General features: G+C 42.2%; 1 protein-coding gene, 2 long non-coding RNA genes and 1 pseudogene across 3 annotated transcripts; 2 read left to right on the top strand and 2 right to left on the bottom strand.

Annotated features, from left to right (window-relative positions):
- Positions 1 to 36,803: 36,803 nt before the first annotated feature.
- On the bottom strand, positions 36,804 to 43,086 carry nptx1l (neuronal pentraxin 1 like). Its single transcript, XM_034190477.1, has 5 exons — positions 42,394 to 43,086; positions 41,977 to 42,184; positions 39,586 to 39,830; positions 39,269 to 39,448; positions 36,804 to 37,885 (listed from the first exon to the last, which is right to left on the bottom strand). The coding sequence occupies exons 1-5, from the start codon at positions 42,835 to 42,837 to the stop codon at positions 37,664 to 37,666; spliced, it is 1,299 nt and encodes a 432-aa protein (XP_034046368.1). The 5' UTR covers positions 42,838 to 43,086; the 3' UTR covers positions 36,804 to 37,663.
- LOC117527957 lies at positions 41,737 to 56,218 on the top strand. The gene is made up of 3 exons (XR_004565644.1): positions 41,737 to 41,860; positions 56,001 to 56,005; positions 56,208 to 56,218. It is a non-coding gene; the product is annotated as an uncharacterized LOC117527957 (long non-coding RNA).
- A 14,802-nt stretch (positions 56,219 to 71,020) lies between these two features.
- LOC117527945 lies at positions 71,021 to 97,320 on the bottom strand. Its single transcript, XR_004565640.1, has 4 exons — positions 97,310 to 97,320; positions 81,877 to 81,886; positions 77,357 to 77,362; positions 71,021 to 71,120 (listed from the first exon to the last, which is right to left on the bottom strand). It is a non-coding gene; the product is annotated as an uncharacterized LOC117527945 (long non-coding RNA).
- Positions 97,321 to 131,685: 34,365 nt separating this feature from the next.
- On the top strand, positions 131,686 to 131,804 carry LOC117528797 (annotated as a pseudogene).
- The last annotated feature ends 12,375 nt before the right edge of the window (positions 131,805 to 144,179 follow it).

The raw sequence follows: 144,179 nt of genomic DNA, 5'->3' as shown, positions 1-144,179 counted from the left end.
TTCAAGCACGAGAGGGCGCCGGTGCCACTGGGAGTGACAGCTGTCACTCATCCTCAGCACCAGCTGTCACTCATTCATCTCATCACCATCACCATAAAGGCTGGACTGCAACTCCACCTCCTTGCCGAAAAATCAGCTACCATTCAGGTAACTTCTCTGCTGACTTACAAAGTAATAATCAAAACTTCTTTGCAGCCGTTTTCCTGTGGTGTGTCCTTATCTGTGGGATTGGCGTTTGGTGTGATCAGCGACGGCTTCGCCTCACACCCCAAACCAGATAAGTGGTTAAACAGGAGCTGCACGAGTGTGTGATTGGAGGTGGAGGTGCTCCCTCCTAACTAAACACTGACTGTGGGATTACTGAGTGTGTGAACTCACACTCATCAGGACTGTCTCTGTTTTCTGCCAGCAGTACCGGGTCTGACTGCTGAAGACAGCGGCCACCTGGGGCGCAGGGCTTGGCGGCTCCGGTGTTCTTCAGCTCCGTTGGTGGTGGAAGCTGTCTGGGGATCCGGCTCTTCTCTCGCCAGGCGTCTTCTATCGTCGAGCCTGCCCACACGTCACCTGGTGTATGATTGACATTCCACCATATTGTTATTGTCTGTACGTCGTTGTGCGATTCACAACATTAAATTGTTACTTTTGGCTTATCCATTGTCCGTTCATTAACGCCCCCTGTTGTGGGTTCGTGTCACGACACTTTCACAACAGTGTGCACCTGATCAAAGTGCAAACCAGATGAGGTGCTGTCAGTAATAATTATTTTTTTTTCTTTTCCCCATTGTGGATTTTTGATGTTTTTAAGCACAAACTAAAAGAGTGAAATTTTGAAGTGTTGAGTTGTTGCCAGAAAGAAGCCTTGAGCCTTTCAGCGGTTCACAGATGAAAGCTGTCAGTGCCATCCTGTGCACGCCAGGAGCTTTGAGAGTAATGTTGCATCAGAGCCTTTTGTGACAGAAGAACAATGGTTGAGTCTGAAAGGATGAGATGAAATGACTCGAGAAAAAAGATGGCCAACTTAAACAAAGGCAACAAACAGGACAAAAAAATGTGTGTGTGTGTATGTGTGTGTGTGTGTGTGTGTGTGTAAATCCTCTTCATGTGAATTTATTAGCAGGGGTTTTGCATAACGGTAGTATTAGCAGTAAACCAGTAGAAGCCAGTAAACCAGTAGTGAACAGTATGGTTGGTATTTACATTTATATTTGCAAATTGTAATTTTTTAATTTTCACTTTTCATACTCGGTGTGCTTCTTACCCTGTGTGCTGCTATACAACGTTGCTGGAACCTCAAGTTCCCTGAGGGAGTCTTCCTAAGGGATTAATAAAGTTCTATCTAATCTAATCTAATGTAGATAAATTAAAGCTATAGTGTGTAAAATCTGGGGCATTTATTAGCAGAAATGGACTATAGCTTTAATAACCATCGCTTTATTAGTATATAATTACCTGTAATGATGAATCAGTGTGTTTTCATAATCTTAGAATGAACCCTTCGTATTTACATGGGAGCAGGCCTCCTCATGGAGGTCGCCATGTTCCACCACCACGTTAACACAGTTGCCTAAACAAGACATAATTACTTTGGTTTTTGCTTTTTGCACTGAGGTTGGAAAAAAATTAAAATGAGAAGGGAAACAAAATCGTGACCAGCAACAACAGTAGAATGCAATCTAGAATCTCACCTCTACGTGAAACTAAATCTTACACGCTGTACATTCAAACATCAATATGTCAAACATTTATAGAATTCGTCTGGACCAAGAATTGGCCAAATTATTTTTTATTATTAGTAGTACTATAGATCATGGTGGTACTATTAGATAATGTGGTCTATAATCCATGTCTATAACAGGTGGGGCAGGAAAATGCTTTGGGGGCATGTCAAACACTTTGACAAATCTCAGTGCAAACCTGGGTGATGGGCATTAGAGGTGGGCGGAGCTATCCTAATATCGATAATGTCGATACCAACGCTGGTATGGATATTGAACGATCCTCGTGTAAAAAAATCTCTATACTCAATACTCAAGCTTTTTTCTCTCCCACACGCACTGACTGCTGCACACGCAGATTCATCAAAGTATACTCTCTGTCTGTAAGAGTAGCGCTGCACTGTGTCACACAACACGGAGCAGCGCACCCTTGTATTGTGGTTTGTCAGTCCTCTGCCTCAGGAGATCAGGGAGACAGACACCCTCTCTACTTTTAAGATTAGGCTTAAAACTTTCCTTTTTGCTAAAGCTTATAGTTAGGGCTGGATCAGGTGACCCTGAACCATCCCTTAGTTATGCTGCTATAGACTTAGACTGCTGGGGGGTTCCCATGATGCACTGAGTGTTTCTTTCTCTTTTTGCTCTGTATGCACCACTCTGCATTTAATCATTAGTGATTGATCTCTGCTCTCTTCCACAGCATGTCTTTTTCCTGATTCTCTCCCTCAGCCCCAACCAGTCCCAGCAGAAGACTGCCCCTCCCTGAGCCTGGTTCTGCTGGATGTTTCTTCCTGTTAAAAGGGAGTTTTTCCTTCCCACTGTCGCCAAGTGCTTGCTCACAGGGGGTCATTTTGACCGTTGGGGTTTTTCCGTAATTATTGTATGGCCTTGCCTTACAATATAAAGCGCCTTGGGGCAACTGTTTGTTGTGATTTGGTGCTATATAAATAAAATTGATTGATTGATTGATTTTGTTTTAAGTTGTGTTGAGTGATATTTTTTAAACAAAAATGTTGATTGTGATAATAAAGTATTTTGTTGTCACGTACAATGTTTGGTGAAACTCTATCCTAGGTCTTTTGGATCCTTTAGATCTATGAAGCTTAAATATGAAAAAATATTGGTATCGGTATCGATATCGGCGATACTGGGCCTGTATTTACTTGGTATCGGATCAATACCAAAATTCCCGGTATCACCCACCTCTAATGGGCACAAAGGATTTGAATATCTGCACCCTACATGTTTTGTTTGTTTTTGTTTTTCTTGTCTCTGTTATTGTTCGAATGGCCTAAGTAGAGGGTCACACCTCTGATTCTGGTTTATATGAGGTTTCTTCCTCAAAAAAATCTAGCGGGGAACACAGGAGGAGAGAGAGGTTAAATAGACCAAGACATGATAACACCGATGAGACATGCCTGGGGAGACACAGGAAGAAAGCCATGGCAATGCGCAAGAGACAAGGCATATCAAAATAAAGCAGGAAGTGCATGAGACGGGACAGACGTGTGACAAAACTGAATCAGTGACAGTTATATCTGTCTATCTGTCTTGCTTTTCAGACTCAAATGTGCCATGTGCTTTCAGTGTTGCCATTGATATGGTGCACTCAGAACTCAAATGTTTTCTGGGGATTAAACAGATCTGCGTGCACATACAATTGGCAGCCAAAACAGCTATAATGCTGGAAGAGTAGTGACTTACTACGATAGCTGGATTAACACCTGTTGCATCTGTTATATATGAAGCTTGATTGATAACCACTGTGCACATGCTACTCATGTAATGTGCAGCTGCTTCAGCTGCACTTTTGATGGAGGCTATGTGTCATGGCTCACCGTTTGGTGTTTGGGTGTGATTCTATGTTTGGTGTTGTTCTCCTTATTATTCTGGCATGTTATTATTCCTGCATGATGTTATTCTCTGACTTCTGGACTGATGTCCTCTCTCTGTCATGATCCAGCCCTTTAGGGCCAGTTGTTATAGTTCTGGACCCTTTTCTGTTCCCATGCTCTGAGCCTTCTGTGGTTTTATTCATGTCTTGTTATGGTCATGCTTCAATTACGATTGTTTTTTTTTTCATTTATTCTCTGTGTATCTTTTCTTTGCCACGTATTTAGTTTTGGGTTGTTGTTTGCTTTCACTCTTGGTCCCTTAAATTACTTTAGTCTTAGCTTAGTTCTGTTTATCACATTTAGTGTATTAGGCTTTAGTCACAGGTTTTTGTTATTATCTATTTATTGCATTTTCTATTTTTCACTTATCTTGTTATCTTTACTGAACTATTCTATAGTCACCGGTTGCATTTATTCTGTTTGATTTTGCTTTGCCACTTTGTTTCTTTTTTACTTTTTATACTTTTGCCATTGTTCAGTTCCATTCTAGTTTTGTTCAGCTGGTTTGTGTTTTTGATCATTAGTTTATCACTTGCTTATTTTGCTCATCTCATTTGTGATTTCAGTTATGCTATAATGTCAGGTTTTGTTTTCAGTTCTCATGTAGTCTTTCGTTTGTACTTATTATATTTTGGTCTGCTTTTAGTTCTCGTGTTCATTCTCTATCCTGGTCCATTTCATAGTTCCATTGTATTCTGTCTTCGAGTTTTTCATGCTGCTTCTGACGGCGGAGCAAAAGAGCCTTTGTGTTGAGCTGTGACATGATTCTGAGGTGATGGTCTAGTGGTTAAGGTGTTGGGCTTGAGTCCAGAAGATCATGGGTTCAAATCCCCGCCTGACTGGAAAATTACTAAGGGCCCTTGGGCAAGGCCTTTAATCCCCTATTGCTCCCGGTGTGTAGTGAGCGCCTTGTATGGCAGCACCCTGACATCGGGGTGAATGTGAGGCATAATTGTAAAGCGCTTTGAGTGTCTGATGGAGATGGAAAAGCGCTATATAAATGCAGTCCATTTACCATTTACCATTTACATGCCCACCGCTTCCACAATTTCTCGGATAGTCATACAACTGAAAAGTCACCGAAAGCCGTCTGAATCATCCGAATGGTTTCCACCTGGCTGTCGCCCAGTTTCTGGCAAAATTTGATGCGGCGCTGCTCCAGTTGTTCCGTCTTTTTCCTTGGAATGAAAATCCGCTGAGCGCGCTGCACATGTCCTCACACAAAGGCTGCTTACCAGAAAATGATGCAATCGACAGACGTGAAAACGTTCACGCATGCACATGAAGGTTCAAGGTTTGCTCATGAAAGCACATGTGATTCAAATCCATCAGGTTTTCGCAAAAAATAAAAAGGTCTGATACTTTTCTAACAGACCTCGTATTGTGTTTAACGTTTAGCATAATATCATATGACAAAGGTTATAAGAACATGTTGGGACAGTTTGGTAAATATAATGACAATCAGAATCAGAATCACCTTTATTGTCATTGTAATTTACAATGCAACAAGATTTGAGTGCAACTCCAAAAGGTGCTTTTCTGAGATGTGAGTAATTATTAACCAAATAAAATGATAATAAAAATGTAACAAAATAAATAATTTAAATATATGTACAACTAAAAATAAAATGTGGACAAAATATAAAATGTAAAACACGAACTATGTACAACTGTGGAATGACATTGCACAGGAAAATATTGCACATGATTACAGATATTGCACAAGAAATTTTGAAAAGTGTAGATTAATGTAGTTTGTTATTGTTCAGTGCAGTGATCGCTCTGGGGAGAAAGATGTCCCTGAGTCTGTTTGTCTGAGTTTTTCTGTGACCTATTCCGTTGGCCCGAGGGTAGTAAGTCTTTGGGATGTGTCTTTGATGATGCTGGCAGCTCTGCTGAGGTAGTGGGAGCTGGCAATGTCCTCCAGGCTGGGCACAGAGCAACCAGTGATCCTCTGGTGCGTGTTGATCACCCTCTGCAGCGCTCTCCTGTCTGCTGCTGAGCACCCCCCGTACCACGCTGTAATGCAGTACTTCAGGATGCTCTTGATGGTGGCTCTGTAGAACAACATCAACAGCTTCTCCTCCAGATTGTTCCTCCTGAGCACCCTCAGGAAGTGGAGTCGCTGCTGGGCTTTCTTCACCACCACTGTGGTGTTGGCAGTCCAGGAGAGGCTGTCAGAGAGCTGCACTCCAAGGAACCTGATGGAGCTGACCCTTTCCACACAGTCCCCTTGGATGTAGAGCGGGGCTGGGTCAGCCCTACCCTTCCTGAAGTCCAGGATTATTTATTTTGTTTTTGTGGTGTTCAGTGGCAGGTTGTCAGTTGGTTGGCCTCATGTCTGTAATACGACTCTTCACCCGCTGAGATGAGCCCAATCACAGTGGTATCATCCGTAAACTTTATGATGGTGTTTGAGAGATGGGTTGGAGAGCAGTGGGTGAGCAGGAGGGGGCTCAATACACAGCCTTGAGGGAAACCGGTGCTGAGTGTGATGGTGGAGGAAAGGTGGGGGGCAGATTTCATAGACTATGGGCGGTCTGTGGGCGGTCATGTTTATCCACTGGCAGATGAGGGTGGAGATGCCCAGATGTGTCAGTTTCTGGACCCGGATCTCTGGAATGATGTGGTTGAAGGCTGAGCTGAAGTCCAGGAAGAGCTTCCTTACATAGCTCCCCTGGTACTCCAGGTGGCTTAGCGCGGTGTGGAGCGTTGTGGTGATAGCGTCCTCTGTGGAGTAGGTTGCCCTGTAGGCAAACTGGTGGGGGTCCAGAATGGGAGGCAGACAGGCCCTGATGTACTGAGAGACCAGTCTTTCAAAGCACTTCATGACCACAGGCGTAAGTGCAACAGACCTGTAGTCATTTATGCTCTCCATTGCTGTCTTTTGGACTGGGATGATGATGGAAGACTTGATGCAGAGTGGAATGGTGGCCTGTGACAGGGACAGGTTAAAGATGCAGGTGAAAACTCCAGTCAGTTGGTCAGTGCACACTTTGAGTACCTTTCCAGATACACCATCAGGGCCAGCCGCCTTCCTGGGGTTCACCGCCTTCAGCACACGTCTGACTTCGTGCTCCTGAAGTGTTAGTGTGCTAGTGCTACAGGGTGGTGCGTGTGGAGTTACTGCTGGTCTGTCTGCTTCAAAGCGGGCAAAGAAGTGGTTCAGCTCCTCTGCCAGCGAGGCATCAGACACAGTCATTCATGTGATTCATGAATGACTGTGAGGACAGTATTTTGTAAGTACAGTATTTATCTGTGTTCGTCCTCTCATTTGTGTTTCAGACAGAAAATCTTCAGTTAGATTTGTTTCTTGTCTTCATTCACTTCTTTTGCAGTAAATGGATTTGCCTTCTCTGTGCCGTGCCCGATGATTTAATATAAACAGATGTATACCAGTGACCTGTGACTCCAGACTCTTGACAGCACTGGTTTTTAAGCCCTACTGGCTAAAACAGATAGCATTACATAACATAATAATGATTTCAGTAGACATAGCTGAGAATGTGACCTTGGATTAGAAGCTGGACCTGACCTGCAGGAGTCAATGCAAGAGGATTATGGGAAACCACTGCGCTGTCAAACACAGGATTATTTGCCACCATGTTTGCTGAAACTCTAAAAACATTTCCTCCTCATAAAAATGAAAATAGATCAAAAATTGATTAAAATAAAACAAATTAAATTGAGTGGGATTTCTGGGAAATAGTGTATGTACAGTTTTTTTACCCAATGAAAGTAATTATGCTTGCAGTACTGATGTCAGAAAAACTTTCTGTCTTACAGAAACCCTGCATCTACTGCATATACAGCTTCATGGGGGAGTGGAATAGAGAAGGATTTTTATACAAGAAATAAAATCAAATTCTGGAAAATGTGTCTCTGTGCCATTCCACCATGAAGCAACAGACAAAATCTGCACCATAAGAAACCCATAGCTCCTTATGAGTGTCTTGGTGGCTCCCTTCACTTGTCTCCTTCTCCTTTACTCAATGCTTGACAAATGAATGTATCTGAAATTTGCCAGGAAGACTCAGATTTTAAAGCTTTCATTCAGATTCACCTAATCACTCTGAACTATAATAATAAGCAGGTAGCCCCCCTTTTATTCAGCAACTCACAGCCAATGGGGAACATGTACATTATTTATTTAAAAAAAAAATGTCAGGGCTTACTTACCTCTCTGCTGTTTGCAGTCACTGACCTGAATGCTGCTTCCCCCACCCCACCACCATCCACAGGTCCCGGTTTGATACCTGGGATAGGCTCTGTCCCGGTATCTTCCAACGACAGGATTCAAGATCTGCATACCCCTATTCAATTCAGTTCTTCTTTTTTTATTTATATTGTGCCAAATCACAACAAGGCTGCCTCAAGGCACTTCACATGAGTAAGGACTAACTTTACCACACCCGCTGAGCAACCACACATGCAACAGTGGTAAGGAAAAACTCCCTCTGGTGATAATGAGGAAGAAACCTCAAGCAGACTAGACTCAGAGGGGTGACCCACTGCTTAGGCCATTCTAACTGTTACAAGGTTTTTACACATTTTCCAAGAATTTGTTTACAAACAGAAGAAACAGAAAAAAAAACAGGCACAATAAAAACAGAGTCCTTAATGGAAATAAAAAGCATTCCATTTTGGGTCTTTAGTGTTTGTGTCAGGTTTTGCTGGTAAAATTTAATTTAACTAGGTTAGTCCCATGCAGATTGAGACCTCTTTTGCAAGGGAGACTGGACAGTTATGAAGTTTCCAATTCACTTAACCTGCATGTCTTTTAAATGTGGGAGGAAACCCACGCAAACATGGGGAGAACATGTAAACTCCACACAGAAAGAATTTGAATGTGGTGAGGCTGAGGTGAAAAATGACAAAGATTTATTGATTGAGGATAAATGGCACTGAATTGTTGGTCGTAAAGGCGCCGGAGCTGGAGACACAGGTTGGAGTGGAATATAATGGGCACAATAGAGCCAGAACCAGGTGGCCACAACAGAGCTGACAGATGACTGGAACTATGGGAAGATGAGGATGGAAGGGGTCAGAACCAAACATGATGGAAGACACAGATACCAATACATTTGACAAAGACTGGGGCCAGATTACCACAGAGTGGAACTGGAGATTCTGGTGAGTGGACAGACTGGGGTATAAATGCTGACTGGGTGATTGGGAACAGGTGCTCTAACAGTCAAAGGTGTGGATTATGAGCTCCATTGCTCAGGCTCTGGGGAAAACAAAAGCAGAGAGACAGCACACTGCCAAACCAGCACAACACTTTGTCCCTCCAGGTGGGTAAATAGGTAGGTCTTGAATAAGTAGGGCTTCCTGGGGTCAGTCCAACACCCTGGGCTGCGTTGTGTATGTGTCTCTTTACTCTGTTGCTCCTCCTCAGAGCTTCGACATGACGGGGGGGGGGGGCGCTCTGACCAGAAGCCCCTACACTGTTGTGACTAGGACCTCCACCAAAGCTGTGGTAACATTCCTGAGTCTTTATGGCAGAACTGCCTTCTCCACACAGATTTACCCCTGTTAGGATCTGTCCAATTCTGTTAGGATCTTTTATGTGGTGAGTGATCTCAAAAAGAATTGGACAGGAAACGGACTTCAAAATTTAGACGTTGCATTGACAAGTTCAAACCCTGATACAAAGAGTCATCTGCAGTGGTGGGATCTTGGACCAGATCACATGCAAACATCTGGACAAAGAGCCCAGATCTTCTTTCTACTTAACTTTTACTTCTGTGCCTAAGCCGGCCCCCCATGTGTGTGGCTCTTAGCCTGTTGTGAATCAGCATCTATGTGATTGGCTGCAAAGTGAGGTGATGTAGGCGGGTATTAGCGGGTGTCTTCCCACGTTGCGTTCAAGATTGTTATGTAAAAATCTTATAGTGTGTGTCTGTGTGTCATGCAAGAGTTTTCCATCATGCTGATTCTTTTCCAGATAGACATGAATACTTTGGTTTTATCAATTAAACATCTGTAAAAAACATCAGATAGTTTTACAAGCACAAGGACAGTTTGTGTGTCGGCCATTTTGAAAAGCAATTAGGTTAAGATCAGATAGTTACAAGGACATTTTGGATGTGCGTCAGCCATTTTGTGATATGCATCATGGAACACTCTTACACCACACAGTACCATACATTTTTCTTAATGACTAATGTAAATGAAGTCCAAAACATATTCCGAGATGTTCATGTATCATCCCCTCACTTGTCTAAAGAAGACTGGCTTTCATAAGTAATGAAGTAAATTAAAAATAAGTCTCATATTTAGTTTGTCTAATTACTTATGGACTCTGAAAATGGAGGGAATATGTATAAAAAGGCTGTAATTCCTAAATGATAAATGTAAATGTTTTAATGCATCCTGAATTAAAGATGAACGTCTGCACTACAAGCACAATTTGATTGTTTAATTTAATCTTTATTACAGTAACAATGAGAGACAAAATCCCCCAATTTGCATCACTGCCCGAATACTTGTGGACCTGATTCTATTAGTGGATCTTTTTATTTTTACGTAACACCATTTTCATAATGGTTTATTTCTTAACAAACCCTTTCAATCTTCTGGATTCTAGATTGGGACCAAGTTACACTATGCAATGGTCAGGTCAGGGAGCATGTGCCAGTGTAGACCATCACCGCATCCACCACAATACAGAACCATCTTCACAGTGGCGGCGCCAGGAAATTTTTGTTGGGGGGGCTGAGGGGGCACTGGGGTAAAAATTGGAGGGGCTCCACAAAATGTCATCGAAATGAACAATATATAGTAAATTGCTTTATAAATACCAAGGTATATGTTTTAGTCACCCGTGCTCCTCTAAAATGGGGTATCAATGCACACACACATCACTTAGAATCATGTGCTTTGTGATCCACAAACACACATTTCTGATTTGTAACTTGTGTGGGTTTTTACAAATAAATGTTTATTTGCAAAACTGAAAATTCTGTTTGTGAAGGGTGATTCAGCATTGGTGGATCACCAAACACACACATTCATCACTTTGCTCAGTTACACAATATTGAGACATTCTCAGCGCAAAACTGAAGTTGAAATCCACAAATATGTCAGTTGTTATTCGCATTATTGGCATAATTATTGGGGGGGGGGGCTGACGGGGGCTTGGCTCATTATTGGGGGGCTTAAGCCCCCCAAGCCCCCCCTCTGGTGCCACCACTGCATCTTCGGTCCTGGAATAAAACTGCTCCACCGGTTCACTACCTCTCAAAAATAATCATCTATCTACCACTGCCATGTGAAATGTGGGCGTGTCCTTGGAATACTAAATCAAAGCAACACATTTTGAGGTGCAAATGTAAAATTTCTAGAAGTTATGCAGTTTAATGCACATGAAGTTCTGTGGCTCTTTGAACTGCTGCGAGCTTGCCTTCAGATCATTTGGTGCGTGTGTGTGTGTGTGTGTGTGTGTGCGTGTCAGGATCTCACAGAATAAAGTCAGTATTCCATCACCTCAGTGCAGTTCCTCTCGGTGATTGATGTCTGCTCTCGGCTCAAACAGCTGATAAATTTGGGACGCTGCTGTCCGAGCTCTGAGCTGGTAGGCGGAGTCACCTTGTGCGGACGGAGGTGTTTGGCACACTTAAAGCTCGACACCTGTGCATTCACATATAGCACTAACGAGCACGTACTCATGCACATCGTCACTGGAGAGCTTTTTCTGGATCAATTAGTCCACTGTGTATTTTTGCTACTCCTGTCACAGAAGGAACCTAATTACGCTGAAATGTGCGCTGTCCAAGAGCCACATCCCGTATTCAGGGTGACACAGGAACACGCAGGGGATGCCGGGGGTCAGACGCCCGACAAAACCAGACTTTATTAACATTTTCTTAACAAAGGTGCTTGGCAGATAATGACAACCCAAACAGGGGTTACAGTCGAAAAGGACAAAACTGAGTGGACGTCTTATCTGAGTGTACTGAGCATAAAGGTGACCAAAAGTAAATGGTTTGGATTTTCAATTCCTCTCAGGCTACTTTATTCAACCCTTTTCATACTGTCTTCGTAGTGTGACGGGCTCGTGAGGGATAACAGAGTTTGCACATTTACCTCCACCAAGTAGGTGGTCTGTTTGTTTGTTTTTCAGCAGGATATCTCAGAAAAAAATCAACCGATTTAAATGAATTTGTGAACAGATGTAGACATTGGAGCAGCGGCTGGGGTGACTTAGTGGTTAGCACTGTTGCTTCACAGTAAGAAGGTCCTGGGATCATTTCCCACCTGGTCCTTCCTCTGTGGAGTTTGCATGTTCTTCCCATGTTTCTGTGGGTTCCTTCTGGGTGCTCTGACTTCCTCCCACCTTTTAACGACGCGCACGTCAGGTAAATTGGTGACTCTAAATCGGCCATTGTGAGTGTGTTTGTCTGTATGTGGCTTTGTGAACCTTAATTGGAGTGAGCGAGTACAGAAAATGATTCTAGACTTGGGGCCAAGGAAAAGCTAATCTTGGTAGGTTGTCAGATTAACAAACAGATTTTACCGCCGATCTTCAATCAAAATAATTTAAAAGTAATAGGAACTAAACGATGACGACAACTATCAAACTAACAAATTAAGTGTGACTTAGAGAGGTAATTGATTGTAACTGTAATTGGGTAACGTAGAGTAATGAACTATAGCTAACCTCAGAGCATTTCACAGTAAGTAGGTTCCTGTAACTGAAGATCTTAAACTCTTTTGATCCTGAAGATCAGACATATTGTGCCTTTGATCTTCTAACCCGATTCCATGGAGTTTGATTGTTTCTATTCTGATTCTGTTGATTCTGATGACAGAGGCAAAATAATCAAGATTAAAGTTAATCAATAACAAACAAAGCCAGGGATCCATCCCTTAATCATGATTACTTTGATATTGATTACAGCATCAAAGTAAGACACACAGAGAGACATTGACTAGAACATGCCCCCCTTGGTGATGCTCAAATATCAAAGATCATAATCAAAAGCCATCAATCAGGATCAAAGATCAGCATCAAAACTCACTGATCAGGATCAAAAGTAACCAATCAGCATCAATAATCATTATCAAAGATGTTGTTGTGTGTTGGGGGGTTTGGCTGGATGTTTTTGTGTTGTTTTCTTTTCTTTGCTCTCCAGGTGGTATGCAAACTGGTTTTTGTCTGTGGAAGGTGCTGGCAGAAGAATCCTTCACCCTCATCAACATTATTGGCTGCACTTGTGGAGGATGTTCATGTGCAGGCCTAATGACTCGCAGCACCTGTGGATGATGCTCACGTGCAGACTTAAAGACTTTCAGCTGAAGCAGATAATGAGATGGCGTTCTGCATTTAAGCCATGAGTGATTCAAGCAGAATTGCCGGGAACTCGACCTTGTGACGTTCGTTTGTGAGACGCTGATGACCGCGCCTGGGTTTGACACATCGTGCCTGTGAAGGAGGACGGGTGAGGGACACATGCTGTCAGCACACATCAGAGGTGATTGATTGTCTGAATAAGTGTTAATAGTAATATGGTATTTTGTTACGCAGTATATTTGAACACTGATGAGAATTGTGCAGCTTACTTCTCACGGCCGTGGCGTGCGGACTGATGATCCTCCACCTGTTGTGAGAAGCTGCTCATTTACATAAAGCTTAAATTCAGACCTGAATGTGTTGCTGATAGTGTGTGCCTTTGAAGGATATTAGTTGTAGCTGTTGACTTACCTCACCTCTTCTATCCTTCACAGAGTCAGTTTGTCGTGTCCACCTGGGGGGTGTTTGGCGGTGAATTTGAGTCCAGAAGCACTGGGCTTCGATCCCTTTGGGCGCTGGAGAGCGCGCCGTCCTTCACTCCGCCAGACAAACAATATATTATGTTGTACACAATTATTGCAGAGAAAGGGAAATAAATGTTTTGTTTTTGGAACCGCTTTCTGGTTATTTAGCGCTGGGTTCAGTCAGACGCAGGTCCGCTCCTCAACCCGCGTCGGCACATAACAGATGTGGCTCAAAAGTCACGATTCAGTATCAAAGTTCAGGTTCAAAACTCAGTAGTAAGGATTAAAGGAAAGGTTAAAAAGTCTCCGATTAGGATCAGATCTCAGTTATCAGGATCAAATGTGAATAATCAGTGATTGGCAAATGAGGACTGTTGGACCTTGACGGCAGTAAGTTCCCTTGCAGTTAATTCATAAGACATTCTCAAATATTGGATGTGTTGCACGTATGCACTCAATTCAAAGCATAGCTATAAAAAAACAGTGCAATGATGAAGTCTTTGTGGAGCTTTGAAGACACTTTGAAATGAAATACCTTTTAGAAGAATTTCTGTCTCTTTTTTCCATTGCAATATTTTGTGTATATCTTCCACACAAATCTGCACATGTTAAACTAATGCCTTAGGATCTGAGGAGTTTCAGTTCAAAGACATAAAAACACAAGTATCAGATATGGGTCACTCGGAACAGATCTAGATACAGGACCCATGGTGGTTCCGTAGAGTGACTGATGCCACAATGTGCATAGTGCCAGACTTGATTTGTAGTACCGATATGACTCCTCTGATATTAGAAGAAATCAGATTCAGATCAAAGGCTATGTTCACATTAACACCGGAGTTTACCTGAATCTGATTTCTTTACTGCAAGTGGCAAAGATCCAGTCTTTTTGTGCAACGTGAATGTGTCACATCACATGAGCACTTGTCTCTGTGGTTTGAGTTTCTTTTCATAACTGATCTCTAGCAACATGGCATCTGTGAGAACAGTCTTTGTGCCGCTTGCATCCTATGTATGGCATTAAATCAGGCCAACAATTGATTTGTGGTCACTATGAGAATGGACATAAAAGGTCTGTTAGAAAAGTAACAGACCTTTTTATTTTATGCAAAAAATATATGGATTTGATTCATATGTTTTTACGTCAGCCAAGTTTGAACGTTCGTGCGCATGCGTGAGTTTTTTCACGCCTGTCGGTTGCGTCATTCGCCTGTGGGCAGGCTTTGAGTGAGCACTGGTCCACCCCTCTCGTCGTTTTTTCATTGTGAGGAAATGGCGGAATGATTTGGGCTTTGTTCCATCAGAATTTTTTCAGAAACTGTTAGAGACAGGCATGTCCCAACTTGTCCTCTGACACTCCAAAACTGCCTATCTCGGCTTTCAGTGGCTTACCAGTCGAGTGAGTATAAGAGAAATTGTGGAGAGCTGGGCATGTCCCAACTTGTTCTCTGACACTCCAAAACGGAGGTGTTCTTTGTCTCGCTCCATCAGCGAATCCATCGTGACGCGCGAAGCCTCCGCGCGGCTTTCCATGACAAAATCTCTTGTTAAAAGTGAAATCTGCCGGAAAATGGCTGATGTCCAGCTCTTGTGATAACCAGAGAAATTGCACACGACGGTCCCGGATCCACACAGCCATCCGTTTAGAAATGATCTGGTGGTTTCTGCCTGTCGATCATGGCTCGGAGCGCGGCGCGCCGTGCACCATTGTGGGCCGTCCTTAAAGCGGTAGTAACACTCCTTAATCTCTGTGAAGCCCATAAAATTTTCACCGAAAGCTATCTGAATTTTCTGAATGGTTTCCAGCTGCCTGTCTCTAACAGTTTCTGAAAAAATTCTGATGGAACAAAGCCCAAATCATTCCGCCATTTCCTCGCAATGAAACGACGACGAGAGGGGTGGACCAGTGCTCACTCAAAGCCTGCCCACAAGCAAATGACGCAACTGACAGGCGTGAAAAAACTCACGCATGCGCACGAAGGTTCAAGCTTGGCTGACGTAAAAGATATGAATCAAATCCATATATTTTTTGCATAAAATAAAAAGGTCCGTTACTTTTCTAACAGACCTCGTAAAAGATCCAAATTACATGCAGAATAGAAAAAAAAACTAAATCAGGTCCCACAAACAGTGAGAGGCAGTTTAGCTAACAGCTAATTAGTGAAGCAAGCATTTCATGAGCAAATTAGCTTTCCAACTTACTTTAAAAAGCATTCCCAGACCAGTTAGATTCCATTAAATTTAGTTCCACTAACGTAAGTCAGCTAACCTTTAAGTTTAACAGCTGAAAATGTTTACAAACCCTACAAATCATACATGTTATGCACTAATCCAACAAGCAAATTAAACACATCACATAAAGGCAACAAGCATCACCTCCAGGAAATGGAGGAGCAGGAGATTATCCCAGAATAAATACATTTATTAGATCATTCAAATAATTGTCCTTGTGTATTTTTATTTATTAGTTTTTCTAGTGTTTCTGTCCTGTGAATAAATTGCTGAATGTAAGGTTCATTAATTATGTACATCTTGATCATCATCTGATCTTGGCATGCTAAACCATTTTGGTGTCCTCCATGTTTATTTAGCAGTATATTAACCTGTTTATACCCAGTTTTTTTTTTATTTTAATAAGTGGAAAAAGTTGCATTAGTACCTTTGAGATTTTTGTTATTGTGAGTAGAAAATGACAGTTATACAGTTCGGCAACAATTGTTGCCAGTGGGGCAAAACGTGTTAAAATTTAAACTATTTAGGTCTGTTTTTTACGACGGCGTTTTAGGGTCACATTGAACTTCTTTTTTTTAGCCTTCGAGAATAAAGTCATAATATTATGAGAATAAAGTTGCAATTTTAAGACTTTGAGAATAAAGTCATAATTTTACGAGAAAAAAGTCATAATTTTACAAGAATAAAGTCGTAATTTTACGAGAAAAAAGTCATAATTTTACAAGAATAAAGTTGTAATATTACAAGAATAAAGTCATAATTTAATATTTTGACTTTTTTCTTGTAATATTATGACTTTTTTCTCATAAAATTATGACTTTATTCTCAAAGTCAAAAAAAAAGAAAAAAAGAAAAAGAAATTCAATGTGGCCCTAAAACTCCATCATAGTTTTTCAAGGTTTCAGATCCCAAAAAAAAAAAAAAAAAAAAGCAAGCCAAAACTATATTCACATAATAAAAAGTTAGCGGTAGCTTTAGATAAATGTTGTAGCGGTTCATCAGTTTAGAACTTTTCAGTTCGTGGATTCATGGGTATCAAAGCTAACTTTTAGGTTAGGTTAGCTGTGTCCAACACTTGAGTTATGATAGTATAGTCAATGCAGCACAGTCACGACTACAGCTGATTTCATGTAGAAATGGCACATTAAGTTTGACACACTTGTCATCCATTCCAACCTTGTTTTTGTACTTGTGTTTGCTAAAAACATGGATTAATGGGAGGGAAGTGCTGGTATGGCCAAGCTGCCACTAAATATTTAGAAGGTATGGAGAATGAAGCAAATTAACTATAGAATGTGAGGTTGTGACATTACAAACATGCTGTTGGATGCTTATTAACCACCACAGAGTCGCTACTGTATGTGATGCTGCATCGTGTTGCAGTGCTGTGCTGCTTGCTGATTGCTGAGAAAAAAGATGGGACAGCCATTGCCAGAGGAATAACGCACACCAGGTGAATCAGATGCCGATGCTATTATAGCATTCCTGTCAGAAAGAGCCTGAAGTAAGGGTGTATACATGGCAAAGTTTCCAGATTTATCTGCTCTGAGTCAGAGGGAAATATGTGGTAGGCAGTATAGTTGGTAAACTGTAGGTGGCACAGCTCAGTGGTTATCACTGTCACCTTAAGGCTCACGCAGGAACACGCAGGGCGAAGCAAGATTTAAAAATAATGATTCCATGAGAATGGCGCAACATTTTTGTTGTGTGGCTTTGCCGTGGAGTTCAGCAGAGAAGGACATTAAAATGAGAAAACAGGTCAAATCTAGGCTCAAGTCTTCGATGTGCTTTCTAGCAAGCTGTAGCTGAAATTCTTCTTCTCTTGGTTGGTCACCACCACGCAGCGTGGCAAAATGATATGGCATTTTGGTCACTGGAATATAGGGAGCTGAAAAAGTGGAATAGCCACCCCTGGTTACTAGCTATAGGCAAGTCAATGACAGATTACACAGGGGTTAAAATTTACAAATGTGGCATCACACATTATCCCATTACCACAACGTAGGGTTTCCAAAAGGGTACACTTTGGTTTATCTATGACTGAATGTTAAAGGGTTACAGGGTAAAAACAGTAAAAGTGACAACAAAGGTTCATTTCAGTTTGTACATGGGTCAAAAGTTAAAGTTGCTCCAGTTTTGGAAAATAAAAAGTTATTTTATAGGTCAACCAATACAATTATTGGTTGCAAATAAAGATCAAACAACATCATCATCCACTGGCTTCTTTGACAAATGAAAATTTTACCCTGTAACGTCTTAACTAAGCATGACAGATGGTGCAAATTATACCTTGTTAGAACCCAATAAACTCAACCAATAATTTACATCACTTTTTGCCCATATTGGAGCAACTGAAATTGACTTTTGTCATCATTTTTGTTGTTTTTTACCCCATAAATCCCTAACATTCAATCATAGATTCAGTCATTCTCTGTGAGCTGTTGGTTTCATTCCATTAGCCTTCACAACAGGAAGTGTTTAAAGAGTATAGCCAGAGTCTGCTGCAAAATTACTGGACTTCCCATTAGATCTCTTTCGGCCATCTATGAGCAGAAAGCACTTAGATTGGCTAAAAAGATTATTCAGGATCCATCACATGCTCTTCACACTGCATTTGAGTGGCTCCCCTCAGGGCGCTGACTTCGGTGCCCTGGGTGCAAGACACAGAGGAGAAGAGCGACATTTGTTCCCAGAGCTGTTCACCTCTTCAACTCCTCTTAATCCTTCCGCTTTTTTCCCTGGCAGGAGTGAATTTTGTTTGTTTGTTTGCAATCCCCTAATAATTTGCTTATGATATAACTATTTCACTTCTAAAGCACTTAGAATTCGTATTGATATTTATTTATTGTGGTATTATTTTATTTTTATTTATTCATTTATTTTTTGTTGTTGCTGGTTGTTGTTAGTAATATCGCTGCTCTTGGCATTTGAATTGTAGGACAGCATTTTAGGGCCACATAGAATTTTTTTTTTAGACTTTGAGAATAAAGTCGTAATATTACAAGAATAAAGTCGTAATTTTACGAGAATAAAGTCATAATATTAGGAGAATAAAGTTGTAATTTTACAAGAATAAAGTCATAATATTATGAGAATAAAGTCATAATATTATATTATGACTTTATTCTCATAAAATTACAACAGGTTGTGGCCTGTGGAATGTTGGTCCGCTCCTCTTCAATGGCTGTGCGAAGTTGCTGGATATTGGCAGGAACTGGTACACGCTGTCGTATACGCCGGTCCAGAGCATCCCAAACATGCTCAATGGGTGACATGTCCGGTGTGTATGCCGGCCATGCAAGAACTGGGACATTTTCAGCTTCCAAGAATTGTGTACAGATCCTTGCAACATGGGGCCGTGCATTATCCTGCTGCAACATGAGGTGATGTTCTTGGATGTATGGCACAACAATGGGCCTCAGGATCTCGTCTCGGTATCTCTGTGCATTCAAAATGCCATCAATAAAATGCACCTGTGTTCTTCGTCCATAACAGATGCCTGCCCATTACATAACCCCACCGCCACCATGGGCCACTCGATCCACAACATTGACATCAGAAAACCGCTCACCCACACGACGCCACACACGCTGTCTGCCATCTGCCCTGAACAGTGTGAACCGGGATTCATCTGTGAAGAGAACACCTCTCCAACGTGCCAAACGCCAGCGAATGTGAGCATTTTTCCACTCAAGTCGGTTACGACGACGAACTGGAGTCAGGTTGAGACCCCGACGAGCATGCAGATGAGCTTCCCTGAGACGGTTTGTGACAGTTTGTGCAGAAATTCTTTGGTTATGCAAACCGATTGTTTCAGCAGCTGTCCGAGTGGCTGGTCTCAGACGATCTTGGAGGTGAACATGCTGGATGTGGAGGTCCTGGGCTGGTGTGGTTACACGTGGTCTGCGGTTGTGAGGCTGGTTGGATGTACTGCCAAATTCTCTGAAACGCCTTTGGAGACGGCTTATGGTAGAGAAATGAACATTCAATACACGAGCAACAGCTCTGGTTGACATTCCTGCTGTCAGCATGCCAACTGCACGCTCCCTCAAATCTTGCAACATCTGTGGCATTGTGCTGTGTGATAAAACTGCACCTTTCAGAGTGGCCTTTTATTGTGGGCAGTCTAAGGCACACCTGTGCACTAATCATGGTGTCTAATCAGCATCTTGATATGGCACACCTGTGAGGTGGGATGGATTATCTCAGCAAAGGAGAAGTGCTCACTATCACAGATTTAGACTGGTTTGTGAACAATATTTGAGGGAAATGGTGATATTGTGTATGTGGAAAAAGTTTTAGATCTTTGAGTTCATCTCGTACAAAATGGGAGCAAAACCAAAAGTGTTGCATTTATATTTTTGTTGAGTGTATATTATGTCCTGGTTTGACAGTTTGTTTTACTGAAAGCCTCTCAGAGCTGCCCCTGCTGCCTCTTTGGTCATGGATTATTCATAAGAGATGAAGGGAGATGACGCACACCCATTGTGTGTCTCCTATCCCAGCGTGTGTTGCAGGGCTGGATGCAGCAGGTCAGCAGGAACAGCCTGAGTCAGAAAGAGTAAATAATCACCAGAGATTGATGATGGCGATGATTAATAATACTTTCTGAAAGCCTTCCGTTTATATGTATATGTCACTTGTGGACTCATTTTGCGTCAGTTTTCAATGATTTATTTGTACAGCAGCTGCTGGATATGTAGAGATGTGGGCATAGAGGGAAGACTACTTCTAAAATCTGTGGTATTCCTGTTTTTCACCTGATGATAAATCAGCTATGTTTGGCTCTCTCCTCTGTCCATTGTGCCAGCAACTTCTTGTTTTCTTGCCAGTGTGCCTCACAGCAATAGCTGGTGGTAGAGGTAATAATTCTGAGGGCCCTTGCAAAAATGAAATTCATGCAGAAGAGATTTTACTTAGTTCTAAATGATGAAATAATGTTGTAATTGTGTTCTGGGTGCTTGAATTTTTAACTGAGGTGTACTGAGTTGAGATTTGTTTTTAAAAAGAACCAATACCACAAACACTTTTAATGCTTGAAAAAAAAGTTAAAAGTCCACAGACTGTCATCAGTTCTACATGAATAATACATTTCTAAGACAGTACAATGTGGAAGGTGGATATAGCTGTTCAGGGTTTTGGCATCTTAAAGTATAAAGATGGAATCATTGTAAGTCATGGTGTTTTCTAAACCAACTATTCAAAAATATAAGAACCCCTGGGGCCTTACTTTGAAATCTGAAAATAATATAGGGCCCATCTAACCTTTTAATTACAGTTTTTATAGACATATCAGGCAAAGATGAAGCATTTCTACACCTACACTGAACAAAATATAAATGCAACAATTTTGATTTTGTTCCCAATTTTTATGAGCTGAACTCAAAGATCCAAAATATTTTTTTACATACATGAAAGACCTATTTCTCTCAAATATTGTATTCAAATATCTGTATTAGTGAGCACTTTTCCTTTGCTGAGATCATCCATCTCACCCCACAGATGTGGCATATCAAAATGCTGATTACACAACATGGTTATTGCACAGGTCTTATGTACAGTTTGTGCATGTTCATATCAAATAATTGTTTGTTCATGTTGTGCAAGAGGGCGGTAGCCCACTTGAGAGGCTCCCCCCGGAGCAAGTTTATGACGTAATAGACCTTACTGTGATCGGTGGAATATTGTGACAGATGCTGGGAAAAACAACACTGCATGATAAAAGAGGAGCATGTGTTTACATCACCGGCATATGGTTCTGGGTGGCAGATAAATGGTTCTGGGACTGGATTGGGAGACGTGGAGGTCTGCAAAAGCTGAACCGGAGTGGAATCCTGGGCTGGGGGTGAAACTAAGGTGAGTTTATCTACTTTAGCAGTAAGAGAAGACAGTGTGGTGTGTGTGTGTGTGTGTGTGTGAAACCTGTCAGGTGAGGTCCTGGACCAGATCAGAGAGTGAGGAAAGTTGTTGCTGTTGCTGACCCAGGAAGGCTCCCTGGGCGGATAGGGCTTGTTGAAGTTGGTCTGACCCTGCGGAGTCCATGATGTTGGCCAGAGACGTCTGTTATGATTCTGACCCGAAAACCAGGCTTGGACCACAAAGCAGGGACACTGAATGAAAAAACAATAGGATTTAATGAACCAGGAAGGTGTCACAGCACAAATGTTGCATAAATAGTGAATACAGTCTTGGAGGTAGGCAGAGTGGAAACCTGGCCCGCGTTGTGGTGGACACAGGTGCTCGCAGCCCACGTAGCACTGGAGTACAGGTGGCAGTTCAAGATGGGGGGCTGAGTGATCCATGGTCCAGGTGGCCCCCTGGGGAGCTGATGGAGGATGAGGTCACTGTGGAGGAAGAGAAGGCAATGAGAGGGCTGCTACAATAACTCAAACCAGAACTACAGATGACTAGACATGTGTGGAATGCAGAAAACAGCGAATCAAAGAACACTGCGGTGGAACGCAGACAGACAGGCTCAATACGGAAATTGAGAGGCCAGGTACCAGGTTGTGAACACTGAGTCTCTGGCGCCGATGAGCTGAAGAACCAGGGCTTATATGGAGGCATGTAGACTGCAAGCAGGTGTGCTCATCAGCTCCACAAGGGATGTCACCTGGGAAAGAGAGAGAGAGAGAGAGAGAGAGAGAGAGAGAGAGGGCAGGAACCAGGACGACACAAACAAATGAGACAAGTTTAACTCCATAGAAAGTTAGCGCTGAGTTAGCGAAAGTAAGCATACAAACTAACATCCACAAAAAGTCTTGGGGGCATCTTTACTAGCTGCCTGAACCACCTCAGCTGCCTCCTTTCAAATGCGAAGGAGCAGCGGCTCTACTCCAAGCTCCTCACGGATGACCAAGCTTCTCACCTTATCTCTAAGATACCATACTGGCATCTGGCATTATTATTATTATTACTATTATTATCACAGTGTGATGGCCAAGTGATGAGTGTGTCTGGTTGCAAAGCAGAATGATCCCGGTTCAAGGCCACCCCTGCCCATTCTCAATGCTATGTGGAGTTGCATCACGAATGGCATTCGGGTAAAAACCTGTGTCAAATGAACATACAGATCCACCTTGGATTTTGGCCCATCTGTAGCACCAAGTGACCACTGCCCACACTTTGGGAATCACTGTACTGCTCTAAAGAGACAGAAATACCTTTTTTCTTCTTTTAAAAAAATCATAATAATTCAGTGAATGCCCTGATTGTGGCACTTGAAAAGCTGAGTGAGGAATCCAAGTCTCTGGGTTTGTGGACATCTAGAACAAAGATTGAGGTTTTCCTTTCCGACCTGGAAGTATATCTCTGTGCAGTGAAATTGTTGAACATCTTGAGACATTCACTGATTGACCTATTTTAAGAGGTTAAAAATTCACATTCTGTTTCAATCTGTTCCGTTTTGTTTTTGAGTGGCAGGCGTGACAGCCAATCAGAGTAGAGCTGCACCATGACGTCAGTGGCTAGTCTCTCTAAAATCACTTTGTTTTGTGTGTTTATTAGCATTGGTACCATAGTCTCTTATACAAAGAGACTGGTAGCGTGTTTTTGAAAACATGGCTGTGATTGGTTCATCTGATACGTCGGCTGCTATTGGCTAGCATGCCATGCTCTGTGATTGGCTGTGGCATAACCGCCGAAAATGTGACAAACAAACTGAAAGACTTGAAAAGTGAGACAAACTAGTTGCAAAATGACTAGTTGCAAAATGTCGCAAATGTCGGGGGTGGGAGTTTATCTCACCCCTGTCAAACCAAAATGGAAACCAGGTATTTGCTTTGTGTGTCTGCAACCGAAAACATTTGGCGGTTTGAAACGTTGTAAACACTGGCGTGTCTCAGCCAATCAGCAAAATGTCAGAATCCTGACTAAAAGCCTTGGCTAGAGGAGTGGAACCAACTTATGTGTTTCTATACGTGTTTCTAATATATTATGTAAAAGCTCGTGAGAAATGAACACTTCTAAAACTGAAAATACTGTTTTTGGAACCTAATAACACCTCTGAACTTACTTACAAGCCATTTTGTCAACATTAGCATGGTGACATCACAGGCTAGTAGCTAGCTGCAAAACTGTTTTGTTGTGTGTAAATATATCCTTGTTGTCATACACTGTGTAAAGGTAGTGAGAAATAAGCACTTCTAAAATTGAAATTGTCACCTGATAACACCTCTGGAGTCATTTACAAGACATTTCGCAGACGTTTTCATGCATGTTAACTTCCGCTAACTCAAAAGGTAACTTTCTATGGAATTACATTTGTCTCATTAATACCTGCAAATGCACAAAGGGTGATCTACAAATATTCAATATTCAATATTCAATATTATTCAGTGCAAACAAATATTTTGTTAAAAGTCAGAAGATCAGCCTCCTGATTTTGGTAAATCTGCTCAGAAATACAACCCCAATCCCAATGAAGTTGGGACGTTGTGTAGAATGTAAATAAAAACAGAATACAATGATTTGCAAATCCTCTTAAACCAATTGAATACACCACAAAGACAAGATATTTAATGTTCAAACTGATAAACTTTATTTTTTATGTGTAAATATTTGCTCATTTTGAAATGGAAGCTTGCAACATGTTTCAAAAAAGGTGGGACAGTGGTATGTTTACCACTGTGTTACATCACCTTTCCTTCTAACAACACTCAATAAGTGTTTGGGAACTGAGGACATTAATTGTTGAAGTTTTGTAGGTGGAATTCTTTCCCATTCTTGCTTGACATGGCTTGGATGGCAGCATATGTTGCTCAGCATATGTTAGTGCCCATGCCACGGGCACTAACACACCCCCATACCATCACAGATGCTGGCTTTTGAACTTTGCGCTGGTAACAATCTGGATGGTCTTTTTCCTCTTTTGTCTGGAGGACACGACGTCCATGATTTCCAAAAACACTTTGAAATGTGGATTCACCAAACCACAGCACAGTTTTCCACTTTGCATCTTTCCATTTCAAATGAGCTCAGGCGCCAAGAGAAGGTAGCAGTGTTTCTGGATGTTGTTGATGTATGGCTTTCGCTTTGCATGGTAGAGTTTTAACTTGAACTTGTAGATGTAGCGACGAACTGTGTTAACTGACAATGGTTTTCTGAAGTGTTCCTGAGCCCACGCAGTAAGATCCTTTACACAATGATGTCAGTTTTTAATGCAGTGCCACCTGAAGGATCGAAGGTTACCGGCATTTAATGTTGGTTTTCGGCCTCATCGCTTATGTGTAGAAAGTTCTCCAGATTCTCTGAATCTTCTGATTATATTATGGACTGTAGATGATGGAATCCCTAAATTCCTTGCAATTGGACATTGAGAAACATATTGTTCTAAAACTGTTGGAATATTTGTTTCACGCAGACTTAACAGTATTCCCTGAAAACTCCCTTCTGTCTGATCATTTCTTAATAACATTTACATTTACTCTGATGGACTACCCAGCAGTGGGGAATAAGTTTCATTACACTAGAAGTCTTTCAGAAAGCGCTGTAACTAGGTTTAAGGATATGATTCCTTCTTTATGTTCTCTAATGCCATATACCAACACAGTGCAGAGTAGCTACCTAAACTCTGTAAGTGAGATAGAGTATCTCGTCAATAGTTTTACATCCTCATTGAAGACAACTTTGGATGCTGTAGCTCCTCTCAAAAAGAGAGCTTTAAATCAGAAGTGCCTGACTCCGTGGTATAACTCACAAACTCGTAGCTTAAAGCAGATAACCCGTAAGTTGGAGAGGAAATGGCGTCTCACTAATTTAGAAGATCTTCACTTAGCCTGGAAAAAGAGTCTGTTGCTCTATAAAAAAGCCCTCCGTAAAGCTAGGACATCTTTCTACTCATCACTAATTGAAGAAAATAAGAACAACCCCAGGTTTCTTTTCAGCACTGTAGCCAGGCTGGCAAAGAGTCAGAGCTCTATTGAGCTGAGTATTCCATTAATTTTAACTAGTAATGACTTCATGACTTTCTTTGCTAACAAAATTTTACTATTAGAGAAAAAAATTACTCATAACCATCCCAAAGACGTATCGTTATCTTTGGCTGCTTTCAGTGATGCCGGTATTTGGTTAGACTCTTTCTCTCCGATTGTTCTGTCTGAGTTATTTTCATTAGTTACTTCATCCAAACCATCAACATGTTTATTAGACCCCATTCCTACCAGGCTGCTCAAGGAAGCCCTACCATTATTTAATGCTTCGATCTTAATATGATCAATCTATCTTTGTTAGTTGGCTATGTACCACAGGCTTTTAAGGTGGCAGTAATTAAACCATTACTTAAAAAGCCATCACTTGACCCAGCTATCTTAGCTAATTATAGGCCAATCTCCAACCTTCCTTTTCTCTCAAAAATTCTTGAAAGGGTAGTTGTAAACAGCTAACTGATCATCTGCAGAGGAATGGTCTATTTGAAGAATTTCAGTCAGGTTTTAGAATTCATCATAGTACAGAAACAGCATTAGTGAAGGTTACAAATGATCTTCTTATGGCCTCGGACAGTGGACTCATCTCTGTGCTTGTTCTGTTAGACCTCAGTGCTGCTTTTGATACTGTTGACCATAAAATTTTATTACAGAGATTAGAGCATGCCATAGGTATTAAAGGCACTGCGCTGCGGTGGTTTGAATCATATTTGTCTAATAGATTACAATTTGTTCATGTAAATGGGGAATCTTCTTCACAGACTAAGGTTAATTATGGAGTTCCACAAGGTTCTGTGCTAGGACCAATTTTATTCACTTTATACATGCTTCCCTTAGGCAGTATTATTAGACGGTATTGCTTAAATTTTCATTGTTACGCAGATGATACCCAGCTTTATCTATCCATGAAGCCAGAGGACACACACCAATTAGCTAAACTGCAGGATTGTCTTACAGACATAAAGACATGGTTGACCTCTAATTTCCTGCTTTTAAACTCAGATAAAACTGAAGTTATTGTACTTGGCCCCACAAATCTTAGAAACATGGTGTCTAACCAGATCCTTACTCTGGATGACATTACCCTGACCTCTAGTAATACTGTGAGAAATCTTGGAGTCATTTTTGATCAGGATATGTCATTCAAAGCGCATATTAACAAATATGTAGGACTGCTTTTTTGCATTTACGCAATATCTCTAAAATCAGAAAGGTCTTGTCTCAGAGTGATGCTGAAAAACTAATTCATGCATTTATTTCCTCTAGGCTGGACTATTGTAATTCATTATTATCAGGTTGTCCTAAAAGTTCCCTAAAAAGCCTTCAGTTAATTCAAAATGCTGCAGCTAGAGTACTGACGGGGACTAGAAGGAGAGAGCATATCTCACCCATATTGGCCTCTCTTCATTGGCTTCCTGTTAATTCTAGAATAGAATTTAAAATTCTTCTTCTTACTTATAAGGTTTTTGAATAATCAGGTCCCATCTTATCTTAGGACCTCGCAGTACCATATCACCCCAATAGAGCGCTTCGCTCTCAGACTGCAGGCTTACTTGTAGTTCCTAGGGTTTGTAAGAGTAGAATGGGAGGCAGAGCCTTCAGCTTTCAGGCTCCTCTCCTGTGGAACCAGCTCCCAATTCAGATCAGGGAGACAGACACCCTCTCTACTTTTAAGATTAGGCTTAAAACTTTCCTTTTTGCTAAAGCTTACAGTTAGGGCTGGATCAGGTGACCCTGAACCATCCCTTAGTTATGCTGCTATAGACGTAGACTGCTGGGGGGTTCCCATGATGCATTGTTTCTTTCTCTTTTTGCTCTGTATGCACCACTCTGCATTTAATCATTAGTGATCGATCTCTGCTCCCCTCCACAGCATGTCTTTTTCCTGGTTCTCTCCCTCAGCCCCAACCAGTCCCAGCAGAAGACTGCCCCTCCCTGAGCCTGGTTCTGCTGGAGGTTTCTTCCTGTTAAAAGGGAGTTTTTCCTTCCCACTGTAGCCAAGTGCTTGCTCACAGGGGGTCGTTTTGACCGTTGGGGTTTTACATAATTATTGTATGGCCTTGCCTTACAATATAAAGCGCCTTGGGGCAACTGTTTGTTGTGATTTGGCGCTATATAAAAAAATTGATTGAAATTGATTGATTGTTCACAAAGTGGTGATCCTCGCCCCATCTTTGCTTGTGAATGGCTGAGCCTTTTGGCGATGCTCCTTTTATACCCAGTCATGACACTCACCTGTTTCCAATTAACCTGTTCGCCTGTGGAATGTTCCAAACAGGTGTTCTTTGAGCACTCATCAACTTTCCCAGCCTTTTGTTGCCCCTGTCCCAGCTTTTTTGAATTGTGTTGCAAGCATCCATTTCAAAATGAGCAAATATTTGCACAAAAACAATATAGTTTATCAGTTTGAACATTAAATATCTTGTATTTGTGGTGTATTCAATTGAATATAGGTTGAAGAGGATCTGCAAATCATTGTATTCTGTTTTTATTTACATTTCACACAATGTCCAAACTTCATTGGAATTGGAGTTGTAGAAAACATTTGGAAATACTTCATATTTTGACTCAAAACTGTACAGTCTAATACAATAAACTAACGCAAATGGTTACCACTTCCTGTGTTGTTATTAGCACACAGGATTATGCCACAAAGACAAAATATCAGTGCTCATTACAAAAGTCTCTCTAAGTAACCGTTTATTGGGTACAAAGTCATTCAAGCAGGAACAGTCATAATTTTAGGTCGCTGGTCAGAGTCCACGTTTCTCGACCGTATACTAAGATGGGAAGCACCAGTACCCTAAATCATGGACATTTGTTCTCCTCCTAAAGAATCAGCATCAGCAAACACCTCTGTCCAGTGACCTCATGACTCTATAAGGTCTTCTTAGCCATCTCTCGATTTCAAAGGCCCCGGACCTAGAGACATGAACATCACTGAAGAATCTCTACAATAATGTTGATTATTATGGTATACTGTATGCCCTCGTTCTCTCTAAGGGGTGAGTCACTATGTCAGCTTCCCTTTAATTGAAAACTAATGAATGAGGAATAAAGTTCCCAGTGTTCCTACTGATTGAATTTTGACTTGATTGAAAAGAATGAATAGAAAATGAGGTCAAATGTGAATACTGTGTCATATAATAAATTAGTGCCTGTTAAACTAGGCAAAGTAAGAATCTATAGTTTGTATCGAGAAGGCCAGAAGGTGATACATCATGTTATGGATTTAGATAAAGGTTAGCTAAAGGTTCAGAGAAGTCTGGAAAGGTAGAGCTATGCTATGGAGAGAAGGGGTATGAAAATCAGGTGGAGCAAGATGGTATGTACTATATGTGTGAATGAGGGGAGCACAGTGAAAAAGTGTGGTTGCAAGGAGTAGAGGTGTTGAAAGTAGATGAGAATACTTGGGGTCAACTACACAAAATAATGCAGTGTGTGGTAAAGAGGTGAAGAAGAGTGTCAGAACTATTTTGTGACAGAAGGGTATCTTCAAGGGTGAAAGGGGAACACTTACAAGAGGCAGAACTGAAGGTTGCAGAGTTGAAAATGCAACATTCCTTCTTTATTAAGAAGAAGAAGAAGAAGGAAGATGAGGAGGGACAACTACAGTATGTGCTTTTTTTTTTGATAAATTACATCACAAAGTGTGAAAACACTCTTTGTGGTTGTGTTGTATTTGAATGAGATTCTGTATATATTGAGACAATAATGACTTCAGGTTTTGTGAAAATAACAGTTATTATTTATTTGTCTACCCAAGTGCAAACTAATAATGTGTGATGCTTGGCTGTACATATAAAACAAAGCAACTACCAGTTTAAAGTTATTGCTCCCCCGAGAATTAATTAAGATCCAGCTCATCTCTATGATTGACTCATCTGGCAAACACATCAAGCATGCATTTAAGAGAAAGTAGTGTGATTTTGTGTTTGCATTTCCCTGGAAAGTAGAGTTTTTGCCTGTAGACTGAGGCTCTTTGGGCATTTACACTGGAAAGGGATTTCCAACTGCCAAAAAAAAAAACAACAATTATTCATTGGGTGGCATGCAGAGTGGAGCCTGTCAACCAGGGAATTATCTTTGAGATTAAGGCCAAGTATAGACATTTGCATGGATATTTTTTTCACCATGCAAACCAAATTCTGGTCACCTTCCTAGTAAGAAAGTATTGGTCCTCCTCACTGTAAGCTTTTAAAGAATGGATCCATTTCAGCTATTCATTGACATTTTCAGAACTACAAACGAATCACTCCAAAGAATTTATCAGTTGTGGCTGGCTGAAGGTTTACCTTGTTAAAAACACTCACCATTTACGCTCTTCTGTCTCTACTGTCAACCAACTTTTGCTTGTTTGTTTGCAGGAGTATGCAAACACAAATAAATTTTTTATAACAGAACTTGTTGGATAGGTGGGCTGTGGGCCACAGATTCCACAGAGCTCAAAAGATTTTTGGTGCACATCTAGATAAATGACAGATCAAACTACTAACAGTAGTAGTAGTAACTGTAATTTGGGAATTCCTATAGGTGTGTAGCCTGTAAACGGCAATCAGTGAATAGATAAATAAATGAGTCTATCCTTTCCAGTTTGTCAATACATTAACTTCAAAACAATAAATCTCATCACCTTGTACACTTCCAAAACACAATAAGGCAAAGTGATGATAACGTATAGTGAACTTGGATGTATAAAAATAAAATTATGAGAGAACATAGTAATTTCAAAGAAAAGTAATGTAACTGCAGAAAAATATAAGACAGTCATGTTAATGTTTATTTGATGTTTGATGACTTGACGAGGAAACGGCGTTGGGGTTGGAATTGAGGTAACCAATGGATTTATTTTTTTATTTTTCGTTAAAGGAACACAGAAAACAAGATGTATCTTCCTTGTGTTCCTTGTTGTTCATGATAAATGACAATGGCAATGAATAACATGACATGAATATTTCTGTGTAGGCTCTCAGTTGTCCAGGTGCTTTCCATAGTAGAGAAGCTTGAATCTTTGACTGGACTGGGTTGCTTGACACAAGGACATTTCGCTTCAAATCGCAGAAGCTTCCTCAGCTAAAATTCTTGCTCTGGTAGTCTGACTTCTGTCTGACCCTTGTCGAGAAGAAGAAACAGAAGCCACAAAAGCTGGAGGTTTAAACCTAACCAGACGCCTCCTACTGGGAGGCAGACTGCTATTGGCTAGTGACTAAACAATTGCTTTAATTAAAGACACTAACCACACGTTTGAGGAAGTTAAAATCTTAGCCAGAGAGAAGAAATGGTTTGGGAGAGGGGTGAAAGAGGCATTCTATGTGAAACAGTTGAAACCCAGCCTTAACTGGGGAGGGGGTCTGAGACATGCTTTGTCCCCTGTTTACAATGGGATACTCGGATCAAAGCAGTTTCAGTCTTTTGTTCATGGTAATGAGTCATTCACGCCATCAGGAGAGGTGTCAGTCCTTCGTTAGGAGGGACAGCTACCCTGTCATTAGGAGGGTGCTAACTAGAGCACAATAGGTGCTAATTAAAGCAATTGTTTAGTCCAGGGGTGGCCAAGTTCGGTCCTCGAGAGCCACATTCCTGACACTCTTAGTTGTCTCCCTGCTCCAACACACCTGAATTCAATGAAAGACTCGTTAGCAGACTTTTAATGAGCCTTTCATTGGATTCAGGTGTGTTGGAGCAGGGAGACAACTAAGAGTGTCAGGAATGTGGCTCTTGAGGACCGAACTTGACCACCCCTGGTTTAGTCACTAGCCAACAGCAGTCTGCCTCCCGGTAGGAGGCATCTGGTTAGGTTTAAAACTCCAGCTTTTGTGGCTTCTGTTTCTTCTTCTCGACAAGGGTCAGACAGAAGTCAGACTACCAGAGCAAGAATTTTAGCTGAGGAAGTTTCTGCGATTTGAAGCGAAACGTCCTCGCATCAAGCAACCCAGTCCAAAGATTCAAGCTTCTCTACTATGACATGAATATGAACAAATAAAGTTGATCTCTTTAGAAAAAAAACAAAAACAAAACTTTGATCTCTTTAGAAAAAAAACAAAAACAAAACTTTGAAGTACCAGATCAATCCAAAAAGAAACTTTGCTTTGCTTATGTGATATATATATTCCAGGGTTCTTGTCAGCGCAGTTGAACATAGGGAGCCCTATGCTGTTATTTGGATCCCCTATGCTGTGATTTGGGCCCCTATGCTGTGTGTGACCAGTATAGGAAGGCTTTTCTGTTTTTATTATTTTTCTTTTTTAAAGGACATGTAGCACATTATTTAACATCCCAGTCAGCAACACAAAATGGCCCTCAAAATGCAGGAAATAGTGTTTCAAAGAGTTATAAATTTCAAAATATTATCAGGGGATACCCCTCCTCCTGCACTACTCACTCCTGCAATGCTCATCATGCAGCTATGCCCCGCTAAGTACCCCCTATGCTGTGAAAAAATCCTGGTGAGAACCCTGTATGTTATCTGATGGACATGCTGTTCCCCTAACAGAGAGGTGACATTCTCAAGAATCCAGAGAGGCTTCTTCTGCAGCCAGGAATCAGCATGGTAGATCAAACTGAACTGGTTCCTGGTTCCGACTGAGCTGGACCCTGACGTCAGAATCAGAAGCAAGAGGAGACAAAGAGACAGTGGAAGGAAAGGAAAAAAAAGAGCTCACGTGGGTGACGTGACACTCAGATCAACCTCTATGTGTTACGATCTGACGGTCCGTTTCACCTGGGGTAGCTTGTCAATGTGCGCGGCGTGTGCATGCTTGCTGCAGACCATTGCAAAAGCAATATATGTTTTTATGTATGTCCACATGAGGACAGCAAGCAGACACACGTGTGTCACAGTGGGCAGTTGATAGCTCATGTCTGTCCAAACATGGTACATGTTCTCCAGCTGGGACATCCAGAATCACAGATCTCCACAGCCGCTTCTGTGGGCAGACACATCCCCTGTCAGTTCAGCGCACACACCAATGTATCACTGTGTCTGTGTTATGTGAGCTGTCAGTGAGTCTATGGTCAGCAGCTGACAGGCGCTTTGCTGTACTGTGTGTGCTCTGACCTGCCTGTCCGGCCCCCGTGTGATCATGTCTGTGCAGCATATATACCAGCATTTATACAAGTGTGCCCTCTTGCCCCGGCACGCCACATGTGTTGGGGAAGTGGGAGGGGTGGGGTGGGGGGGGCTTGAACCACATGTATGCCATATGTGTTTCGGGGGGGGGGGGGGACACACGCGCACACATGCGATACACATGCAGACCACGTGTGTTGCTGTTTGCAAAGCCATACTCAATTTCACATCCAGCTCGACAGTGATCGTCTGCTGTTTTGTGCTAATAGTGCGAATGGCGAGAGGTGTTAGATGTGCATGCGTGTCACCTGGAATTTGGCCAACACCTGCCGTGAGAGGGATCGAATGGGCTCTCACAGGGCACACGCTGTCTTTCAGCTGCTAGTGTGCGTAAATAGTTGTGTAGCAACAGGTGAACGAGGCTTCATGCACACTTCATGCGCTATTTGACCACATTCATATCATCTGTGAAAGGGCCCTAAAGGAACTCAAAATATGTCCAAGTGGGAGCAAGTACAATGCAAATAAAATAGGTCCCAGAATGGAACCTTGGGGCACACCACAGGACAGAATGGCAGAAGAGAATGTATATTCATCTGCAGCAACTGAAAAACTTGTATTAGAGAGATAGGATAAAAAACAATCTTGAGCTGACCCAGAAATGCCCACCCATGTCCTTTAGCTCTCAATTAAAACACCATGATCAACAGTGTCAAAAGCTGCAGACAGATCCAAAAGTACAAGTACCAAATATTCACCTGCATCTCTGCGCATTAAAATATAATTTGAAACTCTAAGAAGAACTGTTTCAGTAGAATGCAAGTGATGGAACCCAGATTGACATTTGTCAAGAATATTGTGTTCAGCTAAAACCTCATTAAGCTGTTTGGCCACCAATTTTTTTTTTTTTAATTTTGGAGATAAAAGGCAACTTTGAAATTGGTCTAAAATTCTGAGGAAGAGAAGGGTAAAGATTAGGCTTTTTTAAAAGAGGGTGAATAACAACCTGTTTAAAATACTGAGGGACACAGCCAGAAATCAAGATCTGTTGATTATTGACAAAGCACACAGGCCAGTGGTGAGAATAGCCTTATTAAATAATGAGGTGGGGATGATATTGAGTGGGCAGGAGGAAGGTTTCATTCTGTTATTATATTATGATCGATATTAATCAGTCTGTGATCTGAAAGTCATAAGTTCTTGATATGATTGATCAAACATCTGTTTTCACATGGACACAAGACAAACAACTGGAGTAATATTTACAGATTTATTTACATATGTACAAGTACAAACAAATGCAACTGAGATTTTGTCATTATGGGTAATGAATCATAGTTTTATTACTGTGATGATATGTTGATGAAAAGCAAGAGAAACAAAAGAACAAAATGTACAAATTTTATAAGAACAAACCTGGTTGCAATTTAGCAGTGAATTTTGAGTTCACAAATTATTGTTTAAAAAATTTGCCACTTTGCATCACTGACATCAAAGACCATCAGAGTAGTTAAAGGTTCACTTATCTGGGTCCTTTGGATCGGCGGAGTGGAAAGGTCTGCTCCGGTTATCTTATCGGGCTTTCCTGGCCTTGCTTCACCTGTGTCGGGCTAACCCACTGGGTCTCCCAGATGACTACAGGGATGCAGACTGCTTGGTTGGTTTCACAGTGCGACCAAACGTGATGGTTCAGGGGTTCCGTAAAATTTGAGTTCACCGACTGATGCAGGATGAAGATTTTGGTGTTTGTTGTCAAAATTGCTCTGGTAGCTTCCAAACCCGTGGAAGATTAATTAAAAGTTTTTGCAAAATTGTAAAAAAAAAAAAAAAAAGTTCAAGGCTTTGCAAAGAAGGTTGTGGATAAAAATACTTTTGGCATTCAAACACTTTTGGCATTCAGTGGAAAATTAATTTGGAGACTCGCAAATTCAATCTTAATTTGAAAACTCAGCTCGGAAGTTGTCTTCAAAATGCAGACAACTTGACTCATGCATTAACAGTTATTAAAAACTGGTGCATAAAACAACGAAAGTTACGACACAAAAAGAAAGACAATGAAACAAAAGAAAAAAATTAAACAAAAGCCATGAGCTAAGTCTAAGGACTTTGAGAGTGTTGAAGAGAGAAGAGAGTCACATATAATAAACCCAAAGACATTGGAAGAGAATAAAATCGCAAGTTTTTTTTTTGTTCCAGTGCAGCCCAGTCTCACATTTTTTTTTTTTTTTTTTGTGCTCCTGTCACGAAATGATTCAAATTTTCGTGACGGGGTTTTGTTTAACTCACTGTTACTAACTCTACTACTTCCCCTAACCCTAACCATAACCCCCCTAAACCCATTCTAGAAAAAGGGAAGTGATTAACAGAAACACTGTTTTCACCATGGCAATTTATTAATAACTAAAATAACATTTAAACATGCACCAAAAGCAATAAAAAGGAATACTCATAACATCGCATGAAAGATACATGTAACAGATTAACTTGGAATATAAATTTTGTCTTTGGTTAACTATAACAGGAACAGAATGTACAATTTCTCTCTTTTATTAAAGGAAAGTATATTTGCGTATTGAAGGGTTTGTGATCTTCCCAACAGGGGGCACTGTGATTCCATCCCAATATTGGTTGTTTTTATGACCTTTAATCATTTGTCATCGGCTGGTTGGGATTCTAGGTTTATTGAGCTGTTATGTGTAGGGATAATCCTGTTGGTGTCTGGACATCCTCTGACTTTGGACAGGTTTCATGTCTAATAAACTCAGGTTGAACTGGGATTGCCCTGAATGTTTCAACAAGTATCTTTGACCCATAGGGACTGTTTATTGAACCTTTCCAGAAGTGTCGTAAATTTAGTCAAAGAATATTTGGAAGGCTGGTCACATTGTAAGAAGGAACAATTTGGTGCAGGGTAACAACGAGTCGGTCTAGTGTTACACATTCCAACCTTAGAAATGTCTGGACACTCAGATCTTTGTTAAAAGTGGAAAATTAAGGCAACTTTTGATTCTGTAAAGATATGCCTCTGGTCAAATTCACTACACCCAACTTGGCGCCTCTGCACAGATGTCATACATTTTTAATTCGATTGCGGTTGTCATGCTGACTGCAGGAATGTCTACCAGAGCTGTTTCCCATGAACTGACTGTTTATTACACTACTTATATCAATGTCAATATACTAATTCATGTCTGTGGGTCATCAGACTTGGAGAATGAGAGAGGTCTGAGTAAGAAATTATATAGCTGTGATGTCACTGGATGTATAGGTGTTTGGCTAATATTTTTGCAGGAGAACGAAGGTGCAAGTCTTTATGGTCCTGGTGTTTCCTGTCTCACTGTATGGTTGAGAGATTCTGACAATAACCAGTGATCTAAGGCAATGACTGGATGTCGTCGCTAGTAGGTCTCTTCAGAGGAACCCTCAGTCCAACTGGAATGAAATTTTCTCAAATGAGATGTTACTTATGGAGACTCGGATAGTAAGCATCTCTTCCATTGTGACTGAGCAACAGCTTTGACATTTTGCCCATGTGGCATGTTTCTCTACGCATGATCCAGTGCAGATTGAGGACTACAGTGGCTGGAGAAGGTCATGGGGACACCCACATGTCACCTGTCTGTTGCAGACAGATAGTTACTTTCTAGAGGTGTGGATGGTCTGGTTGTCTGTCTTGTGTGTTTGCCGTTCCGGACCCAAGCTGGATCTGAGGTGTCATGGATGCAGCGAAACGCTGCACCAGCACATTGACTTGACTTGGCGTGACTTGTGCCCATCACTGGCATTCTACAATATACTTACCAAAATGTATAATAGAAATGTTTTTTAAGTCAAATTTGGGAAGCAGAGGTTAAATGAGTTACAGCCCCTTAAGATCTCAAACGTGAATTGCAATTATGAGGCTCCAATGTGGCTATTTGAAATGGTTTTGCTATAATCCATTTCAACCCCACTGCATTTAAGAAAGGTATGGAAACTCTCAACTCTCTAAAATTTACCTTGTCTTGTGAAATCACATAACTGCATGAAGCAGGCAGACAAAAATGAGGGCTTGAGGGAAATCAAGACAGGAAATTAATATGTTATCTGCACAGATTTTGGCTGTTAATTAAATGCCTGATAAGAAGATCCTAATCTGGTCCATAGAACATGTATCTCAAGTCTGTAGATGACACACTCACACAAACACAAATATACATATACTGTAGGCTTCAGGTATCACAATTTATTACAAAAACTAAATCTTTTCATCTGTTAGTGCTGCCATGCTTTAAGCATATAACAATACGGTATAAAACCTCAACCCGAAGCAGGATAGTCAAAGCAAAGCTGATGCTGAGGCAGCATTTACAGAAATTAAGACATGCTCTTATTGTACAGACAACATTCCCACAATCACCTGCAATATGAGCCACAGAATTCCATCTCCAATGTTACATTAAACATCTGTTTTGAAAATAATTTACAAGAAAATAACCACAAACGCTCTTCAAATCAACGTGGATGTGCTGTGACTTTTTCTTTTCTTTTTTTTCCCTCAACAGCCCAAGGCACTCAGGCTCAAATGTTGGCAATAAATGTCATTCGTTACACAAAATCACATCGAGCAGGTGGCGGGAGAGAAAGAATAGTGACAGAGAGAGGAGAGAATGTCATCTACTTGGTAACTCGGTTTCTTTATGTCTTTCTTTTTCACAGTGAAAACACCTGGCAGTTGACAAAGAAAATTGAAGGAATTCATTTTTATGTTTCTGCGTGGCATCGGTCCACTAAAAACTACCTCCTACTGTAGTTTTGACGCTGGTCTCTCGTTCCGTTTGTCGTCCTGTGCACGGAGGACCGGCATCACCTGCGTTTTAAAATAAATGTGCTTTAAGCACCGCAGGTTGCTGACACGTCGTTCCTGTCGCGTGCCACCCGCAAGAAAGCCTAGTAGAAATCTATCACACAAACAATTTATTTGGATACCTATCATAAATTCAGGTTCCGTTCGACTAAACATCTTTCATATCTCATCGAGAGACAAATGCATTGATTGATTCATTTTTTGTGCCCCCTCCCCCTTTGAACTCAGTTCAGCTGGCGACAAGCTTCAAATGTCCACTTCGAGGCGCCACCGTAAACCTCAAGGTTGGTTTCCAACCACGCAAAAACGTTGCCCACCTGAGCTTTGCTGCTACAAGTGGCAAGATTGTAGATCTCTCCGACGGAGAGTTTTCGATCCCAGATGTGAAAATTTGCCAGGTCTCCAACAAAAGCTTGTGTGGCATCAAAACCTCCTCCAAGCATGTCCTGCAGTGAAGACAAATGGATTGAATCTTTCATCCTTGGCCTTCTTTAAAAGAAATAAAAAATAATAATAATAATTGAAATAGAAAATAATTTGTTTTTACTTATTAAATTGAATGAGGTACACATACTTTCTGTTAGTCCTCTGCTATTTTAAATCAATCCTGATTTCAAGATTAAATCACCTTCTGAAACCCACTCTGAACTAGTTAATTACAGAGGGGAATAGGTTTTAATTTTAATTTCTAAATTACACCCAGATGGAAGAAACAGTTCTGTATGTAGCAACCATTCTGTGCAAATGTTTTGGCATGCTAGAATTCAATTTTCATTAAACTATTTTTTTTTTTGTTTCATGTTTTTTTCCTTTCATCATCAGAAGATGGAATGTGCAATGTCAACACATATTCCAGCAAAAGTCAAATGTATTTTTTGTTGTTATTTAATCCTAATCAATAATCAAGTTAATAACCTACAAAAGAACCTGCACAGCCCAATACATGACAAAATAAAGACATTTGCCAATGATCACTCAAAAATGAAATCAAATAATAAAGCCAGATTAAATATTACCTAATTTAACCATGAATTACAGAAGACCACGTCAAATAATGTATTTGTAAAAGATGAATTAACCCATTATTTACGTGTATATGAGTATATACATACATACTTGTATTTAGGTGGTTTATGTTACTTGCAAAAGTTGTTGTCAGATTAAATCTTAGTGCAACTATTCCGTATATTTGCTTGTCCAAATGCTTCATATTTGCAACTTAAAGGCATAAAGTTGCAGTGTGTAGGATTTGGGGTGTTTATGACCAGAAATGGAATAAAGCATTCATATCCATCTGTTCATTAGTGTATAATTACCTGCAACAATGAATCAGTGTGTTTTTATAACCCTAGAACAAGCCCTTTATATCTGCATGTGAGCAAGCCCCCTCTTGAACGTTACCATGTTGCACCACCATGCTAATAAAATCACTCCAAAGTGACATATTTACTCTGTTTTGTTGTTGTTGTTTTTTTGTTGTTTTTTGCATTTCACAACATGGCTGGAACACTTAAGAAAAAATAAGAAGAATCAGTGGTTGCTCATCACGAGCTCAAGCTAACAAGTTTAAGAACCTTCATTTTAGTGTATTGGAGGATCAGGCATTGTGTTTATGATAAGAATGGACAAGTTAGCATGAATCCCAATCCATAAAAAGGGAAAATGTCAAGAGAAGCAAAACTGTGACCAGCAATGGCATAATGCAATTTGCACGCTCACTACTAGATGGCAATAAATCCTACACAATGTCACTTTAAAAGGAAGTTATGTGGTGGCAAAAGGAGAGCTCCTCAGAGAAGGAGCGAGATGGATTTTAGGCCTGCTTTTACCTGTTCTTGTCCGAGGATCAACAAACCCTGTGGTTTGATGGGATGATACGGAGCCAGATTCTCCCCACTGCCCCTCTTGACACCATCCTGAAAAGCCTCCCAAACACCGTCACGGGTGGTCCAGGTCACACAGATGTGATGCCACTTTCCATCATTAATAAGGAACGGCAGCTTGGCTACCTGTGATGGATCCAGAAATGGAGAACGTCGACTCAAGTAACTAAGTGATGAATGTAGTTATTGTTCCAGCAAAGCAGGTTTCTCCAATGATGACACCAACCAGCAAGCGGAGGAACAAAACAAAGACGAAGGCATACCTTATCATTGATTAGTATCTCCATTGGATTGTTTCCCCACTCTATGAGGACCAGCTCGTTGGCCTGACCAGGAACTGCGTAGGAGAATGGCGTGCCTACACCGGGGGAAGCGTTGGACTTGAGCCACATGCACACAGTCAGAGCATACATCTCAGGCAGACTCTTCTTCACTTTGGCATACATGTAGTTCGTTCTGAGAGGGAAGGTGAGCTGAAACTTATCCAGAGGCCTGTTTTCTCTCTGACCTGTGGAGAAAATAGAAACATCAAAACATTAGATGACCTTTTTTTCTGTGTTTTGTGCAGTGATATCCAACAGAGGATTTGATATCCAACACAGAAGATTTTCGTAGGAATTACATATTACACAACAAATCCACAAGCATGATGCCGCAGATCTGCTCGTAAAACAGAGGTGAGGTGACGTGCATGAACCATTTTCCTTTGTGCCTCATCAAACATGCTTCGTATCACACACAGTCCTGGGTGTGATGTTATGCTGTGTCCCAGAGGGTGTGGGCATCAGGATGTCTGATGGTGGTCTGCAGCACATGAATCCATTTGGATCAATGGTGGAGCTGCCTCTGTGGCATGTGGAGGAACCAGAAAAACTGGGCAATGGATGACACCAGCGGACTAGTTATAGTTGTCACTGCAGAAGAAGTCTGTTGCACTGCTGTGCACCATGTAAGACTGGATTTGGGAGTACAGAGAGGCTGTCTATGGGGGGGCAGAGCTACACTGTCTGCCTTACCCTTTGTGCAAGGCATGTTAAAAAACTCAGCATTGAAACAGATGGACTCTTGAAGAAGAGAAGACTGTGGGGTTTGGTGGGGTATTGGCCCACCATTCTTGTGGGTTTTCGGACCTTGGGGTTGGTGATGTGTGTTCTGTGTTCACACCCACCTCTAGACTGATTGGGTGTGCCCACTCATTGATCATCTGTTCTGTGGTCTCTGCAATTGCTTCCAGGTGAATGCATTCATCTGGAACTCACGTTCACTCAATGAAACAAAATCAGGTATACGTATGTAGATTGTCATTATCTGCATTATCTCTTAAAACAGCAGTCTACATATGAAGAGTTCAGTTGCAAAACCCAGTAAGTATTTTGATTTTAAAATGGAGAAACATGCAGTTGAAAATGGAGATTTAAAGGAAACCATATTTGGAAATGCACAGACTTTCATCAATAAAATTAAAACAGTTTGTTCAAATTCTTCCATATTTTGCACACTGATGGTCCCGTTGGCAGTCAAGTACATGTTGGCCTCAACTAAAAATTTATGGTTTTGGAGATACTGGGTATTGTCACAATATCACAAACCAATAGATTAATGTACAATTCGTGCTGCTGAATCACAACTTTCCGTGAGACCAGATTGGTGTGTGTGTGTGTGTGGGGGGAGATCTTGGATTCCATCCACATGGTTTCTTCCTTGGCCTTATTCCTTACCCTTTTATCAAATTTCAAGAAAATACTTTAGTTTTTGCGCAATTCTGATAAAATTATCTCTAATTGTTAGAGAGATATAGGTGTGAAGTGTTGACAGAGGGATGTGCTCTTCAGGTCACCTTTTTTGTCATTCATCACCATCTATAGGTCACTGTTACCTCCACTAAAGAGTTTTTTTTTTTTTTTTTTTAGTGATTCAATTTTGGAAGTGATCTGGGAAACATTCTGGAACTGAGATCCAGAAGAACATTTGGCATGAAGCAGCATTTAACTAAAAAAAGCTCTTAGAGGATGTTGAAGGAATTTGGTGAGCAGATGGATAATATCTTAGAAAATAACAGAATTTGTTTTGATTTTTTTTTCTTCTTCAGATCCAGGAAGAGTTTCAAGCATTCTGGAACATTTCATCCACTGATGAAAATAATACATAGGTGTACACTACATTTCTCTTTTTTGTTCTTTTGAAATCCCACAAGGCTTGATGCTAAATGCAATTGAAAGTGAGTTTTTCAGCAAAGGGAATATCTGCGGGCACGTCTGAGTGTTTTCTAGTTTGGCTTTTGGTTTGTTTGTGTGTTATCCTCTTAATTTATGGAGGGAAATGAGGCCAGTAAATAAATGCTGCAATATTAATATTGTATGCATTGTTAATGGTATTTGACAGCTGTGACTCAGGAGGGATTTATATACAGACGGGTTTGCAACCCTCCCAACTCACACTGCAAATGCGCACCGGCTGAGTACAGTACAGATTTCTCACATAAATCACAAAGCAAATGGATAAAGAGGTCATCCTCTGCATGCAGCTCTCATAACCTGCGTGCACTGGAGCAGCAGAATGCAGAACGAAACGTTTTCTCTCTCTCTCTCTCTCTCTCTCTCTCTCTCTCTCTCTCTCTCTCTCTCTCTCTCTCTCTCTCTCTCTCTCTCTCTCACCTTTCTCCAAATCGGAGATCCTCTGGTGCAGAGACGTGAGCGTGGACTCCACTCTTCCACGCTGCTCCGTCTCGTTCCGGAGTCCGGGCTTCCCTTCCTCTATGCTATTGACTCGGGACAACACTTGCTTCTCCAAGTCGTCGATTTTACTTTGGAGCAGATCCTTCAGGCTGTTTGCCTGCACCGAGTTGTTACTTCTGCTGAACTGCTGTCAGAGGGAAAACACAAGCATACACACATCTTAACGAACCATTTTACACCAACTTCTGGAGCTGCGCAAGAAAAATAAATCTGTTTTCGTTGTGCGTCATCAAGAAGATAATGCGCTTTTGGCGTTGGATTAAAAAATGCTTTTACGCAGACTTATTCAAAGTAGTGAAACCGTCTCGTCATCGTCCTTAACGGGCAGCATCGTACCTCCAGGTGTTCTAATCTCTGTTTAAGAGACTGTAAAGTCTGTGATAGTTGCGTCAAAGTGTCTCCGGGGCCCCTCGATACGTCCCCCATCGTGTTTTTGCTGCCGGTTTCTTTCCTGCGGCCGCTGGGCCGCGCGTCCGCGGGCTCCACGCCGCTCTGGCTCTCACAGCGAGCCAACTTTGAAGTCAGCTCCCTGATCGTCTCTTTTTGATTCATGATCGTCTCTTTCTGCTGCAGAACCGTCTCTCGAAGCTGCATGACGGTCGTCTTCAAGTCCTCTCCGGGCACGCTGTTCCGCAAAGTGGCCGCACATATGTCCACGTCCCTTGGCACGGATGTGCAAATAAACTGCGTCTGTCCCGCAAAATCTTGAGACCAAGTGTCCAAAAACAAGCAGGAAAATAGAAAAAGTCTCCAGCAGATCCCGTTCTTTGTGGCGTGCATGCTGGCGGGCTTTAAGATAACGCCGGTCTGTTGCGTCCGTTGTTGTAATCCGTGTGTTGGAAGCGCAGGCGTTTTTATACAGCGGATCTGGTTCTGCGCAGAGCTGGTTCACTGCATCATCACCGGAGGGGAGGGAATCGCACAGGCGTTTAATCGGCTCGTCGCATTCAGGAGATGGAACCCATTCTGTTCTCAGGCTCCAACTTGTTAAATCTTTTATCAGTTCCACTGTTTGTCATTCCACAATGTGTATTATTCATCTGGAAAACGCGGATTTGTAGAGCAGCAGAAAGAGTTGTGTGCGTGTCGGTGCGTCAGGAGAGTTGGCTCCGTTTGGTTCGTTTTACGCACGCAGGAAACTCTGAACATACTGAAAGATGAAGCAGATCATAAGCCAGAATAATTATCATCTGCAGATCAGCACCACGGACAGCTCCAGAGCTGGTGCGATTCTTCTTTTTTTTTTTTCTTCAGGACCACTGAGATGTGTGAGGGTCACAAACCCCTGAAATCTTGAAGAGTCTCTGCAATATTCATTTCAGTAATTCAGTTTACATATCAATTATTCAGGATGGAAGGCAAGTTTGGGGAGCTGGAGCTGTTACCCCTGATCCCAGAGAAGCGGTTGAATATCATCATCATATCTTGTTGTGCCAGTACTGGAATCAGTTTAGGGCTTCTTCTTGGTTGGCTTCATATAGGTCTTGTTGGGTAACTTTTGGGTGGAGTTCACAATCATACACTCTAAACCTGAATGCTTAAATTAATTAAAAAGATTAGGTAGTGTAAACTCAAACTTAAAAAAAAACATTTGACTTACTTAAATATTTCAAGTTTGTGTAACATGGTCTTGCTTTTTGAGTAAATTAAACTCAGAATTTTTGACTGACTTGAACTAACTATATTAAGTAAGCAAAACGTCAAAGTAAAACTGAAGCACAACTTAAAAGAATTAATATTAATTAATATTAATACAAGATTCTTATATTCTGCTTCATTCTTTAATAATAATTAGTATTATTAAAGAATTAATATTTGAGGTGACTAAGTCACCTCAAATATATGAAAATATTTGAGGTGACTTAGTGAACACTTTAGCAGTGGTGGTGGCCCAGTGGTTAGTGTGTTAGCTTTTGGTGCACAAGGTTCCTGGTTCAAAAACCCACCCCTGCCACATTTCTCTATGTAATGTGAATGAACACTTTAATTTACTTGTAATCATGAGGTACAAGTAGCATATAATCAAAACTTTTAAGTTCTGGGAACATTTGACTTTAAGTTTATGAACTCAAAAATATTGTGGCAACTGATTATCTTGGTATTTTTAGTTCTGCTTACTTGTTTGGTTTTACAGTGTAGAGAATATATTGCATGGTTTGGTGAAGGTGGCACTCAGCTGAGTTCACCCATCCCCATTTCAGGAGGTTATCTCTGCTTCTGCCTACTCCACTCCTGGCTCTGTTCAGGGCAGCCCATTTCCTTCAGGGCAAGTGAGTGCCATGAGGTAGGGACTCACAGGGACTCTGAAGAGCTTCGTTTGGAGGCAGAGTGTCCAGAGTTTTCCATTGGTCTAGTCCAGTGGTGTCCAAACTATTCCAGAAAGGGCCGAGAGGGTGCAGGTTTTCTTTGCAGCCACTGACTCCAGTAGGTGATTTCACTGATGAACTCATCCCATCTGCTCAAAGTGATGAAATCACCTGCTGAAGTCAGTGGCTGCAAGGAAAACCTGCACCCGCTTGGTCCTTTCTGGAATACTTTGGACACCACTGGTCTGTATTTGGCAGAGTCCTTAGGGTTTAGATTCTGTACAACCATGCAACTCTTTCTTGAGTCTTCTTCTTCTTCTATCTTCGTTGGTAATGGTACAGAGGATGTCTTGTGTCCTGCTCTTGTAGAAACCTTTGAATCCTGGAGTAATTTCTCGACGGACGAGAGGTGGTGCAAATATCTGCTAACCAGTATAGTGCTGGAAGCAAGGGTTTGCTACTAGCCTATAAAACTGTTCACGGACTGGTACCTCCCTACCTAGCTGATCTAATGAAACCCTACGAATCGGCCCGGGCTTTGCATTCATTGATGCAGGACTACTTTATGTCCCTAGGGTGAATAAAAAGTCTGTGGGTCATAGAGCTTTTTCTTATCATGCCCCTGTTCTGTGGAATTACACTTTTACTGTGCTTTTTTAAATCTTTTAATTCATTTTATTTTGTTTTCTGAATTGTTTTGTGTGAAGCGCCTTGAGGCGACTGTTCTGATTTGGTGCTATATAAAATGAATAAATTAAATTGAATTTAATGAAAGGGGAGCAGGTTTCAGCACTCCTGTGATAATACGGCAAAAGCGGTTGAATATGTATGTTTGTATGCATATTCAACTCCAGTTGCACAGTCATCTCTTATTTATCCAGTCAGCACTGAAACTAAAAAGATTTTTTTTTTATAAAGGAATACATTTTAAAAACACAGTGGGTATGAGAATAATTTATTGGAAGAACAAACAAAAATAAAAAAATCATAACATAAATCTGGATGTGACAAAATAATTTTAGATACATGAGGTTAAATATCTCATGACTTAATAGCTCTTTTCATAGTTTTCTAATGTTAAACTGTTTATAGCTGCAAATGACACACATCTTTCTGTAGCACAGATATAGAATTTGTCAGGATGGTGGATTTTAAAATTATATTTTGCACTCTATTTTACTGCAACATGAATACGAGTAGAAATGCAGTATTTGTGCAGTGGCTCCAAAGCACCATTAGTAGAGCAGTGGGATTGTGGCTATATTGAACAAAATTTGTCTGATCTTCAAAAAAATCGAACTGAACATCCCGAATGAATGTATCTCAGAGGAGTTAAAGTTTGAACATGATCAAACTTCATCAAGACTCTCTAAGGACTCCTTTCTTTACTGAACAGACTATTAATAATATAGTTTTTGCTTGTTTGTTTGATCTTTCTTCACTACCAGCTGGTTGTTCTCCATATCCGTACACCAAACAATCAGCCACAAAACACACCAAAGTTTGGTCCACATAAATTCTACATTTTCCACCTTAACATTTTGAAAGCAGAAGTGCTAATGCCCCATTCCAGTGTGGTAGCATGGTTAGGTCAATAACATACAATGGCAAGAAAAAGCATGTAAACGCTTGACCTGTGACACATCTGAATGTTAGTATGATATAAATCAGGTTTCCGTACATAAACATATCTAAAACGATTTCCTTTAAACTCACAGTTAAAAATTAATCTCTACAACATGATATGCAGCACTATTCAAATGACTGGACACACATCAGTTGAATGGCAGTGTAAAAAACATCTGAATGAAATAAAGACAGAAAAGCCAAAATGATGGGTTGCATATTGCATTATTTGGTGAAACACAAGTAAATCATCACTTTTACAGTCAGTTTCCTTAAGACAAGTCATGGATACATGAACATTTTCAAGTCAATGGATATGACTAGGACTATATTTGCGTCAATCACTGGTGCAACATTTCTGTCTCTGCGTGTCTGACAATTTCTTGTACTTTTATTTAATTTCATTGTTTCTGTTATGGACAAAGCAGATGGACACCTTACTGAGTTTGGTCTGCTTGAGGTTTCTTCCTATAATCCAGAAGAATACCTTATTGCTTTTGTTGAAGTGCTTGCATTAGGAGCGGGGGTGGGGTGGGGTTGGGGGGGTGTTGGTAAGTAGCACCTTGGGCTGACTGATGTTATGATTTGGCTCAGCATAAATAAACTGAAATGAAAAGTATGTGCGCTTTGGGCGGAGCATGGCGCAAGCTCGTTTTTTGTGCGTCGCACCACAAGGCGGCGTTTGCGGGACATTTCTCATTGAAAATAATGGGTTTTAGAGTGATGCACCCCATGTTTGCACACTCGGTGTGAAAGGCCCTTTACCCAGATAATTTCATGAACATTCGAATCATTCACAATTATTTTAGTAAAAATCAGATAAAGCACAATGTGTTTATAAGTATTATTATCAATCATCTATATTGGAAATTTGTACAAATTGTTATCATGGTAGCCTGCGATTTATTTATTTATTTATTTGTGGTTGGCAGGTGTCTGACAGGCTCATCCGTCCAGGGCGGTCCCAACTGATTCAGAGGGCGGCACCCTCAGGCCCACCCATGACGCCGAGTCAGAATGAAATGAAATAATGCATGAATGAAAGAGGGAACATCTCTCACCCACATGTGCCATTTATGTATTGTTTACTATACCTTGAAGCTTTTCTACAGATTAGAAAACATTTAAGGGTGATTCTTAGACTACGGGCACTTATTATGTCCTTTGATCATATTGTGTGAAAAACAGAAAAAAGGGGAAATTTCACACTTTTATAGTTATCTTTGCAATGAAAGTGTTGTGTGGGCCGCTGAAGAGGAGGTACTGCTGGCCCACCACCACAAGATGGCGCCCTGCTTGAAGTGCAGGCTTCAAGCACGAGAGGGCGTCGGAGCAACCAGGAGTGACAGCTGTCACTCATCATCCATACCAGCTGTCACTCATTCACTTCTCATCACCACCACCATAAAGGCCGGACTGCAACTCCACCTCCCCGCCAAGAAATCAACTACCATTCAGGTAATTTCTCTGCTGACAGACACTTTGTGTGTAATAACCAGAACTTCTATTGCAGCCGTTTTCCTGGAGTGTTTCCTTATCTGGAGGATTGGCGTTTGGTGTGACAGCGACGGCTTCGCCTCACATCCCAACTCCGATAAGTGGTTGACCAGGAGCTGCACGAGTGTGTGTGATTGGAGGTGGAGGTTCTCCCTCCTTACTTAATACAGACTGTGGGATTACTGAGTGTGCGAACTCACACTCATCTGGACTATCTCTGTTTTCTGCCAGCAGTACCGAGTCTGACTGCTGAAGACAGCGGCCACCTGGGACGCAGGGCTTGGCGGCTCCGGTGTTCTTCAGCTCCGTTGGTGGTGGAAGCTGTGTGGGGATCCAGCTCTTCTCTCTTCAGGCGTCTTCTATCGTCGAGCCTGCCCACACGTCACCTGGTGTATGATTGACAGTCCACCATATTGTTATTGTCTGTACGTTGTTGTGCGATTCACAACATTAAATTGTTACTTTTGGCTTATCCATTGTCCGTTCATTAACGCCCCCTGTTGTGGGTCCGTGTCACGTCACTTTCACAACAGGATTTCTCGGCCAGCGTCATGGATCCCGAGGGGCGTCAACCATCGCTTGAACAGCCAATGGAAGAGTGAGGTGCACAGGCGCCAGCAGGAGGCGTGTTGGGTGAGCTGCAGCACATCTTAACCGCCTTTGCCGCTCGGTTGGACTTAGTTACCGAGCAGAGCAGTGTTCTCGATCGCAGGATAGAGGCTCTCACCGCCCAGGTGGAAGTGCGTGCTCAGGGCGCTGCTGCAGCACCTCCTCCTGCTGACCGTGTGCCAGAAACAGACATTCCGCTGGTCATTCAACGAACCCCCCCACCTTCCCCTGAAGCATACATAAGCCCTCCGGAGCCGTACGGAGGCTGTGTGGAGACGTGCGCGGACTTCTTGATGCAGTGCTCGCTCGTCTTTTCACAGCGTCCCGTCATGTATGTGTCAGACGCTAGCCGGGTGGCTTACGTTATAAATTTGCTTCGAGGAGAGGCACGCGCCTGGGCTACGGCGCTCTGGGAGCAGAATTCACGGCTCCTAACGGTTTATACTGAGTTTGTGAGGGAGTTCCGTCAGGTGTTCGACCACCCTCATAGAGGCGAGACCGCTTCAAGTGTGCTGCTGTTGATAAGACAGGGGCGTCGGAGCGCAGCGAAGTATGCAGTCGACTTCCGCATCGCGGCAGCGCGAGCCGGCTGGAATGCTGTTGCGCTCCGTGCCGCCTTTATAAACGGACTGTCTCTGGTCCTTAAGGAGCACCTGGTGGCGAAGGACGAGCCGCGGGATTTAGATGGGCTTATCGACCTGGTTATATGGTTAGACAACCGATTAACAGAACACCGACGGGAGCGAGACGAAGGGCGTGGTCAGGCACAAGCCGTCCCTCTTCCTCCCGGGTCTGAAAGGGAGCCGACTTCCCCACGCTCCACTGCCAGGGCTCTCCATGTGACAACAGCTCCCCCTGCTGACGTTGCTATGGAAACGAGCAGGGCCAAAAAACGATCAGATCAGAGACAAAGGAGGCTGATCCGTGGAGAGTGTTTTCTCTGCAGCTCTACCGAGCACACACAGAGAGAATGCCCCAAACGGTCAAAACAGCAGCACTCATCCTTTGAGACTGGGCTAAGGGTGGGTCACAATACCCACGCGGGGAAACCCCATAAATCTGCACGAATCCCAGTCACGATCCTGAGTGGGGATCTAACCCTTCACGCCCCAGCACTGGTGGACACGGGGTTGGAGGGGAATCTGCTGGATAGCAGATGGGCAAAGGAGGTTGGGCTCCCTCTAGTGGCCTTACCGTCACCATTGTCGGTGCGGGCACTAGATGGCATCCACCAGACTCAGCCAGTGACATTGGTGGTGTCTGGGAATCACAGGGAGGCGATTGTGTTTTATGTAACACCTTCTACCTCCCGAGTGATTTTGGGTTTTCCATGGGTGTTAAAACACAATCCCCGGATTGATTGGCCGTCTGGGGTTGTGGTTCAGTGGAGCGAAACCTGCCACCGGGAGTGTTTAGGATCCTCGGTTCCACCCGGTGTGACAGCTAAGGAGGAGGTTTTAGTCCCCCCCAATCTGGCGGCGGTGCCGGCTGAGTACCACGACCTTGCTGACGTCTTCAGCAAGGATCTGGCACTCACACTGCCCCCGCACTGTCCGTACGATTGTGCCATTGATTTGATACCGGGCGCTGAGTACCCGTCCAGCAGGCTGTACAACCTCTCACGTCCGGAACGCGAATCAATGGAGACCTACATCCGGGACTCGTTAGCTGCCGGGTTGATCTGGAACTCCACCTCCCCGATGGGTGCTGGTTTCTTTTTTGTGGGCAAGAAGGACGGCGGACTCCGTCCATGCATTGATTACAGAGGGCTGAACGAGATCACGGTTCGCAACCGATACCCGTTACCTCTGTTGGATTCAGTGTTCACGCCCCTGCATGGAGCCCAAATTTTCACGAAATTGGATCTTAGGAATGCTTATCACCTGGTTCGGATCCGGGAGGGAGACGAGTGGAAGACGGCATTTAACACCCCGTTAGGTCACTTTGAGTACCTGGTCATGCCGTTCGGCCTCACCAATGCGCCCGCGACGTTCCAAGCATTGGTTAATGACGTCTTGCGGGACTTCCTGCATCGGTTTGTCTTCGTATATCTAGACGATATACTCATCTTTTCTCCGGATCCTGAGACCCATGTTAAGCATGTACGTCAGGTCCTACAGCGGTTGTTGGAGAACCGGCTGTTTGTGAAGGGCGAGAAGTGTGAGTTCCACCGCACTTCTTTGTCCCTCTTGGGGTTCATCATCTCCTCCAACTCCGTCGCCCCTGATCCGGCCAAGGTTGCGGCGGTGAGAGATTGGCCCCAACCAACGAACCGTAGGAAACTACAACAGTTCCTCGGTTTTGCAAATTTCTACCGGAGGTTCATCAAGGGCTACAGTCAGGTAGTTAGCCCCCTGACAGCCCTGACCTCCACAAAAGTCCCCTTCACCTGGTCGGATCGGTGCGACGCCGCGTTTAGGGAGTTGAAATGCCGGTTCTCGACTGCACCAGTTCTGGTGCAGCCCGATCCCAAGCGCCAGTTTGTTGTTGAAGTGGATGCCTCTGACTCAGGGATAGGAGCCGTGCTATCCCAGAGCGGGGAGTCCGACAAGGTTCTCCATCCATGTGCCTACTTTTCCTGCAGGTTGACCCCAGCTGAACGGAACTATGATGTCGGCAATCGGGAACTTCTTGCGGTGAAGGAGGCTCTTGAGGAGTGGAGACACCTGTTGGAGGGAGCATCGGTACCATTTACGGTTTTCACGGACCATCGGAACCTGGAGTACATCCGGACCGCGAAGCGTCTGAACCCCAGGCAAGCCCGCTGGTCGCTGTTCTTCAGGCGTTTTGACTTCCGGATCACCTACCGCCCCGGGACAAAGAACCAACGATCTGACGCCCTGTCCCGGGTGCACGAAGAGGAGGTCAAGACCGAGCTGTCAAACCCCCCTGAAACCATCATCCCCGAGTCCACTGTCGTGGCCGCCCTTACCTGGGACGTGGAGAAGACCGTCCGGGAGGCCCTGACACGGAGCCCGGACCCTGGGACCGGTCCGAAGAACAAACTGTACGTCCCACCAGAGGCCAGGGCTGCGGTCCTTGACTTCTGTCACGGTTCCAAGCTCTCCTGTCACCCAGGGGTGCGAAGAACCGTGGCAGTGGTCCGGCAGCGCTTCTGGTGGGCGTCTATGGAAGCCGACGTCCGGGAGTATGTCCAGGCTTGCACCACCTGCGCCAGGGGCAAAGCTGACCACCACAAGGCCCAAGGCCTCCTCCAGCCTCTGCCTGTGCCTCGTCGCCCCTGGTCTCATATCGGCCTGGATTTTGTCACGGGCCTCCCGCCATCCCAGGGAAACACCACCATCCTAACAATAGTGGACCGGTTCTCCAAGGCGGCCCACTTCGTGGCCCTCCCGAAGCTCCCGACGGCCCAGGAGACTGCAGACCTCCTGGTCCACCACGTCGTGCGTCTGCATGGGATTCCATCAGACATTGTCTCGGATCGTGGTCCTCAGTTCTCCTCCCAGGTCTGGCGGAGTTTCTGTAGGGAACTGGGGGCCACCGTCAGTCTCTCGTCTGGGTACCACCCCCAGACGAATGGGCAGGCAGAGCGGACTAACCAGGAACTGGAGCAGGCCCTCCGTTGCGTGACCTCCGCGCACCCGACGGCCTGGAGTGACCATCTGGCCTGGATCGAGTACGCTCATAACAGCCAAGTCTCGTCTGCCACCGGCCTCTCCCCATTTGAAGTGTGTTTGGGGTACCAGCCCCCATTGTTCCCGCTAGTGGAGGGAGAGGTCAGGGTGCCCTCGGTCCAGGTCCATCTGAGAAGGTGCCGTCGGGTGTTGCGTACTGCCCACTCTGCCCTGCTCAAAGCCCGGACGAGGGCCAAGAACCATGCAGACTGCCGGCGTGCCCCGGCCCCTGCGTATCAGCCTGGGCAGGAGGTTTGGCTTTCCACAAAGGACATTCCCCTGCAAGTGGAATCCCAAAAGTTGAAGGACAGATACATCAGACCTTTCCCCATCCTCAAAGTCCTCAGTCCAGCCGCAGTGATGCTGAAGCTGCCAGCTTCACTGCGGATCCACCCGGTTTTCCATGTGTCCCACATCAAACCTCACCACGTTTTACCCCTCTGTACCCCCGGACCGGCGCCGCCTCCTGCCCGGATCATCGACGGGGAGCCGGCTTGGACCGTGCGCCGGCTCCTGGACGTCCGTCAGAAGGGCCGGGGGTTCCAGTATTTGGTGGACTGGGAGGGGTATGGACCCGAAGAACGCTCCTGGGTGAAGAGGAGCTTCATCCTGGACCCGGCCCTCCTGGCCGACTTCTACCGGCGGCACCCGGACAAGCCTGGTCGGGCGCCAGGAGGCGCCCATTGAGGGGAGGGTCCTGTTGTGTGGGCCGCTGAAGAGGAGGTACTGCTGGCCCACCACCACAAGATGGCGCCCTGCTTGAAGTGCGGGCTTCAAGCACGAGAGGGCATCGGAGCAACCAGGAGTGACAGCTGTCACTCATCATCCATACCAGCTGTCACTCATTCACTTCTCATCACCACCACCATAAAGGCCGGACTGCAACTCCACCTCCCCGCCGAGAAATCAACTACCATTCAGGTAATTTCTCTGCTGACAGACACTTTGTGTGTAATAACCTGAACTTCTATTGCAGCCGTTTTCCTGGAGTGTTTCCTTATCTGGAGGATTGGCGTTTGGTGTGACATCGACGGCTTCGCCTCACATCCCAACTCCGATAAGTGGTTGACCAGGAGCTGCACGAGTGTGTGTGATTGGAGGTGGAGGTTCTCCCTCCTTACTTAATACAGACTGTGGGATTACTGAGTGTGCGAACTCACACTCATCTGGACTATCTCTGTTTTCTGCCAGCAGTACCGGGTCTGACTGCTGAAGACAGTGGCCACCTGGGGCGCAGGGCTTGGCGGCTCCGGTGTTCTTCAGCTCCGTTGGTGGTGGAAGCTGTGTGGGGATCCAGCTCTTCTCTCTCCAGGCGTCTTCTATCATCGAGCCTGCCCACACGTCACCTGGTGTATGATTGACAGTCCACCATATTGTTATTGTCTGTACGTTGTTGTGCGATTCACAACATTAAATTGTTACTTTTGGCTTATCCATTGTCTGTTCATTAACGCCCCCTGTTGTGGGTCCGTGTCACGTCACTTTCACAACAGAAAGTGTGTTAAGAAATTTGTTCTAGTAGTCTATGATGACTTTTTCACCTTTTTTCAGCATCATTATATGCAAATATTGCCGTTTTGTGCTTGTCCCACACCCAGACTTTTGATCTTCAGTGATAAAAATGAATGGTAAAGAAACGTTTTTTCTAATGTTTTAAAATAGCTCTGAATAAAATATCAGTAAAATAATCAAAACATAATTGGGGTATTCAATGTCATACAAATGCTGTGATATTTTTTTTTAACAAAATGTAGTTGTCCCACACTATTGCCGTAATTTCCACCACAACACTGTAATGTCCCTAAACAGTTTGTATGAAAGATTGTTTGGGTAGTTTCTATGGAGATAAACAGTGACATCAGAGCACATGTATATAGCGCCAAATCACAACAAACAGTTGCCCCAAGGCGCTTTATATTGTAAGGCAGGGGTAGGCAACCTGTTCCAACCTGCACCCTCATGGCTCTTTCTGGAACAGGTTGCCTACCCCTGTTGTAAGGCAATGGTGTGGTGGAAATTACATTTACAAGGCCAATAGTGCTTGTAGTTAAAGAATCACCCTTAAGTGATGCACCGACATCTAACAGAAATGAAAAGGGCAGAGAGGTTCAGTAAATTCACACTCTACAGTTAATCAAAAATTATTTACCGTCTTTGATATGATCAAAAGACAAATAATGACTGCAGCTTGACGAGAAACCAATTTCATTTTAAGTGTCAACATGAAAGTTGTAAGAAATAGTGGATTTAAAGTGATGTAACTGTCTGGTTTTTGTGTAGCCGTTTTATGGCATCTGTAGGGTTCCAGCGCTGGAGAAGAGGATTAATGTAATCTGAGAAAACACGTCAAGGATGATCACAGAAAAGGTGTCCTTTGTATGCAAATATGAAAGACGCAATACACGGTGTCACAGATCAAACAGAAATTAATTGAACATTTTTTAATGTAAAAAGTTCAGCGGAGATATTAAGAGAAAACCAAGCCACGGTTACTGTGGTGATATTTGCTTCCATGGTGCACCAACAATAGCACACACAGGTTAACGGGAATGCCTTTAGTTGTGCTGCCTTCAGATGACATAAAAAAACAGACAGACCCGGCTGAGAATTTATTGAATGTTATTCAACCTGAGGCCATGCACTCTGGTCCCATCATTTTAGATCAGGAAAAAATGAAGAAATGAGGTGAATTTCTCACTTATGCTCATCAGAGTATAAGCATACTGTATGTTTTTTCATGCTTACACAGTGGTGGGCACAGCTAACCAAAAAATGAGCTTCGAACAGATAATCAGCTAACTGAAAAGTTATTTTTGATAAAGATAAAATGATAAACCACCCAAAAATTTATTGGAAGCTACAGATAACCGATAATTTCCAGTATTATCTCCGGTACACTTGCAACTACTAACAAGCTGATTTTGAGTTTTAACACCACGATCGCTTCTGGTAGCATCAAAAGTGACAACAGACCCAAACAATGAGTCAGCACTTCTGTCTTTGTGCATCCTACCCCCTGCTGGGAACTGCTGTTTATTACATAACTTCCAGCAGTGAAACAGTTGAGAGGAACAGCGAAACTCAACTCTCTACTCAATAACAGCATCGCCATGAAGCGGAGGTCTTGGGAAATAAAGCAGTGCTGACTTATGGTTTGGTTTATAAATAAAATTAATACTGATAGAGTAACTCCATTAATGTCAATTCTGTCATTTGTACGAAGTTAAAATATAACATATCTTTTAATTTTGAATAATGCACTAATTCTGAAGTTTTGTAACAAACACAGACAGATGCCAAAAGATTATGGGTAAAATGTGCATCCGCTAACACTGATTGGTTGACTCATTCATTCTATGTAAACCAACACATTAATGTGAGGTGTGTCGTGTGTTGGTGTTTACAGATAAATGTGCTTTTGTAAAATATGCCATTTTTTTATTTGTAAAAAAAAAAGGCATTTTCAAAAAAAAGCCAAGTTGCAATTAGATAACCGTCTGATATAACTGGTGTCAAAATAAATAGAACACTGCCATGATCTACTAGTGCCCAGATGCTCAGTACTTAAGATGGGCTTACACTGTGTGAGTTTTGCCCCTTTTCAGCCGATTTTTCACTTGTACGAGAATTTTTTGGATAGTGCAGAGTTTCAGCTAAATGGCACGTCCTGCATCGTGTAGTATACATGGAGTAACGAGCTGCGTTTAACCTCTTACGACCACCTCCTGATCGTATGGTCGGATGAAAATCAAACCTGTTTGATATTCTGGTCGGCCATCATGAGGGTATCCCACTGCTGAAGCACTACAAGCATCCAACCTCTCGCACTGTGCATGCGGAATTGGAGAGAGCATAAACAGTGATCATCTCTTTGGGAGAGCAGCTTCTGTTTCTTTTCCCCCCTTTCTTCAACTCATGTAAAGTCTTGTAATTTTTTTTTTTAAACTTTGATGTCTCCCATCGAGAGTTTTGGTAGAAATAAGAAATGTAAAAAAGTATGGAAAAAAAAAAGCTTCTGTTTACGTTTTGATTCTGGAAACATGAGTCCGATGTGGTTTTTGAACGTACAGTGTGAGCAGTCAAATCGCATCAGAGCATTGGGCCGTATAGTGTGAGAACATAAATCGTGCACTCTGAACTTTTACACCATGCAGTTAAGTCGTACAGTTTGAGCTGGAGCCAAGTACAATGATTGAAAATATTGTACAGTGTCTGCCCAGCTTTAGGGTCAATACTGCCATGAACACTACTGGCCAGTAGATGGCAGTAGAGACCGTGAATACTAGCCAAAATAAAATTCCAGATAATCCGTGTGTGCTACGTTTAAGATGCGTGGAATTTAATAAATGCAAACTGAATTTCAGATATCTTATATATATTAATCTGGAACAAAGACGATAGACAGTGTTTGGAATAAGCAGGACTCTAAATAGCAAACAGGAATCGATTGCAATGATTCCAACTGAAAATAATGGAGGCGCAACATGAGCTTCGTCTGGCATTTTTACATGAAACAAACACAATAACAATGTCTATAAACCCAGAGAATATATTCACAAGAGTTTTAGGCACAGTATACAAAGAGTTTAATGCTGTTGTCCGTGTGAAGCCTGATCAGAGCGTCTTAAATGCATTTCTTCTGTTGTGAATGTACTGAGATACCCATAATGCACTGGGAACAGCATCTACACACTAAAACCTTCAGAATTATTGCATTACTTTGAAACTAAAACATATATCTGATATTTTCACTTCATAAAATTTCAGATGTGATGTTAATTTAAATAACTTGTCCAAAATTAGTTTGGTTAAAATTTTAACCATAAGTTAAAACTATATGCCTCTGGATGCTGTAGCTCCTCTGAAAAAGAAAGCCTTAAATCAGAAGTGCCTGACTCCGTGGTATAACCTACAAACTCGCAGCTTAAAGCAGATGACCCGTAAGCTGGAGAGAAAATGGCATCTCACTAATTTAGAAGATCTTCATTTAGCCTGGAAAAAGAGTCTGTTGCTCTATAAAAAAGCCCTCCGTAAAGCTAGGACATCTTACTATTCATCACTAATTGAAGAAAATAAGAACAACCCCAGGTTTCTTTTCAGCACTGTAGCCAGGCTGACAATGAGTCAGAGCTCTATTGAGCCAAGTATTCCTTTAACTTTAACTAGTAATGACTTCATGACTTTCTTTGCAAATAAAATTTTAACTATTAGAGAAAAAATTATTCATAACCATCCCAAAGACATACTTGTATCTTTATGTTCGGCTGCTTTCAGTAATGCTGGTATTTGGTTAGACTCTTTCTCTCCGATTGTTCTGTCTGAGTTATTTTCATTAGTCACTTCCTCTAAACCAGGGGTAGGCAACCTGTTCCAGAAAGAGCCATGAGGGTGCAGGTTTTCTTTGCAACCACTGACTCCACCAGGTGATTTCACTGATTAACTGATTCCATCTGCTCAAAGTGATATTAATCAGTAAAATCACCTGGTGGAGTCAGTGGCTGCAAAGAAAACCTGCACCCTCATGGCTCTTTCTGGAACAGGTTGCCTACCCCTGCTCTAAACCATCAACATGTCTATTAGACCCCATTCCTACCAGGCTGCTCAAGGAAGCCCTACCATTAATGAATGCTTCCATCTTAAATATGATCAATCTATCTTTATTAGTTGGCTATGTACCACAGGCTTTTAAGGTGGCAGTAATTAAACCATTACTTAAAAAGCCATCACTTGACCCAGCTATCTTAGCTAATTATAGACCAATCTCCAACCTTCCTTTTCTCTCAAAAATTCTTGAAAGAGTAGTTGTAAAACAGCTAACTGATCATCTGCAGAGGAATGGTCTATTTGAAGAGTTTCAGTCAGGTTTCAGAATTCATCATAGTACAGAAACAGCATTAGTGAAGGTTACAAATGATCTTCTTATGGCCTCAGACAGTGGACTCATCGCTGTGCTTGTCCTGTTAGACCTCAGTGCTGCTTTTGATACTGTTGACCATAAAATTTTATTACAGAGATTAGAGCATGCCATAGGTATTAAAGGCACTGCACTGCAGTGGTTTGAATCATATTTATCTAATAGATTACAATTTGTTCCTGTAAATGGGGAGTCTTCTTCACGGACTAAGGTTAATTATGGAGTTCCACAAGGTTCTGTGCTAGGACCGATTTTATTCACTTTATACATGCTTCCCTTAGGCAGTATTATTAGAAAGCACTTCTTAAATTTTCATTGTTACGCAGATGATACCCAGCTTTATCTATCCATGAAGCCAGAGGACACACACCAATTAGTTAAACTGCAGGAATGTCTTTCAGACATAAAGACATGGATGACCTCTAATTTCCTGCTTTTAAATTCAGATAAAACTGAAGTTATTGTACTTGGCCCCACAAATCTTAGAAACATGGTGTCTAACCAGATCCTTACTCTGAACGGCATTACCCTGACCTCCAGTAATACTGTGAGAAATCTTGGAGTCATTTTTGATCAGGATATGTCCTTCAATGCGCATATTATATTTTATTAAGTGTTTTATTAAAGCGTATTTTTGTGGGCTCAGTGGTGGTTTTCGTGACAGGTTGCTTGAGGGGAGATATTAAAAATGAACAGTAAAGGTTAGGGTCGTGAGGAGTGGCGCTAACATCAGCTTAACTATGATACCTGCTAAGACACTGCTAATGGCGCTAACATAAATTAACTCACATGAAAATTTCACTCTCCAAAAATAGTGAAGAACATTAATCTTAGATTAGATTAGATTAGATTAGATTAGACAGAATTTTATTAATCCCTTCGGAAGACTTCCTCAGGGAAATTGAGGTTCCAGCAGCACACAGCGTAAGAAGCACACAGTGCATCAATAGTGAAAGTAAAATAAAACCAACAAAACAAAAATAAAAACAACTTGCAGATATAAATATAAATACCAGACATACTGATCACTACTGGTTTACTGGCTACTACTGTTCCTCTCCTTCCCGTCCTCTGTCTTCCTGTTACTCCTCCTCCCCCCTGAGTGAGGAGTTGTACAGTCTGATGGCCTGAGGAAAAAAGGAGTTTTTCAGTCTGTTGGTTCTGCACTTGGGAAGGGGCAGTTTGTGGCTGAAGAGGCTCCTCTGGTTGCTGATGATGGAGCCCAGAGGGTGACTGGTATCGCTCATAATGTCCAGGAGATGATGTGTTACAACAACTAACCACAAAACAAGCCATATTATCGCAGATATTTTGAATAAAATGCTCAAAAATGACAAGCATGATTGTCACTCAAAACAACCATGCCAATAATTATGCATAACTTTGTGGCCTATATCATCTTAAAGAGTTAGAAAAAGGTACAGCTGTGACAGAGGAGGAAACTACCTATGGAGACCAAAACCATTTTTGTATTTTTTAACCAGACTGTAAACATATTTATTTCTCCTATAAAGTTGGACATTTTATCATGGGCTTCTATGGTAATGTGCTTTTTTTTGGAGCCAGCGTCAAATGGCCATTCAAGGGACTGCAACTTTTCTATTTCTGGGTGGGCCTCATTTTTGATGTGAGGAGGTCGGAGCATGGCAAATTTTATAAATGTCTCTGTAATCTCACACCAGGGTGTTGAGGCTAGTTTCATTTAAAGAGCCACAAGCTTCACAAAGACATGAGATGTACTACAAGCCAAAAAGAGAATTGCAAATTAATTCTAATGAATTAAATGGGAAAGTGTGTCCAAACGTTTGCCTGGTACAGTACATACAGCGCATTCCTGCAAAGTAATCTGCCAAAAGTGTAACACTTTTTCAAATATTAATTATTAATGGCGTCAATGTGAAATGTAGTTTCATTATTCTTACATTTGCATTGGGATTGAGCCAATCGTCGGTAATGTATAATCAAGGAAAAAGTCAGACTTTGTGTACCAGTTGGGACTAAAGTAGCATTAAAACCTGTCCAAAACTCTAGCTTTCATTACAAATTCATTATTCAGTGCTTCCCACACACACACAAAAAAATCTGAGCCATATGCTCAATGTAGAAAATTCTGCACTTCTCTGTGCTCCCAACTTTAGCTCTTTCCATTTCTATCTTCCTTCACCTTAACCAGTCTGCTCTTCCTCTCCTGCTGAAGAGACTGAAGGCACATTTTGGTTTTGTAGCTTTTCCATTCACTCAGACTTGCATATTCTTCTCGAGGCCAAAGTTTCATGCTATAAGGACACTAAATTAGTGGTTTTAAAAAAATGATTGAATTTACAGCACTGTTGGCTGTGATGTGCATTAAATAATAATAGGGTTATGATGGAAATTGCAAGATTTGACAACACAGCAATTTGTGGAGATTTTAATCTCATACAAGCAGCTGTTAGGAGAGTTGTGCTGCCCATCCAGCATCAGTCACTCATGGCGTACAGTGTTTTCTTAGTAATGCATTCCATAAAAAGGGAAAATGCATTATCTGGGATCAAACTATAAACATTATATAATGGCTGAGTGGATCCTTGTCATTTGTTTGGTGCTTTGTATGTCATGTGACATAGATTATTCGTCCCTTTTGTGTTACATTGCAATTACAACCCAATCTCATGGATTGTCGTGATTCAGCAGCACAAAATATACATTAATCTATTGGTTTGTCATATTGTCACGAAAACTGCAAAATTTTCATCATGGCAGCACAAATTCATTCTAATTCATTCTGTGATGGCTGCACATAATTAAAAGTGCAGGGGGTGGTTATGGTTAGGGTTAGGGGAAGGAGTACGGTTAGTAATAGTGGGTTAAAAAAAACAAAAATTTGAATAATTTCGTGACGGGAGGATGAAAAAAAGTGAGACTGGGCTGTGCATTTAGCGTGCAAATATGATTCTATTTACCATGCAAATTTGGTTCCATACATTTTGTACCATTGCATGCTGCAAACCCTGCCTATGCACAAATTAGTGGGGGTGGCATTTAGCTAAATATGGTGCAGTTTGTTTTGCTGACGGACGGTGATTGAATGAGCTAATTTACGCACACACAAACAAAACAAATCGACTATGTTCTGTGTGCCGGTGCGCCCCGGAGGACCCGAACCAGCGTCTGAACGGACCCAGCGTTAAAAGAACAGAGAGCGGTTCAAAGAAAACAGATTTATTAACCAACTGTGTAATAATGTGCAAAAGGGAGCAGCGGTCTGGCGTGGGAGGACGGCGTGCGCAAATGGACCGGAGCCACAAATGTTCTGGACTCAGGAACCCTGCTGACACTCCCCCAGGCGGCTGCACGGACTACCGAGTCTGTGAAGAGGAGAACGAGGTTAGTAAGCCCAAACCTTCAACTCAGAGGGACGTTCACACAAGCAAACACTTCCAGGCTTACGTTAAAGGTAGCTCCTCACAGCAAGTGCCAACCAACAATTTCCATGAACGGCGGTGAGGAGCGGACCAAACAATTAACGTAACACGCTCAACGTAACAGCTGTTAATTATTAGAAACCATAAACATTAAGGTACCTCAGGAAGTGCGCAGTACAGCTTGAGAATCTCACTTCTCCTCTCTCACAGACACGTGCGTCAAACCTGGAGCGGTCCTCAGCGTCTATTGTAACGAAGCTGATCTCTCCAAGTCAGCCTCACACGGATGGCACAAAGGTAATCCTCTGGCCAAGAAGCCCTGTATCTTTAGGGCTTAAATCCAGCAGGCCTCATCAGGGAATGAACTCCAGCTGTTCTCCTGTTGATCTGCATGTGTAGACAGGCAGCAGGTGCAGGCAATGAGTAAGGTTCTCTGATCCTCTGCACACTTCACCTCTTCTCAACTCAGGACCAAATGCAACCCACCTGGGGAGACACAGAGAAAGCAGGCCCAGCCAAACACCCCCCACTCCATGACAATAACCCCCCCAGAACCACCTGGGGAGACAGAGAAAAACAGGGCCAGCCAAACACCCACCAATCCATAACAGACTACGCCATAAGCTGTGTGGAAGCATTAAGAGCTGTTAGGATGAAAACCTGGACAAATTTCTGACGCAATTTTTTTGCTGGACTGAGGAAGTACACACTTTTTTTTTTTTTGAACTATCACAGACTACATTGTCAGAATTATTTTTAGTTTTTGCAAGTTGACTGAGAACAATTTTAGACTCCTATTTAAAGATTGTGTTGGACTCTTGATGTCAAAGCACCAGTGAGGAACACCAAATGTAAGTCCTTTTTCTGTTGTTTATAAATTAAAAAATATCAAATGGCAAGGATCTATTTTAACCTTTATATAAAACAAATAATGAATATTTTTACATTTTTTCAGTGGAATAAATATTTAATTTGGTGACAGCTGGGCGATTATGATGATGACACGTTCTCCCAAGTTGAGGGAATTATCTAAAAGGAGGTGTAGCACCTGTGATGGACTTCTGCCGTGCCCCGATGTTGTCTTATTGTCCATACTTCATGAGGTTTGTTTACACTGCGAGTGCTGAGCTCCTGATACAGGAACGCTGCTGAAACTGACCTCTCGCGTGAGTTATGGACTGCAAAACAGCGAATGGTAAAAGGGTCAAACTTTCTTCTCTTAGAGACAGAACTCCAGCAGCATTTTGAACCAGTTGGAGACCGGTGGTGCTGGACTGCTGTACGCCAGAAAATAAGATGGTACAGTAATCCAATCTTGAAGAGACAAAGAAGGCATAGATCAAAGTCCCTGCTGTAGACCGAATAGGTACCACAGACATACAGGTCAATAATACACTATTCAAAAATTATAGATCAGAAAGAAGACGTGCATCTTTAGTTTGAATTTAAATGGACTCAACAGAATCAGTTTTATCACAGCTGACAGATCGTTCCATAAAACATGGTGCACAGTAAGAGAATATATGGAAAAGCTAACAAATATATAAAACTCTCAATAAAAACCAAAGGGAATAGAAGGTAAATTGAACATAAACCTGGGGAATATCAACAAAGTAACTCTCTTGCAAGCAAACAAAATCTAAGAAAAATGTAAAAATGCTATAAATAAATAATAAATGGAAAGTGATACATCATAGCTCGTCTGTGAGACTTCAGCAAACACAGCTGCTGGCTTCACATTATGCTTCTTCACTTCTTCTGTTCCACACACCTACTCAAGATGTGTGTGTGCACACATGGGCATGTGTGTGTTAATTTTAAGTGTAAAGTAGCCATGAATTTTATGAGGCAAATCCACAAAATATGTAAAAGGTGATTTTTTTTTCCAAAAAATGTCAGTATTGTTTGCCAGATGACCCAAATCTCATACAGTTCCAAGCTGTTCTCGATGCAACATTCTGCCTGTCTTTCTGACACATCATTAGACACAATAAGGGAAAAACATTTCCAATATGCCACACGCCACATGGCACAAATAACCGGTGCTTTCCATTCCGATGTAACCACTGTGAGGAAGTGACGTTGACAGATATTGTAAGGTTTCTCCTTCTTTTTAATTGACAAATGATTAATTTCTGCACATCTGCCTCTTCATCTAACATGACAGAGTTATTATTGGAAGAAAAACAGCTGCTTTGGGGTCAATGGAAATTTAGCATTCAGTTTCTGTTTGGAACGAGTAAAATGTCAGAAACTTACTAACACACTGTTAAAAAAAGTCACCCAGAGAGGCTCATTAAGACAAAGACATTTTCACTCATAACTTCTTTCTTTTTTTTTCTTAACTTATTTCCCTGGTGGCCTGCAGATGGAGTTTCTCCTTGTGTGCGATTGCTTCCCCTATGTATTATTAAAGGTTGTGATTTCGTTATTTTTTCCTTTGCATGAACTGAGCTCGCGTCTGAAATTGATGCAGTGCGTCATCTGACTCTGAGATCATTTCTGTGCTGATCTGACTCACTGAAGACAAGGACATGTATAACCACACTTTTTTTGTTTGTTTGTTTAATCCGCCGAGGTTTAGATGCAGAATTTCCACTGTTAGTCAGGCAGCACTTTTTTTTAACAGCTCACTCATTCATCATCTTCACTGAATTCCTCTGATGTAATCTCCTCAGAAATGAAAGCCAACGGTGCAGCTCTCACATACTGATGATAAGCTTTATGATCTTATATTTGAGCATAAATAAGCGGTCGTGCTTCATGTAGCGGCTTTGCTGCTTTCGCTCTCTTGGTTATCACTTTGATATGTTCTCTGCTTGCGTTTGTGTCTAACCTTGCCCCCAGATTCTCATCTTATTAAGGGTGTCAACTCTACCTAATAAAATGATATGATACATGCCTAGATACACAGGTTCCAATATGATTCAGAAACACTTTTTTTCTTTTCTATGGAACAATTTGATTTGATGAGATACGATGCAATCCAATACAATTCTTTGTTTAATGTAGATAATCATTTTCCATGAAAATTATAATAAGCCTAAAGCGGCATTGTTTGCCTTCAAATACATATTTCTTAAAAAACCAGAGACCTTCTTGTGGTTTTTGCTACTGTGGTGCAGCAGATTGGCACTACCTCTGCTCCCTTTCTGTCCAAAGGTTTCACACCACGTACAGTTGCAGAAACGTCAGTGTAGAAAAAGCTCAGAAGAAGAAGCCAACTGTTGATAGCATAACATAACTTTCCCATTTGCAACTGACTTGACAGCATTAACAAATTAGAAGAGAACATAAAGATCAAATAGGTAGATTTGTTGATTATACCGCCGAGGACTATCAGACACGGTGATTCTGTTTATACCTTGAACCAATCTGTGGACTTTAAATAGAGTTTGAAGATGCAGATTTAGCAGTGAAACATGATTAATTCAAATGATATATAATGTTAAAATCTAGTCATCAGACGGGTCATAGTACATTTAGAGCAGTTCAGGAGTCCATGTATTGATGCAGTCATATCTAACAGGGGTGGTGGCCAAGTGGTTAATTGCGATTGTTTACAGAGTGGAAGGTCCCTGGTCATCCATGTCCATTGTTCATATAATGTGGAGATGCATCAGGAAGGGCACCTTGGAACTGATTTGGTGACCCCTCAGGAAACAAGAGAGAACTTTATGGTTGATTGTTACACTCCTAGCGCTTGTACAATTCAAATTTGATCTTAATTTCAATTATTCATTTCAGAAGCCAGAACTGAAGGGTCAATAATCATCATTCATGAAGGATCAAGACCTTGCTCAAGCTGCACAGACAATGAACTGCACAGTCCAACCTCATTAGAATATGGAGAGAAAACATCATCATCATGAAATACAAGGTCAGACTACTGTGTGCTTTAATATTTTCAATCTCTCTGCATGCATGTGAGATGTGGAACTTCACAGCAGAAGTGCAGAGGATGATCCAGCCACTGGAAATGAGATGCTACAGTGCATCCGGAATGTATTCACAGCGCTTCACTTTTACAACATTTTATGCCTTATTCCAAAATGGAGAAAATTCATTTCCCCCCCCCCCCTCAAAATTCTACTCACAACACCCCATAATGACAAAATGAAAACATTTTTTTTTTTTTGCAAATTTATAAAAAATAAAAACCTAACAAATCACATGTACATAAGTATTCACAGCATTTGCTCAATACTTTGTTTATGCACCTTTGGCAGCAATTATGGCCTCAAGTCTTCTTGAATATGATGCCACAAGCTTGGTACACCTATCTTTGGGCAGTTTGGTCCATTCGTCTTTGCAGCACTTCTCAAGCTCCATCAGGTTGGATGAGGAGCATCGCTGCACAGCCATTTTCAGATCTCTCCAGAGATGTTCAGTCAGATTCAGGTCTGGGCTCTGGCTGGGCCATTCAAGGACATTAACAGAGTTGTCCTGAAGCCACTCCTTTGATATCTTGGCTGTGTGCTTAGGGTCATTGTCCTGCTGAAAGATGAACCTCACCCCAGTCTGAGGTCAAGAGCACACTGGAGCAGGTTTTCATCCAGGACGTCTCTGTACATTGCTGCATTCATCTTTCCCTCAATCCTGACTAGTCTCCCAGTTCCTGCTGCTGAAAAACATCCCCACAGCATGATGCTGCCACCACCATGCTTCACTGTAGGGATAGTGCCTGATTTCTTCCACCTGGTATTCACACCAAAGATTTCATCATTGTCTCATCAGACCAGAGAATTTTGTTTCTCGTGGTCTGACAGGACTTCAGGTGCCTTTTGGCAAACTCCAAGTGGGCTGCCATGTGTCTTTGACTAAGGAGTGGGTCCATCTGGCCACTCTACCATACAGGCCTGATTGGTGGATTGTCGCACAGGTGGTTGTCCTTCTGGAAGGTACTCCTCTCTCCACAGAGGAATGCTGGATCTCTGACAGAGTGACCATTGGGTTCTTGGTCACCTCCCTGACTACGGCCCATCTCCCCCGATCGCTCAGTTTAGAAGGGTGGCCAGCTCTAGGAAGAGTCTGGGTGGATCCGAACTTCTTCTATTTACGGTTAATAGAGGCTGCTGTGTTCATTGGGACCTTCAAAGCGGCAGAAATGTTTCTGTACCCTTCACCAGATTTGTGCCTCAAGACAATCCTGTCTCAGAGGTCTAGAGACAATTTGCTTGACTTCATGCTTGGTTTGTGCTCTGACATGCACTGTCAACTGTGGGACCTTATATGTAGACAGTTGTGTGCCTTTCCAAATCATGTCCAATCAACTGAATTTACCTCAGGTGGATTCCAGTTAAGCTGTAGAAACATCTCAGTGAAAACAGGATGCACAAGAGCTAAATTTTGAGCTTCATGGCAAAGGCTGTGAATACTTATGTATATGTGATTTCTTAGATTTTGTTTTTTAATAAATTTGCAAAAAATCTAAAAAAAAAAACTTTTTGACATTGTTATCATGGGGTATTGTGTTTAGAAATTTGAGGAAAAAATGAACTTCATCCATTTTGCAATAAGGCTGTAACATAACAAAATGTGGAAAAAGTGAAGTGTTATGAATACTTTCCAGTTGCACTGTGTCACAGCATCATGGGTATTCTTGTATCTGGGTCCCATCACCAACGAACATGTCTGCAAGACCATTTGAGACCATACTGCCCCCCATGAAGATCTCAACAGAGAAGCTGAGGATCCTGAGATGTATAGCCAAGTAACAAGACGCAGTAGCTTGGCAAAAACGGTGCTACAGGGAATCCTGGAGGGGAGAAAAATTGCAGAGGTCAAACGAAAAGATAGTCGCACAGTGTAGAGGAGTAACATAAAAATTGTGTTGTGGAAACCCAGCTGTAAGCCCACAACCACGACAGCTGCCACTAACACGCCATGCACACACCTTCTGTGTGAGGGTAACAAAGTTAGATCCACAAGTATACAGGTTTTTTTTTTTTTTTTTTTTGGAAAACAGGGATTTAAAAAAAATCTTATTAACACAAGCACCGTTTGAAAAACATATCTCCATCCACATGAAAACACAACACATTGTCAAGCTCTGTCAAGAGGATGCCAATGCAATAGGCGGTGATATAACCCTAACCCATGTTGAACTTTCGGAATCCTGGATACAATAACAAAAACTCACTTTTCTTTGTCTACATGTAAACTCTGGTAAGGACTTTCTGAAAATCTACATCTTGGAAGCAGTTTTGCAACAGCAGTGTTGTCAGAGACCTAAAACGCAGTTTTTGTGCAGGATAAAAGGTCAAAACCCATAGAAAGAGGAACATTTTCTAAAATACCCCTGTAAATGAGGTCAGGACCTTAATTTAAATGATTGATTTCAGAAGCTAGTATTGTGTGCTTGCTTTTCATCAGATGACATTTTATTCAACACTGTTTCTTTTGAAGTTAAAAAAAGCTTCTTCTGCTTCTCACCTTACTGTCACACAGGGTTTAAATAATTTTTTGACACTGCTTTGCAAAAAACAGAATTATTTACCAAGTTTTTATTTTTCCAGGTTTAATAAAGTCACTGTATGTGCATTCATGACATGCATTTGTGGCACAGAGCATCATGAGCTATACGTGTATGTGGGCGCCCCGTGCGTGTGCACCACTCAGCTGTCAGAGAATTTGCGGAATCATGAAGTGCTGCCAGGAGATGCAGTAATGAAGATAGGATGAACTCTCTGTGAGCAACACAAATGGAAAGTGACTGACTTTCTCAAGTCCTCTGTTTGGCACCTTCTCCCTGCAGGAGACAGCAAAGGCATCATGCAGCATCACGCTCAGGAAGGAGAGAAATACTGTGAAGAAAAGTTATGCCCCATTAAATAACATTGAAACATGCCTACAATTGTGTCAGTAGAGGGAGTGGATCTACCTGTTTTATTCATCAACACAGTTACTAACGTGAAAGAAAGAAATTAAGTGAAATGCTGCAGAAAGCTGGAAATAATTAGACTTGTTTTCCTCTAACACTGTAAAAACTGACCCTCTCAAAATAAGACAAAAAATCTAGCCAAATTGTCTTGTATTAAGCCAAAAAAAAAAAAAGAAAAGAAAAAAAATCTGCAAGTGGGATAAGAAAAAAATACTTGGTTAGAATTCTCAAAACTAGCAAAATGTCTAGGTACTGAATAATCAAAATGTGCCTTAAAAGTAGACAGAATTCTTATTTTAAGATTAGCCACAGTTTTAAAATAAGGAAAGCAATCTTACTTCCTTTGTAATCCATTGCCTTTCCCTGTTAATGGTTAAACGCAGCTTGATATTAGCTAGAAAAACTTGTGAAGAAAAAAGTGAGATACATTTTTCCCAAAATAAGACATTTTTTTCTTTTGTAAAAATGCTTGAAAAGATTATTTTTCTATTTTGACACAAATTAAGTCTAATTTTCTTTAAACAAGTCTTTTTTAGCTTTTTTGCAGTGAACTGCAATTGCTTTAAAAACATTCAGAGTTCATTTTTACAGTGACTGCTTTTTTTTTTCTGATGACTCTGTGCAGTGATACTCCAGAGGAGAGGAAAAGACAGATTGTACTTCTGCACTAATGAACATCTGTGTGACCTATGGTTGTTGGTGGAGAATTATGGGCAACCCAACAACATAGTGGGAGGTGATGGTCAAGTGGTTAAAGTGGTAGGTTTGTGACCAGAAGACCCTCGGTTCAAATCCCCATAAAAACTCTGAAAGCCACTCTGAATGGCAGCAACCTGACATCAGTGGGTAAATGTGAGGCATTGTTATAAATCTTGTGTATCAGTTAATCATTTTTCAAATAAACAGACTTTATTTACTGATTGTATTTTGTGTTGTGAATCTGAATTTAAAAGCTGACAAACACATTGGAGTGATTTGACTTTCAAATGTAGTGAAGTAAAAAATAGCAGTTTCAGAAAAAAAAATGCCCTATGACTGCCGGGAAGCGCTCCACCCCCACCCCACCCCTCATGTGACCTTTAATTGTAGTCAGTGGGTACAGAAAATGGATGGATGGATGGAAAAACCTTACACAGAGAATAATGGAATGGATAGAATGCCTCTCTCTCTCTCTCATTAGGGGGTGCAGTGAGAGTTGAATTTTCTTTTCCATCTTTCTGCATATTTTGAGGTTGTCCTCTTTTTTCCCTTCATTCAATAGTTGCTTCTTCCTGAATGGAGGTTGTTTGAAAAGGAAATTGTCCATTTTTAGCCCCCGGTATGAAATATGGGGGGATATAGCAATCATCATGTGCATCCTTCTGTCTGTTTTTGCTTGTTAGTGGGATATCTCAAGAATCAGTTGACCAGTTTCATTCATATTTTGCATAAGTGTGCACTGGGGTGATCCCCCGACACTTTGTGTTACTGATTTTTGGAGACTGGGGGGGGGCGATCCCCTGAGGACTCTTGTTAATTATTCTAGAATACCACAGGAAATGGGATAATGAGAAAATATCAGTGGTGGGAACTTGCTCAGTGGATCCTAGTACAGTGCCTAAAAAATATCTCATGGGCATCATGGGAAGTGGGGGTCTAAAAGGAGAGAAACAGCTACTGCTCAGAGAATGATTGTGGTGGTGAGCTAAGAAGGTTGTAAATTCTCGTGGGGCTGGCTGAAATTATTCAAGAAGGGGGTGGCGGAGGGTGTAGCAGCCAAATCAAACCCCAATCTAGAACAACCACTGGTTTCTTCTCTCTGTCTTTTTCCTCCCTGCTGCCTGTTTTTCTATTATGTTACCGTTACTCAGCATCTCACCTTGGTTCCTGTCTGTAGTTTTAATCCAGTTTATGTGAACCCTGGGTCCAGGATGCAGAAAGGAAAGGAAAAAAAAGAAAGCAAGGAGAGAAGGAACTGGATCAGTGTTCTCACATGAAGGCTCAATGCACAAAACCTCTGCCAAAGAAGAGCCGGCGCAGCATCTGTGTGGAATAATAAAACAGTGTCAAAAAGTGCAGCCAAACATTTCTGTACGCTGGTGCTCTCTGTGGGGAAAAGAGCTCAATCAAATGCAGCTCTCCTTTTTGTCTCTGCTTCTGTCTTTTCTTGCTTTCTCATCGCTCTCCTTCCTTCGTCTGGAAAAAAAAAATGGAAATATTGCTGGATTGGATGATTTTCCTACCAAATGTCAGTGTTTTATTCTTCATTCATTTTATCTTTAATACTGATTATTTTCCTACCAAATGTCAGTGTTTTATTCTTCATTCATTTTATCTTTAACACTGTGAATACTCACTAAAAAAATTCAATCACACTATTTCTTCACATACATACAACCGCTACTCACGTACAAACATCAATAATAAAGTTAAAACCACCACTTTCTTCTAAAATAGATTTTTTTTCAGTTTAATATTTCATACATTTATCCCGTCTCTGTGAGTCTACTCCGTCTATACCGCTCCTCAACGTCTTGTCGAGGCCTGCAGCTCTGTGCATATAAAAAAAAGCCTGGACTGTGAAGACAACTTACTTCATGACTTTAACTATTAAAGTGGCTCAACTGAATCAATGTACATCTTTTTTATTACACATAACCATCTTAATTATACTCGGATCTTAACCTTATTGAGGGCAAACAAGCATTATTACAACAATTTTACTGGTTTGAAAAAGTAAATTAAAAATATAACCCACTGCTAAAATACCCTTGGCTGTAGGTGCATAAATATACGAAACAGAATGTGACCTTTGACCTCTTAAAATAGGTCAAGCTTAGCCATCTTTGAACTTGTCCAAGGTCTGTGTCCCAAGAATGTTCCCTGTGAATTTGAAGACCCTGACAGTAATAAGAACAGAGTTATGCTGAGCACAGACAGACGGATGGATGCAACGTCTTTGCAATCTCATATTTTGGATAAAAATAGAAAAGCAAATGATACGTAAATTTTATATTGGTGGTTAAGTGCACTTATTTCCAGTTTGGAAGGTTCCCGGTTCATCACCTCCCCTGCTCAATTTTCTATGTAATGTGGACTTGCACCAGAAGAGGCATCCAGCATAAAACTTGTGCCTAGTCAACATGCAGATCCACCTCAGATCAGCTGTAGCAACCCAGAGTGAAACATAGCAGAAGCCAAAGGGACTTACTTATTTAAAGGGTTGATATCATGTAAAATCACTTTATATCTAACTTTAATATGGAAATATCGTTGGGGTTTCATATTTTGCACGGTGGATTAGTGGTTAGCACTGTTGCCTCACAGCAAGAAGGCCATCGATCGATTCCAACCATGTTCTCCTCGTGTTTGCATGCGTTTGCTCCGGGTGTTCTGGCTTCCACTCACATTTAAAGACATGCAGGTTAAGTGCTCTGCAAGCTTTCGATTTGTCCAGGTCTTCCTTGCAAAAGAGATCTCAATTTCAATGGGACTAACCTGGTTAAAAAAAAAGGTTAAATTAAAGTCCCATAATTCTGTCTTTGCGTTGCTTGTTTTGCCCTTCCATGACATGTCACAGAAATGTTTATCTGGACTCCTGCTGCCATTGTGAGACCACAAAGGCTCTGTTGTAGAGATGAAGACACACACACACACACACACACACACACACACACACACACACACACACACACACACACACACACACACACACACACACACACACACACACACACACACACACACACACACACACACACACACACACACACCACTTTTCAGAGGCCATACGTAATTGGACATACTAAGAATTGTCAATACAAATCAGCACTTTTACAGCAAATTTTCTTTAGGCATGTCAGGAGATGGATACATCAACATCTCTAGGTCACAGAATATACTGTATTTTGGATTGTATTTACCTCAATACTCTGTGACAGACTGGTGTCCTGTCCAGGGTGTACCCCGCCTAATGCCCTATGACTGCTGGGATAGGCTCCACCCCCCCGTGACCCTTAATTTGAGTAAGCAGGTATAGAAAATGTATGTATGTTTGTATTTACCTCAATAATTAAGACATACAAACAAGATGATACTGTGTGATAAATCTATCTGGAGTAGGCTGTTCTCACTGGAACACCCACACAACTCTGAATTTAGATGCTCTTCACTTAGCCTGGAAAAACAGTCTGTTGCTCTATAAAAAAGCCCTCTGTAAAGCTAGGACATCTTACTACTCATCACTAATTGAAGAAAATAAGAACAACCCCAGGTTTCTTTTCAGCACTGTAGCCAGGCTGACAAAGAGACAGAGCTCTATTGAGCTGAGTATTCCTTTAACTTTAACTAGTAATGACTTCATGACTTTCTTTGCTAATAAAATTTTAACTATTAGAGAAAAAATTACTCATAACCATCCCAAAGACATATTGTTATCTTTGGCTGCTTTCAGTAATGCTGGTATTTGGTTAGACTCTTTCTCTCTGATTGTTCTGTCTGAGTTATTTTCATTAGTCACTTCCTCCAAACCATCAACATGTCTATTAGACCCCATTCCTACCAGGCTGCTCAAGGAAGCCCTACCATTAATTAATTAATGCTTCAATCTTAAATATGATTAATCTATCTTTATTAATTGGCTATGTACCACAGGCTTTTAAGGTGGCAGTAATTAAACCATTACTTAAAAAGCCATCACTTGACCCAGCTATCTTAGCCAATTATAGGCCAATCTCCAACCTTCTGTTGGGAAAGTGTAGGAACACGGACCCACAACAGGGGGCGCAAATGAACGGACAATGGAGTAAGTCAAAATAACAACGCTTTACTGTTGTGAATGTGCACAACGAATACAACCAATTACAGAAATGGACAACAGTCAATACACAAAAGTGTCGTGTGGGCAGGCTCGAAGATAGGAGACGCCTCTCCAAGGTAAGACCGGAACCACACGGCTTCCTCCGCCACAGGACCCCGGGAATACTGGAGCCGCCAAGTCCCGAACTCCCAGGTGGCCACTGCCTCCGCGTGTCGGACCTGGTACTGCTGGCGAGGGAAAAAGAACAGTTAGATGGGGGCGCGTTTGCACCCAGAACTCCGAACGGCAGGAAAGGTACCTCCACCTCTCGTTGGAACAGTAATCCAATAAACTAGCTCAGTCAAGAATATGTACTCTGTATGCTTCGATAAGTTACCTCTCCGGTAGAAACGATATCTCGGCGATGAGGTGGAGATGCCGTCCTGCTGATATACCCCAGTGATGATTGCCGTCAGCTGTCTCAGGTGATGGGTGACAGCTGTTACCGAGGCTGCTCCTGTGGGGCGGCGGCGCCCTCTGGTGCCTGGAGCCCGCACTCCAGGCAGGGCGCCCTCTGGTGGTGGTGGACCAGCAGTACCTCCTCTTCAGCGGCCCACACAACACCTTCCTTTTCTCTCAAAAATTCTTGAAAGGGTAGTTGTAAAACAGCTAACTGATCATCTGCAGAGGAATGGTTTATTTGAAGAGTTTCAGTCAGGTTTCAGAATTCATCATAGTACAGAAACAGCATTAGTGAAGGTTACAAATGATCTTCTTATGGCCTCAGACAGTGGACTCATCTCTGTGCTTGTCCTGTTAGACCTCAGTGCTGCTTTCGATACTGTTGACCATAAAATTTTATTACAGAGATTAGAGCATGCCATAGGTATTAAAGGCACTGCGCTGTGGTGGTTTGAATCCTATTTATCTAATAGACTACAATTTGTTCATGTAAATGGGGAGTCTTCTTCACAGACTAAGGTTAATTATGGAGTTCCACATGGTTCTGTGCTAGGACCAATTTTATTCACTTTATACATGCTTCTCTTAGGCAGTATTATTAGAAAGCATTGCTTAAATTTTCATTGTTACGCAGATGATACCCAGCTTTATCTATCCATGAAGCCAGAGGACACACATCAATTAGTTCAACTGCAGGAATGTCTTACAGACATAAAGACATGGATGACCTCTAATTTCCTGCTTTTAAATTCAGATAAAACTGAAGTTATCGTACTTGGCCCCACAAATCTTAGAAACATGGTGTCTAACCAGATCCTTACGCTGGATGGCATTACCCTGACCTCTAGTAATACTGTGAGAAATCTCGGAGTCATTTTTAATCAGGATATGTCCTTCAATGTGCATATTAAGCAAATATGTAGGACTGCTTTTTTACATGTGCGCAATATCTCTAAAATTAGAAAGGTCTTGTCTCAGAGTGATGCTGAAAAACAAATTCATGCATTTATTTCCTCTAGGCTGGACTACTGTAATTCATTATTTTCAGGTTGTCCTAAAAGTTCCCTGAAAAGCCTTCAGTTAATTCAAAATGCTGCAGCTAGAGTACTGACGGGGACTAGAAGGAGAGAGCATATCTCACCCATATTGGCCTCTCTTCATTGGCTTCCTGTTAATTCTAGAATAGAATTTAAAATTCTTCTTCTTACTTATAAGGTTTTGAATAATCAGGTCCCATCTTATCTTAGGGACCTCTTAGTACCATATCACCCCAATAGAGTGCTTCGCTTTCAGACTGCAGGCTTACTTGTAGTTCCTAGGGTTTGTAAGAGTAGAATGGGAGGCAGAGCCTTCAGCTTTCAGGCTCCTCTCCTAAAGAGGAGAGGAGCTAGGGCTGGATCAGGTGACCCTGAACCATCCCTTAGTTATGCTGCTGTAGACTTAGACTGCTGGAGGGTTCCCATGATGCACTGAGTGTTTCTTTCTCTTTTTGCTCTGAATGTACCACTCTGCATTTAATCATTATTGACTGATCTCTGCTCTCTTCCACAGCATGTCTTTTTCCTGATTCTCTCCCCTCAGCCCCAACCAGTCGCAGCAGAAGACTTCCCCTCCCTGAGCCTGGTTCTGCTGGAGGTTTCTTCCTGTTAAAAGGGAGTTTTTCCTTCCCACTGTTGCCAAGTGCTTGCTCACAGGGGGTCGTTTTGACCGTTGGGGTTTTTCTGTAATTATTGTATGGCTTTTGCCTTGCAATATAAAGCGCCTTGGGGCAACTGTTGTTGTGATTTGGCGCTATATAAATAAAATTGATTTGATTTGATTTGATTTTGAAGGAGGTGTGGGGTCCTGTGGTTGTGTTTTGAGAAACGGCATTGTACAACTTCATGGTGGAGTGGAAGAGATAAAGATTTTTATACAAGACAATGGATTAAATTGAGGCTCAAATATCTTGATGGCTTCCCTCACTCATCTCCTTCTTGTGCAGTCTTTTAGTTTTATAGAACTACCTACTCCAAACAGATTCACCACACAATACACATACTACCATAGTGTTTGTATTTCTTAATAAGACATATTTAGTGACTTATAAATGTTAATCTATTCATCCCCTGACTGAAGAAGATCTGTTGTAAAAGTTATAAAATGTTGATTGGAGAAGAATTTTCTTTGACTTATTTAAATGATTTTAAAGCTCAGTTTCATTTTACTATTTGGTTTAAAATAGGTTATCAGGTTTTACGGTGTATTATTTCTAACTGTAATGGGTGCTTGGATTTAACGTTCCCTTCGAGCAGAATAGAAATGCTTCACCCACATATTAATTGCTTATCACCGATTCTCTCCCCAGTGAACAAATATAATTTAAGTTCCACGTAAGAGGATATTTCTGAGCGTGCCTTACTTGTGGATGCATGTCTCCCTGTGAGGGTTTCAGTTTTTCTCTTTGTGGCTGATGCTATGGTACAGCCTGCTACAGTCTGACCCTGCCAGGCAGACTGAGAGGAATGATGGAGCAGGAGAAAGCTCTGCCGAGTGCTATGTTAGTGGGGTTTTTTTTTAATCTAACGTGTGCTGCTGATGGGAAAATAGTGCTTTCCCACCACTGCCGTCATTGTCAAATCTGCGAGTGAAGCTCAGATTGTCATTTTGCTCCAAGCATCTTCTCTATCAATACCAGTGATGTCGAAAACTGCTGGTAAAAAAAAAAAAAGAAATAAACAATTTTGACAGGAATCCCAGTCAAACCCTTTGTGTTTTGTGTCTTTAAAAAGCAGAGAATGGAATGTGTTTTTTTTTTTTTTTGTCTTGCAGTGTTGACTCATTTAGTAATGTTACGGTACAGCTTTCCCTGTGCTCATTATTCATGCCTTTGCAGCTTTCTGCTCCACTATGTTCAAACAAGTTTAAACAGTGGATTAATTGCTGTTGCTTTTGCACCATAAATCATTCTCAGATATTGTGTTAAGATGTTTGCTTACATATTTGTAGAGGCAGAGTAATGAAGTGTGCATATTGTTTTTGGCAGAGAGGATTACAGTGTTTGCTGCAAAGCCTCAGTGCGAGCACAGGACTTACCTCAACATCATATTCTAATCCAATTACATTTTCCCCCCAAATCTGATTGGTTAATTGTGTCAGATTTCAGACCTTATAATATTGGGGAAACAGTGGCAAACTATTTGACCATTTCACATTTGGATGTATTACTCCATGCCCTGACTGGTGTTCTGACGAGATGTCATTCCTGTTGACAGGCCAGCCCTCCGCGCAACTGTGCATGCGCATGCATGTGCAATATTGTCGGGACGCGGAACTGTCGATTTATGCAACAAGATGCAAAATTCGATAGAACACCGGCCGTATGCACTGCTAGCTGTTAGCTGAGAGCGAGAGAAAGTCACGTACTGACGACCCCGCCCAAATGGGTGAATTTAAACTGTCATATGAAAGTACTGATTTGGGTTTTGACACAGAATTACCGTTTCACATTTGATGGATTTTCACATTTGATGGATTACTCCGCACCCTGACCATTGTTGGAGCGACGCTGCCGCATGGTAAGCCTCGCCAACCGAATTACCTTCAGAAAAATAAACTGTGCAAACGATGAAATTGGATTAGAATGGGAATAAGCCCCTTGTTTTTGATTATTTGGGGGTGTTCATGCTGTTATACTGTCGCAAATATCCTCTTTACCAGCTCCACTAATGCGTTGCCCATAAAGGTCAATTTGCAATGATATAACCAGCATGAACATTCAGAAATCATCAGATACAACAGGGTTATTCCCCAAATATAATGACAATAATGTAATTTTTTTATTAGTGATGGTAATACTATCTGTGGGCATGAAGACAGTAAGGGCTACATCAGTCTGACATTTGACACCAATAACGTTGACCTTTACTCAAATAACTGACCTCTGGCAGACCTTGCCAAGGCAGTTCTGTAATCAACCAAAGTGTGTGCTGTGCTTCCTCCAAACTACGCTGGAAAGAAATTCCATCCTGGGAGTAGTATGCCAACAAATAGACAGGAAAGCATGAACATGACCCCATTGATTGACATCTGTCAAATTTGATCTTGCCAAGTTGTGCAAATCAAAGTGAAAAACCTAAATTTTTACCTTTGCCACTAATGACCTTGCCCCAACAGAAAAACTAAACAAGTTGTTTTCACAGACAACCAAGTGCTTCGCTAATTTTATTATAATGTGTCAGCCACGTTTATTTTTAATGCTCAACCAGATCACATTTGGTAGCTATGGTGTATCACCTTAACATGTGAACACATTACAATGCATCATTTGGCCTATAACCAAAATGCCCCATCTTGTTCTGATAAAACTGTTTGAGACTCCACTCCTTCATTTGAGTTTTTCTAAACCTGGCTCATGTTAACTCAAGCTAAACTAGTTCAACAGTGTTCAGAGAGCATAATGGTGGCACACCCACATTTTAAAATGTGAGGCATGTACAGAAAAAGTTCCACAAGCTTATGATCAAATTCGAATAACATATTCTGTATGAGGATTTGACATTTCCTGTTTGACTTGTGAGTCTTAGGCTGAGTATGGCTGGCCTACTTGCTTTTCACACCTGCAATCAATCATCTATGCCAGTGCAGTTTAAAAGACCTTCTCATTCTTCCACTCCTGGCTAGTTCATTGATGCACCTCCTTTACTGGCCACATCCAGCCTCACTACCTGTTCTGCACAAGCCTGTGGTACACTGTGGACTGTTTGGACAGACCCCTAGTTTTTGGATGTTACTTATTTCACTTCTTCAGTGGTAGCTTAGTGGTTAGCACTGTTGCCTTACAGCAAGAAGTCATGGGATCAATTCTCACATGTGGCCTTTCTGTGTGGAGTTTGTATGTTCTCCCCGTGGTTATGTGGATCCCCTCCGGGTGCTTGGCCTCCTCCCACATCGAAAGACATGCAGGTTAGGTGGATTGGAAACTTGAAATTGCCCGTAAGTGTGCATGCGGGTGTGATTGTGTTTGTCTATATGTGGCCCTGCAACAGACTGGCATGCACCCTATGACTGCTGAGGTAGGCTCCAGCTCACCTGTGACCCTTAATTGGAGTAAGGAGTTGAAGATGAGTGAGTGTGTGGTTGTCTGCATTTTGGGGTTCAATTTATTCACAGTGGCTTCGTGGTTAGCATTGATGCCTCACAGTAAGAACGTTGTGGGATCACTTCCCGGCCTTTCTGTGTGGAGTTTGCATGTTCTCGCCGTGTTTGTATGGGATTCCTCCGGACACTGTGGTTTTCTCCCACAACCAAAAACACACTGTGGAACATCAACCAAGGACAACAGATTTAAATTGGCCAATGCCTATAATCCGTCTTGTTTACTTCACTGTATGGTGATGTACATGAACGTACACTTTCCCACTTCACAAATAACTAAATGTGCATTTTAACCATATGTACGAGGTCTGTTAGAAAAGTATCCATCCTTTTTATTTTTTTTCAAAAACCATATGGATTTGAATCACGTGTGATTGCATCAGCCAAGCTTGATCTTCGTGCGCATGCGTGAATTTTTTCACGCCTGTCGGTTGCGTCATTCGCCTGTGAGCAGGCTTTGTGTGAGCAGTGGTCGACCTCTCTCGTCGGATTTTTATTGCAAATAAATGTCTGAACGATTTGGAGCTTTGCTGCATCAATTTTTTCCAGAAACTGTGAGAGACCTCCAGGTGGACACCATTCGGAAAATTCAGATGGCTTTCAGGGACGATTTTATGGGGATTACACAGATTAAGGAGTGCTTCAGACGGTTTAAAGACCGCCCACAGCGGCTGAGAGCGTGGCGCACTCCGAGCGCCGATTGACAGGCTAACACCCTGCTGAAACAACCAGATCATTTCCAACGTGAAGGCTTTGTTGATCCGGGACGTTGTCTGACTTCCACAAAAATGTCAGAAGACGTGGACATCAAGACTTTTTCGGCACATTCCACTGTTACAGGAGTTTTTTTCATGGAAAGAGAAGCGGAGGGATGCGCCACGGAGCCGCTCATGGCGCGGGACAAAAGCACCGTCGTGTTGGTCTCACAGGATGGCTTTCAGATGGCTTTCGGTGGCTTTTCAGTCGTGTGACTATCCGAGAAATTGTGCATGAGCTGGACATGCCAGAACATGTCCTGTGAGGCTTCATCACGGCGTTGCTTTGCGCCATGCGGCTCCACCGCGAAGCGCGGAATTCCTCCGCACGTCTGTCTCAATGTGCCGAAAAAGTGCAGATGTCCACGTCTTCTGCAATTCCTGTGGAAGTCAGATGACGTCCCGGATCAACACAGCGTCCAGTGTGGAAATGAACGGCACATTTCACTGTTACAGGAGTTTTTGTCATGGAAAGAGGAGCGCAGGAATTCCGCGCGTCACGGTGGAGCCGCATGGCGCAAAGCAACGCCGTCATGAAGCCTCACAGGACATGTTCTGGCATGTCCAGCTCATGCACAATTTCTCGGAGAGTCACACGACTGAAAAGCCACCGAAAGCCATCTGAAAGCCATCTCAACGCCGTCCTGTGAGACCAACACGGAGGTGCTTTTGTCCCGCGCCATGAGCGGCTCTGTGGCGCATCCCTCCGCTTCTCTTTCCATGAAAAAAACTCCTGTAACAGTGGAATGTGCCGAAAAAGTCTTGATGTCCATGTCTTCTGCCATTTTTGTGGAAGTCAGACGACGTCCCGGATCAACAAAGCCTTCACGTTGGAAATGATCTGGTTGTTTCAGCGGGGTGTCAGCCTGTCGATTGGCGCTCGGAGTGCGCTGCGCTCTCAGATGCTGTGGGCGGTCTTTAAACCGGCTGGAGCACTCCTTAATCTGTGTAATCCCATAAAATCGTCTCTGAAAGCCATCTGAATTTTCCGAATGGTTACCACCTGGAGGTCTCTCACAGTTTCTGGAAAAATTTGATGCAGCAAAGCTCCAAATCGTTCAGACATTTATTCGCAATAAAAATCTGACGGGAGGGGTGGACCACACCTCACACAAAGCCTGCTCACAGGCGAATGACGCAACCGACAGGCGTGAAAAAACTCACGCATGCGCATGAAGATTCAAGCTTGGCTGATACAATCACACGTGATTCAAGTCCATATGGTTTTTGCAAAAAATAAAAGGTCGGATACTTTTCTAACAGACCTCGTATATGTGTGTGTGCATGCATACAAAAAAAAGCCCAAAAAATGGACATCTGATGCCCCCACCACTCCACCGATTATAAATGACAATAATGATGACAAAATAGGAAAGGACCCAAGAAATTGTTTATTGGTTGTTATTTTCCCACTTTCAGTGTAGCTTTGCCTTAGCCACAGGATACATGCACATTCCCAGAAATTTAAGCTGATGATACGTAGGAACACAATATTTCATTATTAACATAGCTCATGTGATTTGGTGGAAATAAACCCACATCACTGTAAAGCCTCCGTGGACAACATGTCATGGAGCTGTTGGAAACTATACTGGTTCAACTTCTAAGTTAATCTCTCTGCGTCTTTGCCTGATGTCGGTGTTGCATGTCCAGTCCACTGCTGTATGAACATAAAAATTTACTACTACCATGATATTACATAATAATGATAACGGTGATATAGAACCTCTGCAATAAATCTTATGAAAAATTTTATGTATTTAATTGGGTATTCAATATGTGCTTTTACTGTGATATGTTACAGTTGGAAATATCCAAGTTTTTATTTTCCAACAAGATATTTTTGATAGAAAATGAAAAAAAAAAATCACCATTTTCTGGCAAATCATCAGAAGGCTTTATCTTCTGAAGTGTAAATAGCACTGCAGATATGTGATGTCAGCAGGGAATATGCAGAAGCACTGGATCCGGTAACCTTCTGCCTACCTTAGAATCAATCACAAGATAAAGCCCTCTGCCCTCCGAAGACTGAACTCTCCACTCAAGTTCTTTGTCTCACTGAATCCAGGGAAATCTGTCTGTTAGCAAGTTTCATAACTTGAAGAGTTTATTTCTTAGTCTTATTCTGCGGGAGAACATATTGCCTCCCACTCGTACAAATTTGAACTAATTAGTTTGCATGTTCTATTTGGCACCAGCCTTTTAGCCTTACAGTGTACACCATTCTAGAATTCATTTAACATTGTCCATCCATTTTCCTCGACCTCCTGATATTGTCAATCAAATCAACCCATCTTCTTCCTCAGTAGTTGCCAAATTAAGCTGTTGCCTCTTGTTAACTTCTTCATTATCTCTCAATGTCTTTCTTTCTTCTGCACCCCGGTGTTTCTTTTGCCCACTCAATGGCAAATGGTAAATGGTAAGTGGACTGCATTAATATAGCGCTTTTCCATCTGCATCAGATGTTCAAAGCACTTTACAATAATGCCTCACATTCACCCCGATGTCAGGGTGCTGCCATACAAGGTGCTCACTACACACCGGGAGCAACTAGGGGATTAAGGACTTTGCCCAAGGGACCCTAGTGATTTGCTGCCAGGCTGGGATTTGAACCAAGGATCTTGTGGTCTCAAGTCCAACGCTTAATCCTTTGTTTCCTATTTAGCAACGGAACAGGTCTTAGCCTCAACTTTATCTAAATTCTGGGTCTGTTAGTGAAGCTTAGGGCTAGCAGCCGGCGATCACCTTAGTATTTTCTCTGCTTTCCAATTTAATAGTGATGAATTATACCTTAGGTATGGTTTTTCCAGCTGACTGATTCTGCTCTTTTTCTCTCTGTCCGAGGTGCAGAGTGCATTGCACAGGATTCTCATCTGCAGACAACGGGATGCTGGACTGATCACAAGATGCCATGCCTGAAGCTGATGCAGCAGCTCTTTTGATTTCCTTTTGTCCTGAGGTTTCATAAATTCAGCCAGGAAATGTTTGAGCTGTCTTCAAATGCTTTGTGAAAAAGGGGATTCAGTGTTTTGCAGTTGTGAATCTCACGCCGTCTAGCGGTCCGTGACTCACACGAGAGGTTGGTTTCAGCAGAGTTCCATTGTCAGGAGCTCAGCACTCACAGTATAAACATATCTTGTGAAGTATGGACATTGACAACATCGGGGCACAGCAGAAGTCCATCACAGGTGCTACACCTCCTCTAGATAACCCTCTCAACTTGGGAGAACGTATAATCATCATCATCGCCCATGAACTTGCTAAATTAATGGAATCCACATCCTTGCTTTGCCATTGTTTACATGCGCTGAGAGACAGTGGAACTCTGCTTGCACAGCGGTGCATTCTGGGAAGCACAGGTGGTTGCCAGGGGCATTATGGAAGAAGTTGAAACATCAAATGGAAGACTCTTGGTCCCTGGCACCAAGCTGAGTGAGATACAGTCATTCAGCTTTGCAATCTGGCCTTAGCATTGTCAAGTGTTTTGTTAAAAATGAAGCCAACTTTTGGTTCTATAAAGATGTCTTGGGAATCCTTGCTACATATCCCATTGAAATAACCCCTCACTGTAGTTCCAGTGAAGAGATAGACAGAATAGAAAGTTACTGAAGAGTGAGTCTATCCTAAATTCATGGTGGCATAAAGCAGTTTTGTGTGTTAATAAAAATTTAACAAATAAAATAACTATAAAATCCTTAAATTTACTTTAGAAAGGCTTGCAATGTGGGAGGACATAGTCTGTAAGAAGTCTTTGCCTATTCTTCTACATTTCGGTCACCTTTTTAGTAATCTTTTGCCGGATCCAAAGTATGTTGTCTGAGGTTCCTCTTGCTTAACAAGTAAAGGATAAGAGACACAGAGAGGCTAAAGGACAGCAAAACCTCGATACTGAAAATCAGCTGTGAGCAGGACACAGAGTAATCCAGTAATCAATGGAAACAACAGCTGTAACGACTTTAACACCCAAGCAAGGATGGCAATCAGTATCTATTGATCCAAGCATCCAGGGAACAAGTGTTTGTGTAGGTAACATTTCACTGATTTCTGGGAGCTGTGTAGTCAGAAGGAAGCAAGAAAAGTATCATACTAGGTCAGTCAGAGAGCTCTCACAGGGAGGGACCCTCAATTATTTACTACCTCTCTGTGCTTTCCCTTAAGCACTTGCTCTCCATGTCCCTTCTTGCTTCCTTCCTTCCTTCACTCTTTTAGTCAATTTGTGCCTGCACGTCTCTGTCCACTTTCACCTCTCTCATTCTTTTTTCGGCCATGTTCAATTAACTCAGCCTGAGTGTTTCTCAAGATGTTCCAACATGTAGCTGAAGATGCTGAATCCACTTGCTCAACAAGAACATATCAGACTTCAGAGATATCTGACGCCTTACTATAATTTAAGTGTCGGTCTGTCTGAAGGTCAGCCCCTGGAATTACCCTAAAAGGCTTAGTTTCAGTCGAGGTAAAATGTCTATTTTTTTTCCCCACTACTATTTGACCCAAACTTGGCATGTTGATGGGTCCCAAAATTCCACATTTGAGGTCAAGTTTACCAAAGAGCAGTCTTTGTGGGTTTAGGTCAATGTCATGATTGTTTGTCGGTTTGGTGGCCAACTCCTCCCAGGTTCTTTGGCTGATTTCTATCAAACTTGGTGTGTGGATTAAGTTCCATCTCAGAGTTATACTTAATGGTTTTCTTTTAGCAAACATCATAGTCATTAGCGTAAAGGTCAGTAAATTAAAATGAAACCCAATTGGGAAGAACTTTGAGTGCACACACATGTAGGTGGAATTCTGAATTACCTGACAAGATCAACAAACCTCAATCGTTTTGTGTGAAGGTCAAGAGCATGTGGGGTTCCATTAAGCATGGAGTACATCCAAAACATTTTCACAATGGTTCACTTTTTCCATATTTTTTCACAGCCTTATTCCAAAATGGAGTAAATTTATTTTTTTGTCCCCTCAAATCTGCTCACAAGACCCCATAATGACATGAAAAGCTTTTTTTAATTTTTCTAAATTTATTCAAATAAAAAAAAAAAAACTAAGGAATCACGTGTACATAAGTATTCACACCCTTTTTTCAATACTTTGTTGATGCATCTTTGGTGGCAATTACAGCCTTAAGTCTTCTTGAATATGATGCCACAGGTTTGTTGCACCTATCTTTGGGCAGTTTTACCCATTCCTCTTTACAGGCTTTTTTTGGCTCTTGCTTGCCTCTACTGGTGGTTGGCTCTCACTGCGGTATTGTATCACTTCCTGTTCCGGAGCACAGCGGTGTTTTGCTGTATCTGTTAGCTGTTTAATCTGCGCAGTTAGATTGATCTAGTTACCTAGATAACGATTTGTTTCACAGTGTAATCTTCACGTGCCTTAACTAAAGCACTCCCTCTGCTGAATCACCTCTAAATTATTTACACATTATTCACTTTGTGTGTTTTTAAGAATCCGCTAGCTTAGCGCAGCTACTAGCTCTTAGCCGGTATAGCATGGCGGCTTCTCCTGTCTCTCCCGCACTTTTCTGCTCTGGGTGTGAAATGTTTAGTTATTCCTCGGCCTCCTTTAGCAGTAATGGTACTTGTAATAAGTGTAGCTTATTCGTAGCTTTGGAGGCCAGGCTGGGCGAATTGGAGACTCGGCTCCGCACCGTGGAAAATTCTACAGCTAGCCAGGCCCCTGTAGTCGGTGCGGACCAAGGTAGCTTAGCCACCGTTAGTTTCCCTCTGGCAGATCCCGAGCAGCTGGGAAAGCAGGCCGACTGGGTGACTGTGAGGAAGAAGCATAGCCCTAAACAGAAGCCCCGTGTACATCGCCAACCCGTTCACATTTCTAACCATTTTTCCCCACTCGGCGACACACCCGCCGAGGATCAAACTCTGGTTATTGGCGACTCTGTTTTGAGAAATGTGAAGTTAGCGACACCAGCAACCATAGTCAATTGTCTTCCGGGGGCCAGAGCAGGCGACATTGAAGGAAATTTGAAACTGCTGGCTAAGGCTAAGCGTAAATTTGGTAAGATTGTAATTCACGTCGGCAGTAATGACACCCGGTTCCGCCAATCAGAGGTCACTAAAATTAACATTGAATCGGTGTGTAACTTTGCAAAAACAATGTCGGACTCTGTAGTTTTCTCTGGGCCCCTCCCCAAACGGACCGGGAGTGACATGTTTAGCCGCATGTTCTCCTTGAATTGCTGGCTGTCTGAGTGGTGTCCAAAAAATGAGGTGGGCTTCATAGATAATTGGCAAAGCTTCTGGGGAAAACCTGGTCTTGTTAGGAGAGACGGCATCCATCCCACTTTGGATGGAGCAGCTCTCATTTCTAGAAATCTGGCCAATTTTCTTAAATCCTCCAAACCGTGACTATCCAGGGTTGGGACCAGAGCAGAGTTGTAGTCTTACACACCTCTCTGCCGCTTCTCTCCCCCTGCCATCCCCTCATTACCCCATCCCCGTAGAGACGGTGCCTGCTCCCAGACCAGCAATAACCAGCAGAAATCTATTGAAGCATAAAAATTCAAAAAGAAAAAATAATATAGCACCTTCAACTGCACCACAGACTAAAACAGTTAAATGTGGTCTATTAAACATTAGGTCTCTCTCTTCTAAGTCCCTGTTGGTAAATGATATAATAATTGATCAACATATTGATTTATTCTGCCTTACAGAAACCTGGTTACAGCAGGATGAATATGTTAGTTTAAATGAGTCAACACCCCCGAGTCACACTAACTGCCAGAACGCTCGTAGCACGGGCCGAGGTGGAGGATTAGCAGCAATCTTCCATTCCAGCTTATTAATTAATCAAAAACCCAGACAGAGCTTTAATTCATTTGAAAGCTTGACTCTTAGTCTTGTCCCTCCAAATTAGAAGTCCCAAAAACCAGTTTTATTTGTTGTTATCTATCATCCTCCTGGTTGTTACTGTGAGTTTCTCTGTGAATTTTCAGAACTTTTGTCTGACTTAGTGCTTAGCTCAGATAAGATCATTATAGTGGGCGATTTTAACATCCACACAGATGCTGAGAATGACAGCCTCAACACTGCATTTAATCTATTATTAGACTCAATTGGCTTTGCTCAAAATGTAAATGAGTCCACCCACCACTTTAATCATATCTTAGATCTTGTTCTGACTTATGGTATGGAAATTGAAAACTTAACAGTATTCCCTGAAAACTCCCTTCTGTCTGATCATTTCTTAATAACATTTTACTTTACTGTGATGGACTACCCAGCAGTGGGGAATAAGTTTCATTACACTAGAAGTTTTTCAGAAAGCGCTGTAACTAGATTTAAGGATATGATTCCTTCTTTATGTTCTCTAATGCCATATACCAACACAGTGCAGAGTAGCTACCTAAACTCTGTAAGTGAGATAGAGTATCTCGTCAATAGTTTTACATCCTCATTGAAGACAACTTTGGATGCTGTAGCTCCTCTGAAAAAGAGAGCTTTAAATCAGAAGTGCCTGACTCCATGGTATAACTCACAAACCGCAGCTTAAAGCAGATAACCCGTAAGTTGGAGAGGAAATGGCGTCTCACTAATTTAGAAGATCTTCACTTAGCCTGGAAAAAGAAGTCTGTTGCTCTATAAAAAAGCCCTCCGTAAAGCTAGGACATCTTACTTCTCATCACTAATTGAAGAAAATAAGAACAACCCCAGGTTTCTTTCAGCACTGTAGCCAGGCTGACAAAGAGTCCGAGCTCTATTGAGCCGAGTATTCCTTTAACTTTAACTAGTAATGACTTCATGACTTTCTTTGCTAATAAAATTTTAACTATTAGAGAAAAATTACTCATAACCATCCCAAAGACGTATCGTTATCTTTGGCTGCTTTCAGTGATGCCGGTATTTGGTTAGACTCTTTCTCTCCGATTGTTCTGTCTGAGTTATTTTCATTAGTTACTTCATCCAAACCATCAACATGTTTATTAGACCCCATTTCCTACCAGGCTGCTCAAGGAAGCCCTACCATTATTTAATGCTTCGATCTTAAATATGATCAATCTATCTTTGTTAGTTGGCTATGTACCACAAGTTTTTAAGGTGGCAGTAATTAAACCATTACTTAAAAAGCCATCACTTGACCCAGCTATCTTAGCTAATTATAGGCCAATCTCCAACCTTCCTTTTCTCTCAAAAATTCTTGAAAGGGTAGTTGTAAAACAGCTAACTGATCATCTGCAGAGGAATGGTCTATTTGAAGAGTTTCAGTCAGGTTTTAGAATTCATCATAGTACAGAAACAGCATTAGTGAAGGTTACAAATGATCTTCTTATGGCCTCAGACAGTGGACTCATCTCTGTGCTTGTTCTGTTAGACCTCAGTGCTGCTTTTGATACTGTTGACCATAAAATTTTATTACAGAGATTAGAGCATGCCATAGGTATTAAAGGCACTGCGCTGCGGCGGTTTGAATCATATTTATCTAATAGATTACAATTTGTTCATGTAAATGGGGAATCTTCTTCACAGACTAAGGTTAATTATGGAGTTCCACAAGGTTCTGTGCTAGGACCAATTTTATTCACTTTATACATGCTTCCCTTAGGCAGTATTATTAGACGGCATTGCTTAAATTTTCATTGTTACGCAGCTGATACCCAGCTTTATCTATCCATGAAGCCAGAGGACACACACCAATTAGCTAAACTGCAGGATTGTCTTACAGACATAAGGACATGGATGACCTCTAATTTCCTGCTTTTAAACTCAGATAAACTGAAGTTATTGTACTTGGCCTCACAAATCTTAGAAACATGGTGTCTAACCAGATCCTTACTCTGGATGGCATTACCCTGACCTCTAGTAATACTGTGAGAAATCTTGGAGTCATTTTTGATCAGGATATGTCATTCAAAGCGCATATTAAACAAATATGTAAGGCTGCTTTTTTGCATTTATGCAATATCTCTAAAATTAGAAAGGTCTTGTCTCAGAGTGATGCTGAAAAACTAATTCATGCATTTATTTCCTCTAGGCTGGACTATTGTAATTCATTATTATCAGGTTGTCCTAAAAGTTCCCTGAAAAGCCTTCAGTTAATTCAAAATGCTGCAGCTAGAGTACTGACGGGGAGTAGAAGGAGAGAGCATATCTCACCCATATTGGCCTCTCTTCATTGGCTTCCTGTTAATTCTAGAATAGAATTTAAAGTTCTTCTTCTTACTTTTAAGGTTTTGAATAATCAGGTCCCATCTTATCTTAGGGACCTCATAGTACCATATCACCCCAATAGAGCGCTTCGCTCCCAGACTGCAGGCTTACTTGTATTTCCTAGGGTTTGTAAGAGTAGAATGGGAGGCAGAGCCTTCAGCTTTCAGGCTCCTCTCCTGTGGAACCAGCTTCCAATTCGGATCAGGGAGACAGACACCCTCTCTACTTTTAAGATTAGGCTTAAAACTTTCCTTTTTGCTAAAGCTTATAGTTAGGGCTGGATCAGGTGACCCTGAACCATCCCTTAGTTATGCTGCTATAGGGCAACTGTTTGTTGTGATTTGGCGCTATATAAATAAAATTGATTGAATTGATTGATTGATTACAGCACCTCTCAAGCTCCATCAGGTTGGATGGGGAGCATCGCTGCACAGCCCTTTTCAGATCTGTCCAGCAATATTCAATCGGATTCAGGTCTGAGCTCTGGCTGGGCCACTCAAGGACATTCACAGAGTTGTCCTGAAGCCACTCCTTTGATATCTTAGCTGTGTCCTTAGGGTCATTATCCTGCTGAAAGATGAACCGTCACCCCAGTCTGAGGTCTAGAGTGCTTTGGACCAGGTTTTCATCCAGGATGTTGTTGTACATTGCTGTATTCATCTTTCCCTCAATCCTGACTAGTCTCCCAGTTCCTGCCACTGAAAAATATCCCTTACAGCATGATGTTGCCACCACCATGGTTCACTGTAGGGATGGTGCCTGGGTTCCTCCAAACATGATGCCTGGCATTCACATCAAAGAGTTCAATCTTTGTCTCATCAGACCAGACAATTTTGTTTTTCATGGTCTTAGAGTCCTGCAGGTGCCTTTTGGCAAGCTCCAGGTGGTCTGCCATGTGCCTTTTACTGAGGCGTGGCTTCATCTGGCCACTCTACCATACAGGCCTGAATGATGGATTGCTGCAGAGATGGCTATCCTTCTGGAAGGTTCTCTTCTCTCTCCACAGGAACGCTAGAGTTCTGTTAGTGTGGGAATTTATATGTAGACAGGTGTGTGCCTTTCAAAATCATGTCCAATCAACTGAATTTACCTCAGGTGGACTCCAGTTAAGGTGTAGAAACATTTCAAGGGTGATCATTGGAAACAGAATGCACTTGAGCTCAATTTTGAACTTCATTGCAATGCCTGTGAATACTTATGTACATGTGATTTCATAGGGGTTTTTTATTATCATTTTCAATAAATTTGCAAAAATAAAAAAATAAAAACTTATTCACATCGTCATTATGGGGTATTGTGTGCAGAATTATGAGGGGAAAAAATTTAATGTCATCCATTTTGGAATAAGGCTGCAACATAAGAAAATGTGGAAAAATTTAAATACTTTCTGGATGCACTGTAGGGTTGTGTTGTTACCCTGCACATCAGCAAATTGATGATAAAGGGGTATTGTTATCACCTGTGTGTGTGTGTGTGTGTGTGCGCGCGCACACCTGTGGGGTGTGAAGCGAAGCCACAAACGCCAATCCCACAGATAAGGCAATCACCACAGGAAAAAGGCTGCAAAAGAAGTTCAGACTATTACACAAGGTTTTGTTCAGTAGAGAAAATTACCTCCAAGGTAGCTGATTTCTCGGCGGGGAGGTGGAGTTGCAGTCCGGCCTTTATGGTGGTGGTGATGTGGATGAGTGACAGCTGGTGCTGATGATGAGTGACAGCTGTCACTCCCGGTTGCTATGATGCCCTCTCATGCTTGAAGCCCGCACTTCAAGCAGGGCGCCATCTGGTGGTGGTGGGCCAGCAGTACCCTCCTCTTCAGCGGCCCACACAACAGGACCCCCCCCTCAACGGTGCCTCCTGGTGCCCGACCAGGCTTGTCCGGGTGCCGCCGGTAGAAGTCGGCCAGGAGGGGCGGGTCCAGGATGAAGCTCCTCTTCACCCAGGAGCGTTCTTCGGGTCCATACCCCTCCCAGTCCACCAAATACTGGAACCCCCGGCCCTTCCGACGGACGTCCAGGAACCGGCGCACAGTCCAAGCCGGCTCCCTGTCGATGATCCGGGCAGGAGGCGGCGCCGGTCCGGGGGTACAGAGGGGTGAAACGTGGTGAGGCTTGATACGTGACACATGGAAAACCGGATGTATCTGCAGTGAAGCTGGCAGCTTCAGCTTCACTGCGGCTGGACTGAGGATTTTGGTTATGGTGAAAGGTCCTATGTATCTGTCCTTTAACTTCGGGGATTCCACTTGCAGGGGAATGTCTTTCGTGGAAAGCCAAACCTCCTGCCCAGGCTGATACGTAGGGGCCGGGGCACGCCGGCGGTCTGCATGGTTCTTGGCCCTTGTCCGGGCTTTGAGCAGGGCAGAGCGGGCGGTACGCCACACCCGACGGCACCTCCTCAGATGGGCCTGGACCGAGGGCACCCCGACCTCTCCCTCCACTAGCGGGAACATGGGGGCTGTACCCCAAACACAGGAGGTCTGCAGTCTCCTGGGCCGTCGGGAGCTTCGGGAGGGCCACGAAGTGGGCCGCCTTGGAGAACCGGCCACCTATCATGAGGATGGAGTCATGCCCTGGGAACGGCGTGAGGCCCGTGACAAAGTCCAGGCCGATGTGAGACCAGGGGTGATGAGGCACGGGCAGAGGCTGGAGGAGGCCTTGGGCCTTGTGGTGGTCGGCTTTGCCCCTGGCACAGGTGGTGCAGGCCTGGACATACTCCCGGACATCGGCTTCCATAGACACATGTTCTCTACATTCGCGTGCTGCTAGCAGCAGAAACCTATTTGAATGACGGGCAAGATGAGGTTGTACTGTCATCTGATCGTGTGTCGAACGCAGGTCAGACATATCGTGCTGCGGCCGAGGAGCTGCTCAAATCATCAGCCATGATGAACCGTGGCCGAATGGCGCGCATCCAGGCAGCTTTCACACCAGCAGCAGCCAAATGTCAGCGAATCCTGGACAAATGGCCATTCAACCCACTCTTGGCCAGAGTCAGCCAAAGTCCAGGTGGCACCCACGAATATCCAACACCACTGGGGCTATTCGCGCAGCCGGCGTGAGAGTAGAGTGCAGGCGACCACATTCGAGCTGGCTGTGCGAATGGCCCCACATTTTCTAAGTGCCCCACGAGTATGCCATTACCAAGCAACACAAATGGCAAGCAAGTGTGCCCCCCCTCCCCCCACACCCACGATCCAACATTGTCAGGTGTGACTGAGGTGGCTGGAGTGCGATCGCTGTCCAGCACAGCGCACATCTGGCCAGCAACATCTGAGCACGCACGGCACAGTGTGAACTTTGTTGTCAGCTGGCTGGCCAGGCTAATGCCACTTCCACCACGTAAATTGTATTTCAAATTACAGGCATAGTGGAAAATAAATAAAACATATATACGATAAGGAGAAAGGCGTGAACTCATTCATGTGTGAACGCTTTGCTCATAGTGCAGTGGATGCACGGGGCGTTTCAGCTGATCGCTGGTCAGCGACTGACAGTGAGTCTGCACACGTGTTAAATTAAAAACACAGAGATCAGAGAGAAGTAGGACACATAAATAAATACAACAATAACTACATACATATTTTCATAACAAATACATAAAATAAATCATCACAGAACAAAGGAACAGAGAGTGAGACTTTTTTCTGTGAGCCGAGTTGGTCCACAGAGGTAGGCGTGTCCACAGCAGGAGCAGCTGTTGAGCACTGTGTACTCACAAGTCACAGCTGGAGAACACATATCGTGCCATGCAGGATATCACCTCACAACACTCCACCGTGAGGCGCATGCATCAGCATGCTCCCCTCACATGGAAATACATAAAAAAACATATCATCTTTGCAACACGGTCAGCAGCAACCGCGTTGGTGTGCACATCACTAGCAAGGCTGTCCCATGTGAAAATATCCTTCTGATCATATGAACACTCAGCTGGTGATCTGAATGTCACGTCCACCATGTGAGCTATGGTCCACATGACATGGTGTCCTTTGGCGTGCCACTCGCTGGACAGCTGGACACGCGGAGCCGGTTGATGTGGACATGACATGAGCGCACAGCTTCATTCATGTTAGTTCATTACCTTGTTTTCGTCCATGACCATGAGTCATGTACAGAGGAACAGGAAGATGATACTTGTATTTTCCGTTTTTTATAACAGAAATTAAATATTAGAAATTGCGGTCGGTATTTTTTTTTTTTTTTTGTGATTTTTATTTATTTACTTATTTATTTTTACAGTAAGAACAGATTCATGATCGGCCAAACTGTTGCCGCAGTATCGTTCACCCCTGTCCGACTGTGTGCCCCTCCCGACAGTAGGTGGAATTTTAGCGGCTCACAAATTCGTGTTTTTTTTTTTTTGGCGCTCTTTTTCAGCTGGTTTCTGCTTCTTTCGCCCGACTTCGTGGTATGTGTGAAGGGGCCTTGACTTATAGCAGTGCTACAACCGAGTTGTCTGTTTGATTCTTGAATGTCACATCAGCTTATTTAAGAGACTGTGTGTCAAACATGAGCTTTTCAAAGAGAAATACGGAAGGTCTCTGAGGCTCAGCCGCCTGCCTTGGCTGGAGAAGCAAGTCAGAGTAAAGTCTGTCAATTCAAAGTTAATGCGCCTCACAGGTGCCAGCACTACTCTGGCTCTCATAAGCCTTTGTGCATCGATCAAAGGAAAAGCACCCTGCGTGGGATTTATATGCGCGTACTGCACATTTCTCCAAAGTCAAACTGACCAGTCACTCTGCCTACAGATGGTTCAATATTGTCAGAGGGCTGAACTGCAACTGAAAACAAGCAGTGTGTGTGCAGTAAGAGTGTGCGTTTACTGTACACGCATGCACAACGAACACCATGTGAGTGCACGACCTTAGACGGTCAAAGAGCAGCAACTTGATCATTTATTGCGTCGTGATCGACGTGCACAGACTCAGTCTCTGTGTTTTGTCATCAAAATCCGGATCCGTCCGCTGCAGATCTTTTCTCTTTGGCATTAAGTGATGCAGTGTTATCTTGTTCCAAAGAGCCAAAAATGCTCCACGTGTTTATCTATTTGTGATAACGGTGGGAAAAAATATTGCTGCATATTCATTAGATCTTGGAAAAATCTGCTGCATTAGATGTTATGAATCAGTTCCAATCAATTTAATAGATCAAAAGTGCTTCGAGAGCACAGTGAGGCCACGTACACATTTTAAACCATCAGGCATGAAGAGAAGATGTTACACAGGCTTTTAAACCATTACATTCACTCACAGTGTCCATCCATCTGTTTTCTGAAACAGCTTATTCCTGTTAGTGGTCGTGGGGGGAGGCGCTGGACAATAGTGTGCCTTAATTGAGAGAGTGACGACATGATGAGTTGAAAACGTGACTCCTGGTGCCATCTTAGGTTCAAAACAGTGTTCGCTGTTAATGGGTCTGAATGTAAATCCAGCTATTTATTTAATTGCTGAAAATGTCACGTTGTTGTGCATTTGGAGGCACAAATAGACACAGCAAGGGCTTCAAGATGTACGATTCCTCAGATCCGAACAGAAGGAAAAATAAAGTCAGTCATGTGGATTGAAGCCAAGGTAATTTAGTGTTCATTCCCATGTACAGTAAAACTCATCTAAGCCATCATCGTATAAACCAGATATTCACAGTCACCGGACAAAAAGTCCACGTTTTGTATTGTTTTCCATGTAATAAACACTGTATATAACGGATTTTGTATAGAGGATTTTTCACTACATCGGCTAAAATGTCCCATCCATCGCAGTGTATTTCCCTAAACCCCTGTGCATGTGGGGCCGGAGTCATTTCTGTTGTTAAAAGTCCGACCGTTTAATTTTTTAAAACTGGCTCCGACTCGAGGCCGCCACCCTGGTGTGCACCTGTGTAGATCAACAACACAGCAAAAGGCTTGCTGCTTTCACTGCTTTCGTCCTGCCATCATATTATAATGTTTTTTTTTGCAGTGCACACGCTGATTACATTTTGATAATGGATCAAATAATTTGGCAGAAAAAAATTTTTGGAAGAAATTGTGACCTGGTCATTAAATGAGGCGCACGTCCCGATTCAGGATTCCCTGTAGATGTTTGGCTCCTCCTGACTGTAACTAATCCGTTACATATATATCGCATACATCGGGTAAAATGTCCCTGTCCGATCCAAATGTATTTCCATTAAAACCCCTAAGCAGTCTGGATGGCAGAGGGTACAAATTAAAGTTCAGCTCTGACACTCGCCGATTTGAAGAAAGTGGACCAGAGTCATTTCTGTGATTAAAAGCACTGACCATTTTTTGTTTTTTTGAAATCATGCTCAGACTCGGAGTTGCACCCTGGACGTGCACCTGATAAATCAGACTCAAATGGCTGTGATTTGACACTTTTCTGCCTTCACTCCTTCGTTCTAACATCATAACCATTTTATAGCGCACACTGATTAAAAATGTATCAGAAAAGTCTGCACATTACAGCACAAAGTTGATAAAGAGGAAAATGTTCAGCTTACCTTTGATTTGGGGGTGATGACAGTAGAAAGAAAAGCTTGTTGAGGGTCACATTAGTCCATAATAAAGTATAATCCAGTGACGAAGATCTTTAAAACTGTCACACACCTCATTGCATGACACGGAGTTACAGAGCAGCAGCTGCATAAATCAGGCTTTAAAGTCATTAAATAAATCATCATAAATTGTAAATCTATGTAAATTTGACAGCTTAACTATTTTTATATTTATTTTGATAGCACTTGTACCTGAATGTGTTGCTGTATGTGGTTAAATGTTAAAAAAAAAAAAATGTTGAAAACATTAAAACGTTCATTCAGTAGTTCAGTGCAGTTGGAACCAAAGTGGCGCCACCTTTTGAGTTGACGCCACTCTCTCAATTAAGGCATTCTATTGGACAAGCCACCAGTCTATTGCAGGGTCGAAGCACATTTGCACTCTCACTCACACCTACAGCCCCAAGTGTCAGTGAAAAATTGTTGTTTCCCCATGTCTGCATAGTGGGTCAAGGTCATCCATCGCCTGCTGGCATATGTTGATAGAGCAGGATGCGTTTCTCCGAGCCCACAACAAAACATCTGATTGTTTTGGACACAACCTGAAGATCATGTCTGTATTATGGATTTGTTTTACTAAGGCAGGGGTCCTTAAGACGGCTCTGGGGGTTGCGAAGATCAGAAGATTGTGCTTTATGTTTGCTTGCATGTCGTTGGGAGTCTTTCCAGATATATTTAATGTGCTTAAACTACAATTAAATCTTTCTCTCTGCATCGCATTTCAATTCCTGGTGGTCCTTGCTTGCTGGTCTCATTTCTCTGCTGACATCATCATGAAAATTCCACAACACCAAGAATACTGACAGCAGTTATGTGTGAAATAATCAACTTATCTGTCGCTAGATCTTAGCTGATTTCCTTCATGCTTTTGCACCAAACCCCGTCCTGATGCCTGCTATTTCAAAACTGCAATAGGTAGCACAATGTTAATTTAATAGACACATAACAGCGCAGAAAACAAAATGAGTGGCTTTCCTCCATATTTGGCATGATAAACACGTAGATAACAATGATGTGTCCTCATAATGCAGCTGTTTAACAAGGTGGGCATAATGCCAATTTATGGCCATAAAATGATCCAATTTCATATTGTAAATTTGACATTTAATCTCCTTTACTAGTGAAGTGAGGAGGGATGATTACAACTTGTGTGTGTGTCCATCTGTTGTCCAGCAACAATATCTTGCAGTTTCATGGGTCTGCACCAAAAATATAAATAAATAAAATTGATTGCAATCTGCCACAACTTTTAAAATACTGTGCTGACTTCTTTTTTATGCCGCTGCATGGCACCTTAGACAGGAACATAATGGAAGAGAGCCAAAACTATATCAGCAAAGAAGGGCTGCACCTGACATTTGTACTTGGTCATCTGGGTGTATGGGTCTGTCAGCTGGAAGATTTTGATTTTAGGCATGTGTTTGAAAATGTGTGCAATATTTTTTTCTGTGCGTTTTAATAAACATCAGCTACAGTGAGAATAATGCTCAACTGCTCTAAAGCTTACTCATAAATGTGAGGCGGTTTCTTCTCTGGCTGCTTCAAATATGGCACAAGGAGAGACACATTTTTTCCAGGAACTATGGTGACATAGGAATCACATCAATGTCTGGGAGTATGTGCTGCTGTGTTGGCACGTCCACCACACCACACAGTGGCAGTTTTACACTGAATTAACCCCGGGCGAGACCCTCTCCAAGGGCTGGCCCTACCCCCATTTTTTTTTCACAAAGCTGTTTTTTGATTGTTTTATTTATTTTATTTTATTTTACAAGTTCCCCAGAAAATTGACACCAAAAGACCACAGGCAACAATATAACTCCTATACAAAACATCATGAATTGCAAATCTGAATAAAGATGCCCTTACATGCTAAATTTTTGTCATTTGACGCTATATTATCTGTATATATCACTGTGGCAGCCATCGCCACAGTGATATATATTTTATTTATGTCCATGTGATGACAGCAATCAGACACACGCCTCACAGTGGGCAGTTGTTAGTCCATGTCCATCCAAACACAGTACGTGTTGTCCAGCTGGGATGTCCAGATGACAGATCTCCACAGCCGCTTCTGTCGGCGGCCACACCTCTTGTCAGTTAAGCTGGCAGACCAAAGCCACACTCGGGGGGCACTTAGAGAAAATTTCACTGCCAGCATGACAGGTGGTTGTCTGCTGACTGTTAATAGTGCAAATCGGCACAACATTTTCTAACTGCCACACTAGCGTGTTAGATGTTCATGTGTGTCACCTGAATTTGGCAGACACCTGCTGCGAGAGGGTTCGATGAGCTCTCACAGCGCACATCTGTGTTTCACCACTGGTGTGCCAAATAGTTACAGCACAGGTGTATGAGGCAGCTGCAATTTTACACGTTTGCACACGATTCCTGCTTCATGCACACTTCATGTGCAAATCGACCAAATTCGCACTGTGGTGTGAAGGGGCCCTTACTGATGTGCATATAACCGGGCCTGTGGCTGTTTAATAATATGAACTGTTTTGTACTTAGAAAAAATTGTTGTCTGTACAGCAGAATTTAGAAACCTTTCTAAACACAGTTTGATAAATGAAGCTCCAGGATCTTAGTCTTGAACCCAGATTCTCCCATTCCTAACAGATTTGCCGCAATCAGGGCATCCACTGATTGACTGAATAGGACTGTACTGTACTTATTCCACTTATAGGTTTTTGCTAATGTTATATGGGCATGCTAAAGTTGTGCTACCATTAAGACTCAGAAGACTACAGTTAAATATTTCATCCGTAATGTTACTGTACAGAATGTTACAATGACCTTTGGGGGAGGTCCCAGTCTTGATGGTAAAGGGGTATGTGGAATAATGTGATATATGGAAGAAGGCGGGGCAGAGCCTATCCCAGGAATCAGGAAAAAGTTTCACTTAGGAAAAAGTAACATCAATACAGTATTTTTCCCCACTACCCTCAGTGTTTCTGCTCTTTGCCAGTGACTCACTATTTGTTTGTGTGAGCTGGCATCTGTGTGCACTATTTAATGTGGAATGGTCACAGTGTGCGGCCTGCTGAGTCTGTCTGATCTCTAGTGGGAGAGAGAGAGCTCTGGCTGAGGGGTTATGACCCACCCATATATTGTGTCAGGGTGCTGGGAACTAAAGGCGCTGAGTGCTCTGGCTACTCTTTAATAATAGTAACTATTGCAGCTGTGTTAGAAGAACCTGCAAGGCTTTTATCTTACTTTCTAAAACATCTGGCAGCACTAAGTGTTTGCTATTTGTTAAAAACTGGTGTTTTGATTGTAGTGCTTTTGCAATGCACAAAAAATTGCATTCTTTTCTTATTGGCTTCAGATGCATAGCAGTGAAATCTGATGGCTTTAAGTAGATTATGATTTTCCATCCATACTGGTCCTTATTGATTCATACATAAAACAAAAAAGGCTCCACTGTTAAAAGCTTCACTAAGTGAATGATCAAGCATCTGCAACCTCTCTCTCTCTTAACGTTGACCTAAGTTGACTCTCTCAAACTTATTGACTTGTTTTTTTTGTTTTTTTCAAACTGCTTTGTTTGTTTGTTTGACTCATCTTATATCTATCAGGAAGTCTTTGCTTCTTTTCTCCGCTCTCCTACAATTGGCGGAGTAGAGAGTTTTCCTTCTGGTTAACATTAAATTGCCATTTTCCACATAAAGGACATCGACAGGAATATAATGATCCAGACTCCACTGGAATGCAAAAAGAGGTGCTCCTCTGTGTCACAATTTTAGTTCAGAGAAAGGAACAGATTGAGGCATATGTGCTTCCTCCTGTCATGCATTGCTGCATCCTGATGGGAATGACACCTTCACAACACGCCCGTGTGATTTTGAAACTGATTGGATGTTTTGACAGTGGCTGTAGTGCCAGTCCTGAGAAAGAACCACACTGGGAGATGATCATGTATGTATTGATGGTGGGAGAAAACCCATGTAGACTTGGGGAGAACATGCAAACTCCTAAAAAAAAAAAAAAAAAAAAAATCTGGGATTTGGTAGAACTAATGATACAACCTTCCTGCTGTGAGGAGAAGAAAGAAGTCGAACCAGAGGCTTTCTACAAAACTAACAAAAATAACAATTACCTTATGAATTATACAAAAGTAAATAGTACAGTGCTACTTTGTAGATTACAGGAATCTGACCTGTACTAAATGGCCACCGGCAAACAAACTGTTTTAAATGGCACCAAAAATGCACAATGACATGGATTAACAACAGACACTCATATGCTCTTGAGAAACAAACTACAAGTATATTAGTGCAAACCAAGATAAATTGTGTCTGTTAAAGGCTGGTAAAGCTGGAATCAAAAGGGGTTCTGGGTTTATTTGTTTTGATATGTGTAAGGACAAAAGACAGCGGAGAAAAAAACTCTTAAAGAAATGCAGGACAAAGTGAAATTCAACAAAAAAGTAGCTTTACAAGTAGCACAGCTTGATATATAAGAGTGATGGAAGGAGCATGTGGACTACATCCTATAAAACAGATGCAGCCTGAAAGAGATGGAATATTGTAGTGTTGTAGGAGGGCAATGTATGGTGGTTTGTGGAATGATTTTTGTAAGTGGAAAAAAGGAAGAGTGCAAGAGAGCCCCCAGGGCTCCATGCTTGGTCTCACCCTCTTCACCATCTACATGCTTCCCCTCGGGTGTGTCGTCAGCAGCATGGAATTAATTTCCACTGCTATGCTGACGACACAACCGCTCTACCTCAGGTTTTCCCCTCTGCCTCCCCCTCTGCCACTGTCACCCGCCTCAGCTCATGCCTGGAGGAGATAGGGCATGGATGAGTCAGAACTTCCTGCAGCTGAATGGCTCAAAAACTGAATCCATTCAAACCGGTACGTCTCACCAACTTCACTCCTCTCCTATCACCTCCATTTCTCTCTTTCGCCACAGCATTCCCCTATCTCCCTCTGTTACTAACCTTGGGGTCAAGTTTGACCCCTCCTTTTCTTTTGACAACCATGTCACCCCAATCTCATCGTTGTTGCACTTGTAATGACAATGACAATAAATCTTATCCATCCATCCATCTGCAAAACGTACTTCTTTCACCTCTGTAATATTTCCAAACTCCGTTCTTCCCTTTCCCTCCCAGCTGCAGAGAAGCTTGTTCATGCCTTTGTCTCCTCCAGGTTGGACTACTGTAACACACTCCTCATCGGGATCCCTGGCAGTAGCATCCAAAAGTTCCAGTATGTTCAGAACAACGCTGGCAGGGTACGGAAACACGAGCACATCACCCCCATCCTCCACTGGCCTCCCCGTTCACCTCTGTATTGAGTACAAAGTCCTCCTGCCTACCCTCACAGGCCTGCTCACTCTACACACCTCAGGCAGAACTCAATCAGGCCAGCAGCACTGTCTGCTCTGCCCAGGACACGGCTCAAGACATGGGGACCGAGCCTTCAAGGCCGCTGCTCCCCATCTGTGGATGGTCTACCAGACCACCTCAGGGCCCCACAGATGGTTGATGATTTAAGAAAGGAATAAAAACGTATCTTTTTAGAAAAGCTTGCAACTAATGTTATTAATTGATTTGTATAGTTTGATTATGTTTTTACTGTTATTTTTGTCTCTGTAGCACTTTGAGATTTGGAATCAAATGTAAAGTGCAATATAAATAAAATTTATTAATTATTATAATGGCTGAACCAAGGACTATATATTGGAAGCTATAGGAGGTGTCTGTTGTCCAACATCCAGGAAGGAGGTGAAGCATTTAGCATTGGTGAAGAGATGCTGGATGACTCACATTAGCTTAAGTGCATAAGTGTGTGGTAGACAGCTAGGAATGTCCTGGCACTGGTGACATGTGGATAGAAGTAGGAAGGGCAAAGAAGTAATTCTCGGGAAAAGGAGGACATTAATGTAATTTTGATTTGTGAAAAATTGTTTGCAAGAAAGTATAAGGGGAAAAAGTTAAAAAAAGTAGAATAGTCAGAGAGATGAAGAAAGAAGACAGGAGTAGTAGGAGGTGCGGCATAAGGTGAAGCAAGCGGTAGCAAAGGCTAAGGAAAACGTATATTGTGAGCTGTACATATATGAAGTTGAACATAGGAGAAAAGGACTTGTAGCAAATGGGCAGACAGATGGGCTGATCTCAACAGGATATACAACAGGTTAGGAGATAAAGAATGGAAATGGAAATGTGCTGACCAGTGAGGAGAGTGCATTAAAAATGTCAAGGGAGTACTTTGAGGAGGTGATGAAAGAAGAAAATGAAAAAAATTTGACAAATGTAGATTGAGTTATTCAGAACATGTGGTGGATAAGTAGGGGATATGTGAGGACAGCAGACCTTAAGAGGAGGCAGTTGGTCCAGATGGATGCTTTGAGATGTTCTGGAGAAATAGCAGTAGAGTTTTCAACCAGACTGTTGAATAAAATCTTGGAAATTGAGGGGATACCTGAGGAGTTGAGAAGTTTACTGATACTAGTACTCTGAGAATAAGGGTGATGTGCAGAGGTGTAGCAACGACATATGTGTAAAGTTAATGCTGAAAAAAGCATGACAGATGCAATGTTTGCTTTTGAGGGTGTTGATGAAGTACTGAAAGAGCCAAAAAGGGTTTGACTGTGTCTTAATGGATTTAGAGAAAGCTTAAAACAGGACATTGAGAGAGAAGCTGTGGTATTGTTTGAGAAAATTTATAGTGGCAAAGAAATATGTAAGGCTGGAACAGGATATGGATGAGGTCAGTATGACAGCTGTGAGGTGTGCAGTAGGAATGACAGATGGGTTCAAGGTGCAGGTGGGACAGTGTCAGTGATTGGACAATTTACCACCATTGCAAACGAGAGACAGTTCACAACGGTTTGCATTTCCACAGCATATTTCTATCTACATTGCCAGTAGTAAGTCAAACCTGTTTCCAGTGCACGCTGGCCTCCACCAGGGCTGCCCTTTGTCACTGGTTCTGTTCATTACTTTTATGGACAGAATTTCTAGGTGCAGCCAGGGTGTAGAGGGGGTCCGATTTGGGAATCACAGAATCTCATCTCTGCTGTTTGTGGACGATGTGGTTCTATTGGTTTTGTCAAATTAGGACCTTCAGCGTGAACTGGGGCGGTTTGCAGCCGAGTGTGAAGCATCCGGGATGAAAATCAGCACCTCCAAATCCGAGGCCATAGTTCTCGACCGGAAAAAGGTGCCTTGCCCTCTTCAGGTCGGTGGAGTGTCCTTGCCTCAAGTGGAGGAGTTTAAGTATCTCGGGGTCTTGTTCACGAGTGAGGGACGGATGGAGCGTGAGATCAACAGATGGATCGGTGCAGCGCCTGCAGTGATGCGGTTGCTGTATCGGACCGTTGTGGTGAAGAGAGAGCTGAGTAGGGGGGCAAAGCTCTTGATTTACCGATCAATCTACGTTCCGACCCTCACCTATGGTCATGAGATTTGGTTCATGACCGAAAGAACAAGATCGCGAGTACAAGCAGCCGAGATAAGTTTCCTCCGCAGGGTGGCTGGGTGCTCCCTTAGAGATAGGGTGAGGAGCTCGGTCACTCGGGAGGAACTCGGAGTCGAGCCGCTGCTCCTCCATGTTGAAAGGAGCCAGCTGAGGTGGCTCGGGCATTTGTAGAGGTGTTCCGGGCATGTCCCATTGGGAGGAGGCCCCGGGGAAGACCCAGGACATGCTGGAGGGACTACATCTCTCAGCTGGCTTGGGAATGCCTCGGGGGTCCCCTGGAGGAGCTGGGGGAGGTGTGTGTGGATCGGGAGGTCTGGGTGGCTTTGCATGAGCTGCTGCTCCCGCGACCCGACTTCGGATAAAGTGGAAGAAAATGGATGGATGGATGGATTTCTATCCAATGCAGAAGCTCAAAGTGATTTATAATGATGCCTCACATTCATAAATCCATTCACACACACTCATACATGTGTGTGATCATGCTGCTATGCAAGGCACTCAACTGTACATTGAGAGCAACTTGCTCAAGGGTCACTGAGTAAATTTTGTGTCTGACAGGGAATCTAACACTGGATAGGTTGTGGGCTGGGATCAGACATGATTATTGGAATACTGTAATGTTCATGAGAGAGAAAGGGAATGAAAGTCAATAGAAGCAAGATGGAGTACATGAGAGGGAGGGCAGCAGAACAGTGCAGTTTTGAAAAGTAGAGGTGGTGACGTTGGAGTCCTTAAGTACTATCCAAAGAAATGCAGAATGTGGGTTAGAGGCAAAGACCAGCACCGCAGAGATGGCGCCGGCGCCAGTGGACCTCAGTCTGCAGTTCATCTCCACCTTAAAGACACTAACCACACGTTTGAGGACAAGGAAGTTAAAATATTAGCCAGAGAGACGAAATGGTTTGAGAGAGGGGTCAAGGAGGCATTCTTTGTGAAACGTTTGAAACCTAGCCTTAACCGGGGAGGGGGTCTGAGACACGCTTTATCCCCTGTTTACAATGGGGTACTCAGGTCAAAGCAGTTTCAGTCTTTTGTTCATGGTAATGAGTCATTCACGTCATCAGCAGAGTCGTCAAGGGAGCCATCAGGAGAGGGACAGCTGCCCTGTCATTAGGAGGGTGTTAACTAGAGCACAATAGGTGCTAATTAGAGCTATTGTTTAGTCACCAGCCTATAGCAGTCTGCCTCTCGGTAGGAGGGGTCTGGTTAGGTTTAAAACTCCAGCTTTTGTGACTTCTTGATTATTCTTCTCTATAAGAGTCAAGACAGAAGTCAGACTACCAGAGCAAGAATTTTAGCTGAGGAAGCTTCTGCGATTTGAAGCGAAATATCCTCGCGTCAAGCAACCCAGTCCAGTCGAAGATTCAAGCTTCTCTACTATGGAAACCACCTGGACAACTGAGAGCCTACACAGAAACATATACAAGGTGCATTTAAAAAGTATCCAACCTTTGGCTGCAAAAAATACAATTACTCACCCGGGAGTCTGAAAATCTTAATCCCTTTGAAGTGGTCTCCTTGGGACTGCACACACTTCTCCCAGCATTTCTGCCATTGTTGGAAGAATTTCTGGAAGGCATCTTTTGGAATGGTGTCCAACTGCTCCTTTGCATTCTGCATTATGTCTTGATGATCTTGGGGAACAGCCAAAAATCAGAGGGAGCCATGTCATAGTCCATGGGCCAAGCAGGTTTTTGGTACCACTTAAAGGGACAAAACGACACTTAGAATCCAGGCTCAGTATATAATGGCCTACACAAAAATGTTTCATAGCCACCCCAGGGTGGTAGCTGTAGCCAGGTAGGGATCAATGAAGAATTACACAGAGGGTAAACTTTAAAAATGCTCCAATCATGTTGAAAACTATATCACATTATTTGTCTGATCACAACGATTCCAAAAAGGTATAGTTTGGACTATTGAGGGGTCGAAACATCAAAGAAATGGTGAGAAAGGTCAGTTTCAGTTTGTACAGGGGTCAAATATTAAAGTTGCTCCAATTTCAGTAAAAAATTATGCAAATTATGTTTGGGTTAATGGGGTTCTAAAAAGGAATAGTTTGCACCATCTGTAATGCTTAGTTATCATGTTACAGGGTAACATATGTCACATGTCATAGAATGCAATGGATGTTGACCTTGTTTGACCTTTACTTTGGAGACAAAGCATTCAACACAGTCAAAACTATTCCATTTATCCTTTTATTTCAACCAATAATTTGCATCTCTTTTTGCTGAAATTGGAGCAACTTTAACTTTTGACCCCTGTAAAAACTGATATTGACCTTTGTCACATTTTTGCTGTTTTTACCCAATAACTCCTGAACATTCAGTCATAGATAGTCCAAACTATACCTGTTTGAATCGTTATGTTCAGACAAATAATGTGATATAGTTTTCAACATGATGGGAACATTTTTAAAGTTTGACCTTTGCGTAATTCTTCACTGACCCCTATCTGGCTACAGCTACCGCCCTAGGATGGCTATCATACATTTTTTTGTAGGCCATGATACACTGAGCCTGGATTCTAAGTGTTGTTTTTTTCCCCTTAACACTGGGATTACCAGCATTTTTACACTACTCCTCTATCTACCAAGCGCTGCCAAATGGCAGCACTGGGGTACTTTACATCTCATTAGGCCACATTTTGTTATGTACATGGGGGCCATTAGATCAGAATGTGCAAGTGCTGGAAAGCCAGCTCACAACACATACTCACTCTGTTGACTGAGAGACGCAGAGATGGCTAAGCTTTATAGCACAGAGCATATAAGATATTTTGGACATCCAGTGTGGGCAGCAAAGTACTGTGCATATGACAATAAAGCTTTGAATCTTGAATCTAAATTTCTTCTACTAAGTGTTGTGTTTTTTTGTAACAAGTTCACAGAAAGGAGATGTGGCAGTGCCAGGTGCGTTCAAACAAACTAGGTCAAATGTCACCTGGTAACAATAGAAATAATAAGAATATAGAAATAACAAAACATTAGCATAATAACTATTGAAGTAATAGTGGTACAAATATCATTCCTAAAGCTATGGGTATGTCTTTATGGTCAAAGAATCTGATAAAGTTGAAGTTTATTTTATTCTTTATAACTAAACATCTGTTTTTTCTTATGTACTTGGGTTCTGTCTTTAGAGTTACTTCTTACAAATGCAACTGAAACTATTTTTTATTTTGCTGACACAAAGAGGACAAATGCGCAAGCTGAATAAGGTGCTACTGTGTATTAGCTCATGAAAGGGGGTCGTTGAGATGTAAATCCAGGGAGTGCCATTTGGGCAGCGCCTTGGGAGTTCCAGTGTTAAGTGGTACCAATTAGGTCAAAATTCATGACTGGCTCATGGACTAAGTTGTGTTTGTATTTTTCATTGCTGTCACTGTTTTCCCAGTTGTAGAAAGTCCAGTTAAAGGCTTCATTTATTTAATGTTGCCGGTATGAAGTCTAAATGGACAATCTACAGATGTTTTTTTCTGTCTATTTTATTTGTGTGCTGCTCACAGGAAGTGAGAAAAACAGAGGGGCTGCGATAAACATGACAAAATGGGGATGATTCTGGGGTGCTTTGCTCGTGTTGGTGGTGTGCAAGCTTTAACTTGTTAATACAGATGCTGAAATGAAAATCAGCACTCGATGCAACTGTGACATGTGATGCTCTAAATGTATTTCAGACCTTGGTCATGACACGCTTGACACGCTATTTAACTTAATAACTGAATTGAAGGATAACTGACTCTGAAGCTAACTGAATATAAAGTGAACTGAATAAAAACTAACAATATGAATTCTTCACAAACTCAGGAAACTATTTCATGATCATGATAAATGATGATCTCACAGTAATCATGTTTGCAATTGTGTTATGATGAAAGTCCTGAAAGAAACCTCATTTGCTGTAATGGAAGTATTAATTTTTAATATTGACCTTTATCATTCCTATTTCCTTAAAGGTCTTTCTGAGATGGAAAGAAAATGCAGTTCCTTACTTGTGCAGTGGCTTTCACACCTTCAGGTTCAATTCCATTCCTGCGGACATTATGTCAGGGCAACGTGATCCAGAGCAAAATGTCCTTCAAACATACGCTCGCCCTTTAATTAAACCAAGACCCACAGAGAGAGCAGAACTAGCCAAAAGCATATAACCTTTTATTAAAGAAGCCCGGTCATACGTTCATGTAAGCGATGGCCAACAATGCCCTTATTACCCACGTCAGGGCATTGAAGATATTGTAGAGGTCCAACAAATGTCAATGTCAAATGTCTTATATTTTACATCAACCCAACAACAGCAGAACAGAACATATTGAATTTTGAAATCTAATTAATTATGTTCATGCAGCCCGTCACCACATTATTCAATATGCCTCCTGAAATGTTAGAGAAAAAAAAATTCCTCCCACAGTATTTTCTTGAAATGTTTAAAAGATCTGACAATTGCAGGGCAGTGCTCAAACCGGAAAGAAGAAAAATCATTAAGTAAGTGCAAAACTTGTGACATACAGTGAGGAAAATAAGTATTTGAACAACCTGCGATTTTGCAACTTCTCCCACTTAGAAATCATGGAGGGGTCTGAAATTTTCATCTTAGGTGCATGTCCACTGTGAGAGACATAATCTAAAAAAAAAAAAAATCCGGAAATCACAATGTATGATTTTTTTTAATAATTTATTTGTATGTTACTGCTGCAATAAGTATTTGAACACATGCGAAAATCAATGTTAATATTTGGTACAGTAGCCTTGTTTGCAATTACAGAGGTCAAACGTTTCCTGTAGTTTTCATCAGGTTTTCACACACTGCAGCAGGGATTTTTGTTGTGTGGGCCGCTGAAGAGGAGGTACTGCTGGCCCACCACCACCAGATGGCGCTCTGCTTGAAGTGCGGGCTTCAAGCATGAGAGGGCATCATAGCAACCGGGAGTGACAGCTGTCACTCGTAATCAGCACCAGCTGTCACTCATTCACATCACCACCACCATAAAGGCCGGCCTGCAACTCCACCTCCCCGCCGAGAAATCAGCTACCATTCAGGTAACTTCTCTGCTGACTTAAAACTGAATAATAGTCTGATATCTTTTGCAGCCGTTTTCCTGTGGTGTTTGCATTATCTGTGGGATTGGCGTTTGGTGTGATCAGCGACGGCTTCGCTTCACACCCCAACTAGATAAGTGGTTAGACAGGAGCTGCACGAGTGTGTGATTGGAGGTGGAGGTGCTCCCTCCTAACTAAACACAGACTGTGGGATTACTGAGTGTGCGAACTTGTACTCATCAATACTGTTTCTGTTCTCTGCCAGCAGTACCGGGTCTGACTGCTGAAGACAGTGGCCACCTGGGGCGCAGGGCTTGGCGGCTCCGGTGTTCTTCAGATCCGTTGGTGGTGGAAGCTGTGTGGGATCCGGCTCTTCTCTCGGCAGACGTCTTCTATCTTCAAGCCTGCCCACACGTCACCTTGTGTATAATTGACATTCCACCATATTGTTATTGTCTGTACTTCGTTGTGCGATTCACAACATTAAATTGTTACTTTTTGGCTTATCCATTGTCTGTTCATTACCGTCCCCTGTTGTGGGGTCCGTGTCACGACACTTTCACACAATTTTGGGTCCACTTCTCCATACAGATCTCTAGATCTTTCAGGTTTGGAGTTTCAAGCTCCTTCAAAGATTTTCTATTGAGTTCAGGTCTGGAGACTGGCCAGGTCACTCCAGGACCTTGAAATGCTTCTTACGGAGCCCCTCCTTAGTTGCCCTGGCTGTGTGTTTGGGGTCATTGTCATGCTGGAAGACCCAGCCATGACCCATCTTCAATGCTCTTACTGAGGGAAGGAGGTTGTTTGCCAAATCTCGCAATACATGATCCCATCCATCCTCCCTTCAATTCGGTGCAGTCATCCTGTCCCCTTTGCAGAAGAGCACCCCCAGAGTATGATGTTTCCACCCCATGCTTCATGGTTGGGATGTTTTTCTTGGGGTTGTTCTCATCCTCTAAACATGGTAAGTGGAGTTGATTCCAAAAAGCTCTATTCTGGTCTCATCTGACCACATGACCTTCTCCCATGCCTCCTCTGGATCATCCAGATGGTCACTGGTGACCTTCAAAGGGGCCTAGACATGTGCTGGCTTGAGCAGGGGGACCTTGCTGCCCTGCAGTATTTTAAACCATGACAGCATCATGTGTTACTAATGTAATCTTTGTGAATGTGGTCCCAGCTCTCTCCAGGTCATTGACCAGGTCCTCCTGTGTAGTTCTGAGCTTTCTCAGAATCATCCTTACCCACAAAGTGAGATCTTGCATGGAATCCCAGACCGAGGGACATTGACAGTCATCTTGTGTTTCTTCCACTTTCTAATAAATAATCATAACAGTTGTTGTCTTCTACCAAGCTGCTTGCCTGTTGTCCTGTAGACCATCCCAGCCTTGTGCAGGTCTACAGTTTTGTCCCTGGTGTCCTTAGACAGCTCTTTGGTCTTGGCTGTGGTGGACAGGTTGGAATGTGATTGATTGACTGTGTGAACAGGTGTCTTTTATACAGGTAACAAGTTCAAACAGGTGCAATTAATACAGGTAAAGAGTGCAGAATAAGAGGGCTTTTTAAAGAAAAATTAACAGGTCTATGTGAGCCAGAATTCTTGCTGGTTGGTAGGTGTTCAAATACTTATTTGCAGCAGTAACACAAATAAATTATTAAAAACTCATACATTGTGATTTCTGGATTTTTTTTTTTTGATTATGTCTCTCACAGTGGACATGCACCTAAGATGAAAATTTCAGACCCCTCCATGATTTCTAAGTGGGAGAACTTGCAAAACCGTAGGGTGTTCAAATACTTATTTTCCTCACTGTACATGTTTGATACATGGTTCTTTTGGCTTGAAAACTCAGAAAAAAACAGACCTGAAGAGATAAAATTTTAATCTGTTGAAGCATAAACAGGTGGCATGGTGACTTAGTGGTTAGCACTGTTGCCTCACAACAAAAAGATTGTGGGATCATTTCCCACCTGGTTCTTTCTGTGTAGAGTTTGCGTGGGTTTCTTCCAGGTCCTCCCACTTCCAAAGACATGCAGGTTAGATGAATTGGTCACCTCGAAATTGATCTATATGTGGCCCTGCAACAGACTGGTGTCATGCCCAGGGTTTACCCCGCCTCTCACCCCATGACCACTGGAATAGGCTCCAACCCGCTGTGACCCTTGATTGAAGTATAGAAAATGAATGAATGATGCATAAAGATGGAGGTTCCCAAAAACGTTTAGCATGCCAAGATCAGATAATGATCAAGATGTATAGATCCCGAAAATAACCGTCTATCTGCCGCAGCCAGCTGAAACATGGACGTTCCCTTGGTCTTCTTCAGCTGGGGTCCTCAGTACTCGTCACCTATGTGCTGGATCATGCACAGAGAAACAGGCCACATGGCCAAAAGTTTAAGCCATTTTAAGCCATAAAATTCTATATAACCAGGGGAGTGGTCACTTAGAGTGACATCAGCTGAGCTGAACCTGACTCTGTCAGTTACTCACTGTGCACTTGATGCAGCTGCTAGCTGTTGTTTGGAGCATTTATGACAAACACCTGGAATAATATGGCTGTGTGGTGAAACGTCTGAATAGGATCATGTAAATGGTAAATGGACTACATTTATATAGCACTTTTCCATCTGCATCAGACGCTCAGAGCGCTGTCCAATAAAGCCTCACATTCACCCTGATGTGCTGCCATACAAGGTGCTCACTACACACCAGGAGCAACTAGGGGATTAAGGCCCTTGCCCAAGGGCCCTTAGTGATTTTCCAGTCAGGCTGAGATTTGAACCAAGGACCCTCTGGTCTCAAGCCCAACGCTTAACCACTAGATCATCATGTAATCATCATGTAACACATTCCTGCTGATATATTTGCACTCAGTTGAATTCTGATCTGATTTAATGTTGCATCCTAACTGTTTAGCAGAATATATAGACTTAGACGTTCTTTATTGTCATTGCACAAAAACACAACAGTGAGTCTGGCAATGAAATGTTGTTGCTTAGCTACTGGAGTACACAGCAAAAAACTGAGACAAGTTATAAATACACACACACACACACACACACACACACACACACACACACACACACACACACACATATATATATATATATATATATATATATATATATATATATATATATATATATATATATAATTATTATTATTATTATACCCTGTTGAAAGGCAGACAATCAAAGGCAAATCAAAGCATTATATCCTCGGTGGAGTCAGGATAATTCCTTTCTGACCTAATTAAACCTTACATACCGGCCCGGGCTCTGAATTCTCAGGGTGCAGGATCACTTTGTGCCCCTAGAGTGAATAAAAAGTCTGCGGGTCACAGAGCTTTCTCTTACCATGCACCTGCTTTGTGGAATGATCTCCCTACGAAAGTAAACAGTCAGATTCTATAAGATGATAAGATAGTAGAGAAGCCTGAATCTTCGACTGGACTGGGTTGCTTGACGTGAGGACGTTTCGCTTCAAATCACAGAAGCTTCCTCAGCTAAAATTCTTTGCTCTGACTTCTGTCTTGACTCTTGTAGAGAAGAATAAACCAGAAGCCAACAAAAACTGGAGTTTTTTAACCTAACCAGACCCCACCTACCGAGAGGCTGACTGCTATAAGCTAGTGACTAAACAATAGCTCTAATTAGCACCTATTGTGCTCTAGTTAGCACTCTCCTAATGACAGGACGCCTCCCCTGATGGCTCCCTTGACGACTTTCTCCTGATGACATGAATGACTCATTACCATGAACAAAAGACTGAAACTGCTTTGACATGAGTACTGCATTGTAAACAGGGGACAAAGCGTGTCTGAGACCCGCTCCGCGGTTAAGGCTGGGTTTCAACTGTTTTACAAAGATTGCTTCCTTGACACCTCTCTCAAACCATTTCTTCTCTCTGGCTAAGATTTTAACTTCCTTGTCCTCAAACGTGTGGTTAGTGTCTTTCAGGTGGAGATGAACTGCACACTGAGGTCCACTGGCACCCTCTCTGCGGTGCTGGTATAGCCTCTTGTGTAAACGTTGCTTCGTCTCACCTATGTAGTGTTCATTACAGTTTTCCTGACATCTGATATGATACACTACATTGCTCTGTTTGTAACTAGGGATCCTGTCCTTAGGGTGAACTTATTTCTGTCTGAAGGTGTTGACTGGTTTAAAAGTAAACTGGATTGTTGTGCTGTCTGAAGATCCTCTGTAGTTTTTCCCCTACTCCTGCTAAATAAGGGAGAGACACTCCTTCTTGTCTCCTTCTCCTGTCTATCTGGTCTCTTTGTTTTCTGGGACTTCTGCACTTTGTCCAGGGACCAACGTGGGTACCCACATACTGTGAGGGCTTTCCATACAAGTTGTTGCTCTTTAGCCCTTCCCTCTGCAGTTGTGGGCACCTGTAGGGCTCTGTGTTGAAGAGTCCTGATCACCCCGAGCTTGTGTTCAAGGGGGGTGGTTTGAGCCAAAGAGCAGATATTGGTCAGTGTGAGTGGGTTTTCTGTAAACCTCTGTCTGGAGCTGCCTGTTCTCTCCAATCGTAACATCACAGTCCAAGAAGGCTAAATGGTTGTTTCTGGCATCCTCACGTGTGAACTTGACATTGGAGTCCACCGAATTGATCAATCAATCAATCAATCAACTTTTTCTTGTATAGCGCCAAATCACAACAACAGTTTGCCCCAAGGCGCTCCACATTGCAAGGCAAGGCCATACAATAATTATGAAACACAGTCTACGTCTAAAGCAACATAACCAAGGGATGTCCAGGGTCACCCGATCCAGCCCTAACTATAAGCCTTAGCGAAAAGGAAAGTTTTAAGCCTAATCTTAAAAGTAGAGAGGGTATCTGTCTCCCTGATCTGAATTGGGAGCTGGTTCCACAGGAGAGGAGCCTGAAAGCTGAAGGCTCTGCCTCCCATTCTACTCTTACAAACCCTAGGAACTACAAGTAAGCCCGCAGTCTGAGAGCGAAGCGCTCTAATGGGGTAATATGTACTATGAGGTCCCTAAGATAAGATGGGACCTGATTATTCAAAACCTTATAGTAAGAAGAAGAATTTTAAATTCTATTCTAGCATTAACAGGAAGCCAATGAAGGGAGGGCCAACACGGGTGAGATATGCTCTCTCCTGCTAGTCCCCGTCAGTACTCTAGCTGCAGCATTCTGAACCAACTGAAGGCTTTTTAGGGAACTTTTAGGACAACCTGATAATAATGAATTACAATAGTCCAGCCTAGAGGAAACAAATGCATGAATTAGTTTTTCAGCATCACTCTGAGACAAGACCTTTCTGATTTTAGAGATATTGGCGTAAATGCAAAAAGGCAGTCCTACATATTTGTTTAATATGCGCTTTGAATGACATATCCTGATCAAAAATAACTCCAAGATTTCTCACAGTATTACTAGAGATCAGGGAAATGCCATCCAGAGTAACGATCTGGTTAGACACCATGCTTCTAAGATTTGTGGGGCCAAGTACAATAACTTCAGTTTTATCTGAGTTTAAAAGCAGGAAATTAGAGGTCATCCATGTCTTTATGTCTGTAAGACAATCCTGCAGTTTAGCTAATTGGTGCGTATCCTCTGGCTTCATGGATAGATAAAGCTGGGTATCATCTGCGTAACAATGAAAATTTAAGCAATACCGTCTAATAATACTGCCCAAGGGAAGCATGTATAAAGTGAATAAAATTGGTCCTAGCACAGAACCTTGTGGAACTCCATAATTAACTTTAGTCTGTGAAGAAGATTCCCCATTTACATGAACAAACTGTAATCTATTAGACAAATATGATTCAAACCACCGCAGCGCAATGCCTTTAATACCTATGACATGCTTCTAATCTCTGTAATAAAATTTTATGGTCAACAGTATCAAAAGCAGCACTGAGGTCCAACAGAACAAGCACAGAGATAAGTCCACTGTCCGAAGCCATAAGAAGATCATTTGTAACCTTCACTAATGCTGTTTCTGTACTATGATGAATTCTAAAACCTGACTGAAACTCTTCAAATAGACCATTCCTCTGCAGGTGATCAGTTAGCTGTTTTACAACTACCCTCTCAAGAATCTTTGAGAGAAAAGGAAGGTTGGAGATTGGCCTATAATTAGCTAAGATAGCTGGGTCAAGTGATGGCTTTTTAAGTAATGGTTTAATTACTGCCACCTTAAAGGCCTGTGGTACATAACCAACTAACAAAGATAGATTGATCATATTTAAGATTGAAGCATTAAATAATGGTAGGGCTTCCTTGAGCAGCCTGGCAGGAATGGGGTCTAATAAGCATGTTGATGGTTTGGATGAAGTAACTAATGAAAATAACTCAGACAGAACAATCGGAGAGAAAGAGTCTAACCAAATACCGGCATCACTGAAAGCAGCCAAAGATAACGATACATCTTTGGGATGGTTATGAGTAATTTTTTCTCTAATAGTCAAAATTTTGTTAGCAAAGAAGTCATGAAGTCATTACTAGTTAAAGTTAATGGAATACTCAGCTCAATAGAGCTCTGACTCTTTGTCAGCCTGGCTACAGTGCTGAAAAGAAACCTGGGGTTGTTCTTATTTTCTTCAATTAGTGATGAGTAGAAAGATGTCCTAGCTTCACGAAGGGCTTTCTTATAGAGCAACAAACTCTTTTTCCAGGCTAAGTGAAGATCTTCTAAATTAGTGAGATGCCATTTCCTCTCCAACTTACGGGTTATCTGCTTTAAGCTACGAGTTTGTGAGTTATACCATGGAGTCAGACACTTCTGATTAAAGCTCTCTTTTTCAGAGGAGCTACAGCATCCAAAGTTGTCTTCAATGAGGATGTAAAACTATTGACAAGATACTCTAACTCCCTTACAGAGTTTAGGTAGCTACTCTGCTCTGTGTTGGTATATGACATTAGAGAACATAAAGAAGGAATCATATCCTTAAACCTAGTTACAGCGCTTTCTGAAAGACTTCTAGTGTAATGAAACTTATTCCCCACTGCAGGGTAGTCCATCAGGGTAAATGTAAATGTTATTAAAAAATGATCAGACAAAAGGGAGTTTTCAGGGAATACTGTTAAGTCTTCTATTTCCATACCATAAGTCAGAACAAGATCTAAAATATGATTAAAGTGGTGGGTGGACTCATTTACTTTTGAGCAAAGCCGATAGAGTCTAATAATAGATTAAATGCAGTGTTGAGGCTGTCATTCTCAGCATCTGTGTGGATGTTAAAATCGCCCACTATAATTATCTTATCTGAGCTAAGCACTAAGTCAGACAAAAGGTCTGAAAATTCACAGAGAAACTCACAGTAACGACCAGGTGGACGATAGATAATAACAAATAAAACTGGTTTTTGGGACTTCCAATTTGGATGGACAAGACTAAGATACAAGCTTTCAAATGAATTAAAGCTCTGTCTAGGTTTTTGATTAATTAATAAGCTGGAATGGAAGATTGCTGCTAATCCTCCGCCCCGGCCCGTGCTACGAGCATTCTGACAGTTAGTGTGACTCGGGGGTGTTGACCTCATTTAAACTAACATATTCATCCTGCTGTAACCAAGTTTCTGTTAGGCAGAATAAATCAATACGTTGATCAATTATTATATCATTTACCAACAGGGACTTAGAAGAAAGAGACCTAATGTTTAATAGACCACATTTAACTGTTTTAGTCTGTGGTGCAATTGAAGGTGCTATATTATTTTTCTTTTTGAATTTTTATGCTTAAATAGATTTTTGCTAGTTATTGGTGGTCTGGGAGCAGGCACCGTCTCTACGGGATGGGGTAATAGGGGGATGGCAGGGGGAGAGAAGCTGCAGAGAGGTGTATAAGACCACAGCTCTGCCTCCTGGTCCCAACGCTAGACAGTCACAGTTTGGAGGATCCCAAAAAATTGGCCAGATTTCTAGAAATGAGAGCTGCTCCCTCTAAAGTGGGATGGATGCCGTCTCTCCTAACAAGACCAGGTTTTCCCCCAGAAGCTTTGCCAATTATCAATGAAGCCCACCTCATTTTTGGACACCACTCAGACAGCCAGCAATTCAAGGAGAACATGCGGCTAAACATGTCACTCCCGGTCTGATTGGGGAGGGGCCCAGAGAAAACAACAGAGTCCGACATTGTTTTTGCAAAGTTACACACCGATTCAATGTTAATTTTAGTGACCTCCGATTGGTGTAACCGAGTGTCATTACTGCCGACGTGAATTACAATCTTACCAAATTTACGCTTAGCCTTAGCCAGCATTTCAAATGTCCTTCGATGTCGCCTGCTCTGGCCCCCGGAAGACAATTGACAATGGTTGCTGGTGTCGCTAACTTCACATTTCTCAAAACAGAGTCGCCAATAACCAGAGTTTGATCCTCGGCGAGTGTATCGTCGAGTGGGGAAAAACGGTTAGAGATGTGAACGGGTTGATGGTGTACACGGGGCTTCTGTTTAGGGCTACGCTTCCTCCTCACAGTCACCCAGTCAGCCTGCCTTCCCGACTGCACGGGGTCTGCCAGGGGGGAACTAACGGCAGCGAAGCTACCTTGGTCCGCACCGACTACAGGGGCCTGGCTAGCTGTAGAATTTTCCACGGTGCGGAGCCGAGCCTCCAATTCGCCCAGCCTGGCCTCCAAAGCTACGAATAAGCTGCACTTATTACATGTACCGTTACTGCTAAAAGAGGCCGAGGAATAACTAAACCTTTCACACCCAGAGCAGAAAAGTACGGGAGAGACAGGAGAAGCCGCCATGCTAAAACGGCTAAGAGCTAGTAGCTACGCTAAGCTAGCGGATTCCCAAACAGAGAATCCGACACTAGACAGGCTGTGGAGCAGCACAGGTAACGCACGACAACAGTGGTAAAATAAAATAAAAATCCACTAGACAGGCTGTGGAGCAGCACAGGTAACGCACAACAACAGTGCTAAAAAATAAAATAAAATAAAAATAAAAATCCACTGGACAGGCTGTGGAGCAGCACAGGCAACGCACGACAACAGTGCTAAAACAAAATAAAAATCCACTAGACAGGCTGTGGAGCAGCACAGGTAACGCACGACAACAGTGCTAAAATAAAATAAAATCCACTGGACAGGCTGTGGAGCAGCACAGGTAACGCACGACAACAGTGCTAAAAAATAAAATAAAATAAAAATAAAAATCCACTGGACAGGCTGTGGAGCAGCACAGGCAACGCACAACAACAGTGCTAAAAGGAATTGATGTGTTCTGTAAAGTCCTCGACCTCCTGTTGCTTGATTTTAAACCCATGTGTCATCGACATATCTGAACCAGTGACTGGGAGAGATGCCCGTGAACGACATCAAGGCTGTCTTCTCCACTCGCTCCATGTACAGATTGGCCACAATGGGGGATACCGGAGACCCCATCGCACAACCATGGATATTCCTGTAGTAATTCCCCCTAAACAGGAAATACGTGGTGTTAAGACAGATCTCCAAGAGTTGGCAGATGTGGTCTAGTGTGACTTTGGTCCTTTCAGGTAGAGACACATCTTCCAGCAATCTCTGCCTCACAGCTGAGATGGCCTCAGCGGTGGGGATGCAGGTGAACAACGAAGTCACATCAAATGACACCATAGTTTCATTTGCCTCCAGCTGCAGGTCCTTGATTTTGTTCACAAAATCTTGTGTGTTCTCCACATGGTGGTCTGAGTTACCCACTAGAGGAGCCAAAATCCACTTGAGGTGCTTGGCCAAATTGTATGTGATGGAATCTGTGCTACATACAATAGGCCTGAGTGGCACGTCCTGTTTGTGGATTTTGAGCAGTCCATAGATGCATGGAGTGGCGTCCCCCGGGTACAGTCTGTAGTACGTCTGCCTGTCGATGAGTCCCTCTTTCTCCAGGTTTTGGAGGCAGCTAATGATTTTCTTCTTATAGCCACTCGTGGGGTCTCTCTTCAGACGTTCGTATGTACTGGAGTCATTGAGCAAGTTGTTGATCTTGGCCTCGTAGCCCGATGAGTTCAGGACCACCGTGCATCTGCCTTTATCTGCTGGCAGGATAAGGATGCTTTGGTCCTTTTGCAGTGCTGTCAAAGTTTTCTCTTCTTATCCTGTGATGTTGGACGGAGGAGGCTTTGGAGGCAGCTAATGATTTTCTTCTTATAGCCACTCGTGGGGTCTCTCTTCAGACGTTCGTATGTACTGGAGTCATTGACAGTCCCTAAGGACAGGATCCCTAGTTACAAACAGAGCAATGTAGTGTATCATATCAGATGTCAGGAAAACTGTAATGAACACTACATAGGTGTATTTGTTGTCTTTCTGCCACCTGATTCTGTTTCTCTCTCTCTCTCTCTCTCCTCTCTCTCTCTCTCTCTCCCTCTCTCCTCTCTCTCTCTCTCTCTCTCTCTCTCCTCTCTCTCTCATCTCTCTCTCTCTCTCTCTGTTTGCGGTGTGGCTCCATCCAGAAGTGGGAATGGGTGTCTTCTATTGCAAGCCTCCCATCCTGGACACCATCATGGACTCCCAAAAACTTCCCTTATACAGTGGGGCAAAAAAAGTATTTAGTCAGCCCCTGATTGTGCAAGTTCTCGTACTTAGAAAGATGAGAGAGGTCTGTAATTTTCAACATAGGTACACTTCAACTATGAGAGACAAAATGAGAAAAAAGATTCCAGGAAATCACATTGTAGGATTTTTAAATAATTTATTTGTAAACTAAGGTGGAAAATAAATATTTGGTCACCCACAGACAAGCAAGATTTCTGGCTCTGACAGACCTGTAACTTCTTCTTTAAGAAGCTCTTCTGTCCTCCACCTGTTACCTGTATTAATGGCACCTGTTTGAACTCGTTATCTGTGTAAAAGACACCTATCCACTGCCTCAAACAAGTCAGACTCCAAACTCAACCATGGCCAAGACCAAAGAGCTGTGGAAGGACAGTAGTCAAGCAGGTTGGTGTGAATAAATCAACTGTGGGAGCAATTGTAAGAAAATGGAAGACATACAAGACCATTGATAATCTCCTTCGAGCTGGGGCTCTACACAAGATGTCATCCCATGGGGTCAAAATGATCATGAGACCGGTGAACAAAAATCCCAGAACTACACGGAGGGACCTGATAAATGACCTGCAGAGAGCTGGGACCAAAGTAACAAAGGCCACACACTATGCAGAGAGGGACTCAAATCCTGCAGTGCCAGACGTGTCCCCCTGCTTAAGCCAGTACATGTCTAGGCCCATCTGAAGTTTGCCAGAGAGCATATGGATGATCCAGAAGAGGATTGGGAGAATATCATGTGGTCAGATGAAACCAAAATAGAACATTTTGGTAAAAACTCAACTCGTGTTTGGAAGAAGAAGAATGCTGAGTTGCATTCCAAGAGCATCATATCTACTGTGAAGCGTGGGGGTGGAAACATCATGTTTGGGGCTGTTTTTCTGCAAAGGGGACAGGATGACTGATCTGTGAAGAATAAACGTGGCCATGTATCGTGAGATTTTAAGCCAAAACCTCCTTCCATCAGTGAGAGCATTGAAGATGCAATGTGGCTGGGTCTTCCAGCATGACAATGATCCCAAACACAATGCTTGGGCCATGAAGGAGTGGCTCCGTAAAAAGCAGGTAAAACTGGAGTTGCGTCAGGAAGGGCATCCGGCGTAAAACTTGTGCCAATTACCAATGCGGATCTGGTTGTATCCGCTGTGGCGACCCCAAACAAAACCGGGAGCAGCCGAATGAACAACAACAACAACAGTAAGATAAGCGATAAACACAACTCAAACTTTATTTATAGAGCACATTTAAAACAGCCGGGGTTGACCAAAGTGCTGTACACATTAAAAAAGGATAATCAATAAAATGCAGCAATTACAATATGTGATGGTCTAGTGGTTAAGGTGTTGGGCTTGAGACCAGAAAATTCTGGGTTCAAATCCCCGCCTGACTGGAAAATCATTAAGGGTCCTTGGGCAAGGTCTTTAATCCCCTATTGCTCCCGGTGTGTAGTGAGTACCTTGTATGGCAGCACCCTCACATCGGGGTGAATGTGAGGCATAATTGTAAAGCGCTTTGAGTGTCTGATGTAGATGGAAAAGCCCTATATAAATACAGTCCATTTACCATTTTACCATTTAGGAAAGATTTAAAAACCTCAGAGCAAATGTGCCAGGACATGTTGTTCCAGAGCCTAAAGTCTGCTTGTTTCCAGTCTGGAAGGTTCCCTTTTCAAACCTCATTTTCTTAAATCCTCCAAACTGTGACTATCCAGGGTTGGGACCAGGAAGCAGAGTTGTAGTCTTACACACCTCTCTCCAGCTTCTCTCCCCCTGCCATCCCCTCATTACCCCATCCCCGTAGAGATGGTGCCTGCTCCCAGACCACCAATAACCAGTAAAAATCTATTTAAGCATAAAAATTCAAAAAGAAAAAAGAATATAGCACCTTCAACTGCACCACAGACTAAAACAGTTAAATGTGGTCTATTAAACATTAGGTCTCTCTCTTCTAAGTCCCTGTTACTAAAGGATATAATAATTGATCAACATATTGATTTATTCTGCCTTACAGAAACCTGGTTACAGCAGGATGAATATGTTAGTTTAAATGAGTCAACACCCCTGAGTCACACTAACTGCCAGAATGCTCGTGGCATGGGCCGAGGTGGAGGATTAGCAGCAATCTTCCATTCCAGCTTATTAGTTAATCAAAAACCCAGACAGAGCTTTAATTCATTTGAAAGCTTGACTCTTAGTCTTGTCCATCCAAATTGGAAGTCCCAAAAACCAGTTTTATTTGTTATTATCTATCGTCCACCTGGTCGTTACTGTGAGTTTTAACATCCACACAGATGCTGAGAATGACAGCCTCAACACTGCATTTAATCTATTATTAGACTCAATTGGCTTTGCTCAAAATGTAAATGAGTCCACCCACCACTTTAATCATATCTTAGATCTTGTTCTGACTTATGGTATGGAAATTGAAGACTTAACAGTATTCCCTGAAAACTCCCTTCTGTCTGATCATTTCTTAATAACATTTACATTTACTCTGATGGACTACCCAGCAGTGGGGAATAAGTTTCATTACACTAGAAGTCTTTCAGAAAGCACTGTAACTAGGTTTAAGGATATGATTCCTTCTTTATGTTCTCTAATGCCATATACCAAAACAGTGCAGAGTAGCTACCTAAACTCTGTAAGTGAGATAGAGTATCTTGTCAATAGTTTTACATCCTCATTGAAGACAACTTTGGATGCTGTAGCTCCTCTGAAAAAGAGAGTTTTAAATCAGAAGTGCCTGACTCCGTGGTATAACTCACAAACTCGCAGCTTAAAGCAGATAACCCATACGTTGGAGAGGAAATGGCATCTCACTAATTTAGAAGATCTTCACTTAGCCTGGAAAAAGAGTCTGTTGCTCTATAAAAAAGCCCTCCATAAAGCTAGGACATCTTACTACTCATCACTAATTGAAGAAAATAAGAACAACCCCAGGTTTCTTTTCGGCGCTGTGGCCGGGCTGACGGGGAGTCAGAGCTCTATTGAGCTGAGTGTTCCTTTAACTTTAACTAGTAATGACTTCATGACTTTCTTTGCTAATAAAATTTTAACAATTAGAGAAAAATTACTCATAACCATCCCAAAGACGTATCGTTATCTTTGGCTGCTTTCAGTGATGCCAGTATTTGGTTAGACTCTTTCTCTCCGATTGTTCTGTCTGAGTTATTTTCATTAGTTACTTCCTCCAAACCATCAACATGTCTATTAGACCCCATTCCTACCAGGCTGCTCAAGGAAGCCCTACCATTAATTAATGCTTCGATCTTAAATATGATCAATCTATCTTTATTAGTTGGCTATGTACCACAGGCTTTTAAGGTGGCAGTAATTAAACCATTACTTAAAAAGCCATCACTTGACCTAGCTATCTTAGCTAATTATAGGCCAATTTCCAATCTTCCTTTTCTTTCAAAAATTCTTGAAAGGGTAGTTGTAAAACAGCTAACTGATCATCTGCAGAGGAATGGTCTATTTGAAGAGTTTAGAATTCATCATAGTACAGAAACAGCATTAGTGAAGGTTACAAATGATCTTCTTATGGCCTCAGACAGTGGACTCAACTCTGTGCTTGTTCTGTTAGACCTCAGTGCTGCTTTTGATACTGTTGACCATAAAATTTTATGACAGAGATTAGAGCATGCCATAGGTATTAAAGGCACTGCACTGCGGTGGTTTGAATCATATTTATCTAATAGATTACAATTTGTTCATGTAAATGGGGAATCTTCTTCACAGACTAAGGTTAATTATGGAGTTCCACAAGGTTCTGTGCTCTGACCAATTTTATTCACTTTATACATGTTTCCCTTAGGCAGTATTATTAGACGGCATTCCTTAAATTTTCATTGTTACGCAGATGATACCCAGCTTTATCTATCCATGAAGCCAGAGGACACACACCAATTAGCTAAACTGCAGGATTGTCTTACAGACATAAAGACATGGAAGACATTTCCTGCTTTTAAATTCAGATAAAACTGAAGTTATTGTACTTGGCCCCACAAATCTTAGAAACATGGTGTCTAACCAGATCCTTACTCTGGATGGCATTACCCTGACCTCTAGTAATACTGTGAGAAATCTTGGAGTCATTTTTGATCAGGATATGTCCTTCAATGCGCATATTAAGCAAATATGTAGGACTGCTTTTTTGCATTTGCGCAATATCTCTAAAATTAGAAAGGTCTTGTCTCAGAGTGATGCTGAAAAACTAATTCATGCATTTATTTCCTCTAGGCTGGACTATTGTAATTCATTATTATCAGGTTGTCCTAAAAGTTCCCTGAAAAGCCTTCAGTTAATTCAAAATGCTGCAGCTAGAGTGCTGACAGGGACTAGAAGGAGAGAGCATATCTCACCCATATTGTCCTCTCTTCATTGGCTTCCTGTTAATTCTAGAATAGAATTTAAAATTCTTCTTCTTACTTATAAGGTTTTGAATAATCAGGTCCCATCTTATCTTAGGGACCTCATAGTACCATATCACCCCAATAGAGCGCTTCACTCTCAGACTGCAGGCTTACTTGTAGTTCCTAGGGTTTGTAAGAGTAGAATGGGAGGCAGATCCTTCAGCTTTCAGGATCCTCTCCTGTGGAACCAGCTCCCAATTCAGATCAGGGAGACAGACACCCTCTCTACTTTTAAGATTAGGCTTAAAACTTTCCTTTTTGCTAAAGCTTATAGTTAGGGCTGGATCAGGTGACCCTGAACCATCCCTTAGTTATGCTGCTATAGACTTAGACTGCTGGGGGGTTCCCATGATGCACTGAGTGTTTCTTTCTCTTTTTGCTCTGTATGCACCACTCTACATTTAATCATTAGTGATTGATCTCTGCTCCCCTCCACAGCATGTCTTTTTCCTCGTTCTCTCCCTCAGCCCCAACCAGTCCCAGCAGAAGACTGCCCCTACCCTGAGCCTGGTTCTAGCTGGGAAGGTTTCTATCTTTCCATGTTAAAAGGTAGTTTTTCCTTCCCACGGGTGCCAAGTGCTTAGCTCACAGGGGTCGTTTTGACTGTTGAGGTTTTTTCCGTAATTATTGTATGGCCTTGCTTACAATATAAAGCGCCTTGGGGCAACTGTTTGTTGTGATTTGGCGTATATAAATAAAATTGATTGATTTGATTTGATTTATTTAGCAGGAGTAGGGGAAAAAGCTACAGAGGATCTTCAGACAGCACCAAATCCCAGTTTACTTTAAACCAGTCACCCCTTGAGGACAGAAATTAGTTCACCCTAAGGACAGGATCCCTAGTTACAAACAGAGCAATGTAGTGTATCATATCAGATGTCAGGAAAACTGTAATGAACACTACATGGGTGAAGACGAAGCAACTTTTACACAAGAGGCTATACCAGCACCGCAGAGAGGTTGCCAGTGTGACCTCAGTCTGCAGTTCTCTCCACCTGAAAGACCATAACCACACATTTGAGGACAAGGAAGTTAAAATCTTAGCCAGAGAAATAAATGGTTTGAGAGAGGTGTCAAGGAAGCATTCTTTGTAAACAGTTGAAACCCAGCCTTAACCGCGGAGCGGTGTCTCAGACACGCTTGTCCCCTGTTTACAAGTGGTACTCAGGTCAAAGCAGTTTCAGTCTTTTGTCCTGGATAATGAGTCATTCACGTCATCAGGAGAGAGTCGTCAAGGGAGCCATCAGGGGAGGCTTCCCGTCCTGTCATTAGGAGAGTGCTAACTAGCGCACAATAGGTGCTAATTAGAGCTATTGTTTAGTCACTAGCCTATAGCAGTCAGGCCTCTCGGTAGGTGGGGTCTGGTTAGGTTAAAAACTCCAGCTTTTGTTGGCTTCTGGTTTATTCTTCTCTACAAGAGGTCAAGACAGAATCAGACTACCAGAGCAAGAATTTTTCTGAGGAGCTTCTGTGATTTGAAGGCGAAACGTCCTCCGTCAAGCAACCCAGTCCAGTCGAAGATTCAAGCTTCTCTACTATGGAAACCCCCCTGGGACACTGAGGAGCCTACCCAGAAAGATGAGAGATAGCACTTATTTTCCCTCCCTTTCATATGGCTAGCATACTGGCATAGTATGTTACTATGGTGTTTAACGTCTTTTAAATGCATTTTATGAGGAAACAGAGCATGCCGTGGCCTCAACTTTATCTAAATTCCTGGTTCCTTTAGGGAAGCTTAGGGCTAGTGGCCGGTGATCACCTTCGTATTTCTTCTGTTTTTCTTGTTGCTAATGCTGACAAATTATACTGTATTTGTTGTCCTGTTCTGCCACCTGATTCGTGTTTTTTCTCTCTCTCCCTCTCTCTCTGTTTGCGGTGTGCTCCATCCAGACGTGGGAATGGGTGTCTTCTACTGCAAGCCTCCCATCCTGGACACCATCATGGACTCCCAAAACTTCCCTTATACAGGGGGGCAAAAAAGTATTTAGTTAGCCCCTGATTGTGCAAGTTCTCGTACTTGAAAGATGAGAGAGGGTCTGTAATTTTCAAACATAGGTACACTTCAACTATGAGAGACAAAATGAGAAAAAGATTCCAGGAATCACATTGTAGGATTTCTAAAGAATTTATTTGTAAACAAAGTATGGAAATAAATATTTGGTCACCCACAGACAAGCAAGATTTCTGGCTCTGACAGACCTGTAACTTCTTCTTTAAGGAGCTCTTCTTTCCTCCACCTGTTACCGTGTATAATGGCACCTGTTTGAACTTGTTATCTGTGTAAAAGACACCTATCCACAGCCTCAAACAGTCAGAGTCCAACTCAACCATGGCCAAGACCAAAGAGCTGTGGAAGACACCAGGAAGAAAATTGTAGATGTGCACTAGGCTGGGAAGAGTGAATCTACAGTAGTCAAGCAGGTTGGTGTGAATAAATCAACTGTGGGAGCAATTGTAAGAAAATGGAAGACATACAAGACCATTGATAATCTCCTTCGATCTGGGCTCCATGCAAATGTCATCCCATGGGGTCCAAATGATCATGAGACCGGTGAACAAAAATCCCAGAACTACATGGAGGGACCTGATAATGACCGCAGAGAGCTGGGGACCAAAGTAACAAAGGCCACACACTATGCAGAGAGGGACTCAAATCCTGCAGTGCCAGGCGTGTTCCCCCTGCTAAGCAAGTACATGTCCAGGCCCGTCTGAAGTTTGCCACAGAGCACATGGATGATCCAGAAGAGGATTGGGAGAATATCATGTGGTCAGTTGAAACCAAAGTAGAACATATTGGTAAAAACTCAACTCGTCATGTTTGAAGGAAGAAGAATGCTGAGTTGCATTCCAAGAGCATCATATCTACTATGAAGCATGGGGGTGGAAATATCATTGTGGGGCTGTTTTTCTGCAAAGAGGACAGGATGACTGATCTGTGAGGAATAAACGTGGCCATGTATCGTGAGATTTTAAGCCAAAACCTCCTTCCATCAGTGAGAGCATTGAAGATGCAACATGGCTGGGTCTTCCAGCATGACAATGATCCCAAACACAATGCTTGGGCAATGAAGGAGTGGCTCCGTAAAAAGCATTTCAAGGTCCTGGAGTGGCCAAGCCAGTCTCCAGACCTCAACCCATAGAAAAATTTGTTGAAGGGAGTTGAAAGTCTGTGTTGCCCAGCGACAGCCCCAAAACATCATTGCTCTAGAGGAGATCTGCATGGAGGAATGGGCCAAAATACCAGCTACAGTGTGTGTGCAAACCTGGTGAAGACTTACACTAAATGTTTGACCTCTGTCACTGCCAACAAAGATTATGTTACAAAGTATTAAGTTGAACTTTTGGTATTGACCAAATGCTTATTTTCCATCATAATTTACAAATAAATTCTTTAAAAAATCCTATAATGTGATTTCCTGGATTTTTTTTTTTCCTCATTTTGTCTCTCATAGCTGAAGTGTACCTACAATGAAAATTACAGGACCTCTCTCATCTTTCTAAGTAGGGAGAACTTGCACAATCAGGGACTGACTAAATACTTTTTTGCCCCACTGCATTTGTATTGTCGATTGTGTCCATAGCATGGCCCTATGCAGTGGGTCCCCCTTTGAGTCTGGTCTGTTTGAGGTTTCTTCCTAAATCATCAGAGGGAGTTTTGCCTTACCACTGTCGCCTGAAGCACCTTGAGGCAGCTTTGTTGTGATTTGGCACTATATACGTGAAATAAATTGAATCGTTGTCAGGTTTTTTCCGACCTTGTGCTTCTCATTCACATGTAGCATCCTCCTGTTGATTCACAATAGAAGGTGTTATTTAAAAATAACACAGTCTGACATACTTTTAATGTGCACAATAAAAGCACAAAGGTATTCTCTGATTTGTCTCTGTGTCCGCCTGTGTTCCTCCCAATTGTGTCCATCTAATGCGGAGGCGGTGTTGCATTAGGGTAAAAGGTTCTCCTCATTGGCACAGCTGTGTATGGGTTGTTCACTGCTGCTCTTCAGAGTGCATCATTTTTTATCTGCGTATCATATGCAGCAGTGGTAGAGCAAACACGTAAAAACTCTTCCACCAGTGATATCATTATTGGCAAACTCAGAAAAATGCCAGTGAATCAGAATGGCATTTGACTCACCATATACAGTACTTCTTATTATTTATTTATTTATTGCTGTTTGCACACTGATGACAAATTGTACAACATAATTAAATCCACCTACAGCTGAAGTCATCACACAATGTTCACAATGTGATTTTGTTTGCTCACAATCAGGAGCCAAATCTGACAGTGAAGGGTGGTGGCAAGTAACTGGTGTATTTTCCGGATTATGAATTGCACCTGTCAAAAATGCCTCCTGAAGAGGAAAAGGTCGTATACAAGTTGTACCGGAATGTAAGTTTCAGGATTTTTTTTCTATATGTGCAACATACGGTATGGTGTTTTCCCGCGTGAGACTTTTAAATTATAAAAATAATCTAGATGAACAAATGCATGTGATGGACAACATGTTGGATGTTATTTGGAGCAGTTTGAACAACAAAAACACATCAGATGGACACTTACTTCTGACCCATAGAAACACAACAATAAAACCCTGAGCCCATTTGATTATTATTATTATTTTTTTAAATCAGCTCTTTTATTTGGGATTTTTGTACATTGTTCCATATACTTTTGTTATTGGAGTTTTCTTTTGGTTTGTGTACTGATTCAAGGGAAAGCCCTATATAAGCACGTATTACTACTACTATTATTAATATTAATAATAATGATGCATGATTTTTTTTTTCAGTATATAAGTCACAGGATTGTGCCAAACTAGTAAAAACAAACTTTTGACTTTGTTGGGAAAGTGTAGGAACACGGACCCACAACAGGGGGCGCAAATGAACGGACAATGGAATAAGTCAAAATAACAACGCTTTACTGTTGTGAATGTGCACAACGAATACAACCAATTACAGAAATGGACAAAAGTCAATACACAAAGGTGTCGTGTGGGCAGGCTCGAAGATAGGAGACGCCTCTCCAAGGTAAGACCGGAACACACGGCTTCCTCCGCCACAGGACCCGGGAATACTGGAGCCGCCAAGTCCCGAACTCCCAGGTGGCCACTGCCTCCGCGTGTCGGACCTGGTACTGCTGGCGAGGGAAAAAGAACAGTTAGATGGGGGCGCGTTTGCACCCAGAACTCCGAACGGCAGGGAAAGGTACCTCCACCTCTCGTTGGAACAGTAAACCAATAACTAGCTCAGTCAAAACTGTGTACTCAGTAGGCTTTGATATGTTACCTCTCTGGTAGAAACGATATCTCGGCAATGAGGTGGAGATGCCGTCCTTCTGATATACCCCACTGATGATTGCCGTCAGCTGTCTCAGGTGATGGGTGACAGCTGTCACCGAGGCTGCTCCCGTGAGGCGGCGGCGCCCTCTGGTGCCTGGAGCCCGCACTCCAGGCAGGGCGCCCTCTGGTGATGGTGGGCCAGCAGTACCTCCTCTTCAGCGGCCCACACAACAGACTTGTACTCCTGAAAATATCATATCTACATTTAATCAAGACTGCACTTAAGTATAAATCAAAAAGAATATAAATACAACACTTGAGACTTTTATACACACGAAATCCTTATTACTGCCAAACTTTGCTCACAAACTTTGTAAAATCTGTGTAGAGTGAGCACCTCACCTTTGCATCTTGATATGCCACACCTACCAAACAGATCCTTAAAAACAAATTTGGAGGTGGCTTGTGGGAGTCAGATCAATTCAAGTGTTTGAACATGCAATGGTGCCACGTGTCACCAGATCCACAACCCCACAGAACCACCTTGGGTCCTAGATGATAGTGACCCAGGCAGACAATTAGTCCATCCTCACCACTATATGCTGGTCAGGTGAAACATGGGAGTCCCCTTGGCTTTCTCAAGCCACTGGGTCCTCAACATTGAACCACGTGTGTGTGGACCGTGCAGAGAGAAACACACCACATGTCAGAGAGAGAGAGAGAGAAAGAGAGAGAGAGAGTTGACTGATGTGGGTAGGTCAGTATCATGGCTTGTGCTTTTCTGGGGTTACGTTCAGTCTTTTGTCTTTTCTTGTACAGTGTTTGTCTTCATCTTGGTATTGGATGCCCGCCTGCCTGCCTGTCTGTCCTTTGACTCCCCCTGGTGATGGTTCCTAGTGTTGTCTGTGTTCAAGTGTCTGTGAACCCTCATGTCTGTTGGATTATTTTACCTCATGTCTGTTTCATTCCTGCGTTCATTTTATAATGGTTGCATTTCTATTTTTGTGGTAGTGAAGACTTCCTGTTTTATTTGGATAATTTTGGTTCACTTGTACGTATGTTTGGTTGATTGTCTCCTGCGTCACTCCCCAGCTGTTAGTAATTTCCCACACTTGCCAGTTATTTGTTCAGTAGTCCCTCTGTGTATGTAAGCCTGTGTTTTTCCCATGTTAGTTTGCTGGTTCCTTACATTGATTCATGTTTGTTACTTCTGCTGATTCCAACACTTGTAAGTATGTTGCACATTGCTATCCCCTCTACTTCTGTCACTGTTAGTACAACCCCTGGCAAAAATTATGGAATCACCAGCCTCTGAGGATGTTCATTCAGTTGTTTAATTTTGTAGAAAAAAAGCAGATCATAGACATGACACAAAACTAAAGTCATTTCAAATGGCAACTTTCTAGCTTTAAGAAACACTATAAGAAATCAAGAAAAAAAGATTGTGGCAGTCAGTAACGGTTACTTTTTTAGACCAAGCAGAGGAAAAAAATATGGAATCACTCAGTTCTGAGGAACAAATTATGGAATCACCCTGTAAATTTTCATCCCCAAAACTAACACCTGCATCATATCAGATCTGCTCATTAGTCTGCATCTAAAAAGGAGTGAACACACCTTGGAGAGCTGTTGCACCAAGTGGACTGACACGAATCATGGCTCCAACACGAGAGATGTCAACTGAAACAAAGGAGAGGATTATCAAACTCTTAACAGAGAGTAAATCATCATGCAATGTTGCAAAAGATGTTGGTTATTCACAGTCAGCTGTGTCTAAACTCTGGACCAAATACAAACAACATGGGAAGGTTGTTAAAGGCAAACATACTGGTAGACCAAGGAAGACATCAAAGCGTCAAGACAGAAAACTTAAAACAATATGTCTCAAAAATCGAAAAATGCACAACAAAACAAATGAGGAACGAATGGGAGGAAACTGGAGTCAACGTCTGTGACTGAACTGTAAGAAACCGCCTAAAGGAAATGGGATTTACATACAGAAAAGCTAAACGAAAGCCATCATTAACACCTAAACAGAAAAAAAACAAGGTTACAATGGGCTAAGGAAAAGCATTCGTGGACTGTGGATGACTGGATGAAAGTCATATTCAGTGATGAATCTCGAATCTGCATTGGGCAAGGTGATGATGCTGGAACTTTTGTTTGATGCCGTTCCAATGAGATTTATAATGATGACTGCCTGAAGAGAACATGTAAATTTCCACAGTCATTGATGATATGGGGCTGCATGCAAGGTAAAGGCACTGGGGAGATGGCTGTCATTACATCATCAATAAATGCACAAGTTTACGTTGATATTTTGGACAATTGAAAGGATGTTTGGGGATGTTTCAAGATGATAATGCATCTTGCCATAGAGCAAAAACTGCGAAAACATTCCTTGTAAAAAGACACATAGGGTCAATGTCATGGCATAGGGTCAATGTCAACGAGTAGATCTGATATGATGCAGGTGTTAGTTTGGGGGATGAAAATTTACAGGGTGATTCCATAATTTTTTCCTCAGAATTGAGTGATTCCATATTTTTTTCCTCTGCTTGGTCTAAAAAAGTAACCGTTACTGACTGCCACAATCTTTTTTTCTTGATTTCTTATAGTGTTTCTTAAAGCCAGAAAGTTGTCATTTGAAATGACTTTAGTTTTGTGTCATGTCTGTGATCTGCTTTTTTTCTACAAAATTAAACAACTGAATGAACATCCTCTGAGGCCGGTGATTCCATAATTTTTGCCAGGGGTTGTAGATGAGTCATAGTTTAAGTGTGACTTTACTGTGTGTGGGTTAGGGTACGTGTTTTCATTTACAGTAACTCCCATTTTTTTTTCCCACCTCATCTGCACTGGGATTGTTGGACTATTTTGTCACTGCTGTTAAATAAGTCACCATTGTTTGCAGCTACTTCCGCTTGTTTGTGACTGCTCTGCATATTGGGTTCAGTCGGACTTTTGCTGAAAACCATAACGCTATTCTCCACAGTGAGTACTTTATACTTTGACATTTTACGTATACTTTGACGCTTTCGTAGTTTGTTGCTGTTGTTGTGTTTTAAATAATTTTTATAAACTTTTTCTTGTAACAGAGTATTTAGTGGGGTATTATTAGTATTACTTGTAATAAAGATTTCAGTCCTTGTTACAGCACTGCGCCACAAATTGTATTTTGTTTTTCTTGTTATTTTTTATTGCATTCCACCCTTGTTATTGAGCAAATCTAAAAAAAAAAAAAAAAAAGAAAGACTGTTATGACCTCATATTTGTGTTAATGGTAATTGATTTCCCAACATTTATTTCAGAATCAACAAGGTTTTTTGAAATATTACCTACTTGATTGGATTTACTTGTATCGTTTTTTTTAGTTTAAGTGGATTTTAAAGTAGGTTGTGAGAATCTTCCCCCCTTACAGTTTTTGTTGCTAATCCTTTTTAAAACATGTCTTTGGGCCCGACATTGTAGTGGTGTCAAGAAAGAAGAAGCATTTGTTCCTGTAGCCACATTCCTGCTGTAAAAGTCACACAGGCACAGGGATGAGAACGACACAAACACTTTATGGCAGCTTCTTAGCTGACAGCATTACAAGAACTGTTGTTCAGTCTCTGCTGCAGCACATAAACAGTGATTTCTAAGCACAAAAGCAAAGAAAAGCCTGAAGGTTGTTTCATTATGTCAGATTTTGGATTTGTCTGCTATCTGTGGGCCCTAACGTACCAAACTAAATAGAGAAATCCAACCACAAACATTCCACAGTTGGGTCTTTATCATCCTTGTGTACACAGTGTTTGCTCTTCCTGCCTCCTCTATATCAGACTGCCCCATGCGCCGCGTGCATGTCGTGACAGTGATGGAAGCATAAGGTGGAGAACAACAAAACCTCACTGTGATCCAGATCACAACATATCATGCTGCTGTGTGCAGCTGTACGGGTTGAGGGGATTAACAGGTCCAACCAATAATGGGCAGAGATCAAAGTTGAGCTCAAATGATTGATTAACTGACTGGCTGATTCAAATTGTGAAGTATGATGACAGTACATTAGTGATTTGTGCTATTCTTCATAGAAGAATGCCAAGATTCTCTGTTTGAAGATTGTCCAGTTTCTTGATTTGGTGTTTTTCTCTGTTTTACGTCACTGGAACTGAAGCAATTTGACAATATTGCCTTTATAATTATTTTATGACAAAAAAATAAATTCTGAAATAGCAGTAAGATAAGCGATAGCGCAGCCAGTCTGCTCTGTGTCAGCCTGATCCCATCAGATCTCAGAAGCTAAGCAGAGCAGGATCTGGTTAGTACTTGGATGGGAGACCTCTTTGGAACACCAGCTGCTGTGTGTGTTTCTCCAGGTAAAACTGGAGTTGCGTCAGGAAAACTTGTGCCAATTACCAATGCGGATCTAGTTGTATCCGCTGTGGCAACCCCGAACAAAACCGGGAACAGCCGAATGAACAACAACAACAGTAAGATAAGCGATAAACACAACTCAAACTTTATTTATAGAGCACATTTCAAACAGCGCTGACAGCATTGACAAAAGCGCTGTACACATTAAAACAGGATAATCAATAAAATGCAGCAATTACAATATTACAATAAATAGTACTAACATACATAACACAGTGCTGTAAATAATAGTAAATTAGTTAAAATATAATTAAAAATTAAATTCAAATAAAATTTTGCCAGAAGCCCACTTTAACTTGATTAAAAACAGCCCAGTTTCACGTTTGTTGTTGTTGTTGTTATTGTTGTTTTTTGTTGTTGTTTTTTGTGCTTCCGTGATGAACTGAGTCAAATTTTCGTGACGGGTTTTTTTTAAACTCACTATTCCTAACCCTACTCCTACCCCCGACCCTAACCTTAACCATAACCTAATCTTACTCTTTCCCCCCACTGTAACCATAACCACCCTCGACCCCCCCCCCCCCCCTTCACTTTTAATTTCGTGCAGCCATCACGGAATGAATTAGAATGAATTTGTGCTACCGTGACGAAAATAAGGTGCTTTTCGTCACAGTATCACAAACTAATAGATTAATGTATATTATATCACAACTTGCCGTGAGACCAGGTTGTTAAAAGACAGAGAGAAGAGGTGAGTCTTTGGGGGGAGGTGATGGTCTAGTGGTTAAGGTGTTGGGCTTAAGACCAGAAAATCATGGGTTCAAATCCCCGCCTGACTGGAAAATCACTAAGGGCCCTTGGGAAAGGTCTTTAATTCCCTATTGCTCCCGGTGTGTAGTTAGTACCTTGTATGGCAGCACCCTCACATCGGGGTGAATGTGAGGCATAATTGTAAAGCGCTTTGAGTGTCTGATGTAGATGGAAAAGCCCTATATAAATGCAGTCCATTTACCAACTTACCATTTAGGAAAGATTTAAAAACCTCAGAGCAATTTGAGAGCAGGGTCAGAGCAGGCTGTTCCAGAGCCTAAAGTCTGCTTGTTTCCAGTCTGGAAGGTTCCCTTTTCAAACCTCACCCCTGCTCATTCTCCACTATGTCAGGAAGGGATTCTGGTGTAAAACCTGTGCCAACTAAACATGCAGATCCACCTCAGATCTGCTGTGGTGAAAACAAGGGAGATGCCAAGATTAATAATTATTAATAAAATGAATAATCTTAATCCAATCAGATTAATAATCTTAATCCAATCTGCAGTTTGAGGGACTTTTCACTTCACAGCTTTTTTGCTTGCTTACTAAAATTGTAAGAGAAAAACAGACCATTTCATTCTGCAAGACCTGTCTGGCTAATGTATGAAGGCACTGATTCGTATATCGGTTGTTCCCAGTCCTGGCTCTCAAGACTCCCAAGTACTGCATATCTTCCATTCTCCCCTGCTTTAACTACACAAAATGAGCCAAGACAGGTGTGTTTCATTGTTCAGCCAGCTGTTGATTGGCTCAACACCAGGACAAATGGAAAATGTACAGTACTTGAGGTACTAAGGAGAATGACTGGAAACCTTTGTTCCAGATAATGAGGATGACATCATCATAGACAATGAAAAATTTTGAGATCATCATCAAAACTACAGTAAATACAGTTAGTATAGTACCTGTCAAGATGGAGTGTGCAAGAAGACATCAGCTGCCATCTCCATTCTTCTATTTTTTTTCCTTTTGCATCTTTGAAAAATCAATTCTGTCTGCTTTGGAGAGCAGTCAGCCCACTACAGGCCTTCACCGTCAGGACGTGGGTGTCAGTGGAATGTTCACTCTCTCCCACTATGGTACACGTAACAACTTGACTCATTCTTAGGACTCCACTCTTCCCTCTGTTCTCCAAATGTTGGCAAGCAAAATCACAGCAAAAGAAAAAAAAAAATGCAACCGATTCAAAAGAATAATTTTCTTTGTTTAATGTGTTGTCTGCCGTGACAGACACAGTTATCATTTTTTGACTATTAAAAAAAAAAGTCTATTAAAATGTATGTTCCCATACATTTTAATAGACTGTGTAAATGAGTAGAGTATAATACGAGGGCTGTCAATAAAGTTACGGTCCTTTTTATTTTTTTCAAAAACTATATGGATTTCATTCATATGTTTTTACGTCAGACATGCTTGAACCCTCGTGCGCATGCGTGAGTTTTTCCACGCCTGTCGGTGACGTCATTCGCCTGTGAGCACTCCTTGTGGGAGGAGTCGTCCAGCCCCTCGTCGGAATTCCTTTGTCTGAGAAGTTGCTGAGAGACTGGCGCGTTGTTTGATCAGAATTTTTTCTAAACCTGTGAGACACATCGAAGTGGACACGGTTCGAAAAATTAAGCTGGTTTTCAGTGAAAATTTTAACAGCTGATGAGAGATTTTGAGGTGATTCTGTCGCTTTAAGGACTTTTCACGGTGTGAGACGTCGCGCTGCGCTCTCAGGCAGCGTCATCAGCCTGTTCAAGCTGAAAACCTCCACATTTCAGGCTCTATTGATCCAGGACGTCGTGAGAGAACAGAGAAGTTTCAGAAGAAGTCGGTTTCAGCATTTTATCCGGATATTCCACTGTTAAAGGAGATTTTTTTAATGAAAGACGTGCGGACGGGTCCGCGCGTCGGGACGCAGCCGACGCGGTGCGGCGGCACAGGAAAAACACCTCCGTGTTGATAACCATTTGTAAAATCCAGGCGGCTTTTGATGGCTTTCAGTGGAGTGAGTATATGAGAAATTGTTTAACAGGCAGGACATGTTCCAACTTGTCCTTAAGGCTTTCAACAGAGGTGTTTTTCCTGTGGCGGAGCGTCGCGGCGGCTGCGTCCCGACGCGCGGACCCGTCCGCACGTCTTTCATTAAAAAAATCTCCTTTAGCAGTGGAATATCCGGATAAAATGCTGAAACCGACTTCTTCTGAAACTTCTCTGTTCTCTCACGACGTCCTGGATCAATAGAGCCTGAAATGTGGATGTTTTCAGCTTGAACAGGCTGATGACGCTGCCTGAGAGCGCAGCGCGACGTCTCGCACCGTGAAAAGTCCTTAAAGCGACAGAATCACCTCAAAATCTCTCATCAGCCGTTAAAATTTTCACTGAAAACCACCTTAATTTTTCGAACCGTGTCCACTTCGATGTGTCTCACAGGTTTAGAAAAAATTTTGATCAAACAACGCGCCAGTCTCTCAGCAACTTCTCAGACAAAGGAATTCCGACGAGGGGCTGGAGGACTCCTCCCACAAGGAGTGCTCACAGGCGAATGACGTCACCGACAGGCGTGGAAAAACTCACGCACGCGCACGAGGGTTCAAGCATGTCTGACGTAAAAACATATGAATGAAATCCATATAGTTTTTGAAAAAAATAAAAAGGACCGTAACTTTATTGACAGCCCTCGTATGTCAGATTAGGGATTAAAATTAGGATTTGTCTCTTGATGCTGACTTGTCCTGGTTCAGATTAAAGCACCATTTGCATTGTCTTTGGATTGAAGCACACTTCAATCCAAAGTGGGCTTCTGCAAGCCAAGAGCAGTGACACTACAGACAAACCAAGCCCATCATACCAGTTGCCATAGAGACCTCTACAGCTAGAAGGAGAAGCAGTGCATTCTCATAGAAGCCATCTTTCCATGTTACAATTCTCGACCCTGACAAAGGACGTTCCGTCTGAACATTTTGTGACTGGTGAAAGTAGCAGAAGTGTCCTCACAAACTTGCTTAGACATCACAGAAGGAACTTGCACATACCAAGGTTATGGCCCCTTCACACATGGTGCGAAGTTTGGACTGCGTTTGGATGAAAATGGTGAAACAGTTTGAAATTAGCGCATGAAACATTGTGCCGACGGACAGGCGTGCACAAACCCGGTGCAAGAGTTCGTGCACGCGCCGGTGTCCATTGAGCAGGAACAGTGCCAGGTGCAGCACATGGTGCCGCTCATGTGGAAGAAATAAAAACCAGCTGCTACGTATGGAACCACATTGCGGCGCTTATGTGGAATTAATAAAAAAACAAAAACCAGCCGGTACCTGTGGGACCATATTGTGCCGCTTATGATTAAATTAATAAATATAATAAAAAAAAAAGAAAACACACAACCTGGGAGGCAAACTCACACCTTTCAAAACCTCTGATTCCCACTCAGAGACTTTACCACTGAGCTACGGAGCTGTTCTTTGAAAGCTGCCTCATATCAGGAAGGACATGGAAATATTACAAAAAAAAAAAAAATACCACACCATATAAAAACGCCACATTTATCAACTGAGCAATACAAATATGATTTGTCTGTTCCTCTGGTGATGACCCATGGTCACCAACATACAGTCATGAAATGACATGAATGAGAAGCAGTGTGCTCTGATGTCCACATTTATTTATTTATTTATTTATTATTTATTTATTTATTGAGGATTTATTTCATTCATTTAAAAGAAAAAACAGAAAAGCAAAAGCAAAATTAACAAAACATTACAAACCATTGAATGAAAAGGAGCAGTTTGGAAGAACAAGTCTTATACATTCTGCCCCATCTACTGGTCAGGTGCATCCAGTCGGCCGCGTGCGTGTTCTGCCCAACATGCATCTTGTGGATGGCATGCCACAGCACAGACACCGTGTCAAGTGGAAGTCAGATCGCCTGCTGCGTGTTCTGATCTAACAGTCTGTTTCAACCTGGGGGGCTGTCAGTGTCCACTATGTGCATGCACTTGCTTGATGCAGCTTGTCGCCACCACGGCGATATATGTTTTTATTTATGTCCATGTAAATACAGCAATCAGACACACGCGCCTCACAGTGGACAGTTGTTAGTCCATGAATGTCCAAACACAGTAGGTGTTGTCCAGCTGTAATGTCCAGAATGACAGATCACCACAGCTGCTTCTGTCAGAAGCCACGCCTCCCATGAGTGGAGTGCACACACCCACATGTCAGTGTGTGTGTTTGCAATGGGGAACTTAGACAAATTTCACAGTAGTATGACAATGATTGTCTGCAGTCTGTTGTGTGAAGAGTGCGACTGGCCACGCATTTTCTAAGTGCCATGGGAGTGGTGTTAGATGTTCGTGCATGCCACCTGGAATTTGGCCAGCACCTGCTGCGAGAGGGTGTGATGGGCTTGCACAGCACACAGTTTGTCTTTCAGGCGCTTGTGTGTGCAAATAGTTGTAGCAACAGGTGTACGAGGCATTAGAGGCAGGGATGACTTTACACGGTTTGCACACGATTCCTGCGTCATGCGCACTAAGTGTGAACTTTGTCCAAACTTCACACTATGTGTGAAGGAGCCCTTAGGATGACCTTCACCAGTCACAAAATTTTCAACAGAAAAAGTTTTCAGTGTTTTTCATGTGAAGAGCCTAGCCAGAAATAATAATTAAAGTGTGCCTCTGGAATGTTATCTGGCCTTGACCCGAAACAAAAATGATCAGGAAAAACAAAAAATTTTAGGTCTATTTGCAGAGACAATAAAATTATTTGGGTTTTGGCACTTTGTGCATTAACATGACAGCAGCTACAAATCCATATGTTGTTACTTGGTGTGCAAGCTTTAGATTTTGGTGGCACAGACACACCCAAGGCTACATGGTAGCTTCATGTTCACACAGCGAAAGGTGTAGTGTTAAACACAAGGCACCCCAGCCAACTTATCGCACCCCATCCCCAACACAAGGCAACCCATCCAACTCATTGCACTCCATCCCCAACACAAGGCACCCCATCCAACCCTTTGCACCCCATCCCCAATGCAAGGCACCCCATCCAACACAAGGCACCCCATCCAACACAAGGCACCCCATCCAGCTCATCGCAACCATCCCCAGCCCTTATCTCTGGGTCAAGGTACATTCGCCTGGTTCAACGAGGTGTGACACCCCTACTCCATGATAATAACCAAATTGTGGCCCCACTGTGGAGTCACACCAGTCACACCACTCCCTGAAAAAGAAAACATATACACAAAACAGAGTTTGTGTATCACAAATTGAAAGTGTGTAAAAATAAAAACCACTAGACTAGGAGCCATCGTCCTTGCTCCTGGAAATCTCCTGCCCAACATGTTTTCCAAATCACTCTGCTCCGCCCACTACTAATTAAGTAAATCAGGTGTGGTCAGACAGTCAAGAGCTAGGAAGCACCTGACTCAACTAATCAACTGTAGGTGCCTCAGGAATTCATGGAAAATGTTGATTGATCTCCAAGAGCAGGGTTGTTGACCCCAAACCTATAGTGTTCAAAATGTTTCAGCTCTTTCAATACAATTCTTTTGAAAAAGGTTGGAAGTATTAAACTATTTAAAAGGTCCTTAATCTCCCTTTTTGTGATTTTTGCATAATTGGCATATTTGTTTCAAATGCCATGTCATATCTCTCTCATCTCTCTCTCTCTCATATGTTGGTGTGATTACTGTTCACCCTCTCTCTAAATCTGAAAGATGAAAGCAGTGGCCATGGTGACTCTTATATGGCATCTATCAGGTGTGGCACAAATTGTAAGGACAACTGTATGGCCGGTACACATGTGGTGCAGCAGCATGACAGAGGTAACAGACAGACGAAAGACCGAGGCGTAGTCAAAAAACAGGCACAGGTCAAAATACACAGTGTTAGGGCTATCAGAGGCAAGACAAACTTGAGGTAAAAACAGGCAAAGTCAAAATACCAACAGGCAAAACAGGACAAAACCAAGCAAGGGATGAAGGCTGGAAAGTGACAGGAAATCAACAATCTGGCAGTGAGCTGTGAGACTGTGAGGGTTTAAATAGGGAACAGGTTAATCAAGGTGTGATGAGGTGTAGATGTGTGGAAGACTCTGGAAAGGGGTGTGACCGGGGAACACAAAGGCCAGTGCAAGAGAGTGCAGTGAGACAAAAGCAAAGCGGACCGGGGCAAGATAAATAAGTGACAGAAAAACTAAAGGTGCAAAATATGACGTGCTCAAGACAAACCATAATTAACGTGAACAAAATAAAATGGGTAGGACTACTCTAAATGCGGAAAACAAGATGGTCAATGATAATAAACCAAACTAGAACAGAACTGATACCATTTAAAGTATAAATGCAATAACCAATGATGAGATGACCACATAAACTACACCAAAAATAAATGAACCAAACGAAAAAAACAGAAACCACAGAAATATGCAATAAACAACAAAACAAAACAACTCATCAACAGAGAATCCAATAACAAACAGAACATAATCAGAAAAGAAACACTGAAGATAAATAATAACCAAAATCAGTGACTAAAGCATATTGCAATAAATGCGATAAGCAGAACTAAAGTAAGACTAAAGTAACTAAAGGGAACAAGAATGAAAGAATACAATAAATAACTACCGAAACTGAGGCAGAACTGAACAAAAGGCAAGATGAGATACACAGAAGATGAAATGAAACAAAACCAGTAATAACTGAGCATGACCATAAAGACATGAATAAAAACACTGAAGACTACGAACCTGGAGGCCAATGAGAACCTACAACTTAAGACAAGAACCCATCATGGGCAGGAGCATGACAGCATCAGCATGTAAAATACTACCAAAGATTCAGATTCCATAAATTCACTGTGAATTTCTAGTACTGTAGTATCTTTAATTAGATGAGGATGCTCCTGTAATGCGTTGACAGAGGACCCTATAGCAGAGAACATCAAAAGAGTTTGGAAAAAAGCTAGTTTATTGAACACTGGTTTGGATGCCTTTATGGTAGCAACAGGTGAGGCAATCAGTTGACTCAAATTATGGAAAAAAAAAGTCCATCATACAGTGGAGCCCTTGAGGGCAGCTGTAGTTATCCAAAGAAAAAACAAAAGCTCAATATAAAGTAAACACACATACCAAGCAAATAACCCAAGAAGCAGCAGGCTATTCTCTGGAAATGCAAAAAGGCAACATGAGTTGGCAACAGTAAGGCAAACAGATGGAAGAAACACAAAATAGCTGGCATAAAGCTAGACAATCTGGTGTGTGTGTGTGAGAGAGAGAGAGAGAGAGAGAGAGAGAGAGAGAGAGAGAGAGAGAGAGAGAGAGAGAGAGAGGGGACCAATTGTGAACACATGAACCTAGAAACCAGTGAAAGCCACAGAGAACAAAGGAGATATCAGAATAAATGTGCAAAAGAAAATAAACACAGCATGAGAATGAAATAGAGGAAATAATAGTCAGTGTAGAAACCCAGAGAAGCAAGTCACCAGATATGTGAATCATCACAACCTGTACTTGCTTTGTTTTCGATGAGGAGGAGGACTATGTTCTGAAAGAAACTACACATCATGCGAAACATTGGCATGAACCAATTCCAATGTGTGACGTACATTTTGTCATTTGCTACTGCCCATATTTGTTTAAACACATTTGTTTGGAGAGCAACAAAAATAGGTCTAAGAAACTAACAGGTGCGACACCGCCCACCATGTTGAAATTTGCTGCAACTGCCACTGCTTGTTTGACTTGTTTTTGTGTTGCAATCCTTCAGCTTTATTTTTCTACAGAGCAGACCAGTGGATCACCAAGAGTTCGAGAGCTTTGTGGCCAGACAGACGTGATACGGTGTGTCAGTTTTTTTTCCTCTCGCTCTGCAGCTGTCAGCTGACTACTGCTGAAAAATTCAATCTAGTACACACAATCTACTTTTCCTTTCTCTCTTTACTCTGCATATACTGTGTAGATGAGAGACTTAGAGGAAGCATTTGCAGAGCAAGTAAGAGACGAGACTGAAAGGTTAATGAAAAGTAAGGAGGGCGAAGGAATGACATTCACAAAAAAAGTAGAATAATTGAGAGGGAAGTAGCTATGTCTCAGAGAGAAGGTCAAGGGGACAAGAGTCAACCTCGCCACAAGTTCTCACTGAGATGGATGTTGGCGAATCCCAGTACTTGGAGATGGAGATCAGTTATGTTTGTGGTGGACAGCAAAACATATATAGCTACGCAGTTCTCTGGATTTCTTTGATATATCTTTTAAAGGAAGTGATTTTAGGGGGTGACCCACGGAGAGGAGTGTGAAGCTCTTGACTCTTCAAAAAACATGGAGTATGCACAGTATCAGAAAGTATGCATGGAAATCACAGTACACTTTTTAAATAAACCTTACATGTGCCACAGATTTGGGAGGATCCTTGAAGCTGCACAGCAGTGCTGGTGCTCCTTCTGCTGGCAGAATGCTTGTCAGTTCCCAGCAGCCTGGCTGTGGAGCTCTGTTGTGCTCAGAGAAATGCACATCCAGGACCCAGTTTCATAAAGCAGTCTAATCTTGTTTAGTTGACTAAACTCACTTAGTCGATTAATCTTTTGACATTAGTCATTTCACAAAGCGCATAGTTGGCTAAAGTTTTGCGTTATCCGATTAAAGTTTTAAGCCTGCTACAGAGGAGCCTAATGTTATTTTAGCTGACAAAACTTCAGTGTCTTACCTTAAAAGTTGCACCTGTGGGACCTTTCAGCAGGTTATCGGCAACACCATCCACGTCTCCAAGTGGACTGTGTGCTGAATCAAGAAGGATTTTAGTTTGACACTTATGAGCGGATAGCAACAGGTACACATACAAAGACAGACACACCTGCAGTGAGAGTTGCCGTAGCAACACTGCATGCTCATATATGGCACATATATGAAACCGTCTTTGAACTAAATGAAAACAATGAAGTAGGAGCGCTATTCCTGACCAGTGCGTCAAAAGACATACAGGCCAGGGAAACAAAACAAACTACCCCACAAATCTCTTTATTAATACCCTAAATGATGTGTTTTCTTTTGCTGGAGGGGAAAAGATACAAAAATCAACGCATTGCTATTATTGTGCGGGCATAAATCCTTAGAGTTTCGCGAGTGTGGGCGGGACTGGACATGCACTTTGCAGGAAGGGACGGGAGTTTAACTTATACGTTGCGGTTGTGACCAACTCGGAAGTATACAAAACTCTTGTGCATTGGAGGTGTTTCTTGGCAATGGCACTCGCGAGGCAGCTTATGCCCATAAAGAAATTATGAACTAATGTAAAATGGCTAATGTACAAGTTTGGCCATCAATGTGAAACTGAGATTAGCCAGCTAATGTTGGGTGACTAACCTTAGTTGACTAAGTAAGTTTAGTAGACTAAAAGATTAGACTGTTCTATGAAACAGGTCCAGATATTGACTTTGCTGGATAATATCTTTTTGATGCCACATAATGTTTGATGGACCCTGTCCTTCCTGGCTCTTGTGTCTGCATATGAAGGTGACCAAAGCAATTCAGATATGTTTCCGATGCAACATCTCTGGTGGATAATGCTCATGCAAATGTGATGCACTCAAAAGTGTATTCAGCCGTGTTTGTTCATTTTGGTTCAAATATTAAAATTCTGTGCAAGTCATCTATTTATTTAGAGGCTAGTCATAAGATAAGTCATCTCAAAGAGGTATACATAAGGTCTTGCTCTGGACCAGACAAATCCATCCTATCCTATTTGTGAACACTCACTCAAAAACAATAAATGATACATCTTGTGACTCACCAAGTTAAAAGAACAAACTCATTAAAATTTTGTAAACTTTGATGCACCTGATCAATCCAAAAAATCAGATTTATTATGCTTATGTAACATCCCACAGGCACTGCAGGATAGTTAGTGGGTGATGGTTGATGATGGATTAGGAGCAGGTATATTTTCCACTCTTCCAATGTAGTAAATTAAGTAATAAAATGGTTGTTTTCTAATTGTTTCATACTGATTACATTCTGAAATTCAAGTAACATGATTATAGCTCCATAACCTCTCTGTGGAAAGGATTTTCTCTGAATTCATCCACAAAAGAAAAAGTAAGTGAGGGAGTGGACAAACAGGATGCAGTGAATGGGGCCCATGAGAGAGAGAGAGCACTTCTTAACAAAAATATACTAAATCAGAGAAATAAAACATTTTCAAATTGTTTACTGTTAAAAACACAACCTGGTCACAAATGCATACAATTTGCAAAAATTATTTTGTACTGATTTTGCCAAGTAGACATGGTCTCGCTCAACATATGTGCTTTTGAAGTAACATGCACGTTGAAATAAACTTATTTGCCAGTTTTTTGTTTGTTTTATTATTATTTGTTTCGTTTTTCATTTTCCAAAGCCTTGATCTGGTGATAGAGTGTTAGAGGGACAAGTTGGGACACGTCCAGCTCTCCACAAGTTCTTTTATACTCACTCGACTGGTAAGCACTGAAAGCCAAGATAGACATGTCCCAACTTGTCCTCTAACACTCCGAAACAGAGGTGTTCCTTTGTCTTGCTTCATCAGCGAATCGGTCGTGACGCGCGAAGCCTCCGCGCGGCTTTCCATGACAAAATCTCTTGTTAAAAGTGAAATCTGCCGGAAAATGGCTGATGTCCAGGTCTTGTGATAACCAGAGAAAGAGCACACGATGGTCTCGTATCCACAGAGCCATCAGCTTAGAAATGATCCAGAGGTTTGTGCCGCATCGTCACAGCTCGAAGCGCGGCGCACCGACCGTCCTTAAAGGGGTCCTTAAAGCTGTAGTTAAAGTCCTTATTCTCTGTGAAGCCCGTAAAATTTTCACTGAAAGCCAGATAAATTTTTCGAATGGTTTCCAGGTGCCAGTCTCTAACAGCTTCTGAAAAAATTCTGATGGAAAAAAGTCCTTTTTATTCCGCCATTTCCAGACAATGAAAATCCGACGAGGGGGCGGGACCACTCCTTCCACAAGGCATGCTCACAGGCGAATGATGTCACCGACAGGCGTGGAAAAACTCACGCATGCGCACGAGGGTTCAAGCATGTCTGACGTAAAAACATATGAATGAAATCCATATAGTTTTTAAAAAAAATAAAAAGGACAGTTAATTTATGGACAGACCATGTAAAAAAACTAACAAATCACATATACATCAATATTCACAGCCTTAGCCATGAAGCTCAAAATTTGAGGTCCACTCATCATACTTAACTGGAGTCTACCTGGGGTAAATTCAGTTGATTGGACATGATTTGGAAAGGCTCACACTTGTCTACATATAAGGTCCCACAGTTGACAGTGCATGTCAGAGCACAAACCAAGCATGAAGTCAAAGGAGCTGTCTGTAGACCTCAGAGATAGGGTTGTTTCAAGGCACCAATCTGGGGAAGGGTACAGAAACATTTCTGCTGCTTTGACACTGCTTCTGCTCTTTTCAACACTATTTTTAATTAGGTGCAGATCCCTATAAAGATCGGAATCAAAATATGAATTACGTTTGTGTGCTCACATAAAATGTGTGGGGAATAGAGCTGCAGGTTTCTAGCCAGAAGT

The sequence above is a fragment of the Thalassophryne amazonica genome, chromosome 16 (genome assembly GCF_902500255.1).
Source record: "Thalassophryne amazonica chromosome 16, fThaAma1.1, whole genome shotgun sequence".
NCBI classification, from domain to species: Eukaryota; Metazoa; Chordata; class Actinopteri; order Batrachoidiformes; family Batrachoididae; genus Thalassophryne; species Thalassophryne amazonica.
Note: the sequence above shows the minus strand (reverse complement) of the source record. Positions and strands in the feature narration are given on the sequence as shown.

Bases quoted from the DNA above. Each gene is read 5' to 3' on its own strand.
- nptx1l (XM_034190477.1), bottom strand. From the start codon at position 42,837: ATGCACGCCACAAAGAACGGGATCTGCTGGAGACTTTTTCTATTTTCC. The intron at 42,185-42,393 runs GTACGATGCTGC...TCCCTCTGACAG, and splicing joins AGAGATTAGAACACCTGGAG to CAGTTCAGCAGAAGTAACAA. The intron at 39,449-39,585 runs GTATGCCTTCGT...GATCCATCACAG, and splicing joins AGATACTAATCAATGATAAG to GTAGCCAAGCTGCCGTTCCT.